The following is a 104,577-nucleotide window of genomic DNA, read 5'->3' on the forward strand; positions in this document are numbered from 1 at the left end:
ATACCAGCACCAATCATGGAAAATGACCTTAATTAGCTGTTTCTGGCACCTATTCATCGGTACGCCTTACTCTTTTTTCTGAATCTGGCACCTAAATGCTGAGCGTAGCACCAATCTAGTATAAAAATGAACTACTGGCTGGTAGAATCATGTTGTTCTGGTATAATGACCCTGGAGTCTAGCCTAAAGGTTGCCAGTGCAGCTACACTCTAAGACAGCCCCGTAGTGATCTCAGCATTGTATATGACGTTTAAGTAAGCAAATAATATTGATTTGTTTGAAAAAGCAATGTCATTTAAATATTTAAAAGTATTTATTTGTAATGCTTAAAGGGAAACATTTTTGTGAGTAATTGTCTCAATTTGACCATTAAAACGGGTATTGTATTTTTTGACGTCATTAAATAGCTCCAAAAAGAAATGTAATGTTTTCATTCCGTTCAAGGCCGCTGAAGAAACGCGGGATCTTGCGTGGGACATTTACCGGGGTTACATGAGCGAGTAAATGCGTATCGGGAACGGATTTTCCTATTCGCTCACCATTGTAGTCCGTTTGTAATGCGTATTAACTCTGCTCATGTAACCCCCGAGCATTGTCCGTTGTTCGCCGCGCAGAGTTGTGCCGTGGTTGTGCCTTTTTCATCCGTTTCTTACTTATGTGCGCATGAAGCTTTGATTTTGTTTTTGGTTATTGTGTGGCCGGTCAGTCAAACGACCCTGTAGAAACCGGATGCTGCGTTTGATCGAGATGGAGTCAGACGATGATTGCAGAAAGCTAATAATATTGAAAAGAGGGCCGGTTGCGTGGCATGTCTGTTCAGAGTTGACATTTTGCTTTACTCCAGTTTATGACCGGAGAGCCTGGCTGGAAGTGACGGATCCAAACTTTTCACGTTAAAATGGCTGAGGGTGCAATAATCTCTACATAGCGGGCTGGTATAGGAGCGTCTTGCTATGCTGCACCATAGCTGGCTAGTGATTCTCTTTTGGCTAGAAATGGCATTAATCATTATCTCCACTGGCGAAAATGGCACTTGACATCACCGAATGCAACGTTCATGTTTGTTAGGATACATAAAATCAGGAAGATTACGCGAATTAGGTAGGCAAACGTGGAATAAAATGGGTGCTGGATGTTTTGGTTTTGGTGCTGAATCAGCAAACAGCAAATACGGAGTTCAACTAGACGATCTGGCAACTTTAGGCTGTGTGGAAGCAATTAGGTGCCAGATTCAGATATTAGGGTCGAATAAGCATTTTGGGGCTGATCAGCAATTAGGTGCCAGAAACAGCTTTTTAGGGACCAGAAACAAATATTCCCCCCAAAAAATCATGTTTACCTATCAAGGTCAAACTGTACCTAGTTCATTCGATGTATCTCGACGAGAGGAACACGATGCTGGCATAAGTAAGCTCGTGCAAGTTTTGCAGAGTCAAAAGTTATTGCAGAAAAACGTTCTGCAAAAAAGTGTATTTTGGCAAACTTTTACTTTCGATCACCTCTGGCGACCTAACCTTTGACCTGACCTGCGTGCGTACATGGGTGTGTGAGGTGTGTGGTGTGTTCGTGTATGTGACGGCCTTGCATGTGGGCGCTGCTCTCACCTGGTCTAGCAGGCGGCGCAGCTCGTCCTGCTCGGGCACCCGGCAGGCCAGCTGGCAGATGTGCGCGTGGAACAGCGTCAGCTCGTCGGCCGTCAGCCGGCACTTGGACTCGCCCTGGCCGCGGGTCCTGTCCGCGACACGGCGCTCGGTCACACACACAAACATACACACACCCCGGGAGTGGGGACGGCGCTGGGTAACACACACACACACACACACGCATGCGCACGGGCACGCACACGCACACACACACACACACACACACACACCGGGAGTGGGGACGGCGCTGGGTAACACATACACCGGGAATGGGTGAATTTTTTGCCAAACACATATTTTGCTATTTGAGGTCACTGTTACCATGTCAGATCACAAGGGTCAGGTCACTGAGGGTCACAATATGAAAGTGCCGTTTGATACGTGTTCTATGGTACACTTTCCATAACAAATACGATTATGTGGGTTAGGTAACCTTCAAGTTACGTTCTAGTGAAAGTCAGGTCAGGCTAGGCTATAGGTCCAATTTCAAAGTTGATATTTTGCATAAAATCGGTATTGATTCGATGCAGCTCGTCATGAGGAGTCTAATGGTGGTCTTTGTTTGGCGCTACGTTGTCTAGAGTTGCTAGAAATTGAGTTTGAAAAATTGACGTCACCAATTTTGAACAGTTTTTTCGCTATAGCCTGGCCAAAAGGAGGCATCGATCTCAAATTTGGTAGGTATAGATGGAAGACTAGCGTCTTTCACCTATCATAATCTATCATATCATAATTAGTCTTCCAACTATCATATTTTTGGCTTTCAGGTCACGTGACCTAAGGTCAACTTTTGACCTTTCTACCTTTCGAGGTCAACATACATATGTTTCGATGCGGATCGACGAGAGGATCACGATGGTGCTATTAGTTTGTTCCTAGCTGGGATACCTTGAAAGTTGTTCGAGAAAAACTTCATATATATGTAGTGCCGCAATTTTGACTTCCTTTTTGCTCCTGTGACGTCATCTTTGACCTGACCTGAAAATGACCTCAGTAAAAATTATAGAACCTATCCGTGTGTACCCTGCAACGTTTACCGCTTGTCGCTATCTTGCTTTATTCTCGAGATCTCGCTGTCGCTCCCGCTCGTAATAATGGACACGTCATAAAAATGACCTGACCTGAGGTCAACGCAGGGCGATAGCCACTTTTTTATCTTCGCATATGAATGACAATTGACAAGGCTTTAATCGTCATCAGACAAAATTGCAACTTTCAGTGGGGAAAATATCAAGGTCACTCTTCGAAAAATGGGTCAAAAGGTCACGTGATCAAAATTTTCAAAAATTGAAAATCCGAGATAGCCAAAATGTTCGTTGGCTGATTGTGAGTTGAACCATATCAAGTTTTTATCGTAGAAAACCAATAGTTTCTGAGTTATAGGCCGCCAAACATAGGGCTGCAGCGTGACCTCCAGATACAGATACAGATACAGATGTGTATTCACGAATAATCCACAGTACACTGGGGCTTTTCATACTCGCACGTCAGATGGCTCAATGGACAATGGAAGTAGTTTTGATTCGCACAAACATTAGCACATGTACACACACACACCAGTAAATATGTTATGCCGCAATCAGCCGGTTCGATCACAAAAGATTGCCTATCACCGCGCCCTGTACAGATAGGTAATGACGCTCCTTGAGGAAATTGCCCGAGGCTATATCTCGGAAACCGTTGTTCGAAGAAAAAAATCCTCGCCTCAGCTGGCTTCCCAGCCCATCACAACCCCTTACACCAGTTTTCAACGAAAATAAAATATGAGGGTGCAAATTTAATTTTTTATTTGTCGATTTGCCGTGGAACGCCCCAGGTGACGCACAACTGGGAATAGCAGCCTTACACCAGTATAATGTCTTTTGGGGCGACCAACGGAGCGAGCGAGAGGGTGGGCCTTACACGTCCTAAATTGCGAGGGGGTACACTCGGGGGCAGATTGATGTTCCACCACTCCCTACCCATCGGGCTCCCATGGCTCAGCACTGGCTGCTGCCAGTGGCAGCACTGGCAGCACTGGCACTGGCAGGCAGTGCTGAGCAGTGCTGAGGGCAGGCAACACTGGCAGCAGCCAGTGCTGAGCCATGGGAGCCCGATGGGTAAGGAGTGGTGGAACATTAATCTGCCCCCGAGTGTACCTCCAAATAACTTGTGCATTGCCCCCCCCCCCCCTAACCTGTCCCTAGCGATGCACCAAATTTGAGCGCAATCGGCGTAGCCGTTGTCGAGATCTGGGCCTCGTTTCATAAAGCGAGTCCGGAACTTACGCCGGTTTTTGGGATCGTATTGCAAGTGCATGTGAAGCGATGACGATAGCTTGAATCGTTGAATTTATTTATCTTGCAAGCAAGAACAGAAGGGAGAAGGGCAAATAAATTTATCACTTCACATGCGCTTGCAATACAAGCCCAAAAACTGGCGTAAGTTACGGACTCGCTTTATCAAACGAGGCCCTGGAAGCGGCACCCTGCACGTGCACACGTGCAAAATAAAATGGGTCCCAACTAATTTTTGAACGGCACCCTACCAACCGGTTCCTAACCATGTACCACCGAAACGCCCCCCCCCCCCTCTGTCCTTCTCCGTCGATATCTCCTCAACGACTGCAGATATCGTCACCAAACTTTCAGGACCCCTCCGGACATCAATTCTACATATTGTGATCATTTTTTCCAGAGGCCATGATAGGTTGGCCGCAAATGACGTCAGAATGACGTCATGTTCTGCCATTTTCGACCAAAAAAGGTTTCACGGGAAGAGCTGTTAGGCCTACAACTTCAAAGACACAGAAAATGTTAAACCTAACAGTGAAAGGTGTAGAATTAACAGGGTTACAAAACTGCTATCTCGGATTTTTAAAATAATTGGATTTTGACCCCCAAAAATAAAAGTAATTTTTTGAATTTAATTGCCAAAAATCCAATTTTTTGAAATTTCAAAAACCGGAATATATATGATAGCCTATCCCAACTTCTATCCACATATCAAATTTGATTGATACCTACCTCTTTTTTTGGCCAGTTATGGCGAAAACACTTCAAAATTGATGACGTCAAATTTTCAACCTCATTTTTTTAGGAATTCTAGACAACGTAGCGCAAAACAAAGACCACCATTATACCTACTCCCCGCGACGAGCTGCATCGAATCGATACCCATTTTATGCAAAAATATCCACTTTAAAATTTGAACTGACCTTTACCAGAGTCCAGAACGTAACCTAAACTGGCCCCAAGGGCTGCCTAGTGCACATAGGGGAAAGTGGGTTAAGACGGGCACCTTAACTTTGGAGCAATTTTCGGCCTGTTACAAACATCATAGAAACGGGAAACTGAGTGAAAACCTTTTTTTAGACATTTTACTTCCATTTGCCAGAAGATGAGACTTAGGCCTGATTCAACAAATAAACTGCAGCTATTTTTGCAAAACCTTGCAAAAACCCGTCTTACCCCACCCTATGGGGTAAGACGGCCACATAGGTAGGGCAAGACGGCCAGCTTCTTTCACCGACCAGCACAGCTCGCAACAAATGCCCGAGATTAGCCGCATTGATACAGTCGCTCGTTGGTCTCAAGTGCTTCGGATATGGCAGTATACGAGATTCGTGCAGAGGGCGTATGCTCGTATATAGGCCCTAGTTCAGAAGCCATGTAGAACCGTTTTTCACATTCATTATTCGAGAATAAACTGTGCCGAAGGAATATTGCTAACATGTCTGTGAGTATCGGAATCGAACTTATTCTTATTAGAAATGCTTCTTTTTTCCTACAGCAACAATTTTTTTCACCATTACAGACCCATTGGATTCATAGTTGCCCTTCTTACCCCAAACTCAATGTCAGAAGTTCAGCACGATTTTCTCTGTGGACAATTTGATGGAGACGAAGCAAAGCCGCGGTAAATGAACACTGGTGGCATATGAGTGTACCACAAGTGATTGCGAGTTTTTAACTCTATAGTGCTGCACACAAAAGCTTGCACAATACATTATGGATGTTTTCAATGAAATGAGTGTTTTAAAGAAATTAAAATAAAAGATTATCGACTGAACACAAATTCACCAGGCTTCAATGGTGGTGTGTAGTATGAAAGAGGGAATATTTGTTTCTGGTCCCTAAAAAGCTGTTTCTGGCACCTAATTGCTGATCAGCCCCAAAATGCTTATTCGACCCTAATATCTGAATCTGGCACCTAATTGCTTCCACACAGCCTAAAGTTGCCAGATCGTCTAGTTGAACTCCGTATTTGCTGTTTGCTGATTCAGCACCAAAACCAAAACATCCAGCACCTATTTTATTCCACGTTTGCCTACCTAGTACCTATCGCGTAATCTTCCTGATTTTATGTATCCTAACAACATGAACGTTGCATTCGGTGATGTCAAGTGCCATTTTCGCCAGTGGAGATAATGATTAATCCCATTTCTAGCCAAAAGAGAATCACTAGCCAGCTATGGTGCAGCATAGCAAGACGCTCCTATACCAGCCCGCTATGTAGAGACTAGAGATTATTGCACCCTCAGCCATTTTAACGTGAAAAGTTTGGATCCGTCACTTCCAGCCAGGCTCTCAGGTCATAAACTGGAGTAAAGCAAAATGTCAACTCTGAACAGACATGCCACGCAACCGGCCCTCTTTTCAATATTATTAGCTTTCTGCAATCATCGTCTGACTCCATCTCGATCAAACGCAGCATCCGGTTTCTACAGGGGCGTTTGACTGACCGGCCACACAATAACCAAAAACAAAATCAAAGCTTCATGCACACATATGACATAAGTAAGAAACGGATGAAAAAGGCGCAACCACGGCACAACTCTGCGCGGCAAACAACGGACAATGTCCCACGCAAGATCCCGCGTTTCTTCAGCGGCCTTGAACGGAATGAAAACATTACATTTCTTTTTTGGAGCTATTTGATGACGTCAAAAAATACAATACCCGTTTTAATGGTCAAAATCGAGACAATTACTCACATAAATGTTTCCCTTTAAGCATTACAAATAAATACTTTTAAATATTTAAATGACATTGTTTTTTCAAACAAATCAATATTATTTGCTTACATAAACGTCATATACAATGCTGAGATCACTACGGGGCTGTCTTAGAGTGTAGCTGCACTGGCAACCTTTAGGCTAGACTCCAGGGGTCATTATACCAGAACAACATGATTCTACCAGCCAGTAGTTCATTTTTTCTACTAGATTGGTGCTACGCTCAGCATTTAGGTGCCAGATTCAGAAAAAAGAGTAAGGCGCACCGATGAATAGGTGCCAGAAACAGCTAATTAAGGTCATTTTCTATGATTGGTGCTGGTATCCACCAAATAGGTGCTGAGGACCAATTTTGGGGCGAGTCAGCTTTTAGGTGCCAGAAATAGCTTTTCTGGGACGCAATTAAATGGCGTCCGTAAGAAAGGCAATTCTGGTCCGAATTTTTCTCGCTCGTAGCGCTATTGGTTTGGTCTGCAGAAAGGGTGCCTGTCTTACCTACACTGACCGTCTTACCCCACTTTCCCCTAATCTCATTTATCGGGATCCATTACCAGTTATTCTCGATGTCATTTGTGTAATAGTTAGATAGCATTGTTCCACAGCTCTAAGGCTTTCCTCTGCTATTTTTCGATTTTCTGCACAGGAACCAGCCAAAATTCGCTTGAGCATTAACTAGTTTTCAAATAACACAATTCTGCAGCATTTTAGAAGTTCATAGCAGCATTTTGAAACGAAATGGGTACGCACCATTTTGTGGGCCTTTCGAGCGGCGGCAGGAGACATCTGCTTGCGTCGGTGGGTCGGCGAGCGGTGTTTAAGACTATTCGTGAAACAGGTGTGAGGTGGATAAGGCCCTTGTTACACTGCCGAATTTTGGTACGCGAATATGCAAGTCATCCTATGTCGCGGACCGATTCGGGATCTTTCTTCCACGGTCTTGGCATTTCGCAGACCAGTCGTTGTCCACTTCGCGACTTTCACGGTTCGTAACGACCGCCACGAATATTTCATGAAAAATGAAAATTTCGTGGCCGTTCGCCGAACTAAAATAAACGAACATTATCGCCAAACAGTCGCCGAGTCGCCGCCAACATGTCGCTGCGTGCGCCGACTTATTGCCAAGGTATCGCCGACTATTCGCCACAGATTCGCCATTCATTCACGATATTCGCCGAATCATGGATCAGCTTCGACCCGCGCACGATTAAGCCCTTGTTACACTGCCGAATTTTGTTACACGAATGTGCACGAATATGCAAGTCATCCTATGTCGCGGACCGATTCGGGATCTTTCTTCCACGGTCTTGGCATTTCGCAGACCAATCGGTGTCCACCGCGCGACTTTTACGGTTCGTCACGACCGCCACGAATATTTCATGAAAAATAAAAATTTCGTGGCCGTTCGCCGAACTTATAATAAACGAACATGATCGCCAAACACTCGCCGAGTCGCCGCCGACATGTCGCTACGTGCGCCGACTTGTTGCCAAGGAATCGCCGACTATTCGCAACAGATTCGCCATTCATTCGCGATGTTCGCCGAATCATGGATCAGATTCGACCCGCGCACGATTAGGGGGGCCCCCACCCGTTGCCTGCAAATCGGGCTCTGGCGGCGAACTGTTTGCCTCTGTCGGTGAACTGTTCGCCGATTTCCTACACGACGTGATTCGGCGACAGGGTCGTGGCCAAAATTTGGCAGTGTAACACGGCCTTAGCCCTTAACTTGTAAGTAGTAACTCATAAGGCTTAAGGCCGTGTTACACTGCCGAATTTTGGCCACAACCCTGTCGCCGAATCACGTCGTGTAGGAAATCGGCGAACAGTTCACCGACAGAGGCGAACAGTTCGCCGACAGAGTCCGATTCGCAGACAACGGGTGGGGGGCCCCCCTAATCGTGCGTGGGTCGAAGCTGATCCATGATTCGGCGAACATCGCGAATGAATGGCGAATCTGTTGCGAATAGTCGGCGATACCTTGGCAACAAGTCGGCGCACGTAGCGACATGTCGGCGGCGACTCGGCGACTGTTTGGCGATCATGTTCGTTTATTATAAGTTCGGCGAACGGCCACGAAATTTTCATTTTTCATGAAATATTCGTGGCGGTCGTGACGAACCGTAAAAGTCGCGCGGTGGACACCGACTGGTCTGCGAAATGCCAAGACCGTGGAAGAAAAATCCCGAATTGGTCCGCGACATAGGATGACTTGCATATTCGTGCACATTCGTGTACCAAAATTCGGCAGTGTAACAAGGGCTTTAGCTTGTGACCATTTCGCTTATCTTGTGCTGTGATGTTCGTTGTGTTGTGATTAAAGGGACTATCCCACCTTCTAAAATGTTGTTAAAACCAGTTAAATTGTGCCCGACTTTATAGATTGGATGACCAGGAACACGGCTCTGGCATTTATTTTTTATTAAACATCTTAGGCTTCCCATATTCCAAACACAAACTTTCAAATATGTGACGTCACAGCCCAAAATTACCTCCTTCCCCAGGCCACATTACTGTCATTAAGCTTATTCTTTTTACTCTGTAGGCACCACAACAAAGTTCAGACCAAGTTTTAAGCGATTTTTCAACGAACAAACCCATTTAAATCAGAATGACTAAACGAGGTGACGTCACACTAACGGTCGCTCCATGTTGAAGATAGGGCCTTGTACAAGGCCCATTTTCAAATGAAGGGAACGAATTTCTTCAACACCAAGAGGCCGCGGGGGTTGCAACCTAGATAGATAGTGGTTTCTGAACCTCGCCGCAAACTTGGCTATCTCAACTCAAACCCCATGTTAAAGGTGGGATAGTCCCTTTAACCGAAGGTTTGTTGTCAATGGTTAAAACACTATTCGTTAAAATTGTGTTTTTCTATTGAAAACAAATCTGAGTTCCCTGACAATTTGGCAAAAGCTGTCTGAGATCAGTACAACTTGATGCTCGAGAAAACGGCTGTTCCAAAAATTCTGATTTTTTTCAGATTTCTAGTGGGCCAGGTGATCTAGGTTCTGGTATCGGTCTCTACTAGAGATGTCAATCGGATAACCAACTTTTTGGTATACCGATACCAAACCCAGGGTATATTGAATTAGGGGGTAGGACCAAGTTTAGTAGGCATGATCTCAGCAATTATCTTGTTTTATATGGCGGTTTTCATTTTCACAATATTATTTTTGATATCATGAAGTTTGTATATCTCGGTTTTACGAAAAATAGTAGGGCAACAAAGATAAATTTCGCGAAAAAATAATTTTAGTTGGTAACATCCATTCTGGTATGCAAAATTCAGTATGAAGCCCAGTATATTGACCGTCTAGTGTGCTTCCAAGGCTGAGTACCTGATATCAACAGGAGTTGTTTACTATTTTGCCTTACGTTGCTAGGTGGTTGCTAGGGAGCTAAGGATACTCTCTTGCGCGATCATTTGCACTTATTTTTCCTCATTAGTCATTTTATTGACATATTGCTGTTTCTGAGACCTAACGCATGCTAAGAAAAAAAAGTTTTCCTAAAATGTGTATTTAAGTGCCGTAGTATTAACACAGCTCTGCAATTCGGCTTAAATATCTGCAAAATCCTGACTTCCCGGAAAATTGTTGGTGGTGATGGGGATCGAGCCCGTCGATGAAAAGTACCTAAGTCAATATTCAAAGGCTTCAAAACGTTATTTATTGTTGTTCTGTGAAATAGCAATGCAAAGACCGATGATAGTGCCAGTGTTGAGCTTTCCAATTAAGCATTGCAATAAGCAGTAAGGTTTTTATCACCTAAGATATCTTCCATTAAATATTAGAATTCTGCCATTGTCTTGCTGTAGAACAGGCTTACTTTCAGTCTCTTGGGAACACGGTTTGCCGGTCTCAGATCGAAAAACACTTCAAAAAGCGGTAATAGACAATGAAATTTCCCACCTGATAGCATCTCGGATTTTTACATATCCTGTCTAGAATTTTCATAAATCAGACGTAAAAATGGCCAATTTCGTCAAATTCCGAATTTTTGCCTTTGGGTCTAATGTAAAGCATGGCTACTTTCAGTCTCTTGGGAACACGATTTCCGTACCTCAGATTGAAAAACGCTTCAAAAGTCGCAGATAGTAGACGATTTATTCTACAAGATAGCATCTCGCTTTTTTCTGTATCTGGTCATGTGTCTTCATAAAACCCTCTCAAATATAGTCAATTTAGCATTAAAGTCTATGGATTTAGAAGAATTTTCATATCCGACTACATTTGGGCTACCATGTCTGTTGACCGGGGGCCGTACTAAGCCGATACCAACTTGGTATTTGGTATTTCAATCCTAATGCATTTGGTATTTTGTTGGTATTGTGAATCGTCCCTCATGTAAAAGAGGCTGTGAATTTGGTAAAAAGTTGGTATTTTCCTGAGTTTACTAAATTGGTTCGGTTTCGGTATTCTTCCATGGTTATTGTTTGTATTTGGTTTGGTATCGGTATCAAGATTTTCCGTAATTGACAGATCTAGTCTCTACTTCGGGAACAATCTGGTACACGTGCCACGTGACTTTGAAAATTTCCATGTTAAGCCAATGGGGAAAATGAAAAAAATGTTTTCCGCGGCAGATTGCTCGAAAACGATCCAAACGACCCCCCCCCCCATTTTCTTCCATGCGGATCAACCACCATTCGGTCATGCACTACCCATGGGTATGTCGCAAGGTGGCCGGAAAAGTCCAGAACCACGTGCCACGTGCCGTTGAAAATGACCCTGCACACCGGAAATTGGAATTTGGGCCATTTCGGCACACCCGCGAAGCAGACTATGGCGTGCCGCGTGAGTGACCAAACAATGGGTGTCATCTGGTCGGCAACTGTTTAAGGTGTCGTCCAGTGGGTCAAAGTTACAGTTCCAAACTTTTGGGATCCACCATTCTGAGGATTCTCTTTGACAATTACCTACGTGTCTTGGCGCATTGTTTAGTCCACCCAACCGGTCGTCAATGAGTTAGGTGACCCAAATGACAACTGACCTGAAGGAAGTTGGGGGCGAGGAACACGCACGTGCCATCCGTTTTTTAGTTGGGCGCTTCCATCTAGGATATTTTTGCAGAGATCTTTTTGATTTGAGAAAATGACCAAAAAGCTGCTGAATCTCTGGAATCCTAGCGGTATGCCAGTCGATGCGTTGGCGTTTCGGGCGTGCGTTTTGCGCGATTTACGGTGTTTGCGTTTTGCGGCGGGCGGGCGTTGTGTTTTTTTACGGTGTTTGTGTTTAGCAGCGGAAGGGCGGGCGTTTTTTTGCGTCGTTTGCGGTGTTAAATTTGTTTGCGGTTTGCGGACGCTATTTCGTTTCTTTTTTTGCGGTGTTTACTTTTGGCGGCGGGCGGGCGATTTTTAGGCGTTTTCGGTTGGCGGTTAGCGGGCGGGCGACGCGGGCGGTTTTATTTTTTTGCGCTGTTTTTGCGTTTTGTTTGCGGTTTGCGACAGGCGTGCGTTTGTTTATTGTTTTTGTTTGCGACGTTTGCGTTGGCGTTTCGGGCGTGCGTTTTGCGCGTTTTGCGGCGTTTGCGTTTTGCGGCGAGCGGGCGGTTTTTTCACAATTCAAAGTCCAAACCTTCGGGACACAGCGCTCCTCGAAAAGCGCCGTGCCCCCCCCCCCCCCTCCCCCCATTCGAGTCGGGGAGGCCAACTCAAAGGATTTGGGGCCGATTTGAGGCCTAATCCTTAAACCTCCGAAGACCGTGTAAAAATGAGCTGAAATAATGATTGAAAAGACCGGGAGGGGCCATCTCGTTCCCGAGCAAGCCCATATCAGTCCATAAAATGCCCAGTAGCGCAGCCACAGTGATTGTGGTGAAAGTTCAATGGCCCTCAAAAGGCCTCAAAGGGCACTCGGATGGCGTCACAGGGTCCTCAGATGGTCTCGAAGGGCCCCCAGATGGCCTTAAAGGGCCCTCAGCTAGCGTCAAATGGACATCAGAAGGCCTTAAAGGGCGTCAAAGGATCCTGAGCTGGCGTCAGAGGGCCCTGGGCTCGCGTCAAACGGCCCTCCGAAGGCCTCCAAGGGTCCTTAGCTGGTGTCAGAGGGCCCTCAGCTGGCGTCTAATGGCCATCAGAAGACCCCAAAAGGTCCTCAGCTGGCGTCCAACGGCCTCAGCTGACGTCAAGATGTCCTAAAAAGGCCTCAAAGGCCCTCAGCTGCTCAAAGGGCCCTTAGAAGGCCTCAAAAGGAATTCAAGAGACGTTAAACGGCCCTCAAAAGACTTGAAAGGGCCCTCTGCTGGTGGCAAAGGGCTCGCACATGACGTCAATAACAGCGTTGTCAAAAACGGACCTGAGCGATCTTGCCGGCCCCTGGTTATCTATGGGACTCCAACAGTTACCTGAGTGGTCCCCGTTTAATGAGGGGGCCTTGGTTATTTAAGGGGTCCCTGATAATGTGATTCAATGTTACCGCTTGAAAGGGCGTTGCTTCAAAAGTGCACGTGAACTGGTCATTTATTTGTTAAGTGAATTGAACGTATGGCTTTTTGGGTCAGGTGGGTTGAGGCGCTGGCAGGGGGGTTCGCTCCCGTGCCTTCAGCATTACGAAAAATGGCAACAGCCCGTGAGCAGCATCAGCGCTCACGCACATGTTCAACGAAAACGACATGTAATGGACTGCTAACGACGGCCCTCTCCACCAATCAGCGCTCGGCATCTCGAGCGCTGATTGGCTGGTAGCAAACGCGTCATATGTGGGTCTCATTTTTTTGCGATCAGTGAACGCGTTATTTAATACACAGTGGCCTATGGAGAATGGCACGTGGACAGGCGCGTAACCACGAGTCTGAAGTTACTGGGGACCATATGAAGGGCCGCAAAGACCAAATATCATATTTCAAGATCAGCCTTCGCCCGAGTGCGGGGAGGGAAGAGGACGGGGGCGTTTTTGGCCACTTCTGCCAGTTGTTTTTGTTGCGCGTGTAGGGAAAACCGCGGCGCGCACCGCCGCGAAACTTGGTATAGCTTATGATATCTCAACTTTGCATCGTGTGTGAAAATTTTGACCCCAGGTCACCTAAGTTCAGGTCACCACTCACCAGGTCAGTAAAGTAACCATGCCTCTAAAAAAAATGTGGCTCTGTTATTCCTTTCGGATAACTGATTGGACTAAATTTACTAAAAGAATTTTAAAAAAATCATACAGTTTACATCCCAGAAGTTTGAAACTTGAGCTTTTGCATGAGGAAATCAGCATTAACAATTTTTATATCTCAAAGTTTTCACACCGGTGACCTAATGTCAAGTCATTTTTACGACCTCTTCATTAGGGTAGCCTGGGGCAAGACGCCCCAGATAATTTATTTTGCTACATAAATTTTGTCCCACATCACCTGAAAGGCCAAATTTGTGCTCAATGCGTTCTTTGGACATTTTACTTTAAAGTGCACCCCTCAAATTGATTCACTTATGATCGGACTCCAAGCTAGGAAGTGATTTGTGAAGCAACTGCAAATGGGGCATTTTGCCCCAACCCCAGGGCAAAACGCCCCACGGCCTGGGGCAAGTAGCCCCATACCTTAGATTAAAGATTTAACATGGTAGTTGGCTAAATCTTATGTGAGAGGTCCGTTAGACCTCTGGAGGCACGGCACTGAAGTTAGCACATTCCATCCTGTCAGGTGCTCAGCATATGACACTGTTGTATGAGCAGGTTTTTCACCTACCTCAGAAGACCAAATAATAAATTATTGCAATGCAAATGTTAACAAAATACTTCCTTTGCCATCCATTTGCTGAGAAAAATACACATAAAGGCATAGAAACTTACTGTTCGCCAGCTACCGAACATTAGAAAGTGGGTAGCCCCAACAACACAAGAGGTAAAACGCCCCAGGGGCTTTTTGCCCCGCGACCTACTGGGGCGTTTTACCCCATCACGTAGTTCGGTCAGAGAACAACGCCTTGCACTCCAGTAAGACATAATTTAACACGAACCAACCCGGCATGATAAGCGTTAGACAATAGTTGTTCAAAATACATAAAAGTCGTTAACCTAATGTGGACCATAAAAGAACGCCATGATTCATAATCTGACAACAAAACATAAAAATCACTCAAAACACACATTTTTAATTATATCTCCCGAAAGAGTCATCACAATTTCTTTCCAGTCTGCTCATATAATGATCATATAGTGCACGTTTTATAGAAGAGATGATGTTTCCCCAGAACCCTGCCAGTTCCGAGAAACATCGGTGAGGCGTTTTACCTCGGCGGGGCGACTTGCTCCGGTCTACCCTATAGGCAAGTCATTGGGAGAAAATTGAAATGCTCTTCTTTCATTCGACGCGTCTCGACGAGACAACCGCGATGCCGGTAACGTCAGCGTCATACAAGTTTTGAGTCCAAAGTTATGATACAAAAAGCTTGTCCGCAAAAACGCCAGCCTGGAAGATAAACCATTGACCTTAGGTCAAATCTGAGAACATTACCTACTCAGAAAGACCTTTGAAAGAGCTATCGAATGCGCTTTCCTGCAGCACTGCAGCTCTATTGGTTTCTGACTTACGTGCTGTTTTGTGAAAAGTTGTCAAAATTAGGAACAAAAGTTCGTGAAAATTTCACATTTGATGACCTCCAGTGACCTCAGTGATGACCTGATAAAAATGATATAGGTAATTTTGAAAGATACTGTAGCAAGCTATCTGTTGCTTTTTACCGCATCTTTCTAGCTTGCTTACTTACCGAGATAATCTGGTGTGGCCAAAAAGCCTCCCCCACCATGGCGAAGTTGGCTGAGAGACCCACCCGGGCGCTGGCTAAACAAAACATCCATGGATGTTTCAACTATGGATAGTTTTGTCTCCCGTTGACTACAGATTACTCTTCACGTTGATTTAGAGACAATATTTCGCTAATCAAGCAAATTGAGGAGGTCGTCGGTTTTACTGGGGACGGTCCCCAGTAACTCAAAAGTTACTGGGGACCGGTCCCCAGTGTCCCCAGTGGTGGTTACGCGCCTGCACGTGGAACTGAAGGTCAGTGTTTTATTGCTTCGTACATGCGAATGGGGGTATTTGAGTGGCATTTGACACCATTTTCGAAATCTACAGTTAATTTCTGATCGACTCATGTATATATTTTTATGAATTTGACAGTATTAGTGCTACATAGTCGGTGTTTTATGTTGGTGTTGTTTCTCTCGACCTCTGTCTTGGACTTTTATCATATCTTTTCTCGAAAATGCTTGCCATAACATGGTCTAAACTGTATCTGTATAAAGGGAATATGTGTTGAATATGAGGAGAAGGTAGTAATGACCATTCTGCCTATCAAACTGCCAGAAGGTGTGCTTGTAAGGTGATTGAAACTGCAGTACGGGTTGCAGATGTGGGTTTGACATTAGCATTGTTGTTGTAACCCCACTTGCTCTAATAAAATGGCAACATGGGGTTATGTACCCACTATTGCACAGCCTGGTATCAAGCTGGTTGATATGTGGAGGATAATGAAAGCATAAAAACTTTTCTTTAGTGAAAAGGAGCGTTGCGTCTTGTGACTTATGTCAAGTCATTTTAAATGAAATGATTGTGATTGTAACTTTTACTTCAATTATTATTGCTAGTTTTGACCTTTTTAATCACCAAGTTTTATGTGTACCAATTTCATATGCCTGTGTAATGTCTGTGCGGCTTTGTGCATGAATGAATGAATGAGTGTATTTATCCGCGACCCCACTGGGGGTATGGGAACTTGGCTGAAATATACATAATATGTACACAATACACACAGGTGAGCGTGTCTTGAAACCTTACCTTACCTTAAAGTGATCGGGATATTGTAAAGGCACTAAGGCCTGGAGGTCCCGCTCTCATCGAACTCATGTGTTCCGTTTTGACTCGACTCAGTCAGTGCCAGGCACCAGATACTGAAGCGGAGCCCAAACAAACCAAACCAATTTATTTTTAAACAAACCAATTTATTTTGTACCTTTTTTTACTTCAACAAATGTATGTCAAAGGACAAAAATGTCATATCTATTATCATTGACACTACTACAGCTAACTTTGCCTATATTCCTATCTTTCAGAGGCATTCATCTGCTTTCCAGTGCAGTACCTAGGAGGCTGCAACTGAAACTCGCACAAAGGCAACCAAGTGTCACTTCATCAGCCTACAGTAACAGCCCATCTGTAATCAAGATATGGGTGAAGTGGCATAGAAGAACAACCAGTAAACATGAAAAGATGTATTTTGTTTTGAACTATTTCTTAGCATAACAGAACAGCGCAGTGCACACTTAGGGGAGAGTGGGGTGGGTTGTATCAGTTTTTACTCCGAGACCCATAACCTCGTAACTATCCGTGATAAACTCATTATTTCCATACTATCCCCTTCCTTGATTCTTCTGCTTTTTTGTGCAAAGTAACTTTTCCGCTACCTCTACCAGTTTTTCTTCTACGGTCTCCCGAATAGAACAATGTTTTTGATACAACTTGCCCCATGGCTTGGGTGAGTTGTATCACATGGTGGGGTAATTTGTATCACTATTTCACGTTTCAAGGAGAGTGCTTGGTACTGGTTTTGAACATAACAACAACATTAAATGGGGTTAATACAATGTATAGGTATGCTCAAAGGCTTCACTTTATTAGACCAAACTTAGGTCAATGCAATCCGAACGAAACATCAACAGACTAGACGCAAAAGTGGCCCGTTAAGAGCAAAGAAGTCAACACATTGTGCCGAAATGGAACGAGCATTGACTTGCTACCTACAAACGCGAGCCAGGGCTTAGCTTTCGCGATCAAAAGCAACATACCCATACATACATACATACATAAATACATGTTACAACATACCCCACCCGGCTCTGATACAACATGTACCTAGCCGCCATCTTGGAAAAAACATCCTTGTGCTAAAAAAAAAACAGCGGACAGCTGGAGAAATCCTTTTTCACTCACGCAGCCTTAGAACCTACCCTCACCACCGCCACGGAGATCTTTCAAATTCGTGCACATCTAAATGCCCAGAACACACATTTTCTTGCAACTTATTTTTTTAGAATGACATTAAAAAAACATAAAATCGGCTCTCACCTCGAGACACGTCCACTCAGCCACAAGACAGTACAGGGAAAGATGGCGCCCAGAAAACCTCGTCGGCTGGTCGTGTCGCGAGCGCCATCCATCGGATAAGTTTGGCACAATTCGCCCTGATACAACTTGGACATGATACAACTCTCCCCGCTCTCCCCTACTGCTTTTTATGTTTGCCCTGTGTGCAGTTTTGAATAATTTTAACTATGAAATGCTTTTGCTAACTACTCTCAGTGGCGGATCCAAGGGGGGGTCACATGGGTCATGCCCCCCTTGAGGCCCGGGGGCCCAAAGACCTGCCAGGGGCACCACCGGCCTATCAGGGGTATCACAGTCCTGACAGGGGCACCACAGGACCGCCAGGGGCACCACAGGCCTAGCAGGGACACCACGGGCCTGGTGCCCCTGGGCCCTGACAGGACTGTAACACCCCTGACAAGCCTGAAGTGTCCCCGGCAGGCACGTAGTGCCCCTGACAGGCCTGGGGCGCCCCTGCAAGGCCGGTGGTGCACCTGACAGGCCTGTGGTGTCCATGGCAGGCCTGTGGTGCCCTTGCTAGGCCTCTGGTGCCCCTGACAGGCTTGTAATGCCCCTGGAAGGACTGTGGTGCCCCTGGGCCCTGACAAGCCTGAGGTGCCCCTGACAGGCCAGTGGTGCCCTTGCTAGGCCTGTGGTGCCCCTGGCAGGCCTCTGGTGCCCGACAGGCTTGCGGTGCCCTTGGAAGGACTGTGATGTCCCTGGGCCCTGACAAGCCTGAGGTGCCCCTGACAGACCCGTGGTGCCCTTGTTAGGCCTGTGGTGCCCCTGGCAGGCCTCTGGTGCCCTTGCTAGGCCGCTGGTCCCCCTGCGCCCGGAGAGGACTGGTGCCCCTGAAAAGTCTGAAGTGCCCCTCGGCAGGCCCGTGGTGCCCCTGACAGGCCCAAGGTGCCCCTGCGAGGCCGGTGGTGCCCCTGGCAGACCTCTGGTGCCCCTGGCAGGTCTGTGGTGCCCCTGGCAGGTCTGTGGCGCCCCTGGCAGACCTGTGTTGACTGGTGCCCCTGCTAGGTCGCTGGTGCCCCTCACAGACCTGTGGTGCCCCTGGGCCTTGACAAGCCTGAGATGCCTGGCTATGACAGGCTCGTGGTGCCCCTGATAGACCAGTGGTGCCCTTGCTAGGCCTGTAGTGCCCCTGGCAGGCCTCTGGTGCCCCTGCTACCCCTGCGCCCGGAGAGGACTATGGTGCCCCTGAAAAGCCTGAAGTGCCTCTCGACAGGCCCGTGGGCCCTGAGCCCTTGGGCCCTGACAGGCCCAAGTTACCCCTGCGAGGTCGGTGGTGCTCCTGGCAGGCCTCTGGTGCCCCTGGCAGGTCTGTGGTGCCCCTGGCAGGCCTGTGTTGACTGGTGCCCCTGCTAGGCCGCTGGTGCCCCTCACAGGCCTGCGGTGCCCCCGGAAGGACTGTGGTGCCGCGCCCCTAGGGGTGCTCATGGGCCAAACAGGCCCGTTGTGCCCCTGACAGGCCTGTCGTGTATACTTGCTAGACCTGTGGTGCCCCTGCTTCCTGGCAGGCCTGTGGTGCCCCTGGCGGGCCTGTGGCGCCCCTACAAGCCGTAGGTGCCCCTGACAGGTTTGTGGTGTCCCTGGAAGGACTTTGGTGCCCCTGACAAGCCTGAAGTGTCAAGGACAGACCCTTTAGACGCCAGGGTCAAGTTCGTCGGACTGACGATTTGCTTACCTGATAACGTTCCTGGTAAGTACTCACTACTCAGCGTCCACAACATATTTACACATAGCACATTCATATATACTTGCTTACAATTGGTAAATGAGGTTGTGGCTAAGAGTTAAGATACCTACTGACTAAAAATAAAAAATAAAAATAAAAACTGAAAATGGGGGCACCACCAAAATGAAGTGGACGAAATCCGTTGAGTTTTTAATTTTGGGTATAGGTAGGGGCACCACTTCGATTCATGACCCTCCCCTTGGAGTTTTCCTGGATCCGCCCCTGACTACTCTCTTCACCACATAAGCTTCCTTTGTCATGCCTGTGTAATTTTGAGTTTACATGCATGATGTAGGCATGTTAGCATGTATTTCCCTTGGCTCATAAAACTACTTCCAAGCATTTGTTATGGACATTGGTGTTACCTATATATGATGCTTCAGATGTGTCCAGTAGTTGATGAAGGGAGAAGAGTAGTAGGACAGCTGATAGCTATTACCAAAAATATGTGCTTGTCTGCACTTCGGGCTGTTCCATCATATGCAACCTCTAATTTACTTCCTTGCGTTAGAAACACCCCATCTTTTGTTTCTTTCCTATGCGCCCATTGTTTCCGTGGTGCTATAAACGTCAAGTTTGAAGTTGGTATCCAAGTGAGCAAAATTTGCATTATTTCAGGCCGTCTTGAATCATTCGTCTTGAATTATATCCCTAACTGACATCCTGTTATTTGTCCTGCAATGTCTGTGCCTGTGTCCGCCCTTACCTCGGGCTCCAGCCTCCAACCAGGCCTGCTGAGCTCTGTCGCCGGCGCGGTGTGTCGCAACGTGCTGTTTCTCCACTCCACCCGACAGCTGCTAGGAATCGTCCTGTGCCATGCGCCATGCGACACAGCAATTGTAAGCTGCAGGTCACATTCGGACTGATTGGCTCCGCGTATGTGCATCCGGCCGGGTGCTAGTCGATATCAGGGACGTGAGTCGGACTGTTGTGGCGGCGTGCACTGTGCTGGTTGAAGTTGTTGTATTTCTGTTAGTGAAAAGCATTAATACAAAACCGTGGCCGCAGCCCAATGTTATTGTGGATTTCAGAGGGAGTGGGCAGTCAGGAGGGCCCCATGTGGGTATAGATCCAGTGTCCAGTGGGATTGGCTAAGATTTCCGGCGATTGATAAACGCTTCTATGATAGTAAACCTATTGAGTTATGAGGGGAGGTCACGTGAGGGACCTGACCTTACTAAACTCTTGTGAAAACACGACACATACGAACGGTAAGAAACCGACAGCTCTTCTTTCTGCCAAGTGTCATCTTTCTGTGAAGGATTTCTTGGCACTGAGTGTCCAGAAATTGCGTTGCTTTTGGACTGTGTAGAGGCTCACGAGCGACAACATAGGTCAACAACCTGACGTACCTTAAATATGCGACTTGTACCAGAAGATCCAGCTTGATCAAAAGATTGTACATGTCAAATTTCAGCTCTTTAGCTCAAAAGAATTTTGAGTTATCGTAAAAACCGTCAGTGTGGCACCGTATCGCCTCCCCGCGCGGTCGGAAGGTAAAAGTTCGCCGGCTCTAAATAAACAAATAGTCGTCGTATCGCAAATTCATTGACGGCGTTCGAAGCGTCGTTCAATTTACTTTCGAAACATATCCTAACATTAACATTTATCTGCCTAGCGCAATCTCCAACAAGCAAAAGTTCCCTGCATTCATCCTCATACAGTGTTAGCGGCCGCCGGCCGCCGGCCGCTGACCCACATTCGCGTCATCAGGGAATGCCGCAACTAATTTATTGTTTCCAACTTTTTTCCCGGAGCGTTCTACCTGGTTTATATAGCCTTGGGCGCTGGTAAGAGAGGAACAAGGAATATTGCTTGGGGGTTAGGGGCATCTGGGAGGAGTATGACTTATGAGTAAAGTGATTATGTGGAAGACTCGTGTGGAAAAGGCGTAGGCCGGCTTTGGTGATGCGGCGATTCTTTGTGTCAATTGTGATTACTGATCATGTTTGTTCATTAATGCGAAAGATAACTTATCGGATCGGACAGTTTTGGTGTCGACGAGATCAAAGGACGATAAATATAATCAAATTCCTACAAGCTATTTCGGCATTCCTTTTCGTTTTAATCATTATTTCACTTCAACTATGGCAAGTTTCGATGTGAGATTGATCCCAGAATTCGACGGTACTGGGGATGTTGTCGACTGGATCGAAAAGGTGGAAATGGTATGCAATCTTAAGCAACCGGCTGCAGATCAAGTGGTAGTCATACCACTGCGATTGAAGGGTGGCGCTTCTGCTGTTTATCGCCAGCTGTCTGAAGTGGACAGGAGAGAGGCGGTTAAAGTAAAGGCGGCTCTGGGACGCGCCTTTGCCGCTGATAAATACACTGCGTATGAAATGTTCAGCGCTCGTCGGCTGGGCACGGGAGAATCGGTAGACGTGTATTTGGCAGACTTGCAACGGCTGTCAACCCTCTTTGGAGGGCTCTCCGAAGAAGGGATGGGATGCGCGTTCGTTGCCGGCCTACCCGAATCTGTCAAGCAAATGCTACGGGCCGGCGCTCGCATGGAGTCATTGACTCTATCTGAAGTCGTGGATAGGGCCAGAGCCATTCTACGGGAAGACTGCAAGGTACCCGATATAACGGCTATGGTGGTGCGACGGGGAAGAGACGGCCAAGACCAGCGCTTCAATGGCGGGAGGCAGGAGCGAGGGCCGTGTTACGCGTGCGGTCGTCTGGGACATATCGCGCGTGAATGTCAGGCGCGTGAAGGAAACGGTCCAAGCATGGTGAGATGTTTCCGGTGCAACAAGCGTGGGCATATCGCGGCTCAGTGCCCGGAAAACGAGGATCGAGAGGCGGTCCATGCGCCGGCCTCCTCTCGGGACTGAGATGGAACGGCGCGCTGCCGGTGAGGGAGCTATCGATGAACGGAGTTGACTGTGATGTCTTAATTGACACGGGGTGTACTCGCACTGTGATTCATTCGTCACTCTGCGCTGTTTGGGAGAAGCGGGACGTGTACGTGCTGACGGCCAACGGGGAGAGGCTGGAATGTGCGGGTACGGCTGGTGTTCGTGTGCAGGTTCCGGGGATGGCACCAGTAGTTATTGATGCACTTGTGGTTGCTAAGAAGCCGCTGGGATTCAGTGCGATTCTCGGCATGGATGGAGTGAGGGCTCTCGGGGGAGTAGCGGTGCGATCGCCCTCTGAGGTAAAATTCGCCGGCGAGAACGAAGCATGTGCCTGTGTGAGGGACCTGCAAGATCTGACTGTTGATAAGGAAGACTTCGGTGTCGTTTTCGCTGCGGAGCTGCAGCGCTGGACAGTGGAATGGAAGTGGTCGGGTGGGGAGCCACCAGTTCGCCTTAAGAATGGAGTGAGCGAGTATACTGTGCCGGATGAGGTCAGAAAGGACTATGAAGAGGAGATTGAGACCTGGATCAAGAACGGATGGCTTCTAGAATACGATGAAGAAGAACACGGTCCCCCGAAAGGCCTGATTCCACTCATGGCAGTGGTCCAAGAGAATAAAGAGAAGGTGCGACCCGTGCTTGACTTCGGCGAGATAACACATTTGTCGACACGTACACGGCAGATGTTGATGTGTGTGACGAGAAACTCCGCGAATGGCGTCAGATGGGAGCGAACGTAGCGCTTCTGGACCTCCAGAAAGCATACCTTCAGATACATGTAGACGAATCTCTGTGGCCTTACCAGACTGTCGAGTACAAAGGAGCAAGATACTGTCTGAGTCGACTTGGATTTGGCCTCAACATCGCACCCAGGGTAATGAAGACAGTCCTCGAGGCAGTGGTGAATCAAGACGAGGACGTGGCAAAGGCAGTGTCATCATACGTCGACGATGTCTTGGTCAATGAGGATGTGATGTCCGCGGAAAATGTGAGCAAACATCTTCGAGCCTTTGGGCTCCAGTGCAAGGAACCGGTACGACCAAAACAAGGCGCTCGGATTCTCGGTCTCCGAGTTCAGGAAGAGCATGGCAACCTCAGATGGAAGAGGGACAACGACGTCCGAGAGATCGACGGGCCGGTGACGAAACGCAAGGTGTTCTCGCTTTGCGGCCGTTTGACTGGACACCTTCCGGTGTGTGGCTGGCTGCGGCCAGCGGTGTCGTTCTTGAAGCGAAAGGCTAATGAAGCCTCGGACGCTTGGGACAACGTCATCGAGGACAGTTTAGTGAATGGGCTGATCGAAGAGATAATGACGCAAATTAACACAGATGACCCAGCGAGAGGTCAGTGGGACGTCAAAGGGAACGAGGTGACGGTCTGGGCGGACGCCAGCATGTTGGCCTTGGGAGTGGTCCTCGAGATCGAGGGCGAGGTGGTAGAGGATGGATGCTGGCTGCGACCAACCGACGGAACACATATCAACATGGCAGAACTTGATGCCACGCTGAAGGGCGTCAACATGGCCATCCTCTGGGGTGCTAAGAGACTTCGACTGATGACGGATTCGCGTACTGTGTACCATTGGATCACTGACCTCATGAGCGGCAAAGCACGGTTAAAGACGAAGGCAGTCTCGGAAATGCTTATCAGGCGAAGGCTGAGTACACTGAAGATGCTGGCCGACGAGTACAGCCTGGAGATCAGCGTTAACAGCGTGGCCTCTGCTGACAACAAGGCTGATAAGCTCACCAGAGTGCCGGAACGGTGGCGAGACACGCGCGCAGGCAGCGGTCCGGCTTGCATCATGGCGGGTGCAGAAGGAGACGAAGATGAAGCCGGGCTAGTGAAGGAGGTGGAGCGGGTGCATCATGCCGCTGGACACCCAGGTGTCAGAAGAACTTTGTACTTTTCCAAGAGGGCAAACTTGCGGGTCACCAAGCGGCAAGCGTATGGCACGATCTGTTGTGTCAGCTTGTCAGACGGAGCCGGTCGATCGACCCGGCTCCGGAGAAGTGGACTGGCGGACAGCTGTCGGTAGACATTGTCTGGGAGCGCGTCGCAGTTGATGTCACGCACTTCCATGGGGCGCCTCTATCTGACGACGGTGGACTGCGGACCATCAAGGTTCGCGATCTGGCGCCAGCTGCGGTGTGAGAGCGCGGCGTACGTCACAGGGGAGATGTCATCGATTTTCTACGAGAGGGGAGCACCTTCAGAGCTGCTGACCGATAATGCTACCGTATTCCGCAGCCGCGCATTTCAGGCATTCGTCCGTGAATGGGGCACCCGGGTGCGGTACCGAGCAGCGTACGCACCATCGGGTAATGGCATCGTCGAACGAAACCACCGCTCCGTGAAGGTGATTGCTGAGAGGAAGGGATGTGGCGTGCCGGAGGCGGTGTATTTGTACAATGCGACTCCGAGGGACGACTCGACCGACGCAGCAACCCCTGTCAGCATGGTGTACAAGTACACAGTGAGAGTCAAGGCAGTGGATCCGGTTCAGCCCGCTGAAGAGCCCGAGCAAGATACATGCAGGTACAGCGTGGGAGATGCGGTGTGGGTGAAATCGGCGCGGGGGCGTTGTGACGATCGGTACGACAGGGGGGTGGCAACTGGGCGAGTGTCACTGCAGACTGTGGAAGTGGATGGGGTGCCAAGACATGTGCGCCACCTGCAGCCCCGTGAGGCGCACGTGGAACAGCCTCAGAAGTCAGAGTGATACCACAGATGACGAAGGACCGCTACCTGTGCGTCTCCCAGAGGAGAACCGGGAGGAGATGGGTCAGGGAGAGGGACAGTTCCGGCGGTCCCAGCGGCAGGTGCGGGCTCCCTTGCGGTACGGTTTCGATCAGGATCGGGGAGGAGTGTGATTCAATGTTACCGCTTGAAAGGGCGTTGCTTCAAAAGTGCACGTGAACTGGTCATTTATTTGTTAAGCGAATTGAACGTGTGGCTTTTTGGGTCAGGTGGGGTGAGGAGCTGGTAAGAGAGGAACAAGGAATATTGCTTGGGGGTTAGGGGCATCTGGGAGGAGTATGACTTATGAGTAAAGTGATTATGTGGAAGACTCGTGTGGAAAAGGCGTAGGCCGGCTTTGGTGATCCGGCGATTCTTTGTGTCAATTGTGATTACTGATCATGTTTGTTCATTAATACGAAAGATAACTTATCGGATCGGACAGTTTTGGTGTCGAGATCAAAGGACGATAAATCTAATCAAATTCCTACAGATAGACCATTCGGAAATGAAATGTGTCAGTTTTTTGTTAACATCCCTGTACTAAAGGCCCATAAGGCTCATGTAGGGCCAAAATTAGCGGGAAATCGGTGATTCCAGAGCCTACAATTTTGCCAAAAAGGCAAGAACAGGATGGTGCAAGAGTGGAACTGAGTAGAAACGGGCCATCATTAGAGACAAGTCTCTATTCCACCTGTTTTACCAACAAACCACCAGACAAAGCGAGCATGGGTTGAAAACATGGCAAGGGTCCCGAAAGACTAACGTGAAATTCTGGCTTCATTTGATGGCATAGCGCAGGATTTCCTATAAGGGCCTGGGCTAGCTGGACGCGATTCCGCTGAAAATGGTGATCGATGCTGACTACTATACAGGGATAGGTATCCTGAAGATTGTCTGTCTCCCTGCCATCAACAGCACGGCCACCGTGGGCTGCGTTCTTCAGCGGCGCATGGTGCCACACAGGTCGGACAGCATTTTCAGGGAAGACAATGCTCCTTCTCATTGGTCTGCCTGATCTTAGAGGTGGTGCCAACTGCCAGGAGCATCTTCCCAATAACTGGGCGAATGATACAAGGCTAGGGAACAACCCTGAGCTAAATCCAATCGAATGCTCTGAGGGATTGTACAGCATGATATGACCAGACAAAACTTCCCAGCGACCCAAAACAGCTCAAAAAGGCGGTCAAGAGGGCGTGAGCAAACAGAAGCCCATAGTACTCCAGATCTTTGCGCCTAGCATACCTGCTGGTGTTTCACGCTGTGCCCAGCTTCATGGAGAACATATTTACCGGTGAAATGAGCCTGTTGCATTATTTTTACTGAAAGGAAGGGACGATTCGTAAGCTATTAAAACTTTTGACGCACCCTATAGTTGCACTTCCATCACATGTGAGTATAGAATAAAGGCTTATTTTGTTATTTTTTACGACTCTGGTTACTTTTACTAACAAGAATACAGTGCAGAAGTAAAACAAACATGAATGGATAGCAGGCACTGCTTGTTGGTCCGTCTTACCCGCGTTTTTTTTTTCTTGTCGGTGATTTGACATGTCCTCCTTTCAGAGCAGCTACCACCTAGACTTCTTGAAGTTGAAATTCAGTCTTTGCACATATCAAAAGAGGAAGGATTGAGCATTCAAGAGACCATAAACAATATGAGTTACGAGACCAGTGTAGCAAGATATGCGGCCTCAAACCTTCGCTGGTCCCTCTTACCCCGCCTTCCCCTATTATCTATTTTGTGCACCGCATGACTTTTCGACGGGCCGTATGTGGCGACAAATTCGACCATTCCACCCAGCCTACAGGTGCCGCAGCCTACAGCCTACTCCACCCAGCATACAGGTGCCGCAGTGCCTTCATACCACTCCACCCAGCCTACAGGTGTGGCAGCCTACAGCCTACTCCACCCAGCATACAGGTGCCGCAGCCTACAGCCTACTCCACCCAGCCTACAGGTGCCGCAGCGCCTTCATAGCAGTTACAGAGTCGACCACTCCACCCAGCCTACAGCCTACTCCACCCAGCCCACAGGTGCCGCAGCCTACAGCCTACTCCACCCAGCCTACAGGTGCCGCAGCGCCTTCATAGCAGTTACAGAGTCGACCACTCCACCCAGCCTACAGCCTACTCCACCCAGCATACAGGTGCCGCAGCGCCTTCATAGCAGTTACAACATTTGTTGGCGCTGAAAGCGAAATAAAAAAGTGACTGTGTGTGTGCTGGCTGCGGCGGCGGTGTGGTCTGCAGTGGCCGAGAGTCAGCTGGCTGAGCTGGCCGGGCCTCACCGCCGCCACGTGACGGCACGACGCACCACACGACCACTTCGTACAGGTGTATTACAAAGCAACCAGAGCAGTCGGCCACAGGCGGTCCGGTCTCCGCACCGGCGCGGCCAGGCATGCAGATGTGCGCCGACCACCTCACCGGTTTGGCGTCAGCGGCGCCGGCGCGTCACACGCCGGGCCTCTGGCACACACAACATACGGACGCACCGCGGAGCAGCGCGCTCCCAACAACCGGAGCTGGAGGGAGGGCGGGGGCGGGGGGCACGCGGAATCCTGCGACCTAGTGTGCCGCACTCGACTGCAAGCCAGCCAGCATCACCTCCTTAGTGCTCAACGCTTACGGCTCTACACTAGCTACACTACAAAGGAAGTTTACACGGGACGGCCAAAACGGTCTGTCCGTTTGTAGGTGTACAGCGATACTAGCGTTTTGGTTTTGCCTCAAAACATTTCTCCGTTTGGCTACCATAGCTAACATACAAAGCTGAAGACGCAAGAGACAACTACAAAAACATCCGGGACAATTAAAACATTGTTCCGCACCCAGTGTTTTTTCGTATGCATATGGTATGGCGTCTACCATTGGGGCAGCTAGGAGCGGCAGCCGGCAGGCGCCGCTCAGGCCAACAAACTATACGCGATGCAAACCAGCGCGATTCGTCAGCCGGCGGCAGTAAAACGAAAGACGTCTTCGAGCGACACTGGCGTCACGACAGACAGGCTACTGACTGCGGCCGGCCAGAGCCGACCGGGCCCGCGGGGCCGGCCGGGGCGCGAGCCGCGTGCACCGCCGAGACCGGCTCAGCCGGCGCGCCGCCGCCATCCATCGGTCGGCGCCGCTACGTGCCGCTCCTGCAACACAGGCACGGGCGCGCCAGGCCGGCCATGAGAGGGCAGCAGAGCGGCGCCGCGCAGCCGCGCGCCACCGATGGATGCGCCGCGCGCGCGCCAGGCCGGGCCGGGGAGGGGGCGGCAGAGCGCAGACAGGTGGGCCAGTGCTTGGACGGCTCCGTGCTCCGGTGCTGGGCGCGCGCTGGCCGACGCACACATCGGTTCCCCGCGGCGGCGGCGGCACATACACGCACACACACACGCTCACATTAACTCGGCAGTTGCTGAGGTATTTCGCCACCCGCCGTTTGCTGGGGGGGGGGGGGGTAAAAGTCCCCAGCCGATAAATCGAGAACCAATAGGCGCGGCGAAACGCACGAGGCGGCAAACGAAAGAACACGACGAGACACTTCAGATGAGTATTCAAAAGTAGAATTTGAGGTCACAGCTCGGGTCAAGGTCAGGTCAAAAAGCTGAAATTGGGCTTTCAGCAGCATGAAGTTTAGAACGTCATACTGGGCGCCTCTCCTCATAAGCTCGGTCAAAAGTGTGCACAATCCTTCATAGAAGTGCCATACGAATGTCACATTCATGCAGGGGTCAATCAAGCATAGGTCAGGGTCAAGGTCAGGTGAATCAGGTGAGCATATATCACCGAAAATCAAAACTTGTGTTCACAGCATATGACACATGTTTAATGGATTGTTTTGGGCGTAGAACACGACGGTAACATTTATCTTATTATACGAGTATGTGTTGTGTCGAAAAAGATCGATTTAGGAAATGTGTGCCTCATGGTCGTGAAGGTGTCACGAGAAATTGCCAAGATTTCGGAAAATGCAGAACGATTATCAAAAATCGAAGATAGCCATTTCATCATTCGTTGTATGGCACTCTAATGGCGTTTAAGGCGTGTCTCTACGTTTGTTCTGTGACTTTATATGATTTTTTAACACATACCGTTTTTGGTCGAAAACTCAGAAAGCATAACGTCACTAAAGCCTCGACTTTCTCAGAAATTTTCAGACAGATTTTTTTTTTTTACTTACTCGCAACAAACTTCAATCAATTCCCAACAGGTATCCTAAATTTGGCGCGCCGGTTTTTAGCTATAACGCGGCGAAAGTGTGGGGGCGTTTAACGCCCTTCCCCCCCCCCCCCCGCCTCCAGCAGCTCGCGGGTTAACCGAGATGGCCTAGCCGGCCGGGCCGGCGGAGAGCAAGCGTCGCGCGCGCAGCCCCCCCCCCCCCCCCCACACACACACCACACCTGGGAGTCACGGGGCGGCCGGCGGCCGGCGGGGACGGTGGGGCGCGCACTCACCGCGTGCGGACTTTGTTTAAGGCCAGCTGCTGCGCCACCATGGAGCACTTGGTGGCCTCCTCGATCACCAGCGCCAGCGAGGTGATGAGGTCCGACTGAGGGAACCGGTTCGCCTCGGCCTCCTGCAGCAGCGCCTTCAGCTCGTCCAGACCTGGCGGCCGGCCACCGGGCACCAGTCACCGGCGCAGCCCGCGCAACGCAACTGCTCAGTCGCACACGTCAGCGCACATACAGTCACACATGGGTGCCGCTATCCACCCGGCTGATGCATGTAGCATTGTAGCAGTCAAACACAAAACGTCACCCAAAACCAATACCGCGTAGCTTTAAATATGTCCATCAGTCAAAGCTACCTGGTGTGTTGCCGTGGTCCAGCCTATCTGAGTCAGTGCTGACTCACTGGCTGTCTTACCCACTCTGTATGAGGCAGTGCTGACTCACTGGCTGTCTTACCCACTCTGTATGAGGCAGTGCTGACTCACTGGCTGTCTTACCCACTCTGTATGAGGCAGTGCTGACTCACTGACTGTCTTACCCACTCTGTATGAGGCAGTGCTGACTCACCGGCTGTCTTACCCACTCTGTATGAGGCAGTGCTGACTCACTGGCTGTCTTACCCACTCTGTATGAAGCAGTGCTGACTCACGCACGCACGCACGCACACACACACACATACACACACACACACACACACATACACGCACGCACGCACGCACACGCACACGCACACACCGTCTTACCTAGCCGGGCCTCTCCTGTGGCCTCGAGCCCATCCTTGACACGGAGAATCCACTGGTCGAAGCTCTCGACGCGCACCTTGAGGGCGCGCAACATCTCCGGGAGCTCCTGGAGCGTGTACCGATACCTGGCGGCGCACATACCGGTGCCTCCTGGTCAGCACACGGCACGGGGCGGCACTACACGGCACACGGCACAGGCGGCACTACACGGCACACGGCACCTGGCGGCAATACACGGCACACGGCACAGGGCGGCACTACACGGCACACGGCACCTGGCGGCACTACACGGCACACGGCACAGGGCGGCACTACACGGCACACGGCACAGGCGGCACTACACGGCACACGGCACAGGCGGCACACACACGCACTGCCTTACTCAAATCTACTTTTCGTCCAGGAGAGCCACGGGTGGGGGAGGGGGGGGGGGGGGTAGGGGAGGGGAGGAGGCGAGCCGCGAGGTACAACCGACGGCTGAAGTACAGTCCACAGCAGAAGTAATGTGGGGTTTCAGTCATGGGTATGTTCTGCTTCCGAAGCTTAGGAACGATTATCCAGACTACAATGAAACTTTGAATGTAGCTTATATGTATCGTCACCCTTGCAGCTGTAACTTTAGCTATTGACATCTTCTTTTCGATCACTCCGCATTACAGTTCTGCACGGCTGCAATTTTCCACAGCCTAGCCGCCCCGCAGCCGTGGCTCCACAGCCACAGCCGCCCACAGCCGTGGCAAACTGTGGGCAGCCAGCCGTCAGCCGGCCGTGGATACTTTCAATGAAATGCAACCAAATAGTATATAATAAGTTGTTTTTAGTTGAAACATATAGCCAAAAGCACATTGCAATGGGCTATAGATTCTCAAGCTCATGAAGCATCATAGGTTAAGTGGTTGTGTATCTGGCTTTAGGCCGAAGGCCTGAAGCCTGATGCGCATCGCATGCCTACACAAGCCCTTGCAAGGGGTTAAGAAAGATGGGTAGGTAGGTACCTACTACCTACATCAACAGAAAACATAAACAACGAACCAGAATAGAAGCACTAGCAGTGTAGACATATAATGCCAAATCCTGAAGCATGGTTGTGGGACAGAACAACAGACCCTGATGCTTTTCATTATCAATGTTAGATATGGAAAATGAAACTGAAGTTGATGGACTGTCAAACAGTGATTGTCTTGTCAAAACTCTTGCTTCTTTCTTACCTTGCATATTTTCTGGGGTGTGATATGCCAGGCTTGAAGCAGCCTTCTGAGCAAGTCTCAAACTAATTTGATAGGTATGCAAGGCATCATCAAAACACTAGTGAGCAATTCCAAGAAAGAAAAAACGTTCATATATTTTGATTTTTCCAAATAATGGACGACGGTGAAAACAGGGCGCCTGGGGCGATTTGATCAAGGTTCGTTAAATTTACACGTGACGTTTGGCATATAGAAGGCCCATAGAGCGGGAGAAGTTCCAAATGTCACGTGACTAATATGCCCTCCGGCGCCCTGTTTTCACCGGCGTCCCAAATAATGATCTTCGCTCAAATCCCCAAGGACGTGCGAGCCACAATTGCCTCTTTCAATCAAAAATTTTACTTGAGTTTTTAATGACGTCAATAGCAAAGAAGTGGCAATTAATTGTTTTGTGTCACTAAAAACAGCCATAAAATTACAATTAATAAATAATAATGCTATACAGTTAAAAACTTGCTCTCCAACAAAGATTAATTATCAAATTTTTACATTTTCAGAAGAAGACGTCATTTTATTAGTAAAGTCAACAGCTCGCGTAAGAAATATTAAGTTCAGGGTTTTCACCGTCATGTGAATTACGTGTTCAGGGTTTTCACCATCATGTGAATTAACCGTAAGTAAGGTTCATGCTCACTTATATTTTAATTCCATTGGCTTCGTTCATCAGCATTTTCTGTTAGCGGTCACTCACACACCAGTTAGAACATAAAGCGCCAGTTTTATATTATGTAATTGGACTTGCCGAAAATCCAGAAATACATGAGAGTTATTTTAGATAATATTTTATGAAGCATTTACCTGCCTTTACCTAGGCGTGATTTCTTTTTCTATTACCTGAAAGAATTATTGAACGCTCGTCTTCAATAGCTGTAAGGTGCAAAACCATTAGGTTTTCAAAGGCTTCACCACTTTCAATGTTGCTGGGCATCCTTTGCATGATTTTTACAGGCTAGACTGCTTATCACTTATCAGAATGTAAGATTAAGGATTTAAAATTTTATATTTGAATTGAATTTTGAGTACTTAAGATTGAGCTTGAAATCTCACAGCCGTGGCCACAGCCGTAGCCGTGTTCTTGGAGATATTTGCAGCCGCCCCGGTCCACAGCCGTGGGGCTGCAGCCAGCCGCGGCTGCAGCCGACCGGTGCAGACCTCTACTCCGCATTAAACAATCGCCAGTCAAAGCCAACCGTTGAGATTGGTAAAACCCAACATTACTTTAGCGGTGGGCTGTACATACGCACCACTCGATATACGTAGTTTAGCGCACGACGCTCTATAGCACCAGGCTCCAGTACTTCCTCACTAGTTGAAGCCTCACAAAGCAAACCGTTTCCGCAGCTGAATGAATAACGTCCCCATAGGTATCTAGAAATGGACAAGGGCTAGCGCTGGGCGAAACTCGCCACGATATCTTCCCCCAAACCAAAATGGATGAATTGAAAAGGTTTGCAACAAACGCAGAGTCATTCGCTAGATGGCAGCGTGGATCACTCAGCGTAGAGTGTAATGGTGCATTCTTTAACTTAGAAGAAACCCACAAAACCACGCATTCGCAACCCGTACGCGAGGTCAAGTGTGGGGCACCCGCTAAGGCTGAAACAGACTCTTCCCGCATTCAGGAAATCGCATGCGAGAGCCTATTCAAATGCATTATAATTCGGCCCGCATCAATAGCATGCGGGAGGTACGCGCGATTGATGCGAGCGTGCTTCCATATATTTGAATAGGCTCTCGCATGCGATTTTCTGACTGCGGAAAGGGTCTGTTTCAGGCTTTACGCTCGCTCGTTTTTTCGCCACAAAAGGCGTCTTTTAGTTCCTCATCGGCGCTCAGAAAGAAACTCAAATGAAACCAGGGCGGTGCGCTCCGGGGTTTTAACATTACGAAAAGTGGAGACACCTTCGTTAGCGCTGTCAGCACCGTGAACATTCTAAACAACAAATGCAGTAATCCCACCAATCAGCCGTACGGCCATATTCAACGCTCATTGGCACATAAGCCAGTGACGGTTTTGGGGGCCAGGGCGTTAGAGGTAACCTATAGCAGCACGGGCCGTTGAATCTAGGACTTGATTTAGACATTATTTAGGCCAGTCCGATAAAAACTCAAATCGAAAAACACGGGTTTATCAAACTACAATTCACTTTAGTAGTGATCCGACAAGTCTTTGCTTTTTTCTGAAATAATTCGCTGAAACATGAATTATTAGATGCGTACCTACTCGTGCCAAATTTGCCCCGTTACCATAGCAACCAGAGTTTGTTTGGCTTCCAGAGTCGCGGTTATTAAATTCATTTTTGACCCCAGTATTTCGTCAGGAGCGTTCTACCTGGTTTACACAGGGGCCCGGGAACGATTTTCAAGGGGGGGGGGCAAACTAAAATACCTGACATGATGCATATGAAACAGTGGCGTAGCTAAGGGTCTAAGGCAGGGGTCGGCAAATGGTGGGGCATGCCCCCTTTGGGGGTAATGGCGCCCTTCGGCGGGGGGTAATGAGGGCCTCTGAGAAAGCCTCATCTTTTTTAGAATTAATGGCTCCCTTGATGGGACAAACATCGCAACTATTGTGCCCCAGGATTCAAAGATTAGTCGAGGTCAAACGCACAAAGCATGAACTGATTAGCTGGCGCATGCCAATTTTCATGTAGCTGCTCACCATTCCGTACAGTCGTGGAAAGTAACTGTCATGTACTAGCCGGCGCTCGTCTATTGGCGTTTTCACAGTCACTAACGCAAGGGAGAGGAGTCGTCCATTGCACCCTGACCTGAGCATCTCGGTCTCTGAGCTGGAGCTTTGCAGAAAATTGAGCGTGTTGCTCGTGAAGATAAGCAGCCGCTGCTACCCAATTTAAAGGTCGTTGGTCATTGGGTGACCTTCAATAGGTCAATAACAACTGCCGAGTTAATCGGGTCCTGCTGTAAGTTCTTGAGGTGAGATTTTGTGGCTTGCCATGATCTCAAGAAAGATCTCACAATTCAACGGTTATTCGGGTTAAGGTCATGCCATTTTCAGGACATATAAAAATGATCGGCCCGATGGTACAGTTTTTTTTTTCGTGATCCGACCCTTTTAATGTGATCTATTCTCGAAAAATACCCGCTACACCTACACGTATGGGGGTTAACCCGCGCCCCGCTGGGGCTCCTGGATTTCCACGCCCTGCTGGAGATGGAGGTTGAACACCCCCTATTAACTTGGCTCCTGGGTCACTAGCGAAACGCCGTAGTCGGCGATCGAAAGAGCATAAGAAATGATGAAGAAAAACTATGGTCACCTTTTAGGTCAAATCAAAGGTCAGGTCACCAGAGGTCATCGAACGTAAAATTTCGCCAATTTCCAGGTCACCCTTTGACAATTTTCGATAAACTGGCCTATAGCTCAGGAAAGGATAGAGCTACAGCGCTGCGGAAAAACGCATTCGATAGCTCTCTTAACGTTTTTTTTTCTGATGCCTGCCCTCAGATTCAACCGAAGATGGTTTAGCCTGCAGGAGACAAAAACTGCCAAAATTGAAAATGTACGTTGCTTGCTGATAGTTTTTCTTAAATAACTTTTCACTCAAACTTGCAAGAGCTCACTTTTATCAGCATCGTGATCTTCCCGTCGAGAAGCATCGAAGGTTTTGTTGCACATCAGTCGATCCGTATCGTCGAGCTGAACACATCTAAGGCATTTTCATCGCTCTGAGATGCCTTTATCAAAGTTATTAGCGAATAGCTGTTAGATACCATTCATGACCTGAAATGACCTCAGGGACATACAGCCTGTCCCGTAGCTCAGTTGGTAGAGCATCGGACTCCCGGTAGTGAGAGCCCGGGTTCGAGACGCTCCGGCGCTCGATATATGAGACTCCTGACGGGGATGGTCTGCGGTTGGTGGGAGCAGCCGCAGCCAGTTGAAGTCAGTTGAGTGGGACAGGCCGTGTCCGGCTTTGAAGGGCACGTTAAACTTTGGCATCTAAATTCTCCCGTTACCCGGAATTGCGCGATCGGACGGTAGGGGTCGGGGTCTACGCAACAAGCTCTGCTTAGCGTGGACTCCGGCTCTGTCAATCCGTCCATTCAAACATTCGAGCTAAATTTATAAAAAAAAAAAGGGTTACGGGTGCAATTTTCCGGTTCAGCGGTCATGTTTACTTGTAAATAAGAGTGTCACAGTGTTAGGAATGACACTGGTCCAAAGGAGGCGCCTTTCAATTTTCTACCATTGGCTTTGCGCCCTCTCCCATTGATAATGGGAGAGGGCGTGAAATTGACCTGAACTTTGGTCACCGACATCAAATCTCCGAGATACAAATTTTGTACATGTTATTGCCTTTATCAATTCCTGAAAGCTTGAAAGAGATCTGTCACTCAATGCAGCTAAAGCAGGCGTTGCAGTCTTTACTGAGGTGAGGTGAGGTCACTTGAAGTGATCTGGTGACCTGACCTTGAGTGACTCTGGTCTGAAATATTCACAACATGTGCAGAAACGATGTCTGATAAAATGTTCCAAAATGGTGGCGCTCCGTGCCAACGTTTTTGAGATATTTGCGAGAACCGCAGGGGAGGGGGCCTGCGGTTTCTCGCAGATATGGTACCCAAAGAGTCACGGAAAAGTATGGAATTTCAGTAACCTTGGTTGTATCACCAATGGGGTCTGGTAGGTGGGGGTAATGGCCCTGCCTGGCGCCAAAAAAGGAGCACGACCCCGGAGGACCTGCCAACCACTGGTCTAAGGGGACACGTACCCCCTCCCCCCCCCATCGGGTTCAAAGGGACCCTCGGGGTCCTGCGGCGCCATTTGACCGCTGAGGGTTAACGATGGCCATATTTCGACTCAGAAGGGCCCCATGGGGCTCGTTAGAGCACCTCCGGGGCCCTAAATAGCCACACTAAGATCTCCATAATGGCCCCACGCCGGCTTCTGAGGGCCTCTTGCGGCTTTTAAAGGAAACAGTCCACTTTCCTGAAATCAGTATTTTGCTATTGATTTATGATTTTTTATGCTCAAAATAATCATGAAATAAAATAGAACCTTTTTGTAAAAACAATTATTTTCTATATTTTAATATAGCACGAACTATATTCTATGTAAAATAATGTTTGACGCGGAAGCTTATTACGCATTGACCAATCATATTGCGTAGCTCAAACCTACGCATACTGCATTGGCTGTAAGCAGCACGCTGATTGGCTGACGATGACGTGGCTGCATTCCTGTGCAAGGCACGCATTCCTCTACAAGGCACTCTTTTTGGAACGAGAAATGGAATATCTTCGTCTAGGGTGATCGTTGAGCCGTAAAAGCTCTTGATTTGTGCTAGTCTCAGCTCAAGCTACGAAACTGCTATTCCAGCTCAAAACCCCATGTTAAAAGTGAACTATTTCCTTTAAGGGCCCCTCGGTGGTCTCCAAAGGCCCGTTACTGGCCTCTGAGAGTTCTTACCGGCCTATGAGGGGCCAGTTCTAGAGGCATTTCCCGCCTGTGATGGTCCCACACCGGTGCCTCTGAGGGTTTCACACCCCCAACTCTTAGTGCCTACACCAGTACCTATTAACCCGCGCCCCGTTGGGCTCTGCCGAGCAACGCGCCCGGTTGGGGGGGGGGGGCCATTTTGGCCCCCCCCCCTAAGATCTCGAGAACCACGCAACATAGCGACAAGCGGTAAACGGCGTTGGATAGCCCCAACGGGGAACTACCTTGTGACCCAATTTTATTGACCTAGGTCAAACCGATGACGTCACAGGTCAGGTCAAAGGTCCAATTTTCACCGTTTACAGGCACTTCAAGAAATGCGTTATAAAATCGAGTAAAATGCATTTCATTGTAAATCATCGATGGGGAAATGTTCTTCAAACACATATTTTGCTATTTGAGGTCACTGATACCAGGTCAGGTCACAGAGGTCAGGTCACGGGGGGGGGTCACAATATGAAAGTGTCGTGTGATACATGTTTTATGGTCCATTTTACATGACAAATGCGATTATATGGGTCAGGCAGCCTTTGGGGCCAGCTTAGATCACGTTTTGGTCAAGGTCAGGTCAAGGTCAGGTCAAGGTCAGGTCAAATTAGGTCAAATTTCAAAGTTAATATTTTTGCATAAAATGGGTATCGAATCGATGCAGCTCGTCACGGGGAGTTCAATGGTGGTCTTTGTTTTGCCGTACGTGGTCTAGAATTGCAAAAAATTGAGTTCAAAAATTTGACGTCATCATTTTTGAACAGTTTTTTTCGCTATAACTTGGCCAAAAAACGAGATATCGATCTGAAATTTGGTATGTATATAGAAGAGCGCTGGGACTATCACATATATTCCGGTTTTTTCGAAATTCGGGAAAATTTTGGATTTTTTCAAAGTTTTTCTAAAAAAAATCAATTTTTTGAATTTTTTTTGGTCAAAAACCAAAAATTTTGAAAATCCGAGATAGCAGTTTTGTAGCGCCGCTTTTTGTCTACTAGACCATATAAAGAACTTTGAAATTGCTTGATAACTGTAGATTTGGTGAGCGTTTCAAGATTGCATGTTTTTTGCTCATTTTTGCTCGAACATGACCTCAGTTTGACCTCAATAACTCCTGACCTAAGGTGACCTAAGACTTGAAATTTGGTGTGAAGGTGTCAAATTGATGCCCGGGAAGGTACTGAAAATTTGGCGGCGCTGCGCGCCGCCGTTTTCTTGCTATTCAGGAAAAACCACAGGGGGGGGCCAAAATGGCCTCCCCCAACGGGGCGAGGGTTAACCCTATTAGTGGCAGGCTCCTGGCTACCCCCTATTAGTGGCAGGGGGGGGCTGTTTACGACCCCCCTTGATATATCGAGATCTAACGGGCCGATTTTCAAAATTCAAACGGCATTCGATTTCGCTCAACGAGATCTACATTTCTAAAAAAAAAATTAAAAAATGTCAATAGGGGGGTAGAGGGGGTAAAAACGGGCAAATTGCAGATGCATTTTAGACTGTTTATCACGGCCAGGTTTCTGAACCAATCCTAACGCAACTTTTGCCGATCGATAGAGAATGAACCAGGAATTCACATGGATCCTAAAAATATGCATTTTAAAAAATCATAGGCGGATACAGATCATTGAGATTGGGGGTACACAAAAAGTATAGTAAATAAGGTTTTTGTTGGTACTGTTTCTAAAAAGGGTGGCAATGGTCTTGTCATGTTACAATTTTCTTATGAGAGAACGACTAAAATTGTACTGGTCATGCATAGGCGGTGTCAGGGCACCTACGTTGGGAGGTAAAAAATAACCCCCCTTTTTGGACGCCTGGATCCGCCTATTATAGCAAAAACGTGTCAAAAGAGGATGCACAATAACTTTGTATATGTTATCACATGCTACCTTTCATTCCCTGTTCGTAAAACTGGTGCAGCATCGTGATCTTCGCCCAAATGACTCGCTTCACGAATAGGACCCCCCAATTCCCAGTGCTCTGGAGCCGCCCCTGGTAAAGTTATGAACTTGAAATTTTCAGGGAATGTGCCCAATTTAGTTTTAGGAAAAGTCACAAAATTTCAGCATCGTAGCTTCAGCGGTTTCGGAGATATTCCCGAAAAACCTGAGGGGTGGATAAAAACAACCCCCCCCCCCTGCCACTAATAGGGTTAAAGCCCTATATCGGCGTCTCTGAGGACCCAATGGTGACTTTTGAGGGCCCCACACCGGTGACTCTGAGGGTGCTACCGATATCTGAAGGCACCACACAAGCCCTTAGTGTCGCTGAGCTTCAATCCCATACCGGCCTTCCGAGGGCGCCACGTCAGTGCACCCATTGCCCCACAGCCCTCCAGCTCACACCCGGAGAGGGTAAACTGTGTTATACCCATAGCAACGAGAACGACTTGACCACCGTTGTACGTTATGTATTCCTCAAAGTTAACTCAAAATGGTCAGTAGAAAATTTGGCCTGCCAAACTTATGGCCAAGGTCAGGCCCAAACCAAAGCGGAATGACAATAGCAGATGTTGTCAAATCGATACTACATATATCAGCAGAAGCCATTCAGATGGCAAGGAAAATGTCGTGTGTTGATGTTTAGATGTATAAAGGGAACAAGAAGGAAAGAAGTCCGAAAAAGGAGGAAAAAAAATGTATCGCTGCCTCAATGTTGCTCTCAAGTTGGGGGGAAGCGCTCCCGCTGCCCCCCCCCCCCTCTGCTCCCGGGTCTGTGGGTTTACATAGCCTTGATTGAAACTAACGTTTTAATCAATGCTTTTTTAACAGTTGATAAATATATGGCCAGTTAAAACGTGTTTCTGTATTATCATACAGAATGTTATATATGTGTTAGTGTTTGCCAGTGTTCCACCTTGTTCGGGCGTGCATATGCCTCATTCGCTTGCCGGATTTTGCTCGACTTATGAGTCGAGTCGGAAATTTGACTCAACTCTGACTCAATTAAGTCGGGTGTGAGTCGAGTCAGTTACAATAGATTATCTGTTGAGTCAGAGTTGAGTCGAGTCGGATAAAAACGTTGAGCTGTTGAGTTGAATCAGAGTTAGGTCGGCAAAATAAGTTTGGACAGTTATCGAGTCGGACATTAAAAATAAACATGTCAACTGACTCAAGTTTCTAGAAACAAAGGTATAAATAAGTGTCTAGTTACCAGGCATCATACACATGGTTTTGACTTCTGAATATCATGTTTATCTTAATCTTTTTATTTCCTGATGCATCAGCTTCAGCACATGTCTGAGCAGGGAAAGAAATTTTTACATGCAAAAGACATGTTATCATAAAAATTTGATTAATTTAATTAAATAAATAAAATAAATAAATATAATAATGTAATATAAATATAATAAATAAAAAAATTAATTTAATTTAATTAAATGATAAAGTTAATGATTTGGGCAAAAAGTCAAACATTGCTTGGTCTAAATCACTTCTTGTACTTAGGATACATTTTCCAGCAGACTCGGCATTTACCAATAAACAAAATAAATACCTTGGTTTGTGAGTGTTGATGGATTTGCCAGATATTGGTTGACAGTAACAATTTAATGATAGAAAAAATGCAACACCACAAGTCACAACCATACCCAAAACGAAATATTTTACAAACACATTCAGAATCACACATAAAAAACATAGCTCAAGGCCGACGGTCTATAGCATTCTAAGAAGAAACAGCAATCTTCGGCTATAGTGTTCTTTGCTTCTAGTTTCGAGGATCGCTAACAGGCTTTGGTATAAAGCGCTTGTGATTCGAGATTTGCAGGACTGCTCGCGATATTTGTAGCGAACACGCTTTATAGAATAACGCTCCCCGCAAAACTTTTGCCTATTAGCCCTGGCTGCCTGATTTTTCTCTCCCCCCCCCCCCGCTGAACAACTTGTTTACCTTTGAGTCAATTTTGAGTCGAAACAAGTAAAATTCAACATTTGAGTCGAGTTGAGTCAACTCATTTTTTCATCGAGTCACTTGAGTCATGAGTCGAGTCAAAAGAAAAAAATCAGGCTTTTATTTGAGTCGCAGTTGAGTCGAGGCTCTCTGAAGTTGAATGATGAGTCGAGTCAGCAATTTTTTTTTTTTTAGTCGAGCACAACCCTGTTTGCTTGATATGCCTCAAGCATGTGCCCATAGATAAAGAGCCGATTTGTGTGGGACTGATGAGTTCAGTCGGCTGGCCGCAGCCAGCCGCGGCGGCCACTCACTTGAGCACGTGGTTGGCCGCCGGGCACTGGCACAGCTTGTCGTAGTGTCGCAGGCAGACGAGCCGCTGGCTGCAGGGGCACGTGATGGCCGACAAAAAACAGGTGGTCTTGCAGTAGTCGCACTGGCGCTCGTCGTCCTGCAGAAGCTCGAACGCCTCCCGCTCGGCCCTCCGCACACCCTGCACGTGTCAGTCCGGCGACACTGTCAGTCCGGCGAGAGAGAGAGAGAGAGAGAGAGAGAGAGAGAGAGAGAGAGAGAGAGAGAGAGAGAGAGAGAGAGAGAGAGAGAGAGAGAGAGACAGAGAGAGAGACAGAGACAGAGACAGAGACAGAGACAGAGACAGAGACAGAGACAGAGACAGAGACAGAGACAGAGAGAGAGAGAGACAGAGACAGAGACAGAGACAGAGACAGAGACAGAGACAGAGACAGAGACAGAGAGAGAGAGAGAGAGAGAGAGAGAGAGAGAGAGAGAGAGAGAGAGAGAGAGAGAGAGAGAGAGAGAGAGAGAGAGAGAGAGAGAGAGAGAGAGAGAGAGAGAGAGAGAGAGAGAGAGGAAATGGAGGGAGGCAGGGGGAGATGAGAAGGGCGGGGATAGGGAGGGAGGCAGGGGAGATGAGAAGGGCAGGGATAGGAAGGGGAGGGCGGGGTGGGTGATGGAGAGGGGTGGAGACAGAGGGCACCCAGTGGCCCGGCCCGTCCGCCGTACCTTTTCCAGCATCTGTGTGCGGCTGGTGCGCTCGTCGTCGATCATGCTGAGCATGTTCTGGTATGTGGCCGAGGCGACCAGCAGACTGAGCCGCTGCGGTTCCAGCGCCATGCTGCACACCAGCTCGTCGTGCGAGAACACGCAGAAGCGGCGCAGCTGCGAGTAGTGAGTGACGCACTGGCGGCCGATGGCCAGCTGCCGGCCGGCCAGACACAGCCCCGTCAGACGGCGGTCAGACACAGCCCCGTCAGACGGCGGCCAGACACAGCCTCCACCCCCCCCCCTCCGTCAGACGGCGGTCAGACACAGCCTCCACCCCCCCCCCTCCCGTCAGCTGCCGGCCGGCCAGACACAGCCCCGTCAGACGGCGGCCAGACACAGCCCCGTCAGACGGCGGTCAGACACAGCCCCCCCCCCTCCCGTCAGACGGCGGTCAGACACAGCCCCCCCGTCAGATGGCGGTCAGACACAGCCCCCCCCCCTCCCCGTCAGACGGCGGTCAGACACAGCCCTGCCGTCCAAAGGCAAAAACGCATATGTCGGGCCATGACCTGACCCGACATATCCGTTTTTGCCTTTGGACGGCAGAGCCCCCCCCCCCCCCCCCCCCGTCAGCCGCCGGCACGTCAAATAGCAGTGACAAGCAAGCATCAATGGCAACGACACAAAGTCATAAAACCAATCCAAACCCATACCACACAGATACGAAGGATTCACAACCTTGATAGGCTAGGTACACTCGGGGGCAGATTGATGTTCTACAACTCTTTATCCACCGGGTTCCTATGGCTCAGCATTGGCAGCAGCCGCCTGGTACCGGTAGACTGTGCCGCTTCACTTACTTGTCAAGCGGCACAGCCTACCCACACCGTATGCCACTGGTCTGGGTCGGTGGCTGGAAGGCGATGTGGGCCGCCTGTGACGTCAGCGCAGCGGTGAGGGCCGAGCCCGGAGGCATGGCTCGGGTCGGCGCGGCGCGGCGGCTGGCGAGGGCTGGGGAGTGAGGTGGGGTGGGAGCACGAACCATCGCGCGGCTGAGCGAGTGTAGTTAACTTTCGCGTCTCAAGGCGCCAATTATTCTAACGAACAATTGTGCTAAAGCAGTTGTTAAAATGTCCTATCCCCAAGACAGCGCCTATCATCATACTTGCCATGCACATTACGACACACTTAAACGTGGCATTGGGACAGCCGATAGAATTTATATCACACGTGCATCGAGTTGCGGAGCTACATTGTTTTTAACCGATAAGTATTAAGGCATTATTAAGGCCTTGATTGAGCTCATTGGTGTCTATTATTTCGCACAGCAATCGTCCAGAGAGAGACGTGGGAACTGGGGTTTTTGGATAGCGCGGCGTCCCAACTTTAAGCAACTTTTACTGTTCCTCTAATGTGTGGTCGCAGCCACCACTAGCAAACCGTTCCATCTAGGAACAAATAAGTCGCGCACCTGGGACGGTTCGAACCGGGTTTCTCCAACCGGTCACCCTACGACGCTAGCGTGTATCCACTGAGCTGCCGAAACCAGCGACCACCAGCAGCGGTCAAACGCGATCAAATGTCACAATACTGTCATTGGCGGTCAGCGGGTGAATGTCATTTTGTTTTGTGCAGAAGAGGACCATCCTCGGTAGCTCAGTGGATGAACGCTCGTGTCGTGAATTGGCCGGTGGGAGAAGCCCGGTTCGAGCCCCATTGAGTGGCCGAGTTGTGCAAGTTGAAACGGTTTGCTATTGGGGGCTGCGACTACATATTAGAGCAACAGTAATAATCGCTTTAAATTGGGGCGTTGGCTGCGGCACTACTCATAACCCCCAGTTCCCACGTTTCTGGACGATTGCCGTGCGAAACAATAGACACCAATCTGCTCAATCAAGGCCTTAATACTAATATGTTATACAAAATATAGCACCGCACCTCGATGCACGAGTGACATAAGTTCTATCGGCTGTCCCATTGCCACGCTTAAGTGTGTCGTAATGTGCATTGCAAGTATGATGATAGGCGCTGTCTTGGGGATAGGACATTTTAACAACTGTTTTGGCACACTTGTTAGGTAGAATAATTGGCGCCTTGAGACGCGAAAGTTAACTACACTCGCTCAGCCGCGCGATGTTCGTGCTCCCACCCCACCTCACTCCCCAGCCCTCGCCAGCCGCCGCGCCGCGCCGACCCGAGCCATGCCTCCGGGCTCGGCCCTCACCGCTGCGCTGACGTCACAGGCGGCCCACATCGCCTTCCAGCCACCGACCCAGACCAGTGGCATACGGTGTGGGTAGGCTGTGCCGCTTGACAAGTAAGTGAAGCGGCACAGTCTACCGGTACCAGGCGGCTGCTGCCAATGCTGAGCCATAGGAACCCGGTGCATAAAGAGTTGTAGAACATCAATCTGCCCCCGAGTGTACCGATAAGTAAAGATAATTTTGATGTGAGCTTGACTAAAAACAGCCTTGAAGTGATCCGACAGATAAGAGCACGCCTCTGCTGGTCTGAGTGTGGGCGCGGGTGGCGGACGTACCCAGTCCGGCGGCGCGAAGTTGACGGCCTCGGCGAAGTTGAACCCCTGGTTGAAGCCGGTGTGGTAGGCGCGCGGCAGGGTGACGACAAACTCGCCGGCGTGCTGGTCCGTGCGGAAGATCGGCACACCTGCGCACACCGCCGCCGGTCAGCATCAGCGGCCAACAGCCCTTCCCTCGCTACATCAAAGACATCCACTGGCTGCACAATGCACGTCACACTGGCCACACCAACGCTGGCTGGCCTGCGCCTAACGCTAAGTTTCACAGCGCGTGGGCCGGCCGGCCGTCGCCACTCACCAGCCGCCATCAGCACGTTGGGGTTCATGGTGGTCACCAGCTGGTGCAGCAGGTCCGGCTGCGCCTTAAACAGCTCCGGCGCCGCCGACTTCATGGCCTCCTCGAACTGCTGCGCGCGCAGGCCTGACACGCCGTACCACGTCTTGGGCTCGCCCCTGCGCCACAGGCCAGACGGTCACTGGTGGCCGGTACACACAGCCGGTACACACAGCCGGTACACACAGCCAGTACATACACAGCCGGTACACACAGCCGGTACACACACAGCCGGTACACACAGCCGGTACATACACAGCCGGTACACACACAGCCGGTACACGGCCGGTACACACACAGCCGGTACACACGGCCGGTACACACACAGCCGGTACACACAGCCGGTACACGGCCGGTACACACAGCCGGTACATACACGGCCGGTACACACAGCCGGTATACACAGCCGGTACACACAGCCGGTACACACAGCCGGTACACACAGCCGGTACGCACAGCCGGTACGCACAGCCGGTACACACACAGCCGGTACACACAGCCGGTACACACAGCCGGTACGCACAGCCGGTACACACACAGCCGGTACACACACAGCCGGTACACACACAGCCGGTACACGACCGGTACACAGGCACACACGTGGTTTGACGCACCGGCCGGAGTTCACAAAGCCCTCTATCCGGCGACACGGCACGGTGACAAACAGTGTACAGTTAGGCTGACCCGCGCAACTCTCAAGTCATACGGCACAGTCTACCAGTACCAGGCAACTGCAGCCAGTGCTGAGGCCCGGGCTAACGGCGAATAAAGAGTCCCTTTCGATTAACCTGAGGCTCGTAAGCCGAATATCAAGATAGCCTGTAACCGACCACCCCATTGAGAATGGCACGTACCAGTGCAGGTAGTTGATGGAGTAGCTCCAGTGGTCCTCGTTGTGCCAGCAGAAGGTGGAGAAGCACATGCCGACGTACATCCAGGGCACCTTCATGCCGGAGATGTTGGCCTTGATGTGCGCCAGAATCGAGTCGTCCAGCACGGCGATGTTGTTCAGGTTCCAGCCGGAGCGGACATACTCCTGTGCGCGCCATCAGGTCCAGTCAGTGACACCGCAGCCGACATACCATCAGGTCCAGTCAGTGACACCACAGCCGACATACCATCAAGTCCAGTCAGTGACACCACAGCCGACATACCATCAGGTCCAGTCAGTGACACCGCAGCCGACATACCATCAGGTCCAGTCAGTGACACCGCAGCCGACATACCAGCAGGTCCAGTCAGTGACACCGCAGCCGACATACCATCAGGTCCAGTCAGTGACACCGCAGCCGACATACCATCAGGTCCAGTCAGTGACACCGCAGCCGACATACCAGCAGGTCCAGTCAGTGACACCGCAGCCGACATACCAGCAGGTCCAGTCAGTGACACCGCAGCCGACATACCATCAGGTCCAGTCAGTGACACCGCAGCCGACATACCAGCAGGTCCAGTCAGTGACACCACAGCCGACATACCATCAGGTCCAGTCAGTGACACCGCAGCCGACACACCATCAGGTTCAGTCAGTGACACCGCAGCCGACATACCATCAGGTCCAGTCAGTGACACCGCAGCCGACATACCAGCAGGTCCAGTCAGTGACACCGCAGCCGACATACCAGCAGGTCCAGTCAGTGACACCGCAGCCGACATACCAGCAGGTCCAGTCAGTGACACCGCAGCCGACATACCATCAGGTCCAGTCAGTGACACCGCAGCCGACATACCAGCAGGTCCAGTCAGTGACACCGCAGCCGACATACCATCAGGTCCAGTCAGTGACACCGCAGCCGACATACCAGCAGGTCCAGTCAGTGACACCGCAGCCGACATACCATCAGGTTCAGTCAGTAACACCGCAGCCGACATACCATCAGGTCCAGTCAGTGACACCGCAGCCGACATACCAGCAGGTCCAGTCAGTGACACCGCAGCCGACATACCATCAGGTCCAGTCAGTGACACCGCAGCCGACATACCATCAGGTTCAGTCAGTGACACCGCAGCCGACATACCATCAGGTCCAGTCAGTGACACCGCAGCCGACATACCAGCAGGTCCAGTCAGTGACACCGCAGCCGACATACCATCAGGTCCAGTCAGTGACACCGCAGCCGACATACCACCAGGTCCAGTCAGTGACACCGCAGCCGACATACCACCAGGTCCAGTCAGTGACACCGCAGCCGACATACCATCAGGTCCAGTCAGTGACACCGCAGCCGACATACCATCAGGTCCAGTCAGTGACACCGCAGCCGACATACCATCAGGTCCAGTCAGTGACACCGCAGCCGACATACCATCAGGTCCAGTCAGTGACACCGCAGCCGACATACCATCAGATCCGTCAGATGTTTATCATTGACCGTTAAAGCGGGTTTGAAATGCATAGTTAGTAGGTAACTCCTGCATCATTGCATGTTAAAATGCTGCGCGTGGCGGGGGCATTTTTGCACACACATTTAAGATTTTCGAGATTATCGAGAAGAAAAAACGGTGGGGCTAAGCAACGCACTGACTTAACCATTGTTGAGAAACATTCAGTGATTGTTAACAGTGATAAGATGCATTGAGCGTGCATCTTGGGTTTAGATAAGTAACTAAGGTCAGGTCAATATTTAGGTTTCTCCATTACCTCGCACCAATAGGTAGGCCCGATTAGAGGAATGGGCATTGGACATGTGGTGCTTCTCGTAGTGACAAGCCATGAGCGACGTTCAAGGGTCTCCCAAAATCACGAAAAAGTGGCTCCCTCATTTTCAAGTCAGATCAAATTTAGATCATGGCGTCAGGCGTGACTTGATGGTCTTGCTTTAAATGGCCTCTGTCTGAAATAGTTATTCATGACAAGTAAAGACAATAGGCATACATCAGATACAAGACATGCTAAGTAGTTTTTTTCAGAATTCGGCGAAGAGCAGTGTGCGCAAAACGACCCTCCCCCGCTACGAAGCAGATTTTAGGTTAATAATGTGAAATGAAACCGCGCCTCTTTTGGACGAGTGTATGTAATCTTAACTAAACCCTCTTAACCCTCGCCCGTATGTGTGTTTTACCCAAGGCTGCAGAGTCGGAGTCGGAGTCGGAGTCGCCAAAATCTTACCGACTCCGACTCCGGAGTCAGAGTTAACGCTGCATGGCTCAACGTCATGCACTGTACCTGTTTGATTGACGATATTGCGCTAGAAATTAGATTTTGTCGAAAAAGGCCATTTTGCTGTTTTGGACAAACCTTTTCAGCGAAAAAAGCAGAAGACGGGAAATGCCCCAGAACCTGCTTTTTAAACCTGCATGTTATTTTTAACGCATAGTTGCAACGCAATGCCTTGGAACGCACAAGGGCAAAATGTGGCAGAATGTGGGCCCGAGGACACGGTTCTTGGAAATTTGCTGACGGGTCCAACCGGGTCTTACCTAACATAAACCATACATCTTGCACACTACGTCTGGTTACAAAATATGAAGTGAATGGAAAGAAAACATTTGCTCATGTATGTTCCTTTCCACACTGTAGCTCAAAAGCATTTCCAGTGGAAAAAGACTCTTTTACATGATGCAACTAATGTTCTACAAATGATTAGTATTAATCGACTTGGGGAGCGGGTCCTTTCAATAACGACAGTGACTAGGTTATAATTTTTGGCTGATATGATTAAAATATGAACCAATTAGATCATATCGAAATGTTTCATTAAATCATGCTCTTATTAAACATGAACCTTTCATACCTAAATACCTACCTAATAAAATACCTTTTACCTAAATACCTAAAACAATACCTTTCATACCTAAAATACATGTAGGTATTTTGAGTACCTACATGTGAAGAAAATTAAATGCTATATATGATAACCCGCGCCCTGGTGGTGGGGGGGGGAGCTATTTTTGCCCCCCTCCCCCACCCCCCAGACTTTTCGATGTATCTCCAGAACCATTGCGCCGATCGTCACCAAACTTTCAGTACCCTCTCGGGCATCAATTTTACACATTGTGACCAAAAAAATTCAAAGGCTATGATATGTTGGCCGTAAATGACGTCAGAGTGACGTCAGTTCTGCCGTTTTCGACCCAAAAAAAGGTTTCGCGGGAAGAGCTGTCAGGTTTTGAACATAAAGAAAAGCATTTACGACATTAAAGGTGTAGAACCAGTATAACGCCTTTTGGGGCGACTAACGGAGCGAGCGAGAGGGTGGGCCTTGCACGTGCAAAATTGCGAGGGGGTACCTCCAACTGACTTGTGCACGGCACCCTACTAGCCGGTCTCTAGCGATAGGCCAAATTTGAGCACAATCGGCCCAGCCGTTCTCGAGATCTGGGAGCGGCACCATGCACGTGCGCACGTGCAAAATGGGTCCCAACTGACTTGTGCACGGCACCCTACTAACTGCTCCGTAACCGTGTACCAAATTCGAGCGCAATCGGTCCAGCCGTTATCGAGATCTGGAATCGACCCCTGCACGTGCGCACGTGCAGCAGCACCCCAACTCTGGCACATGGATATGCATTGCCTAGTGGGTGCCTACCTACATGCCAACTTTCAGCGCAATCGGCCCAGTAGTTACCGAGATATTGCAACTATTGCAAAAGTGACACCTCTTCGTTTTGCACGTGGCACGTGCATAAGGGGTCACCCACATGCATCGGGAATAGTCCAATACTTGGTAGAAGGAATGAAGCTACCCTACAAAAATTACCGCATGCAAATCGGTCAAGTGGTTGCTGAGATATAGGCCTCGCAAAACCGTGACCACGGCCGGCCGGCCGGCCGGCCGCTCATACTAAAAAATTTCCGTTAATCTAAGGAAAGACTACGCTCGCTTCGCTCGCTCCGTAATTACCAGTATAGCGCCTTTTGGGGCGACTAACGGAGCGAGCGAGGGGGTGAGTCTTGCACGTGCGAAATTTCGAGGGGGTACCTCCAACTGACTTGTGCACGGCACCCTACTGACTGGTCTCTAGCGATGTGCCAAATTTGGGCACAATCGGCCCAGCCGTTCTCGAGATCTGGAAGCGGCACCCTGCACGTGCGCACGTGCAAAATGGGTCCCAACTGACTTGTGCACGGCACCCTAGTAACCGGTCCCTAACTGTGTACCAAATTTGAGCGCAATCGGTCGAGCCGTTCTCGAGATCTGGAAACGACCCCTGCACGTGCGCACGTGCAGCGGCACCCCAACTCTGGCACATGGATATGCAGTGCCTAGTGGGTGCCTACCTACATGCCAACTTTCAGCGCAATCGGCCAAGTAGTTACCGAGATATTGCAACAATTACAAAAGTGACACCTCTTCGTTTTGCACGTGGCACGTGCATAAGGGGTCACCCACATGCATCGGGAATAGTCCAATACTTGGTAGAAGGAATGAAGCTACCCTACAAAAATTACCGCATGTAAATCGGTCAAGTGGTTGCTGAGATATAAGCCTCGCAAAAGCGTCCGCACGGCCGGCCGGCCGGCCGGCCGGCCGCTCATACTCAGAAATTTCCGTTATTCTACGTAAGACTCCGCTCGCTTCGCTCGCTCCGTAACCAGGGCTACAAAACTGCTATCTCGGAATTTTGAAGTTTTTGAATTTTGACCGCAAAAATCAAAACTATACTTTTTTAATATAATTGTCAAAAAAATCCTAAAAGTTTTTTCGATTTTCAAAAAGACGAAATATATGTGATAGACCTTACCGACTTCTATTTACATACGAAATTTCAGATCGATACCTCTTTTTGGCAAAGTTATAGCGAAAAAAAAACTGTTCAAAATTGATGACGTAAAATTTTCAAACACAATTTTTAGCAATTATAGACGACGTTGCGACCTGACCCAAAAAATGACCGAGGTGTTTTCGTCCTTATTTTGGACGTTCTTTCGATTGCCGCTTACCGCGTGTCGCTACATGGCCCAGGAGCCGAGTTAGAAGGGGGGGGGTGTTCAGACACCCCCCCCCCCCGGCCCGGCGCGGAATCTCAGAGCACCAGCCCGGCGCGGGTTAACTGCTCAGCACTTTAAAGACAGGCCAGGTCAGATCAATACTAGGTGAATATGGAAGTCAGTTGAGTGGGACAGGACGCGTTCGGCTTAAAGGGACAGTATCACCACTTTGATGAAATTTGACATTGCATAGGCCCCACCTTTCTGGTCCGGGAACTGAAGACCGATCCTCGAAGCTCCACACCGTTATCCCGCTATCGCCGCTCAAAGTACGAAAGGTGTACTACACTTTGAATCGTGCTTCACTATCTTTACTGTTTAAATGTTTGCGCCGTTTTGAATTGACCGCCAGTAATAAAACTTTTAACCTGGTCATTTCCTCAAATTTTATAAAGCCAAAACGTTTTTCGCACTTATTCATCATCGTTAAATTCATTAAATAGTCGTAGGCAATTTCCGCTGTTTCCTTCGGATTCTAGCGGCTCAACAAAGGAATTCCTTCAGCTTGAAGGAATTCCTTCAGCTTGTCACGTGATATCTTCTGGGCAATACCTAATGCTGCCTTTCCCTAACGACAACTCAATCGGAAGAGCGGCCGCGTAAGCGTAGCGTCAATAATGTATTATCTGCGCCAGTTCTGTAGTAATTTCGCAGGCTTCCAAAGTGGCGGCCATGCTTGTAGTGGTGGTTCGCTCATGAAAATGACTCGCTCATGAAAAAATATTTTTTCACCGAGTTCGGTCCTCAAACTATGTTTTTCTGATTCAGAAAAATAAGAAATGCTAGTAAAAAAAAAGCTCCATACATTGATTTTTTTTCGATGATACTGTCCCTTTTAAGGGACTATCCCACCTTTAACATGGGGTTTGAGTTGAGATAGCCAAGTTTGCGGCGAGGTTCAGAAACCACTATCTATCTAGGTTGCAACCCCCGCGGCCTCTTGGTGTTTAAGAAATTCGTTCCATTCATTTGAAAATGGGCCTTGTACAAGGCCCTATCTTCAACATGGAGCGACCGTTAGTGTGACGTCACCTCGTTTAGTCATTCTGATTTAAATGGGTTTGTTCGTTGAAAAATCGCTTAAAACTTGGTCTGAACTTTGTTGTGGTGCCTACAGAAAAAGAATCAGCTTTATGACAGTAATGTGGCCTGGGGAAGGAGGTAATTTTGGGCTGTGACGTCACATATTTGAAAGTTTGTGTTTGGAATATGGGAAGCCTAAGATGTTTAATGAAAAATAAATGCCAGAACCGTGTTCCTGGTCATCCAATCTATAAAGTCGGGCACAATTTAACTGGTTTTAACAACATTTTAGAAGGTGGGATAGTCCCTTTAATGAAGGGCACGCTAAACTTTGGCATCCAAATTCTCCCGTTACCAGGAATTGCGCGATCGGACGATAGGGGTCGGGGTCTACACAACAAGCTCTGCTTAGCGTTGACTCCGGCTCTGTCAATCCGTACACATCCAAACATTTGAGCTAAACTACAGGATGATCAAGAAACAATGACATAAAGTTAGCCCCCACGAGAGGCGCATAATACATATATATGTATGTTAATGCATTAACAGCACACCGTTAGAAAGAGAAATGTTGGACATTTACATAACACAAACGGAATTCAGTTGTGACATTTCGTTTGTCTAAAGGAGGTGCTCGAAGTGCCCACCCCTCTACACGCAGCAGAGCTCGGCCCGGTGCCGGGTGTGCCGCGCCATGCGTCTTAGATGGTTACCGACCATCGTGAGGGCGTAGTCCTCGACGACTAACGACAGCCTTCAGTTCATCAAGGGTCTCCACGAGGGACCAAGGGATCAAGGGAGGGGGATCAAGGGAGTTCTCTCCACGATTTCTTGTGCTGCTTGGGGTCACAAGCTCAAGTCCAGGCCGAAAAAAAACTTCGGACTGCATGGTGACCAGGGATATTGGGCCCTTGCCGTGCCGTAACAAGTGCAGAGAGGTTAACTTCAAAAATCAACTCAACATCCACCTTCGCAATGCTTCAGGAAACCTGGGAACGTCTTTCAGGTATGTGTGGACAATTCTGCACAAGAAACTGAACTGGAAACCATATCGCCCGATCCTAACGACCGTCCTCTCCGTTGACAGCATGGTGTCGGTGCTGGAAGCGTGCATCTTCTGGCTCAGTCAAGCCGAAGAATGGTTCGAACGGGTGATCTGGAGCGATGAGAAGTGGTTTGTGCTAAACAATCACACTACAGGAAGAATACAGTCTCCCCGCGGTAGCCTAATAATCCACAGGAACTGATTCATACAAGAAGGCGCCCGGAGCAAAGGTCATGGTCGAGCGGAGAAGCGAGATCTCTTCGAGCACCTTCTGTAGACAAACGAAGTGTCACAACTGACATCCGTGTGTATAATGTCAAATGTCCAACATTTCTCTTTCTAACGGTATGCTGTTTGTGTGTTAAAATATATATATATATATATATATATATATATATATATATATATATATATATATATATATATATATATATATATATATATATATATATATATATATATATATATATATATATATATATATATATATATATATATATATATATATATATATATATATCATGTGCTTCTCCTGGGGGCTTACTTTATGTCATTCATTATTGATCACCCTGTAAATATAAAAAATCAGTTTTTCACTGTCCACCCTGACTGGGCCGCGGTGCAGGGCCAGTGGGCGAGGAGCGGCCAGTCACCTGGTCGGCGTCGCTGAGGTTCTTGGACTGGGCGGTGGGGAAGCCAGAGCCGTGGTCCATGGTGTGCAGATCGGCGCCGTACTCGACACACACGTCCTCGTCGATCGACGAGACGATCCGCCAGAACTCGCGCTCCACCGTCTGCGTCGGGATCATCTGTCGCGGCAGCGCACAGGTCACTGGGGCACAGGTCACCCACTCCGGGGGGGCGCCCGGACTACAGTGGTCATCGGCCCACCCACTGCGGCCGCAGGCCACTCGCTCATCGGTGTGGTAACAAGGCCCAAGCAGTGTCTGACCGGGAACCAGGCAGCGACAGGGCGTGACGGCGCAGAGCTACGATCTACAGGCTGTTCCAAAAGGTTTACCCAGATAAATCCCTCGCATTTCTTTATCTGATGCTTATAAAGATTTACATCTTTGTAGCCAAAGGCATGGTAAACACGAAAAGCATATCAATGCTAATTCAAGAGGCAAAACAGTCTTACGCATGACTAGTAAATGGTGTAACTAAACAAGGTCGCCGGGCTTACGTGCACGGGCATGTTGAAGTAGTCCGATTTGAACTGGTCGGCCATCTCGCCAAACGTCTGCAGCGTGTACTCCTTCTGCGCCTGCTCGAACCCGAACGCCTCCTGCGGCTTCTCCACCTCGGCAGCCACGCACTGCGGGCACCGCCAGTCGCCTGCGGGCACACAGACCGGCGCTGTAGCACACACTGCCGGCATCGCCAGTAGCAGCGGCCACTGACTGAGCCAGCTCACGTGTCTGACCTGGTTTCCGTGTCTGAGGGTCACGCGCCGAGTTCGGATCACGCAGGACTCTAGAAGCCCCAAACAGACTCACGTGTGCCCCTGACGGTCTTACGAAGGTTGCTGAACTCTCACCCGAACAGGGGGTTTCGTAGCTAACGTGTAGGTCAAATGACCTTTAACCCTCGCCGGCACAGGGGGGGGGGGGTTGATGCAGCCCCCTAAGGTTTTTCGCGAATAACTCGCGTAAAAAGCGGCCGATCGCGACGAAACTTTCGGCACCCTCGCGTTGATCTATTTTACACCTAACCTGATAATTTCATGACCCTGACCCAAATGACCTTTGACCTACTTTCCGAGACCACGTTTGGCCGGAATCGCGATTCGGCGTATGTCGGCTCACATTAGCCGCACGTTTGCAGTCTTTTCGTGGTTTCAAACGTTCACACATGTGATTTGATGCTGCTCCCATGCATTAGGGTGGATGTCAAGGTCACCTGAAGGTCAAGTCAGGTAACTGACCTTTGATTTGACATTGACCTTGGTTTACTTTTTCGAGTTTTACTAGTTTCTAGGTCAGTTTTTTTAGCTCAATTGAAATTTAGCAACCATCTGAATTTTGAACATTTAAGAAGTAGTTTTGGTGCCTTCGTAACATGTTACGAAGCTGACAGAGGCGGTTGACACGTACTAAGAATACCCGTCACGACCCCCTACTGGTTGACCTGACCTGACCTGACCCGACCTGGCCTAAATGCATGAAGACATCGTCTGTGATCAAAACTGACACCGATATTCGACCCCGAAAACCCTCATAGCAGGGGCATTCCACGATAGATCGACAAAAAAACCTTGAAATTTACACCTGCATATTTTATTTTTTGCTTAAAATTGGTCTAATGGGTTGTGATGGGCGGGGAACCCAGCTGTGGCAAGGATTTTTTTCTTCGAACAACGGTTTCCGAGATATAGCCTCGGGCAGTTCCTGGAGGTCACGCTGCAACCTATGCTTGGCGGCTTATAACTCAGAAACTATTGGTTTTCTATGGTAAAAACTTGATATGGTTCAACTCGCAATCAACCAACAAACGTTTTGGCTATCTCGGATTTTCGATTTTTGAAAATTTTGATCACGTGACATCTTGACCTTTTTTCGAAGAGTGACTTAGATATTTTCCCAGCTGAAAGTCGCAATTTTGTCTGATGACGATTAAAGCCTTATCAATTGTCATTCATATGCGATAATAAAAAAGTGGCTTTCGGCCTGCGTTGACCTCAGGTCAGGTCATTTTTATGACCTTCCCATTATTACGAGCGGGAGCGACAGTGAGATCTCGAGAAAAAAAGCAAGATAGCGACAAGCGGTAAACGGCACAGGGTACACATGGAAAAGGTCTACAATTTTTACTCTGGTCATTTTCAGGTCAGGTCAAAGATGACGTCACAGGGGTAAAAAGAAAGTCTAAATGGCGGCACTACATATAAATGAAGTTTTTCTCGAATAACTTTCGAAGTATCCCAGCTAGGAACAAACTAATAGCACCATCGTGATCCTCTCGTCGATCCGCATCGAAACATGTGTATGTTGACCTCGAAAGGTCAAGGTCAAAAGTTGACCTTAGGTCATGTGACCTTTAAGGTCATCATATATATCATTCGATGGGCCTTGACGAGCTGAACACAATGAGCTTATCCGCGCGGCTGTATCTCAAACCTGTAAGGAGTTATTAGCAAAAAAGCATTTGGTGACCTTTAATGACGTCACATGACCCAAGAGCAACGTCACAGTTGACCAAGAGCAAAAAAATTCTCAAGGTAGTCAAAGTTAGTCGCATATGGAGTCACTCATGGTACATGAGGCAATTCCGACGCGTTTTAGTGTAAAAATAAGGGAGCTGATTTTCCCCCAATTGACTTAAAATGGGGTGGTCAAGAAATTGACCTGACCTCAGGTCATCGGTATCGAAATTCAAAACGAACTGGCGCTAGGCGAAAGCAAACGGATTGGTGCCTTTTCTACGTGTCTTTCTTTATTAGATCAAAATGTACAGCCAAAAACGGAAAATTATTGTGTGTTCAACGCGTGACCTCGGATGACCTTTCAGCGGGTCACTGATACAAAGCTGCACCAGTGCCATCAATAATAGCCTAACTCAACATGATTTAAAGTATTTTAACCGGTCAGATGCGTTTCGGTGGTAGCCGATATTTCTGCCATTGACTTATAAAGGACAGATCAAAAAATGACCTGATCTCGGGTCAATGCACGCCGAAAGCCACTTTTTTATTGTCGCATATGAAAGACAATTGATAAGGCTTTAATCGTCATCAGACAAAATTGCGACTTTCAGTTGGGAAAATATCAAGGTTACTCTTCGAAAAAAAAAGATCAAGATGTCACGTGATCAAAATTTTCAAAAATCGAAAATTGGAGATAGCCAAAACGTTTGCTGGTTGATTGCGAGTTGAACCATATAAAGTTTTTACCATAGAAAACCAATAGTTTCTGAGTTATAAGCCGCCAAACATAGGGTTGCAGCGTGACCTCCAGGAATTGCCTGAGGCTATATCTCGGAAACCGTTGTTCGAAGAAAAAATCCTTGGCACAGCTGGCTTCCCCGCCCATAACAACCCATTAGACCAATTTTAAGCGAAAAATAAAATATGAGGGTGTACGGCTTTGAACGATATATCGTGGAGTGTCCCAGCAGTGACACTACGCCGTTCTAACAGGTCCCGATTTTCCTGACTTTTGGGTCATTGACCTGAGCTGTCAGAGGTTGTACTATTGGTCTCAAGATAAGGGCCCAGGCGACCTGTAATTTTGATGCGGTGAATACCCTAACCACTCACCACAGCTCGGGCCGAGTGCACCCCTCCTCCCACCCAGCGACACCCCCACTCGAGTTGTGGCGAGGGTGAGGGTATTCACCGCATCCGAACTACAGGTCGCCTGGGCCCTTATCTTGAGACCAATAGTACAACCTCTGACAGCTCAGCGCGGCCAACTTTCCTTGTCTTGGCATAATGCATAGCTGAATTGAGCAAAGTAGACATAAACAAATACAAATCCATACATGATGTGAAAACGACAGAGCGATGAATCTTCCTCTCAAGTATCCTGAACCACTTAAGTACCGACTTGAAGCGTTAAACTAACAATTATGACGTCCGTTTAGTAGGGCGACAGCGGAACGTCCCTTCCGCGGCCCGTCACACAGCCGAGAGCGCCGGGTCTGCGCGTCGATAATGGTCATTTCACGCTTTAGTGTGGCTTACTTTGATTCATCGTGACACTGAGTTGTGTAATTGCGCCTTGTTGCCGGCTGTGATAGACGCATATTAATATTTGATAATATTTTTCGCTACATATTGCTTTTGGCATTCAGCTTTCATTGGAAAACGAAAAACATGCCTATAATTTCAAGAATGTCCTTGACAGCTCGTTAAATAAAAAATTATTAGGTAGGTACGTACGTTTTTACAAATGCGCAATTTTTGAAAAAGGCCATCGAACGATTTCGATAAAAAATACATTTTTGGAATCAGCTCACTGTCAGCTTTCGAATGGTATATTTCGTTTCTTTGGTGGATGAAATGACTTTCCGACGAACCGTGAAGTGGGGTGCCGGAAAAATTCCGTTTGAACCTAGTTTGTACGTGCGCACGTGCAGGAGGACGTAACTGTATCTCACAATGTTTTGGCCAATTTCCCTCGAAGACAGCCGGCCCCGAGCGGACTGACGACTGAGCGGACTGACGAGCCGCCTACCTTTGGGGATCTCGATCAGCGGCGGGTTCAGGCAGAACGTGTGGTAGCTGTCGTCGCAGCCGTCACAGAGCAGCATCGACTCCTCCGAGTCGCCCTTGGTGCAGATGTGGCAGACGTAGCGCGCCAGCTGCAACCAACCGTCATCGCGTGTCACTGGCCCGCACTGACCACGGCACTCACTCAACAATCAACACTGAACAATGATCGCCGCTGACCAATCACTGTTACAGACCACCGGCGGTAACTAGCCACTGCCAGTTACTTATTATTGACCGTCAACGGTCGTTATTTACCACACTACTTACCACTTACTACTGAACACTGACCGACACTGACCACTGATCACTGATCGTTACTGAACACTGATCGTTACTGACCACTGACCGTCAAATACTTCAGGACGAGGCTGCTTTGGTTGGCCCTATATAGACTTCGGGTGACTATTAATTATCCACGCCAACTTACAACCGACGGGGTGGGGTATCCGCACCCCCCCCCCATGAGATCTCGAAAACGAAGCAAGATAGCGACAAGCGGTAAACGGAATGGGATACACGTGGATAAAGTCTACACTTTTAATGAGGTCATTTTTAGGTCATGTCAAAGATGACGTCATAGGGGTCAAAAAAGTCAAAATAGCCCCGCTAAATATGAAGAGTTTTTTTCTCGAATAACTTTCGAAGTACCCAAGTCAGGAACAAACTAATAGCACCTTCGTGATCCTCTCGTCGATCCGCATCGAAACATATATATTTTGACCTCAAAAAGGTCAAGGTCAAAGGTTGACCTCAGGTCACGTCAGCTCAAGGTCATCATGTAAATCATTCAATGCGCATTGACGAGCTGAACACAAGGAGACCATCCGCGCGGCTGTATCTCGTTCCTGTAAGAAGTTACCTATTACAGTGGAATCCGCTTAACCTTCGCCCCAGCGGGGGGAGGGCATATGTTACCACCCTGTCGCGTTTTTTTGCGTATGAATAAAACGGTGTCCGGACAAATTGCCGAAAGGCGATATACCGAATGTCATTTTGCCGAATGCATTTCGCCGAATGTCATTTTGCCGATGTGCTTTTTGCCGACGTGTCAAGAAGTCGAAATGCTAAAAGTCGAAATGCCATTTGCCGACATGCCTTTTTGCCGAAATGCCAATTTGCCGAAATGCTTATTAGTCGAAATGTAAATTTGCCGAAATGCGATTTGCCGAAATGTCGATTAGTCGAAATGTCAATTAGTCGAAATGTCAATTAGTCGAAATGTCAATTTGCCGAAATGTCAATCTGCCGAAATGTCAATTTGCCGAAATGTCAATTTGCCGAAATGTCAATTTGTCGAAATGTCAATTTGTCGAAATGTCAATTTACCGAAATGCCAATTTACCGAAATGTAGGTAAATTTGCCAAAATGTCAATTTGCCGAAATGTCAATCTGCCGAATGGGTAGTTTGCCGAAATGTCAATTAGTTGAAATATAACTTTGCCGAAATGTCAATCTGCAAACCTAGGTTAGGTTAGGTTAGGTTAGGTGGTGTTTATTTACTTAGGACTGATCACCAATTTACTTTTGGTGCAATCCCCAAGTAAGAAGCAAATCACATGATATCCTTTGACCTCCTGATTTCATAACTAATAATTATTCATGGCACAAGCAAGTTTAAAAGCACCAATACCATGTGAAAATAAACATCAAATTGCTCGTGGCGAAACAGCGCAGTGCCGAAGGCAATACCTTAGGAGAGATTACAGGCAAAGGTAAGTCAAATATTTTTAGGTTAACCCTCGCCGGCCGAGGGGGGGGGGGCGAGTGCGGGTGCCGCACCCCCATAGGTTTTTTGCGATAGCTCCGAACACGCTGGCGATAGAGAGCTGAAACTTGGCATAGCTGACCTTTTGTTTCAAGCCGGATCTTTTTACACCAACCGCATTTTCGGGTCAGGTCAGGTCACCGACCTATGACGTCATAAGTGAACCTCTGCACGGTCTTCAGATATCGCAACTTCGCAACGCCCTCACGGCTAGAGGTGATGTCACAGGGAGATAAAACTTGCAGGATCTAGTATCCATTATGAGTTTCACAATTTGCATATCTCGGATTTTTCCTAAAGGTCATATGAGGTCAGGTCATTTTCGTGACATCACCATTATAAGTCAATGGGGAAAAATGAAAACTGCTATTCAGGCGCCGGGAACGATCTCCAACTATCTCAAGCACACAGAATCGTGATTTGACGCACTCCTTGCAAGGTTAGGTGAGTAACTTTTGCAATGTTGACCTTGCGTGACGTCATCTATGACGTCATCAAGGTCATATTAGTTTTTCGTCAATAACTCCCGATCAAATTGAGCTAGCGAGTCGGGAAAGCCACCAATGGACTCAGGAAGACCTGCCGAATCGAATGATATGCGACATGACCTCTTTCCACCAACTTCATGACCTAGGGTGCTGACCTGACCGTGACCTTAGGTCAACACCCTAAGTTGACTTGACCCAAACAAAAATTATATCATTTGACGCGCCTAAGCAAGGCAAACACGATGCTGCCAAAATCGCGGCCCTGCGGCCCTTTCTGGCGAAGTTATTCGCCAAAAACTGAACCGTACCTTGGGGCACTTGACCTGACCTCAGAGGTCACCGGTAAACGTAGGACCTTAAAATCGGATGTCAATCTCTGCGTCTCGTAACGGCGCACACGCTCGTTTTTTTCCGCGACGCGCCAGCTCCACCAGGGGCGAAACGACTAATAAGCATTTCGGCAAATTGGCATTTCGGCAAAAAGGCATGTCGGCAAATGGCATTTCGACTTTTTGACACGTCGGCAAAAAGCACATCGGCAAAATGACATTCGCCGAAATACATTCGGCAAAATAACATTCGGCAAATCGCCTTTCAGCAATTACCACTTCGGCCGGCGTGTATGTAGAAAACCAATAGGTCCGGTGAGGGTTAACCCGATTAGTGGCAGGCTCCTGGCTACATTGTTGTGTAGGTATCTGGCCTCAGGCCGAAGGCCTGCAGCCTGATGCACAATCACTTAACCTAAAAATACTTGACTTATCATTGTCTGCAATCCATTCATGTGAGTAGCTTCTCCCTTATCCACGGGTAGGCAAAAAACAGTAGGTCAGGTTAGGTAAGGTTTGGTTATGTTTTTCTTATACTTTGGTGACATGTAAGTGGGTTTCTTTACCTTTGAAAAGCGAGTCGGTCTTAAAGTTAATACTTACGGGTCATGTTAGGTTAGTTTAGGTTAGGTTAGGTTAATTTCGGCTAATTGGCATTTCGGCAAATTGACATTTCGACTAATTGACTTTTCGGTAAATTGACATTTCGGCAAATTTACATTTCGACTAATTAGCATTTCGGCAAATTAGTATTTCGGCGAATTGACATTTCGACTAATTGACTTTTCAGTAAATTGACATTTCGGCAAATTGACATTTCGACAAATTTACATTTCGACTAATTAGCATTTCGGTAAATTAGCATTTCGGCGAATTGACATTTCGACTAATTGCCTTTTCGGCAAATTGACATTTTCGGCTTATTGCACGTCGGCAAAAAGGTATGTCGGCAAATTGCATTTCGACTTTTAGCACTTCGCCCTTTTGACACGTCGGCAAAAAGACACGTCGGCAAAATGCATTCGACATATTGACATTCGGCGAATAAGCATTCGGCAAAATGCAGTTCGGCAAATTGTCCTGTAACCGAATAAAACACCGCGGCGCCGCTTGGAGTAGCTTTTTGTACATCAATTTTGGACAATGCGTGAAATTTTTGACCCCAGGTCATGTCAGGTCAGGTCACCAGGTCAAGGTAACTGACCAAGCCTAAAAAAGTTTGCAATCATGTCCAGCCTGCAGTGTTTGTCAGAAACGTTTTAAACTTAGTGGATTGCATGATGTTATGGGCGCCTAAAAATTGTACAGGGTGTCTCAAAAGTTCGTTGACAGGTACCAGCTATGTTTTTTTATCAATAATTCTAAATCAACAATTAATTAACGGTCGAAATTTTGCATGGGCATTCGTAACAACCTTCCTCAAGCAGTCTCATTGTTTTCAAGCGCATTCGATCCTTCATGAGCTCACAAAAAGGGTTCATCTCTGACCATGGGTCAGGCATGAAAATGGAGGTCGCAAAATCGGGTCGGCTGAGAAACTCTATTTCAGAAGTAATGGGAATGGTTAAGTCGGAAATGACCCATGGCAAACTGTCGGCGAGGATGACTACAACATGATGATCATCTAATAAAAACGGCGGCTAAAATTTTTGAAGGACAAAACCATGCGAGACTAACAGCGTTTTGAACGACCCTCGTACGGCAGCAGACTCGTGCTCCGGAAAGCAGCTGAAAATGAAGTCATAACTATTGAAAACTACAGAGTTACAGGTGACAAAGTTGCCAAAAAGTTATTTGAGGTTGGGTCATTCGAACTGACCTGGTGACTTGACTTTGAAAGGTAGGAGGTTTAAACTTGCTCACAATGTATGTGTAAAATTGATGGTGGAATAGTCAGGCAAACTTTCGCGACGCTACGCGCCGCGGTTTTCCCGCTATTTACGAAAGCCCTCAGGGGGGGGGGGGGGATATCCGCCGACCCATCACTGAGCACTGACCGTTACTGACCACCGACCATCCAGTCGCCGCCGCGACACACAGCCACCACTCACGCACCGGGTCAATGTCGTACAGGATCTTCTTGGCCCTGGGTTTGCTCTTGTTGTTCTCCTGGTAGCCGGACATCTTGGGCCCGGCGCCGTAGAACTGGAGCCGCTTGAGCTCCTTGTTGTTGGGCCCCTGGTCGGCCAGCTCCTGTCGGCACAGAGCGGCAGACACTCACACAGGCCACAGCACCACCAAGCTCGCCGCCTTCACAACCTCAGCAGACAATGTGCCACGCACACAGAGCCACCAGCGACCGGGGAAGATGCGGGCCCGCTGGTTATCTGTGAAATGGCAAAACAGACTCTACAAACTTCGACATATTTGCCATTGCCGGCGACATGTAGTGCGACCAATCAGCCTCCTGTCCTCTGCTCGCTATTTCACATCTCCTAAAGAAATGTAGATACCGCAATTTCGAAGGGGATTGTCGAAAACGTTCCGGGTAAGTCATGGGACATCAAAATGCATTTAATGTCTTCTACCCTCGATATTGTCAACAGTAGGTCGATAGGTACCAGTAAAACGCCTTTTGGGGCGAAGAACAAGCGAGCGAGATAGTGAGCCCTGCACGTGCGGAAGGGCGAGAGGGTACTTCCAACGGGCTTGTGCAAAGCACCCTTCTAACCGGTCGCTAGCGGTGTACCAAATTTGAACGCAATCGGCCCAGCCGTTCCTGAGATCTGGAAGCGGCATTCTGCACGTGCGTACGTGCAAACGGGGTCCAAACTGACTTTTGCACGGCACCCTACTAACCGGTCCCCAACCGTGTACCAAATTTGAGCGCAATCGGCCCAGCCGTTCTCGAGATCTGGAAGCGCCCCCTGCACGTGCGCACGTGTAGTAGCACCTTAACCGCAACACATGGGAATGCATTGCCTGGTGGGTGCCTACCTGTATGCCAAGTTTCAGCGAAATCGCCCCAGTAATTACCGAGTTATTGAAATGGGAACAAATTTGGCCCCTCTTCTTTTTGTATTTTGCACGTGCAGTGGGGGTCACTCACATAGATCAAGAGTATCCGACCTTTGGTAGAAGGGATGCAGCTACCCTACAAAAATTACCGCAAGACAATCGCCCAAGCAGCTGCTGAGATATGAGCCTCTCAAAATCATTACTTTTGCAAAACAGCTTGAACACCCTTGACTTTTCACGTGGCACGTGCCACGGCCCACGACGGTCTTCGGTACTGCCTGTGACGGGGCGGGCCTTACACCAGCCACCGAGCCGCCCAGACCAGACCAGCCACCGAGCCGCCCAGACCAGACCAGCCACCGAGCCGCCCATCCCAGACCAGCCACCGAGCCGCCCATCCCAGACCAGCCACCGAGCCGCCCATCCCAGACCAGCCACCGAGCCGCCCATCCCAGACCAGCCACCGAGCCGCCCATCCCAGACCAGCCACCGAGCCGCCCATCCCAGACCAGCCACCGAGCCGCCCATCCCAGACCAGCCACCGAGCCGCCCAGACCAGACCAGCCACCGAGCCGCCCAGACCAGACCAGCCACCGAGCCGCCCATCCCAGACCAGCCACCGAGCCGCCCATCCCAGACCAGCCACCGAGCCGCCCATCCCAGACCAGCCACCGAGCCGCCCATCCCAGACCAGCCACCGAGCCGCCCATCCCAGACCAGCCACCGAGCCGCCCATCCCAGACCAGCCACCGAGCCGCCCATCCCAGACCAGCCACCGAGCCGCCCATCCCAGACCAGCCACCGAGCCGCCCATCCCAGACCAGCCACCGAGCCGTCCACTCACCTGGACGGCATCGTGGTCCAGCGTGGTGTCCTGGGGGCGCGACACGCGCCGCGTGCCGGCCAGCTTCTTAGCCGGGTCGTCCGGTGACGCCTTCCCCGCCTCGGGCACCGCTGACTGGTCAGCAGCTGTCGGCTGCTGTGGGTAGGGTGACAGTCAGCTGTGGGTAGGGTGACAGCTGAGGGTATGGTGACAGTCAGCTGTGGGTAGGGTGATAGTCAGCTGTGGGTAGGGTGACAGCTGTGGGTAGGGTGACAGCTGTGGGTATGGTGACAGCTGAGGGTAGGGTGACAGCTGAGGGTAGGGTGACAGTCAGCTGAGGGTAGGGTGACAGCCAGCTGAGGGTAGGGTGGCAGCTGTGGGTAGGGTGACAGCTGTGGGTATGGTGACAGCTGTGGGTAGGGTGACAGCTGTGGGTAGGGTGACAGCTGAGGGTAGGGTGACAGCCAGCTGAGGGTATGGTGACAGCTGTGGGTAGGGTGACAGTTGTGGGTAGGGTGACAGCTGAGGGTAGGGTGACAGTCAGCTGTGGGTAGGGTGACAGCTGTGGGTAGGGTGGCAGCTGTGGGTAGGGTGACAGCTGAGGGTAGGGTGACAGTCAGCTGTGGGTAGGGTGTCAGCTGTGGGTAGGGTGACAGCTGTGGGTAGGGTGGCAGCTGTGGGTAGGGTGACAGCTGTGGGTAGGGTGACAGTCAGCTGTGGGTAGGGTGACAGTCAGCTGAGGGTAGGGTGACAGCTGAGGGTAGGGTGACAGTCAGCTGAGGGTAGGGTGACAGTCAGCTGAGGGTAGGGTGACAGCTGAGGGTATGGTGACAGCTGTGGGTAGGGTGACAGCTGAGGGTAGGGTGACAGCCAGCTGAGGGTATGGTGACAGCTGTGGGTAGGGTGACAGCTGAGGGTAGGGTGACAGTCAGCTGTGGGTAGGGTGACAGCTGTGGGTAGGGTGGCAGCTGTGGGTAGGGTGACAGCTGTGGGTAGGGTGACAGCTGTGGGTAGGGTGACAGTCAGCTGAGGGTAGGGTGACAGCTGTGGGTAGGGTGACAGCTGTGGGTAGGGTGACAGCTGAGGGCAGGGTGAGTTAGCTATGGGTAGTGTGGCAGTCAGCCGTGGGTAGGTAGACAGTCTGCTGTGGGCACTGGTGTCAATTGTATACTTTTGGTGGGTCCTCGGCCCCCCAATGCTGAGTTCGTCCCCCAATGCTACTCTCGCCCCCCCCCCCCCCCCCGCCAGTGTTTTTCTGATTTTCGCACTTTAGCAATGCCTATATGCATGCAACGTTAGAGATTCTTGCTTTCAGTGGCTTCGTGCTTTTGTCAAGTTTTTCCTCAATTTGGTATCAATTATTTTACTACAGATTTACAGACAGATACAGCAGATTACAGATTACCATAACACGCGGCGAATTTAGCGAAGTGCAAAACCAAGATTCCTACATATATGCAAAACCACGTCGAGCTATTGGGCTTGTTCTTAGAGTTTTGTGGGAGGTCGAAAATGTGTTGATTTGGACGCCGCATCTGGACGCCGGGGCTATCGGTGGCTGGACAGAGACGGCGAGGGGGACACTTTGGTAGGAATTCTCTGTTCTGATATTTTTGTTGACAGGTGCTGCCGCCAGCGCTAAACGCTGGCGCGGAGACATGTCATTTGAATATAAAGCATGTGCCACTCGGTGTTTACAGCTGGAGCTGAGTGTTTACAGCTGGAGCTGAGTGTTTACAGCTGGAGCTGAGTGTTTACAGCTGGAGCTGAGTGTTTACAGCTGGAGCTGAGTGTTTACAGCTGGAGCTGAGTGTTTACAGATGGAGCTGAGTGTTTACAGCTGGAGCTGAATGACCGTGCTTGATATCTGATTACGGTATACAGATTGTATCGTGGTGGCTGCTGTGGTCACACCCCGCTCTACAGGGTGTTCGCGATAAATTTGACAGTTTTTCATTTCTCTCTTATTTCAAGACCAGTTGGAATATTCGTTATCTGTAAAAGGCAATATTTAGCTCAGCATGTTGTTTGTTATTGGTGGAAAAGTTGTTGAGCTTGGTTAATTGGAACCTGTCACAATCCTTGAAGACAGTGGCATGCATAATGATCAACCGCGCCGGTTTTCATGTTTGACTGCTGATAAATGCTCTTCAAACGCTGGTAAGGCCGCTAGAGTGAAATTAAAGAGTTGCGTTCGGAACATGGACGCATTGGCCTGTAGGAGACAGTGTGGCGACTGCCCGTTCAGCGACGGCAACATCATGAGCTACCACATCTTCAAGGGAGGTCTTCAGCTGCCCTCGTGAGGCTGTGTGAAGCTGCTCAGCGCGACAGTGAGGCCATGAGTGGAGAGAGTGACCATATGGACATCGGCTCACATGCGAACAAAACTTGTCGCCTGGCTTTCCCTCCGCGAAGAGTCAAAAGTCACTTTTGGAGAATTTCCTCAACCTCACCGGGCCGAACATTTGACCCCCTAAGTCAAAAGACTGCAATCTTATGAGCCGTTGCTTATGTGGCGTAGCTGCGAAAAACACCAGCGATGCCTGTTGTAACATCAAAGTCAAACGACCAGCAAGGCTGAAGATGGTGTCCTCATGTCTCTGTAGAGACCATGTGAAGACCATCTTCTCCAGGTCAAGTGGCTCACTGAAGGTGTTAGGAGATTGATGGGGACAATTTTTTGAATGTGTTGAAAACTACATGTACTGGGCTATCGTCTGTAATTTGAATGGTGGAAATCCATCGGTTACTTCCTGAGATATCAAGCATTTTCAACAGAGTTGGTGGAGTGTCAAATTTATCGCGAACACCCTGTATAGCCTGGAGCCGCCGCTGAGCCGGCGCCGGTATCGTATGCAGTCTGGGCTGTGGTCGCCCGGGCCACCGCCTGAATACAGCTCTCGGCCCGGGCCACCGCCTGAATACAGCTCTCGGCCCGGGCCACCACCTGAATACAGCTCTCGGCCCGGGCCACCGCCTGAATACAGCTCTCGGCCCGGGCCACCACCTGAATACAGCTCTCGGCCCGGGCCACCGCCTGAATACAGCTCTCGGCCCGGGCCACCACCTGAATACAGCTCTCGGCCCGGGCCACCGCACAGTGGGCCGATATGCCATTCCAGCGCGACAGGGCCTGAATCCTCGAACGGAACCCTTGGTTTTTCGCGAGTAATTCGCGTAAAAAGCGGCCGATCGCAACGAAACTTTCAGCACCCTCGCGATAACTACTTTTACAGCTAACCTTAAAATTTCATGACCCTGACCTTAATGATCTTTGACCTGTGACCTTCTTTCGAGACCATGTTTGGCCGGAATCGCGATTCAGCGTATGTCGGCTCGCATTAGCCGCGGGTTTGCAGTCTTTTCTTGGTTTAAAGCGTTCAGAAATGGGATATTATGTTGCTCCCATGCTTTAGGGTGGGTGTCAAGGTCACCAGAAGGTCAGGTAAGGTCATTGACCTTTGATGACCTTGATTCACTTTTTCGAGTTTTACATGTTTCTAGGCTAGTTTTTGGAGCTGAACTCGAATCTAGCAACCATTTGAACATTTACTATGTAGCTTTGGTGCCTTCATAACATGTTACAAAGCTGTCAGAGGCGGTTGCCACCTACTGCAAATACCCGGCAAAACCCTTACTGATTGACCTGACCTGACCTGACCCGACCTGGCCTTAATGTATGAAGACATCATCTATGATCGTAAATAACATTATATTCGTGATCAGCACCCAAAAAAAAAAAAAACATAGCAGCCACCCTTTACGACGTTCTAACAGGTCCCGATTTTCCCGACTTTTGGGTCATTGACCTGACCTGGACGATCAACCGATGACCTAGGACCTTACATTGGGTATTATCAGCTTCCTCTTGTCACGGGCAACACGCTCGTCTTTTCCGCGAAGCTCCAGCTCGATCAGGGGCGAAACGGCGGGGGGGTCCAACGGACCACTTCTATACGTTCGCGGCCGGAAAAACACCACTAGGGGCGAGGGTTAAGCCAAATCTGAGGGCTTATTTCAGAAAGACCGCTAAAAGAGCAATTGAATGCACTTTTCCGCGACGATGTAGCTCTATTGGTTCCCGAGGTAAGGGCCGGTTTTCGAGAAGTGTTGATATATGCAACATTTTACCTTTGATGACCTCTGGTGACGTGACCTTTGACCTGACCTAGAAATGACTAATTACTCCATCTGGAATTTCGGGCGCTCTTTCGAATGCCACTTACCTACTACGTGTCGCTATGTGGCCCAAGAGCCATTTTAGAAGGGGAGTGTTCAATCAACACCTCCCGGCCCGGCGCGTTTGACGCCGAGCACCGGTCCGGGGCGAGTTGATGTTTGGCTGCTACATCCAAAGTCGCAAAAAGTCGCAAAAAATGACTGTTGTATCTTGTAGTGCAATGAATCATTGACATGTAGCGAGATTTTCGAAGCGGTACTCAGCGGTACTTTTTTTAAAAGTCTATTTGTGTGTGACATCAATTATGTGAAATTATATTTTCGTCTTTAAATATTTGCGGTGCCAATACATCATAACCAAGTAAGAGTTCGCCATTTTCATGTGGTTATGTGTGTTCTGCAGACCCGGAGCTATCGTTTGATGTATATAAATATGGAATTCCTCCTCAAATAGTGATTGTTTTCGTGGATCAAAGATACGTTGTCGAAGAGTGCGGGGGACGAGTTCGGTCCAAACGATTCCGAAGTTCGCTGAGTTTTCGCCATGAAATAGCAATTGTGTTGGAAAACAAAGACCACAGCAATGTAGTATCATCATTTTTGAACAAATTGGTAAAGGTTTCATTGCACATCCACAAAGTTCGATTTTTTTACCCATGTCGTGCTAGACCTGGCGATCGGCCCAGTGTGCACCGCCTGAATACAGCTCTCGGCCCGGGCCACCGCCTGAATACAGCTCTCGGCCCGGGCCACCACCTGAATACAGCTCTCGGCTCGCTGAATACAGCTCTCGGCTGGTACTTGTGGCGTCTGCACATAAGTTAAAAAACGTTTAGTTCGTTCAGCATTTAGCAAACCTCGTTGTCCAGGGGGTAATAGGTGTAATTTGTGCAATTGTGGGTTCACAGGCCAGTGTACACAAAAGAATGTAGTCTACATGATAACATGTAGGAACTTTGTAGTGCAGCAACGACTAATGCACAATACATAGGAGAAACGAAACGCCCGATACGGCTTAGGTACAGCCCACCGCTAAAGTAATGTGTGATTTTGCCAATCTCAACGGATGGCTTTGACCGACGATTTTTAAATGCGGACTGATTGAAAAGAAGACGTCAATAGATAAAGTTGTGGCTGCAAGGGTGAAGATACATGTAAGCTACATTTAAAGACTCGTTGCAGTCTGGCTAATCGTTCCTAGGCTTCAGAAGCAGAACATACCCATGACTGAAACCACACATTACTTCTGCTGTGGACTGTACAATGAGCATGTAAGAGACGCCATTGGCAACAAACCGGACACCCCTATGGGTGATCAATTTGGAAATGCTCATCCAGATGCCAGGGACATTCCTTCTAGCATAAGTGTGTCAGTGCTATAAAGGGCAATAGATCACCACATCGCAAAATCGCAGAGCCTATTTTGATTAGAAAACGCAGACCGGAACTGAACTCGAATGTATCGTCTTGGCCTATTATGTAAGTGTATGGATGTGTGTCACTGGATGTATCTGTCTCGTATATGTAGATGAGTGTTAGCATGCAGTGCGCCAATTCAGGATTTTGATTTGTATTTTTCTTATGTAAGAAGGTTGTTAATTAGGCTTTAAAAAAATCAGTTACGTGTATTCGTATGTCGACAAAAAGTTATCATAATTTGTAAAATGGATGTACTTTAGAGTTCATTGCTTGTGATAGCGAATAGTGAAATAGGAGATAAAGAATATACATTCTTGGACGATACCGCGAAAACGGAATATTTATATCCAGAGTTTTCAAAGGATTCCATGCACGAGGCCTTAGCCGAGTGCATGAAATACTTTGAAAACTCGAGATAGAAATATTTCGTCGCGGTAGAGCCGGTAGAGTCCTAGATATTATTTCCTGTATGTTTCTTAACCCGCGCACCGACGGGGGTCTGCGCCAACTTCGTACCGACGGGGGGGGGCGGATGACCGCCCCCCCCCCTGAGATCTCGAGAACGAAGCAAGATAGCGACAAGCGGTAAACGGCATCGGATACGCACGGACAAGGTCTACAATTTACTAAGGTCATTTTCAGGTCAGGTCAAAGATGACGTCACAGGGGTCGAAAAAGTCAAAATGGAGGCGCTAGATATGGAGAGAGTTTTTCTCGAATAACTTTCGAATTAGTCAAGATAGGAACAAACTAAGGGCATCATCGTGATCCTCTCGTCAATACGCATCGAATGATATATATATGTTGACCTCGAAAGGTCAAGGTCACGTGACCTCGAGGTCATCATGTATATCATTCGATGCGTCTTGACGAGCTGAACACCATGAGACCATCCGCGCGGCTGTAACTTGTTCCTGTACCGAGTTATTGGCAAAAAACCGCTGGTGACCTTTGATGACGTCACATGACCTTACAGCTGCCCAACAGCAAAACAGACCTCAAGGTAGTGAAGGTTGATCGTAAATGAAGTCATGTATGGTATATGGGGCCATTCCGACCCGTTTTAGTGGTAAAAACGGGGAGTTGATTTTTCCCCTATTGACTTATAATGGGGAGGTCGCGAAATTGACCTGACCTTAGGTCACCGAAATCAAAATTCCGAGATATACAAATTGTAGCTACTAATGACCTAATAACATCCTGCGACTTTCAAAGGCCTCCGACATCTACTGTAGCTCTGGCACGGTGACAAAGTTGCAAAAAAAGTGACTTGAGGTTGGGTCATTCAAAGTGACCTGGTGACCTGACCTTAAAAGTTAGGAGGTTCAAACTTGCACAACATGTGTAAAATTGATGAGAGAATAGTCGTACCAAATTTCGCGCCGCGGTTTTCCCGCTATCCGCGAAAAACCTCAGGGGGGGCGGATATCCGCCCCCCCCCCGTCGTTGCGCGTGTTAATATCGTTCGTTATCTGCTTAAAAAAGGCCGAAATATGCATAACTAAAATACAGTAACAATAACTACACGTTAGATACTGAAATACTGGCAGTTCTAATTACCTACTTAACAGTTCAGCAAAGCTTACAAATTTTCTTTAAAACAGAAGCCCTCGATGAAATCAAGCTATCCAAGAAAACCATCCAAGAAAACGTCTCGCGCAAAGTTTCTTGGATGGCTGGATTGCATTGCAAGACTGCATCACACATACAGGAATATACATTCTTGGACGATACCGCGAAAACGAAATATTTATATCCAGAGTTTTAAGGCCTCGTGCATGAAATACTTTGAAAACTCGAGATAGAAATATTTCGTCGCGGTAGAGCCGGTAGAGTCCTAGATATTATTTCCTGTATGTTTCTTCACCCGCGCACCGACGGGGGTCTGCGCCAACTTCGTACCGACGGGGGGGGGGGGGGCGGATGACCGCCCCCCACCCCCCTGAGATCTCGAGAACGAAGCAAGATAGCGACAAGCGGTAAACGGCATCGGATACGCACGGACAAAGTCTACAATTTACTAAGGTCATTTTCAGGTCAGGTCAAAGATGACGTCACAGGGGTCGAAAAAGTCAAAATGGAGGCGCTAGATATGGAGAGTTTTTTCTCGAATAACTTTCGAATTAGTCAAGATAGGAACAAACTAAGGGCATCATCGTGATCCTCTCGTCAATATGCATCGAATGATATATATGTTGACCTCGAAAGGTCAAGGTCAAAGGTTGACCTCAGGGGCGTTCCACGACAAATCGACAAGTGCCCTGCACCCTCATATTTTATTTTTTGCTTAAAATTGGTCTAATGGGTTGTGATGGGCGGGGAAGCCAGCTGTGGCAAGGATTTTTTTCTTCGAACAACGGTTTCCGAGATATAGCCTCGGGCAATTCCTGGAGTTCGCGCTGCAGCCCTATGTTTGGCGGCCTATAACTCAGAAACTATTCGTTTTTTACGATAAAAACTTTATATGGTTCAACACACAATCAACCAACAAACATTTTTGCTATCTCGGATTTTCAATTTTTGAAAATTTTGATCACGTGACCTTTTGTCCTATTTTTCGAAGAGTGACCTTGATATTTTCCCCACTGAAAGTTGCAATTTTGTCTGATGACGATTAAAGCCTTATCAAGTGTCATTCATATGCGATAATAAAAAAGTGGTTATCGCCCTGCGTTGACCTCAGGTCAGGTCATTTTTATGACCTGTCCATTATTACGAGCGGGAGCGACAGCGAGATCTCGAGAATAAAGCAAGATAGCGACAAGCGGTAAACGGTAAAGGGTACACACGGATAAGGTCTATAATTTTTACTGAGGTCATTTTCAGGTCAGGTCAAAGATGACGTCACAGGAGCTAAAAGGAAGTCAAAATAGCGGCACTATACATATATATGAAGTTTTTCTCGAATAACTTTCAAGGTATCCCAACTAGGAACAAACTAATAGCACCATCGTGATCCTCTCGTCGATCCGCATCGAAACATATGTATTTTGACCTCGAAAGGTCGAAAGGTCAAAAGTTGACCTTAGGTCACGTGATCTAAGGTCAACTTTTGACCTTTCGACCTTTCGAGGTCAACATACATATGTTTCGATGCGGATCGACGAGAGGATCACGATGGTGACATTAGTTTGTTCCTAGCTGGGATACCTTGAAAGTTATTTGAGAAAAACTTCATATATATGTATAGTGCCGCTATTTTGACTTCCTTTTGGCTCCTGTGACGTCATCTTTGACCTGACCTGAAAATAACCTCAGTAAAAATTATAGACCTTATCCGTGTGTACACTTAACCGTTTACTGCTTGTCGCTATCTTGCTTTATTCTCGAGGTCTCGCTGTCGCTCCCGCTCGTAATAATGGACTGGTCATAAAAATGACCTGACCTGAGGTCAACGCAGGGCGATAACCACTTTTTTATTATCGCATATGAATGACAATTGATAAGGCTTTAATCGTCATCAGACAAAATTGCAACTTTCAGTGGGGAAAATATCAAGGTCACTCTTCGAAAAATAGGACAAAAGGTCACGTGATCAAAATTTTCAAAAATTGAAAATCCGAGATAGCAAAAATGTTTGTTGGTTGATTGTGTGTTGAACCATATAAAGTTTTTATCGTAAAAAACCAATAGTTTCTGAGTTATAGGCCGCCAAACATAGGGCTGCAGCGCGAACTCCAGGAATTGCCCGAGGCTATATCTCGGAAACCGTTGTTCGAAGAAAAAAATCCTTGCCGCAGCTGGCTTCCCCGCCCATCACAACCCCTTACACCAGTTTTCAACGAAGAATAAAATATGAGGGTGCAAATTTAATTTTTTATTTGTCGATTTGTCGTGGAACGCCCCCTCAGTCACGTGACCTCGAGGTCATCATGTATATCATTCGATGCGTCTTGACGAGCTGAACTCAATGAGACCATCCGCGCGGCTGTATCTTGTTCCTGTACCGAGTTATTGGCAAAAAAACTTTGGTGACCTTTGATGACGTCACATGACCTTACAGCTGCCCAACAGCAAAACAGACATCAAGGTAGTGAAGGTTGATCGTATATGAAGTCATGTATGGTATATGGGGCCATTCAGACCCGTTTTAGTGGTAAAAACAGGGAGTTGATTTTTCCTCTATTGACTTATAATGGGGAGGTCGCGAAATTGACCTGACCTTAGGTCACGACATCAAAATTCCGAGATATACAAATTGTAGCTACTAATGAACTAATAACATCCTGCGACTTTCAAAGGCCTCCGACATCTACTGTAGCTCTGGCACGGTGACAAAGTTGCAAAAAAGTGACTTGAGGTTGGGTCATTCAAAGTGACCTGGTGACCTGACCTTAAAAGTTAGGAGGTTCAAACTTGCACAACATGTGTAAAATTGATGAGAGAATAGTCGTACCAAATTTCGCGCCGCGGTTTTCCCGCTATCCGCGAAAAACCTCAGGGGGGGGGCGGATATCCGCCCCGCCCCCGTCGTTGCGCGTGTTAATATCGTTCGTTATCTGCTTAAAAAAGGCCGAAATATGCATAAATAAAATACAGTAACAATAACTACACGTTAGATACTGAAATACTGGCAGTTCTAATTACCTACTTAACAGTTCAGCAAAGCTTACAAATTTTCTTTAAAACAGAAGCCCTCGATGAAATCAAGCTATCCAAGAAAACGAAGAAAACCATCCAAGAAAACGTCTCGCGCAAAGTTTCTTGGATGGCTGGATTGCATTGCAAGACTGCAGTCTGCATCACACATACTTGAAAAGAACACACAAGAAATGTATTCTTGATTATTTGAATTGGACAAATTAATTCGTATATAATGTAAGATAAAAACACCAAAACCACCCAACGTTTCGTGTTATTCACTTTTTCAAGGGTGATATGACACAAACTATTATATCGTAAATGTTCGTTCATTCCAAACCGGTTTCGTTTCATACAAGAAACATCATCAGTGGTACACTTCACAAGTGTCAGTGGTAACGGACAAACAGCACAATAATAAATACACACATATACAGTTGGTGCACACGCTAAACATACATGTGGTCCTACAGGGCGCGATCGATAAAAGGTCAATAACATGAAGAGCTACACATTGTAAGCAAGGTTACCTGACAACAGACAGGGGATATGCCGATGTTGTGCCATTAAGCCTTGGCTTCAGTTGATGGATGAAAAGTGATTCCAAGATCCTGAGAGAATGTGATGGCTCGCTGCCTAAAATGGTGAAATCGTTGAAGGAGACAGGGGTGTCACATGTGTGACTGTGATCGCGAATGGACGATTGTTTTGGAGTTGTTAGAATATTACCAGTGCGGTCAGAAATGCCCTTATGTTCACATACCCTGGTGTACAAGCGTACATAGGTGGAACCTATGTACGATTCCTCGCACGAGGAACAACGAAACTGGTACACTACACCAGAGCGGATGCACATAGGGACATTGTCTTTGAATTTAAAGAGACTTCCAATGGTAAATCTATTCCTGAGAACTATCTTGGGGCTTAGGTATGGGTAAAACTTCTTAAACATCTCAGTTAGCTCATTTTGCATATTGATCGAACCCTTACCTAGATATGGGAGGACAAAATACTTCTCCAACTTTGGAACTGTTGGTGCAGTCATACTGCGCTTATTGAACATCTTGTCGAGCACTGTCCGGATAATTGTTTCAATAAACTGCTTGGGGTAGCCGTTCTTTTGGAAGAAATCTCTGATGAAGTTCAGCTCTATATCAATCAATTTGTAATTGGAGCAAAGGCGGAAGGCACGAGTCACAGCCGAATAAACTATTGCCCTTTTGACGGTTTGTGGGATAAAACTGAAAAAGCTCAATCCCAAGCCTGTAAAAGTGGGCTTTCGGAAAACGGACATCTGAAGGCGGTTGTTTCGACGCACTACGTTCAGGTCAAGAAATGACAGACAGCCATTATTTTCGATCTCTTTTGTAAAACGGATTTTGGTGTGCTGACTGTTCAGGTAAGTAAGAAAATGATCTATATGAGTCTCGTCTCTGAAGATGATAAAGCAATCATCTACGTATCTTCTGTAGTGAACAGGTCGAAACGCCACGGGACAGTCGCGTAACCACTTCTGTTCATGAAAACAGAGGAAGATGTTGGCGAAGGTCGGTCCAAGCGGCAGGCCCATACCGACGCCGTCTGTCTGTTTGAACAGGTCACCATTGAAAAGAAAGTAAGAATTGAGGGTCGCTGTTTCTAACATAAGTCTAAAAAGGTTTTTGGTGAACTTGACAACAGAATCCTTTCCATTGAAGACATAATTGATACAGATATCGATAGTTTCACGAACAGGTATGTTGGTAAACAAGTTTTCTATATAATAGTTTATGACAAACTCAGTAACTTACTTGCTTGTGAGTTTTATACTGCTCTTAAGGTTACCATGATATGACACATTTTACCTACAGAGTCAAGTACGTTTTTTCGGTTTCGTTCGAATATAGCGCGGGCACTTTTTCACAAATTTCCTCTGACTTGCATGACATATTGATACATACGTACACACATACTACAAATTAACGTCTTTCCTAGCCAACAGAGCAGACACCGAAGCTAGTCTAAAGAATCCACTCGAGGTGTTCAAAACATCACCTTTCGCAATAAACGCCGCTTCTATAATTCTCCGTTGGGTTTTAGAAAAGTTTTGATCCACATGTGTAGCCCGCGTCCAATCAGGTAAATGCCCTTCTTTCTCAGCGTGAATAACAAATGCATTAGAAAGTCTGTGATTGCGTAAATCCCCCCTGTGTTCACGGACCCGTGTTTTGAGACCCCTACCCAAGTCACCCAACCCAAGTCAGAGGAAATTTGTGAAAAAGTGCCCGCGCTATATTCGAACGAAACCGAAAAAACGTACTTGACTCTGTAGGTAAAATGTGTCATATCACCCTTGAAAAAGTGAATAACACGAAACGTTGGGTGGTTTTGGTGTTTTTATCTTACATTATATACGAATTAAATGTACTTGTTGAAGCACTTGCTGTATGTAAGGCATAGGTATAAGTTCTATGAGAAAAAACACTTTTAAATGGCCTCCTTACAATGAAATACCGAAAGATGAAATAATGAAATAATTATTGATGATTTCGACCACAGGTCATTATCAAAATAAGCCAGACAGAACTTTGTCAGACACAATGGGAAGCTCACAATATCGGCAGAAAAATTCACATTTTCAAACATTTCACGTGAACACATTGCATATAGAGCTCACCTAAAATGCTGCTACAACTAACGAATGAAGTATATGTTATAAGGTTAAGTCCTATAGCCAAGACAAAGTTTAAGAATGTTCCCTATAATATCCCCCCCCCCCCACACACACACACACACCAGAATAAATGACAACAGTGATTTAACAATCCCACAATCATTTCTAGATACGTTTACAACAAGTATCAGTAGGTAGATGTGCCACATACTCGATATGCACGTCTAAGAATAGGCACCTAAGCGATGACATGTAGGTACTTGACACAGTCTAAAATATGAACCAGGAAGAGACATTTCTATTTAGGATTGGTTTTCGCTCGCGAATGTACAGGGATTCCATTATCTTTCGATTCGGGTGATCTTTGGCTTTGTGTAAAATTTCCACTGACAAAGGGTGGTCAGGTAAGGTCTCACCAGCATGACATGCTCTAAAATGTTCACCCAAGGGGGTGTCCCTAGTCGCGTTCTTTGCATTGAGCACATGCTCATTGAAACGTAATCTTACTGGACGCTTACACTCCCCTATGTACTGTACACGCTCATCAGTTGAAGTTGAAGTGCATAGGTTAGAAGGGAAGTGTCAAGACAACGGACTAAAATAATGCGACAACAGCGCAATTCTGGACGCGCTCGGCCCCAACAGGATCAGCGGCGACCACAGGAGCAGCAGCAGCCACGGCAGCAGCAGCAGTCACCGGCGCAGCCAGGTCCTCGGCTACAGCAGCAGGCACAGGAGCCGTCTCCACCGCTTCCGCCGCCACCACCGCCTGAGCAGCAGCAGCAACAGCAACAGCAGCAGCAGCACCACCACCACCAGCAGCAGCAGCAGCAGCAGGGGCAGCGACAAACTCGAAGTGACGTTGATGGTTACCTTTCCTTACCTTATGTCGACGAGACCCTCTGTGCAAAGATAAATAACATAGCCAGACAATCGAAACTCAACGTAAAAGTGGCATGGACTAGTAAAAACACCCTAAGACATACTCTGATCAAATCTGACCTGACGCGTCCTGAGTGCCCGTCTGGCAGGCGTAGATGCAATGCATGCAGTTCAGGAATCGAGGGCAAGTGTACCACACCAGGGGTGGTTTACTGCGTCACTTGCAACCTATGCACTTCAACTTCAACTGATGAGCGTGTACAGTACATAGGGGAGTGTAAGCGTCCAGTAAGATTACGTTTCAATGAGCATGTGCTCAATGCAAAGAACGCGACTAGGGACACCCCCTTGGGTGAACATTTTAGAGCATGTCATGCTGGTGAGACCTTACCTGACCACCCTTTGTCAGTGGAAATTTTACACAAAGCCAAAGATCACCCGAATCGAAAGATAATGGAATCCCTGTACATTCGCGAGCGAAAACCAATCCTAAATAGAAATGTCTCTTCCTGGTTCATATTTTAGACTGTGTCAAGTACCTACATGTCATCGCTTAGGTGCCTATTCTTAGACGTGCATATCGAGTATGTGGCACATCTACCTACTGATACTTGTTGTAAACGTATCTAGAAATGATTGTGGGATTGTTAAATCACTGTTGTCATTTATTCTGGGGTGTGTGTGTGGGGGGGGGGGATATTATAGGGAACATTCTTAAACTTTGTCTTGGCTATAGGACTTAACCTTATAACATATACTTCATTCGTTAGTTGTAGCAGCATTTTAGGTGAGCTCTATATGCAATGTGTTCACGTGAAATGTTTGAAAATGTGAATTTTTCTGCCGATATTGTGAGCTTCCCATTGTGTCTGACAAAGTTCTGTCTGGCTTATTTTGATAATGACCTGTGGTCGAAATCATCAATAATTATTTCATTATTTCATCTTTCGGTATTTCATTGTAAGGAGGCCATTTAAAAGTGTTTTTTCTCATAGAACGAATTAAATGTATTCTTATTCTGTCTTTGGTTAGCAATTCCGACGAAGATCTGTGATCGAAATATCAATATCAATATATCCTTTTTGCTAAATTATATTTTACGAGGAAATGTTATGTGATACTAAAACTGCTTTTATGATTATGTTCCTCGTATGTAGGTAGTATTATGTTCCTCGCACAAGCGCTCAACAACATAAAACAGCTATCTTTTAGTTGTTGGCCCTCTGGAGGCCAAAAACAATTCTCCGAAAGACCTCAGAAAGAGCTTTCAAATGCGCTTTTCCAAGGCGCTGTAGCTCTATTGGTTCCCGAGTTTTGCGTTGTGTGTTACAAAAATTGTTGAAATTGACAAAATTTGACCTTTAACCCGCGCCCCACTGGGGTCTGCGTATAACACGCCCTACTGGGGGGGGGGCCTCCATAGCCCCCATCGTAACTCCGAAACTACTGGGCCGATCGTCAAAATTCAAACGGCGTCTGATAGCCCCGGAAAAATTGTCTAGCGAAACCTAATTTCATTGACCTCGAGGTCACCGATGACGTCACAGGTCAGGTCAAAGAAAAAATTATTAGCATTTTGGCTTGTTCACATTTTGGGCTCTGGCCGCCGTCTTACAAGTCAGATCAGGCTAATTTTTGGTTTACACACTCGTGAATAGATGCTCTAGATACTCTGAGGGTACCAAACTTGTACTTTGATTTTCAGGTCAAGGTCAGGTCATCACAGGTCACGGAAATATTATATCATGCGTCGGTCACGTGACACATGCTTTGTGGTCCATTTAGGCCATAGATTTCGAATTTGATGTCGTCTGTGTCATTCGAGGTCATTTTGAGTCGAATTTAGCTTAGGTCAGGTCACTTTCAGGTCAAAAAAGGTCAAATTTTGAAGTTAAAATGTTTCAACAAAAAAGATGTCTATTGGATGCAGTTTGAGCTCAGGAACACGATGGTGCTATTTATATTGGTGTACGATGTCAAATACGTACTGAAAAAAAAATTGATTTGAAAAATTTATAATTGTGAATTTTTTGCAATAATGCGTATAACTTGGCCATTTTTGAAGATATTAAGCTAAAACTTGCTGGAGTTAGTCATGGGCATGTGTTCTATCACAGATGTTCCGGTTTTTCGAAGTCAAAATTTTTTGAAAAAAAATATAAAATTTGAATTTTATGATATCAATTTTTTTCAAGTGACCATCCCACCTTAACATTAATTTTGAGTTGAAATAGTCAAATTGGTGGCCATGGCCTGCAAATAACGGTTTGGGCACTCACAACATCGAGAAATGCTTTAATTCGGAGATATGGAATTTCAAACTTGCAGTTTTCGGATTCTAAGGGGCTAATGCATTGAGATGCCCCCTTAGAATTTGTGACGTCAGCGGTGATCTAACGATTTTAAAACCTTATACTAACATCTTTGTGAAGCAGTGGTGGTATATGCTATTTGCGCGCAACATCTGCCGCGAACGCCGCACTTCCAAAATGAAGTCGCTAGGAACAGCTGAGGTCCCCAAAAAGTAAACAAAAGTAAATGTCTAATATCTTGAAAACCGGTGAATATTTTTCGGTGAAATTTGGTAGATATTCGTTTTTGCTCTTTCTGAACCGAGCGACATCACTTTCAGGCCAATTCATTGACTTTTTTGAAGGTGGGAGGGTCCCTTTAAATTTTCGAAATTTTGAAAATCCGAGATAGCAGTTTGATAGCGCGGTCTGTTCTGAGTCCTATCATGCAAAGAAATTAGATCTAGGTTAAAAACTGAGCTCTTGGGAGCGATTGCCGTGGTTCAATGTTTTGCGTCGAAATCGGCCGAACATGACGTAACTCTGACGTCATTTCCGGCCGACCTATGGTAGCTACGAAGTTCATATTTTGACACAATGTGTCAAATTGATGCAGCCGAAGGTACTGAAAGTTTCGCGTCGATACGTCCAGCGGTTTGGAAGTTATTGCAGAAAAACGGGAGGGGGCCCCCCAGTGGGGCGCGGGTTAATGGCCTCTGGTGACCTGCCTTTGAACTGACCTAAGACCTAAAAAGCATGACCAAAGTATTTCTGCCATTATATTTGACGTTCGTTCGAATGCCGCTTACCGCGTGTCGCTACATGACCAAGGAGCCGAGTTAGTCGGGGGTGTTGAGACCCCCCCCCCTCCCCGGCCCTGCACGGTTGGCACCGAGCACCGGCCCGGCGCGGGTTAATTGGGTTAAATCAAGCATACCCGCTCGTGTCGTGCCTCACGCTGTGTTCAGATTCATGAAGAATATATTGACCGCTAAAACAAATTTGTTCCATTATTTTTATGGCAGGGAAGAAGGAATTGGTAAGGTACCACCTACCTCGCCGGCCGGCTGTGCTGACTTGAAGATATCATAAGGCTGAAGGATCTTCTCGTAGTGGTGTTTTAACGTAAAACTGAGGTGGTGTTTGGCCGTGGGAAAGCCCATTCGGTGTGCGATCTGGTTCCAGCGGCGGCTTTGGGAGACGGCGTCCGGTCCACCTGGCAACACAAGGCACCGCGTCCAACGGGTCAGTACTCGCCCACCTGGCAACACCAGGCACCGCGTCCAACGGCACCTTGCCCGCCTGGCAACACCAGGCACCGCGTCCAACGGCACCTTGCCCGCCTGGCAACACCAGGTACCGCGTCCAACGGCACCTTGCCCGCCTGGCAACACCAGGTACCGCGTCCAACAGCACCTTGCCCGCCTGGCAACACCAGGCACCGCGTCCAACGGGTCAGCGCTCCCCCCCCCCCCTGTGCTCCCCGTCCCCGTCAGCGCTCCCCTGTTCCAACTGTGCCTACAACCCAATCGGGGATCGCTCCAGTGTCAAGACAGTGGCTCCGCTAGGAGAATACGAAAAGTTTACTATAATAGACATTTTTCAGCTACCACCTTAACTCGCGTCCCGTCGAGGTCTGGCAGGTTTCAGTCCCTGTGGGGAAGGTCAAAGCCCCCCCCCCCCCCGTCGTATCTCAGGAACCAACAGTCGGATCAGAAAAAATAAAACAGTGTTCGAAAGATGTCATCGAGATGCACCGGAGCCTGTTGGTACAGCATTGGACTCCCGGTGGTGAGAGCCCGGGTTCGAATCGCTCCGGCGCAAGATATTTGAGACTCCTGACGGGCATGGTCTGCGGTTGGTGGGAGCAGTCGCAACTAGTCGGAGTCAGTTGAGTCGGACAGGACGTGTCCGGCTTTGAAGGGCACGTTAAACTTTGGCATTTAAATTCTCCCGTTACCAGGAATTGCGCGATCGGACGATAGGGGTCGGGTCTACGCAACAAGCTCTGCTTAGCGTGGGCTCCGCCTCTGACAAGCCGTCCATTCAAACATTCGAGCTAAATTCTTTCTTTAATGCACAATAAACAGCATCAATGACTCAATTTTTAACCCATGACGTCACAGAAAGGTCAAACGAGGTCAAATCTGTCCAATTTACGACTAGCAGTCGGTCATAAAAAATAATGTAGATTTCTCAAATCAGTCTGGAAAGGATAAAATTCATGGATTTGACCCGTGATAGTCATCTGAATGGATGATGACAAGTGACGTCACGAGAGGGGTCGGCCTCCACCTACGACTAGGCACAAACGTGACGCGTGGTATGGAACGGCATGCCGAACTTTGATATTTGAATAGCTATGAAGGCAACTCGTACATCTGTACGTCACAGCAACCTGGTTGGCCTTTTTCCTTTGAGCTATGACGTCACGGGAAGGTTAAAAAGGTCAAATTGTATCGGTTTGCAATCACAAACATTCTATTACGTAAAAGGGACTTATCACGTAAAAAAAGAGACGGGACTTTTCATACTTACTGTAGAAGAAATGGATATGCATCATAAATCTTACCCTAGACTAGTTTCAAGTACCTACACATGTTGGTAATAATGTTACGTCATAAGAAGAGTCACTATATTTAATCCTTCAAATGGCTATAATCATAGCAGTTTTAGACATTTTGTTTTTTTTCGGCATGTATGAATAATAAGAATAAGAGAAACCATATGTACAGGGTGTCTCAAAAATTCGTTGACACATTTTCCATGCCAGAAAAGCATATAAGAACCAGTCAAAATATACCGCATTGATGCCTATGTGTACAGGGTGTCCCAGAATTACCCGGCCATTTATTTTCTGGCTAAAAGTACGACTGCGCTCGCTTCTAATGATATACAAGCATCATACTTTTATCAGATATCCCTTAGCTATCGAGATTGGGGACTGTGTGCTTTTGGTGGCCGGTAACGACTCGAATCAATTATTATCCAGAGTCAAGTAAGAGTAGTCCTTTTCCGTTTTCAGCTTAAGCCACTAATAGGCAAACATGGTGAATCAACTCCCGTTCTCAACTTTGTAAACGGACTTTCGGCATGGTTTTTGCTGGAGAGCTTCAGCAGCTCATCTGCAAGCAGTTAGGATTGAGCAAAGCGCAATTATATCAGCTAACGAAGCCAGAGAGAGCAAGAGATAAACCTGATTGACAAGCTTGGGCTCGGCCAAAAAGGGCCATGCACCAGTTGTCAAACAACTGGTTGTTTGTCATAGACAACAAACGTCACCGATATAGCTAAAAACTAGCTAAACAATAGATCAGGATTATTTACAAAACATCAGTCTACTTTGCACCACTATCTTCGACAAAATTTTGGAATTTGGGGTCCTTCGCCTGAAAAATATGCGAAAACTACGGGAAAAGCAGCGAAAATCTCTACAATACATCCCAAAAACATAACATATACAACACAAAAGTATATTAAAGCATACTTTGTGGTCTAACGAAGGTATTCTGTCATTTGAACCGCCCGAAAAAGGCGTGTGTGAAGGTCAGATGGCTACAACGCCCCAACAGCAGAGACGGCCAGGCACCCGTCGAAAATCAAATTGTGAGACATTTTGAGCCACCGTGCACTCATTGGGCTTGATATGATGGCCCAAAGACAACCGTTAGCACAGGGTACTACTGCAGTAATATTCTACCAGTGCGAAAACTGGATGCCGTGAACCAAATGGCCATGAACGGGTTTGTTTTGGAAACCAAATCTGTTGGAAGCCAAAGGTTGCGCATTGTTCAGACATGGAGCTTCTCCACTCCAGATGTAAAAAACGCAGCAAAAGTGGCGTAGGCAGAAATTTTTGTTTTGGGGGATAATAACTTATGGCCTGGGAACACTTTGATGTCAAGTTTATCTTATATGATCGTATTATCCTCCGGCAAGAGGTCAAAGAAAACAGGCCTACACCCAGTTTCGGGAGACCCGTAAAACAACTGAGACCAGCAATGGCTGGCATTTTCCATCATTGTCGGCTGATCTTGTAACAAGCGTATCTGTTGCATGTGCTATTTCACAGCCACCCTAGTTGACTATATAGGACGGTAAAAAGAAAAAAGCGCAATCATGTTTGCCTTGTTTTATACGCTAATTAACAATGTCTGGGTAATTATGGGACACCCTGTACAGTCGTAATAGTACCGCACAAAGTAACGGTGGATCCATCAAGCCTGACCGAGGAAGGGCCTGCTAAATTTGAGTCATCGAATCCATTGACATCCTCGTCCATTCCCCCAGGTCAATTGGTTCGGTAACTTTCAGATTATAGACGGCCCTTCCTCGGTCAGGCTTGATGGATCCACCGTTACTTTGAGCGGTACTTTTAAAACAGACTAGTGTACACTAGACAAATAACCGAAGGTTTGTTGTCAATAGTTAAAACACTATTCTTTAGAATTGTGTTTTTCTATTGAAAAACAAATCTGAGTTCCCTGACAAATTGGCAAAAGTATACGTGCTTTGACAACGAATTCGGAATGTTAGAAACCAAGTCCTTTGCTGTAGTTCCAAAAATATTTGCCCATACCGATTTTTGTCGCTCCGTCAGCTGCCGGAGGCTGATAAAAGGTGGCCTGCTTTCAAGTCTTTGCAGGGAATTCTCCCGTAGTTTCTGCCTCGGATTTAGGTTTGACGAGCCTTCACGGCCACATTTGCTTCTCCCTGAGAGCCGACAGCTTGCATCGACACCATTCATGAGTATTTTCTAGGTATTATCTGGCAGCAACTCCTTCACGAAAATTGGCGCCGACATCCAAAGCATAATTTTCCTTTTGAAAGCGACCCCATTCCTGAACAAACGGGAAGTGCCAGGGGTAAATTTTTCGCATCATATCGTAGCAGAATGTGTCGGCCGTCTGTTTCTGAAGCACATTGTGCAAATTTTGCAAATCCCAAACGCTCACCATGCTCCGTGCCAAAACATTCGCTGGGTAGCGGAGTGTTTTCCTCAAGAGAGCTTCTGCCTTGTAAACGGCCTAAGCAGCCAGTCTATTATGTGGTGTTGGGATTTTGTGTCCGAGGGAAAGCTATTCGCTCCAGATTTGCCTCTTAACCCTCGCCCTGGCAAGGCATTTTTCATAACACGGCCTGGCAGGGGGGTGAGGGTCGATGCGACCCCCCCCCCCCCTCGCGATTGGCTCCTATGGCACCTAGAAACACCAAATTTGGTAGGTAGGTGGGCCCCCTGGAGTTCTCGCCCCTGTGCAAATTTAGTTGCTCTAGGTCAATATTTAGGGGGGTTTTGGGGGGTATAAATGTAAAAATTTCGCTAAAAACAGATCAAAAGTTTTTCGCTTATAACTTTTGATCTAATTCAGATAGAGCAAAAAGAAAAGCACCAGTGAACTCAGCACGTCAAGGCGCGTCGAATGATATACTTTTTAGCTTGCTTAACCCATTAGAGCCGAAAACTTTTTTTGTCGACTTTCACTGCGATTTTAACATATGTTTGTCAGGCACCCTTTAGTGGAATACATGTGCATTTTTAGCCAGATCACGAAACCGGAAGTGTACGTTTCCGGTCTGGCAGCTTTTGCTGCCAAGCGTATCTTACATAGTCAAAAATGGAGTGGTTTGTCATATTTCAAAGCACAAACATATCAAAACCGCGAGGAAATGATCTTTCGATACCAACAACCTTTGCCACAGAGTGTCTCCTGTTGGTGCATGTACAGTTTTCACGAACTATTTTATTTACGTACCAGATATGATCTTGAATATGTGCAATTGTTCGGATTTCCATTCGACCGTAGCCTGCAAATAACGACCGTAGCCAATAATTATCAAGAATAATGAACTCAAAATCCAGACCTCAGCTAACAGTTCAGCTCGTTCTGAGAGATCATGTTCTTTCTCTCATTATTTCAGCTCACACGCGCTTCCCCTCCCCACAAAATCTTATATAGGATGCGACGAAGGTTTTGATGACTTCCGTCGACCGTTTATTTAAAGCAACTTGGCGTGTTTCCAATGTGCTCCTAAATATCGCGTTCCTTTCAACGAATTGTGTCCCTGAGTCTTTCTCTGAAGCGGAGATTATCTGAAAAGCTGACCTTTACCAATGGGGTTCACTGGCATGGGTAATTGTTTAACCATTGAACGGCGCATTTACTGAACGCCTAAGCATGAAGGTTTAGCTTTACAGTTGAGAGGTTCGTAGTTGCGCTGTTGGCATGCTCCAAGCTGGCAAGTGGCAACACATGGAAGGACGCTGCCTCACACTTCTAAGCCCCCGTTTTCACCAACAAGCGCTGGTGGAAGAAGTTTAGGGACAAGTAGCGTCACGCATAAGCCCCAATCAGCATGGTCCTCCTGCGTCTCAACCGTCGCCAAGATCGTCATGAAGAAAGCACCTGGGAAGTCTGACCATTCTGCGGAGAATCTGAAGTCTTATTCATAATGATCACTCGGATAATGTTGTCCATTGATAAGGGAGGAACGCCCTTTGACTGAAGGCGCTTGACTATTGGTGCGGCCAAAATAACGAAAATCAGCAAGCCCAGAGCCCTCAGATTTGCACGAAACGGAGAATCTGGCCGGTAGAAGAGTGGAAACGGAGTAGGTATGTAGAAGCGGGTCTAGTTCGGCGACGAGTCTCCGTTTCAATGGTTTCACCACACGGACCCCCAAAACGAGCATGGGCTGAAAACGCGGCCCAAGTTCCGACAGACTTCTGCGAAAAATTCTCGCCGCAATGGTATGTCGAACGATCACGATGTCCTAGCAGGGCCTGAGCTGAACCAGCTGGACGTGATCTAGCAAAAGACGAAGTCGATCCCGACTACTACCTAGAAAACATACTGAAAAAGCGTGCATTTGGCATTAAAAGACCACTACCCCGTGCTCCAACGGCGCCTGGTGTCCCGCAGGTCGGACAGCATTTTCATGCTGGACGGTACTCCATCTCATCGATCTTCCGGAACTAGGCGGTGTCAGGACCATCTGTCCGATATCTGGGGGAAGGACACTTGGCTAGGGAACAGTCCTGGCCTAAATCCAATCGAATTATTTTGGAGGATAGTGCAGCAGGAGCTGGACATATACGAACTTTCCGGCGACCTCGGACAGCTCGGAAGGGCGCTCAAGTCCCAGGCGCCCCTTTTTCACATGGAGGACGTCCCTTTAAGCTTTATAGGCACCCCTCTTTCCCGTGTAAGCGCGTATTTGGTCATTAAAGGCGCCCCTATAGGTCTCAGAGGCGCCCCTCTTTCTTGTGCAATGCGCCTCTTTTTCATATGCAATGCGCCCCTTTTTCGCATAAAGGTGCCCTAGGGACATTACATGCACCCCTATAGACCTTACAGGTGTCCCTCTTTCTCGTAGAGGCGCCCCATTGGGCTTCATAGGCGCCCCTCTTCGGCATGCAGGCGCCCCTCTTCGGCATGCAGGCGCCCCTCTTTCGTGCAAATGCGCCATTATGGCCAGGACCTTCGTAGGCGCCCCTCTTTTGCATGGGGGGCGGGAGCGGGGCGGGGGGCGGGGGCGACCCCATAGTTAGGCCTCAAAGGCGCCCCAACAGGCCTAGGAGGCGCCCCTCTTCCCGTTCATCTATAGAGCCACGGCACCACCTTCCCTTAGGCGACGGCGCGCCCCTTGAGGGATGGCGCCTCTGATGACAGTTTGTCCGCACCACTCCGTTCAACGTCCCTGCTTCAGCAATGGCGGAATACATTACACGCCTGGTAGTGTGTCGGTATGCAATGCTCTGCAGACAAGAATAAATAGCAGAAACCCCGGTAATGACCATTTTTGGAAAGGCAAAGAACTGGGGCATTACACTATGAGCCATAAAGCCAGACATTGTTGCTCACTTACGAATGGCATAGCAAAAAGAACGTAACTGCTCCATTTTTGACTACGTAAGATACGGTTGGCAGCTTTTGCTGCCACTTAAATAAAACGCACGATTGGCGGTACTTAGAGAAATTTATGTCGCACCTAAGCTCTTCCCATTGATAATCACACATTTCTTTACAATAATCAATAATAAAAAGGTAACATTTATTCACACCACCTTCGCAACTGACTTCTTTGGTGTCCGCCGCACGGCCGCCATCGCGCGCCCCTTGCACCCCCGCGATAAATTGTTTATTTCTCAGCCCATTCGCTTTCTCGATCAATAATTCGGAGCGCACATGTCGTGCATTGTTTTGGTCTTCCGTTCGGGTGAGAACTTTGAAAGTTCACCGCAACGTTTAGGAATGCGGCGCTATTTTGTCCTGTGGCAGCAAAAGCTGCCAAGCGTATCTAAAGCGTACTTAAGCAAGCTAAAGGGTAAAGTTTTTTCTTAAATTTTAAGTAAACTTAAATTAATAAATTAAGTTTCTCAGTGCTTGTGCGAGGATCATATTAAAGCATTTTGATTAATGACCTTACCCTCGTAGTTTGAAAAAGTTAGATCGAAACACTTGTTTATTAATAATTTCGAGCACAGCTCTTCATCAGAATACAAGGCTAAAAATCAGAATCAAAGCTAAATATTCTTTTAGCTTTGGATTCTGATGAAGAGCTGTGCTCGAAATTATTAATAAACAAGTGTTTCGATCTAACTTTTTCAAACTACGAGGGTAAGGTCATTAATCAAAATGCTTTAATAAATTAAGTTAAAGTTAACCAAATTGCATCATATCGCATATCATTCGATTCGGCTGATCACCAGCAACACTATGATACCATTTTTTAAGCTCTAGCGTCATTATGTGCCAAGTCATTGGCAAAAACGTCATTTGACCTCAGTTGACCTCATTTGACCTGACCCATGGATAAGTACACCAAACAAAGAAGCACCAAGTGACCTGACGTTAAGTACTGTGGTTTCAAAGCACAAAAGTGATAGAACGAAACGGATATCTCCAGTATTTTCCGAATTTAGTATTTTCCCATTGGCTTAACATTACGACGTAATGACCTCTAACTGACCTCAGGTCAGTGACCTCAAAAAACCCGAACTATATGTTATACAACTCGGCGAACTTAGCAGATCCTGAAAGTTTGAAGAAAATCAGTGCAAAACTGTGAGTTGGACAGGTGCAAAAAGAAAATTGAAATTTGACCATGACCTTGTACCGGTTTGTCTGACCTGGTGACCTGACCCAAGGTCAGCCGGACCTGAAATTTTCAGGTCATATGTGAAAAGGTTGCCCCTTAGGCTCTGCCAAATTTTGCGGCGCTGCGCGCCGCCGTTTTTACGCTATCTTCGAAAAACCTTAGGGGGGTCGCATCGACCCCCCCCCTGCCAGGGCGAGGGTTAATACTTCGTAGGATCAAACTTAACATTTATTTACCTTTTTGGGGCCAAGTGTCCTTGACAATGACGATTTTTGTGCTATTTTCTAAAAAAAAAATTAACGTTTTAGAAATAATGAAGAATTTTGAACGTTGCTTTGTCTTTATTTTACCATGACCTGCTATTTTTGGAACTGGGTAGCTTTTACTTGTGAGCTTCTTGTCAGTTTTCAATAGTTATGGCCGCATTTTCAGCTGCTTTCTGGCATTCGAGTCTCCTGTCGTACAGTAGCGGCGGAACACCTTCAATGAACGGGGGGGGGGGCACTGCCGACTTTTGGTCCCATTCTTTCCATGCAACGCCCATAGGGCTAATATTAAAATGCCAAAATCAAAGGGGGGCACGGTGCCCCGGTGCCCTCCCCGTTCCGCCGCCTATGCTGTCGTACGAGGGTCGTTCAAAACGCTATTAGTTTGGGATGGATTCGTCCTTGAAAATTTTTAGCCACCATTTTTTTAATGATCATCACATTGTACCCATCCTCGCCGACACTTTTGCTATGTGTAACTTCCGACTTAACAATTCCCATTACTCCTGAAACAGAGAGTTTCACAACAGACTCGATTTTGCGACCTCCGTTTTTATGCCTGACTCATGATCAGAGGTCAGAGGTGAACCCTTTTTGTGAGCTCATGAAGGGTCGAACGTATTTAAAAACATTGACACTGCTCTAGGACGGTTTTTAACAATGTCCATGCAAAATTTCGACCTTAAATTTCTTGTTAATTCAGAAGTATTGACGAAAAAGCATGGCTGGTACGTGTCAACGAACTTTTGAGACACCCTGTACTCTGACGTACATGGTGATCAATAACGAATGAAGTAAAGACGTAAAGAATCCCGGTGGGAAGCAAATCATATAAATTTTAACACATTAACAATACACTGCTAGATTGACATTTATTGAGCATTTGACATAACACAAACGGAGTTCAGTTGTGACACTTCGTTTGTCCATGGGACGTACTCAAAGTGTCCTCCCCTCTCCGCGCAGCAGAGCTCGGCCCGGTGCCGGGTGTGCCGCACCATGCGACTCAGATGGTCGCTGACCATCCTATATGGGCGAAGCCTTCGAGGACTCACGACACCCTTCAGTTCATTGAGGGTCTTGAGTTCGCTCCGAAACTTCTTAAAGGTAGTGTGCCAACTTCCAATGATTTCCCATTTTATTTTTCCTAGGATAAGAAGCTTCTGTTTTAACCTAATATCGCAAAAAAAATCAAAAATGGGCCTAAAATAGTGCTTTTTTTCGCCTAAAAGTTTATCGGTTTTTCGATATGTATAACAACTGTACTAGTGGGCTGACCTGCAAACAGGCGTCGGCAACAATCGCGAATGCGGCGCATATGTGACAATAAGCAAAGGTCATTATAGAGTTACGACGTACGGGAATGAGTTATCAGCTGGGGCATTCCACGATAGATCGTACCAGGCCCGTCACTCTCATCTCTCAGATTTTAATGAAAATCGGTCCTCGGGGTAATCACTAATCATAGGCCCCAAAGACGCCTGGCAAAATATCAGACTTCTCAGATCAAAACTTTTTTAGTTATATTGCATTACAATTTTTTAACTTCGGTTTGTAACGGTGAGTTTGATGGCCTATAACTCAAGAACGGGTTAAGCAACCAACAAAAAGTAAACAACACTAAGCTTGCGGTGAATCAAAAATTAATATTACTATTTAAAAATTCCAATGAAAAAAATTCATTGTTGAGCAAAAACCTTTATCGTTTTTCATTTGCCTCTAATAACTTTTGGGACCAAAATTTTTCACATTTTTATTTTTTTTTCAAAATAAACTTCATGTCATTGCAAATCGACATGCAAAAAATTAGAAAGGTGTTCTTTCTATAAGTTCCTCATTTTCCCGCAAACAAAATGGGTTTCGGAGGGGTTGATACGACCCCAGCACGCCGTTTCGCTTCTAATAGAGCTACAGCCTCGCGGAAAAAACGAGCGTGTGTGCCGTTACAAGTCGCAGCGATTGATACCCGATTTTAAGGTCTCAGGTTAACCGGTAGCGTCTGAGGTCAGGTCAAGTGACTGAAGTTACGGGTTCGGTATTTACTAAATAACTTCGCAAAAAATGGCCGCAGAGCCGCGATTTTGGCATCATTGTGTTCGCCTTGCTCAGGTGCATCGAATGGTATACTTTTTGCTAGGGTGAGGTCAACTTAAGTAGTTGACCTCGGGTCAAGGTCAGGTCAGAGCCCCTCAGGTCACGAAGCTGGGCAAAGGGTATCATATGGTATATCATTCGATTCGGAAGGTCTTCCCGAGTCCATTGGTGGCTTTCCCGACTCTCTAGCTCCATTTGATCGGGAGTTATGGACGAAAAACTCGTACGACCCTAATGACGTCATAAATGACGTCACGCAAGGTTAACAATGCAAAAGTAAAGCATTGGACTTCACAAGGAGTGCATGAAATCACGATACCATGTACAGTCACCAGCACTTGCTACCCATCACCCCCGGACGGCGGGGGAGCAAGCTACCACCGCCCTTGCGAGACTAGCGCCGCCATGCGCCAAGAAGTGGAAATACCACGTGACTGAGGCCACGTGAGGGCAGGGTCACGTGATGGAGGGGCGGAGCATAGTAGCTTTAGCGCCCGACACTAACTGAAATGCGGCGCTGTGATTGGGCGCCTTAGCATGAATGAAGCCCCGGCGCCAGAATCAGCCGTTCGCCTTATATGGAAGGTAAGCCTGTGCGTTTCACTGTTCTGTGTTGGTTTGAGAGCCACGGCACCATACGAATTGTGAGTCTCTTTGAACGGGTCACCGCCCGAGGCACTGAGGCGACGGCTGTGCCGGGCAAAGCCTAGCCTGGTGGGAGAGGTGGGCCAGGGAAAGTGCGATCGAGCAGCCACACTGAGACGTGGATTGGTATTATCTAACCACGACAAACGATGTCAGCAGCCTCTTCTCGTTGACACGAAAAGTTTGACAGACAACGTGGGCAGTGCCCAATCAAAAGCTACTAAACGATTCAGTTAAGAAGTTGGCGAGATAACCAGACCCAATAAAAAGTTTTTAATTCGATTTTGATTGACAAATGACATACAAGCCCGCTGTGATGGACCAAAAAAGGAGCTGAACAGTTCATACAACTTCTAAAAAGCTCAACGGTAAACATTTAAAAGTCAAATGTTAAAATTCAGCCTGCATGTTTAAACTCGGGTCCGGCGCTGGCAGGAAGCTTATATTGCCAAGCTTGCAATTCCACTACGTTGTAATATAACCAAGAGTTATGTGAGAGCAACAACTGAAAGCCTCGAGCCCCGTTGGGGGGAGGGGGGCGCGAAACAGCCCCCTCTCCTTTTCAGTCGATATCTCCTAAAGTAGGTATAGCGTAGGTCGCCACCAAACTTTAAGACCCCTCCGGGCATCATTTTACACCTTGTGACCAAATTTTTCCAGAGCTTTTATGAAAGGTTAGTCACAAATGACGTCAGAGTGACGTCATGTTCTGTCATTTTCGACCCAATAAAAGGTTTAGCGGGAAGAGCTGTCACGCTTACAGTTTTGAAGATAACAAAAAAATAGGTATTCAAGATAAAAAAGATGTAAAATAAACAGCGCTACAAAACTGCCAACTCTGATTTCTAAACAAAAATTGATTTCGACCATCAAAACTATAGAAGTATAACACCCCGAAAATACCAACAACATTCAAAATTAAAGCTGGAATATATGTTATTAGTTATAGAACTATCTGCTCTAGATATGCCAAACTTAAACTCGACAGCTCCATTTTTAGCCAAGTTATGGCAAAAAAAAAACACTACTCAAAATGTATCACGTAAAATTTTCAAACTCAATTTTTAGCCGTCACAGAACACACAGAGCAAGCCAAAGACCACCATTGGATTTCCCGTGATGAGCTGCATCGAATAGATACCACTTCTATGCAAAATATCAACTCTGAAATTTAACCTTTTTTTACCTGACCTTGACCTGACCTCCACCAGAACGTAATCTAAACCGGCCCCAATGGCCGTCTAGTCCACACCATTACATTTTAAATGTAAAATTGACGATAAAACATGTATCACGCGACCCTAGCAATTAGCATAGTTGGGTTCATATTGTGACCTTTAGTGACCTGACCTCTTTGACCTGACCTGGCATCAGTGACCTCTTTAGGCAACATATGTATTGGGCAACCACGCTCCATCGATGGTTTTCGATAGCATGCCTTATATTTGATGTGTTAACTGTTAACTGACTGTAACGCATTCCTTAGACTGAATTGGTGAAAAAAAATGCAACCTTTGACATGACTTGTGACGTCATGGGCTGCACCTAGGTCAACAAAACCTGGTAACAAGGTTCGATAGCCCCTGGTGGGGCTATCGAACGTTCTTCGAATTTTCAAAATCGGTCGGTAACTTTCCGAGATCTCAGGGGCTGCACCACCCCATCAGGTGGTAGGGTCCGCCAATAGCCCAACGGGGCGCGAATTATGATCAATTCACTTTAGTGCAATTGACATTAGCTGCCGGGCGAATGACATTACTTTCAGGTTCAGGCGACGACAGCGCCTCTCTGCCTCACCCAGCGGCGGGGGCACAACCCGCCAAATTAACAGGCGGCGCCACCATCGCCGTTTTCTACAGGGGCGCCTCAGGGTGCCATGGACTTACGTTGCCGGTGTAAAAGGTAATATGTTCGTGTCGGCGATGGAAAATATTTACAAGGGTAAGTGTTTGTACGAAACTGGTTAAATATAAAAATTAAAACCTTAATGTCAAAGACGGCCAGTGAACCAAATTATGTCATAAGGAAGAGACGACTTAAGAAATCAAGCGCACGCTTGGCAACGCTGGCAAGATTCTCTTTCCGCCGAGTAGTGAACAAGTGCGAAGATTCTTTGAAGGAAAAAGGAAGTGTCCTGAGTCAGTAAGACATTTGTGTTTTGACACCCCAGGAAGCATGGGTCGAACAAGTAGGAGTGGCAGAAGCGGTAAGTTGCCTTTTGCGGCAAATGAGCGATTGATATGGGAACTGCAGTTGGTCGCGGCGCTTGTGGCGCATTCGCCGCTTGAACACTGGGCTATGGCGGTTATCGGCATACATTTCAATTTCAATTTGGTCACATATACGTGCCGGCGCTATAAGCGGTCATAGGCTAATAAACTGGTGTAATGCTTGTTAATTTAGAAAGCAAAGTAACATGAGCGAGTCAGCTGCTGGTTGTGAATGATGCCTGGGGCTGTAATAGCAAGAGTAGGTACATAAATAATTCCTATCATTTTAGGTAACCTAAAAGAAGTGTTATACTGTATGCAACATCCTGTATTTGCCTGTCTCTGTGGTTTGATACTCAAAGAAAATGCATTTAATGTTCAGCTTTACGGGCCTCCCTGTTCCCACCACACACACCTGTGCTGCTCTCCATGTCGAAGCTTAGCAAGCTTTCACAAGTTGATGTTGGTAACGCTATCACAACCGCTAACATATGCTTTTGTTCTTTTTATATACAATCGGCATTACATATATTTGACAACCCTGGTGTGTTCTCCTGGGAAAACCAAAAAGCCACTCTTTGTGGCCCATCACATGATTCATGACCAACCCTCAAATCAATAGCAGCACAAGAGCTTTCATTTAGACGTGATCACCACGGCAATCCCCCTTCCCCCACAAAAAAAAGGAAAACGAGCTGCCCACATGCCTGATTGGTGGATAAGAAAGGACTCTAGGCTCTGAACAAACACTTAGATACTAGCGGTGCTTTTGGACATGCATGTCTAACATCTGGTCCAAGCCAATATGTTGGAAATAGATACATAAAAGAAAAGAATTAAGAATAATAATATCATAAAAGGAATAGTAATAATATATATCAATAATAAAAAAAAAAAAAAATAATAATGACCGATAATTGTAACAATAATAATGGTGATAATGATGATTTATTATTTCAAGTTAGCTGCTTAGTCATAAAAAAAAAGCTCCTAAAGCTCATGTATCCGACTTCTCAGTTTGTTAGCATAATCCCAAGCTGGCTTACCATTGCCTGATGTCTCATCTGTGGAGGGGGTAGGGCTGCCCAAACCTATGCCGAGCTTCCATATGGTTGATTTCACATAATCCTCCACTGCATTTTGAAGCAACCACTTAGTGCTGATTTGAAAGCTATCGAAAGAAAGAATATGGCTGGACTGTACAGCAACAAGCTGGTGGAAAGCCCAAGGCCAAGCCATCCAGGCTGATCAAAGTTGTGGTGTGCCATATTATAAGAATAAGATGGATTGCTCATGCATCTGATCATTGCCCTGCAATTTTTATCCTGCATGCTGCTGCTGTAGCCCCGTTGCACAATGGCCATTTGAACAGTGGACACCTCTGGCAACAACAAAAATAAAAAGCGAATGTTGATATGGCGGCTCACCTACCAGCTTACTACAAACTACTCTATGTCAAAGGCACACCCCAGCCCGTTCTACAATCCAGCGTTGATCATGGCTTACACGCCTACAGTCACTTGACATTAGCACTGCCTATCGTCTCCCCCGTGATCATGAACTGTTGCACATGAAGCCACTTATCGCACCTTTAGTCATTTCTGAACATCTGATGGTAGCTGACCAACACGCCTGCGGTCAAAAAAGTCCAGATGCTTACTTTTAAGGCCGACTGGCACGCTTGCAGTCGTCGACACTTTGATAAGCCGACCGACACGCCTGCGGTCAAAAAAGTCCACATGCTTACTTTTAAGGCCGACTGGCACGCTTGCAGTCGTCGATACTTTGATAAGCCGACCGACACGCCTGCGGTCAAAGAGTCCAGATGCTTACTTTTAGGGCCGACTGGCACGCTTGCAGTCGTCGATACTTTGATGAGCCGACCGACACGCCTGCGGTCAAAGAGTCCAGATGCTTACTTTAAGGCCGACTGGCACGCTTGCAATCGTCGCCGATACTTTGATAAGCAGCACGCCGCGTGTCCGCTACCATTTGCATTTTTCAGCCTGTGAAACTTTCCTTGTGTAGAGAACTGGTTTGTACGAACGTTGTTGTCTCGCACCCGCTGTTATTTCCGAAAACTTTTGTTTGCTGAAGTGGCTGACTGACACGCCTGCGGTCAAAACAGTTCATGGGGGACTGTAAGGCAGACTGGCACGCTTGCAGTCTTCAACTCATAAACAGCACGCCCCCTCCCTCACTCATGATAAACAGCCAGTAAAGCTTCCTATAAAAAGACCTAATTTTTCGTCCGATTAATGACGACTGATACGGGCTGACACGCATGCAGCCGCACAGAAAGCTACGATGACCGACACGCCTGCGGTCGACGTTCAGGCTCGTCGCCAGTGCTGACTGGCACGCCTGCAGTCAACCGAGTATAATTCTTCTAGAACCGCGCGCTTGTTGCTCGAAATGTTCACCATATGACCTAACAGGCCACTTACAACCCGAAGGTCCATAATGGAAACCGGCATGTGCGGCCTTTAGCAACTCAACCCCACATTGATTTGACCGACACGCCTGCGGTTCGAAATGATCACATACTCTCGGCCCTTGCCTCACTGACAGTCGACCGACCTAGGCTGGCATTTTTTATACAATCGCTGCAATTGGCCACCTTTTTTTATCCCCTGCCATAGACTGACACGCCTGCAGTCGCTGAATGAGGCCCAGGCCCGAGGTCTAATGTCGCTCTGGACGTTATTAAGTAACTGTGCCGACCTCACGGTGATTACATGCCCGGTTCGAGCAGCACGGCCGACACATACGTCACCAGCCTTTAACGGACCTCTTGCACACGGCTGGATCAGCGGGCCATACAGCTGACCGCGGCTTTACTGGTTCAAAAATATCGATGCTTCTACTGCTGATTGCTGAATCGCTCGCCTATCGGCGCGCCGACATGCCCAGGAGTGATCACCCACATAGCCGGGCAGTTACGGACGGCACACGCCAAACCCCTTTCCTCGGACGCTGCTTCCCAATTCAGCTCGCGTGAACATGTAGTAATTACCCACTGCCCCCCCCCCCTCACTCACCCAACCCAACGCACTAGCACAGGCTGTCATAATTCTGCATCCTTGCAGGAGCCAAACGGGCGACCAGGGGAGTGGCACCAGCCGAAGTTAGCCCGGCCGAGGACCAGGAGCGGGCTCACGTCATTGACGGAGAAGCCCAACCGCTCGAGGGACCCGCGACACCCGAGGATGACGGCTCCCTGACTGAGGTCTCCTCAGATGAGGATAGGGACGGCGCCGAGGAGACTGAGTCCTCCTCCAGCGGCTCCAGCGCCGCCAGCCCTCCCGCTCAACGGAGCAAGAGGAGGAAAACCCTCTACGCCGGCGAGACACGGCCTTCAGCGAGCGCGGTCACGCGGCGGCATGGAGCCGTGGTGGACTATGTGCATGTTGGCCGGGCCCCAACGCGCTCCATCCAGCCGCCCCCGCCCCGCCGGCTGAAGCTTCCGACCGTCGGTGCAAGCACCCTTAGACGGCTGGCCAACCGAGCTAAGGTGGTGGCCGTGGAAGATGTCCTGGCCCCCAAGGAGTTTAGCGGCATCGGCACGGCGGCGGGACCGTCAACACCACAGCTGGCCCCGGCCGAGTACCTACGCGGCGTCGGAGTCATCGCGGCCTATAGGGCCTACTTCTTCCCCGAGCTGGCGGTGCAGTGGGCCATGTACATGGTCTGGCTCCAGGGACGCGCTGCAGGCCTGCCCACCGCCGCCATAAAGCAGCTGGACGGACACGGCAGGACACTGCTCGCTCAGTACCCCGGCGAGTACCACACCCCGGCCGACCTGACGGAGAGCGTGCAGGCTCTGATGCCGGCACCGCCTAGCCGCCCGGTCTACGCGGCCCGCTCGACAACATACCGCCCCGCCGGAGGCAGCCGCCCGTTCCAGCCCAGGGAGCCCAAAGCCTGCTGCTTCCGCTGGAACGAAGGACGGTGCCACAACGGAGCGTCCTGCAGGTTTGGGCACAAATGTCGGGAGTGCGGCGCCAACGATCACCCGGCAACAGCATGCCCGATGACCCGCCGGTTCTCGGGAAACGGCCCGCGCCCGCTGATGGGACACCCGTCTCCAGCGGCGGGCCGCCACTAATCGCGACGGTACGTGCACAGACGAGCATGCAACACTCACTAGTACGCACCCCAATCCAACCCGAGCTCCTCCTGCAATATGCATCCCCACAGACCGACCCAGGTCTACTGCACAGCGTTCACGAACGGTTAACTCGCGGGGCGGACCTGGGTTACACTGGCCCTGACATCAGCACTCATCGTCCAAATAACCAGTCAGCCAGGTCGCACCAGGAAGCAGTCACGAAAGCCATCCAGCTGGAGGTGGCTCGGGGACACACCGCCGGACCATTTGCCTCGCCGCCCTTTGACCCCTTTCGATGCAACCCGCTAGGCGCCCGCGTCAAACCCGACGGCACAGTCCGGCTCATCCTGGATCTCTCCCAACCGGAGGGGCTCAGCGTCAACTGCTTCATCGACCGCGAGGCCTTCACCCTCCAGTACGTGAGCATCGACCAGGCGATCCAGGCACTGTACGAGGTGGGACCTCAGGGGGCTCTCATGGCTAAGGCAGATCTAAAACACGCTTTCCGGCTGATACCTGTGCGCCCGGACCAGTGGTGGCTCCTGGGGTACTACTGGCAAGGCCAGTACTATCATGACGTCAGGCTCGCTTTCGGGCTGCGATCCGCGTGCTCCCTCTTCAATGACCTTGCGGAGGTGCTCTGTGAGGCGCTTATGTTCCACTCAAAAAACGAGCAGGTGTATCATTACCTGGACGATTTTTTCTTTTTCTCGCCAAGTGACTCACAGCTGTGCGCGGACACGTACAACACGTTCCTCAAAATGTGCGCTGACACGGGCGTACCGGTTGCGTCCGACAAGTGCTCGCCACCCAGTACCCGAATGGAACTGCTCGGATGCATCTTGGACACGAACGCGCTCACTATCTCGCTCCCCGACAGAAAAGTCCAGGACATCATCCAGGCGCTCAGGACAGTCCGCAGGTCCAGAAAGGTGCGCCAGCGGGACCTGCTGAGCCTGATCGGCAAACTGGTACACGCAATCAAATGCATACCAGCCGGACGCAGTTTCTTCCGTCGCCTGCTCGACACAGCACACTCAGTCAGTCGCACTCATCACAGAGTCACCATCAACACCGACACCCGCCGTGATCTGGACTGGTGGCTCGCTTTCCTCCCCGCTTGGAACGGCACGGCACCCATGCTCCACCCCACCTGGACCCCACCCGACGACCTCAACCTGGTCACTGATGCCTCTCTGACGGGGTACGGGGGTATGTGTGGTGACGACTGGTTCGCGGAGACGTGGCCCCCCCAAACCCTTGCTTGGTGCACCAGCATGTCATGGCTAGAACTGATCCCTCTGCTCGTGGCGTGCGCCACCTGGGGACCGTCGTGGCGGGGCCGTCGCCTCATCTTTCACTGCGACAACACCGGTGTAGTGGGAGCGTGCCAAAAGGGTTGGAGTCGCGACCCCAGACTGATGTCCCTCCTGCGTCAGATGTGGTTTCTGGGAGCGTCACACTCCTTCACTTTTCGCGTGGAGCATGTGGCGGGACGGGACAACAGCACAGCTGACGCTCTGTCCCGTCTGCAGCTGGAGCGGTTCCGGGCCCTGCAGCCGACCGCACGGCCCACACCAACGCGAGCGCCGGCAGCCATTCGGGAGTTCCTGGCCAACCCGACGGAGGACTGCCGCGCAGCGACGGGCTACGCCATCTAGACGGCCTAGCGGAGCAGCTGGTCGTGGCGGGTCTGGCGCCGGCGACGCGGCGCCTATACGACGCGGGAGCGCGGCGATACCGGCGGTTCTGCCGCACATACCGACTCGTCGCCGCGCCCGCTGACGAACAAACAGTGCTTAGATTTATTGCCCACCTCGTTCGCCGCGGGCTCACCGCCGCGCGCATATCGACTGTTCTGGCCGGGGTGCGCCATTGGCACGTGCGTCGCGGGGCACCGTGGATCGGACGCACCGATAAGGTTCGGCTAGCGCTGCGCGGCGCGGCCAAAATCCCGCACGCCCCTCGAGCCCCTCGGGTAGCAGCGACTCCGTCCCACCTTCGACGGCTTCACTCAGAACTGGGGCGGGCGCAAATGCACCCCGTTGACCGCGCAGCCGCCTGGGCGGCTGTACTGCTCGGCTTCTTCGGCGCGCTGCGCGGCAGCGAATACCTTTCCCCAACGGCCCACACCTACGACCCCCGCCGCACGTGCCAATGGCGCCACCTGACCCTAAAGCGAGGCAGCCTACGGCTAACCATACCAGCGTCCAAAACGGACCAAGTCTACCAAGGCTCGGTGGTGAGCCTCCCGGCCCTAGACGGGCCTGTGTGCCCCGTCACCGCCCTGAGACAATATCGACGCCTGCGTCCCGACCGCCACCCAGATAGGCCGCTCTTTGAGCGCGCTGACGGGCGCCACTGTACCGCGGGGTGGCTGAACGGTGTGCTCAGAGACGCCGGCCTGACGCGAGACGGTCGACTGACGACCCACAGCCTGCGGATCGGCTTCGCCACGGCAGCGGCCGCGGCCGGCGTCTCTGAGAGCGTCATCCGCGTCTCCGGGCGGTGGCGGGGCTCCTCCTATCTGAGGTATGTGCGTGGGCCGCGCCTTGCTGTTTGGCAAGCTTGTCAAGCTATCGTGTAAATAGACCTTTGGGCAACGTTTGGCGTTTCTGGGCTCGATTACCGAGCCAAAAGTTAGGCTGGACACCGGCTAGACGGAGTTGAGGCCGAATCGGGCAAACGACTCAAACGACATGTCATTATACAGGATAGATTAGAGCACCAAGCTAATGATCAATTCACTTTAGTGCAATTGACATTAGCTGCCGGGCGAATGACATTACTTTCAGGTTCAGGCGACGACAGCGCCTCTCTGCCTCACCCAGCGGCGGGGGCACAACCCGCCAAATTAACAGGCGGCGCCACCATCGCCGTTTTCTACAGGGGCGCCTCAGGGTGCCATGGACTTACGTTGCCGGTGTAAAAGGTAATATGTTCGTGTCGGCGATGGAAAATATTTACAAGGGTAAGTGTTTGTACGAAACTGGTTAAATATAAAAATTAAAACCTTAATGTCAAAGACGGCCAGTGAACCAAATTATGTCATAAGGAAGAGACGACTTAAGAAATCAAGCGCACGCTTGGCAACGCTGGCAAGATTCTCTTTCCGCCGAGTAGTGAACAAGTGCGAAGATTCCCCGCCCCCATCCCCTCGCTACCACCCCCACCAGTAGCTTCCCATAGTTAGCTGCCATAACCTCCATGTTAGCTGTCTCCTCCAAACAGTCGGTGTTCTGTTCAGTACCGAGCCCCTCATGGGCTCGGTACCGTTTCTGGGCTCGATTACCGAGCCAAAAGTTAGGCTGGACACCGGCTAGACGGAGTTGAGGCCGAATCGGGCAAACGACTCAAACGACATGTCATTATACAGGATAGATTAGAGCACCAAGCTAATTTACTCATTCATATAGTGTCATCTATTTTGAGAACACCTTTCTCACGACATGACATGGTCCTCTCGTAATAGATCGAGATGAGGACAGTGTTTTCACGCCTCCTTATGCACGGCTCTAGTGTCATTGAGCTATCAACTGTCAGCGGTTTCCGGACAATGAAGGAAGGCTTTTGGTCGTTTTTAGGTAAGATCTTGGGTCAGATCATTTCAGTGGCGGATCCAGAGGGAGGGCATGGGGGCCATTCTCCCCCCCTTGGGCCTCCCGGGGGCCCATCACGGAGTGTTTTTTTTTTTAATTCATCACGGAGGTCACCGACGGGAGTTTTAACCCAGAGGTCTCCTAAGGGGCCACCATCCAGAAGGTCTATCGGAATAGGGTACCGTTTTCGGGGTCTCCCGGAGGCCCATTTCTGTCCCTGGCCTCGTTTTTTTTTAGTTTAGTTGAGTTTTTTAGTTTTTAGTTTCAAGTTTCCAGGGGCACTTTTCCGAAATCCGAGGCCTGAAGGAGCACTCTCCCCGTGTCTGAGGGGGCACCATCTCGAAGTCTCAAGGGCACCATCCCAAGGTCTCAGGGGCACCATCCCGAGGTCTCAGGGGCCGTTTGATCCGCGCCGTCCTGGGGGGGGCGTTTTTACGCCCCCCCCCCTAGATTTTTCGCGAATATCTCAAAAACGGCGACGCGTAGCGCCGCTGTTTTAGATAAACCCGTTCCGACATCTTTTTCGCACATGCTATGAAAATTTCAGATCCCGGTCATTCAAGGTCAGGTCACCATGTAACGTCGAGTGACCTTACCTCAGAAAAGGTTAGAAAGCTCGCTGTAGCTACATCGACTGAGCGATCACTTTGAAACTTTCAGTACTTGCTTAGGGTAACAGTATGTATAAAATGGATATCTCGGATTTTTATATCTGTGAGTTGTGACCTAAGGTCAGGTCAATTTTGCGACTGCTCCATATAAGTCAATGAGAGAAAATTGAAATGAGCCTCTTTTGGCCGAATGTCGTTCTACACCCTCTCAAACATCGGTTCATATGTAAACATGACACTCTGAATCGGAAAATTGCACCTGTGCCCCCTATGTGTGCCCCTGAGGTCATCTCAGGTCATGAAAGGTCTTCAGCAGTTTTTTTTTACTAAAACTAAACCGTTGATCTGAGGTCAAATTTGAGGACATGTTGGCGAAAGAGCGTTAAAAGAGCTATCGAATGCGCTTTCCAGTTTCCACGGCGCTGTAGCTGTATTGGTTCCAGAGTTAGCCGTCGGATTTTAAAATCGTTGAAATCGACAAAATTTGACATTTGATGAGCTCTGGTGACCTGATCTTTGCCCTGACCTTAAAATGACCGGGTGTTTTCCTTCTTATTTTTGACACTCTTTCGATTGCCGCTTACCGCGTGTCGCTACGTGGCCCAGGAGCCGAGTTAGACGTGTTCATGCCACCAACACGGCGCGGGTGAATTGTTATGTTAGCTAGCTCCTGTTGTAAGCTGTGGAGTCGTGGACCTGGTCTTGAAGGAACTGGGCCTAACATTTTCATAGCAAACGTAAAAAATGTTCAATAGGTGATGCAAAAAAATATCATCTATTTTATGAAATATTTGCGAAACCCTCAACATCATCCCCATTAGTGCCGAGCTCCCAACGAAGACCATAAAAACGTCCCCATCCCGTCAGCGTGGGTTTATTACGGAGCGAGCGAAGCGAGCGGAGTCTTACGTAGAATAACGGAAATTTCTGAGTATGAGCGGCCGGCCGGCCGGCCGGCCGGCCGTGCGGACGCTTTTGCGAGGCTTATATCTCAGCAACCACTTGACCGATTTACACGCGGTAATTTTTATAGGGTAGCTTCATTCCTTCTACCAAGTATTGGACTATTCCCGATGCATGTGGGTGACCCCTTATGCACGTGCCACGTGCAAAACGAAGAGGTGTCAGTTTTGCAATTGTTGCAATATTTCGGTAACTACTTGGCCGATTGCGCTGAAAGTTGGCATGTAGGTAGGCACCCACTAGGCACTGCATATCCATGTGCCAGAGTTGGGGTGCTGCTGCACGTGCGCACGTGCAGGGGTCGTTTCCAGATCTCGAGAACGGCTGGACCGATTGCGCTCAAATTTGGTACACAGTTAGGGACCGGTTAGTAGGGTGCCGTGCAAAAGCCAGTCGGGACCCATTTTGCACGTGCGCACGTGCAGGGTGCCGCTCCCAGATCTCGAGAACGGCTGGGCCGATTGTGCTCAAATTTGGCACATCGCTAGAAACCGGTCAGTAGGGTGCCGTGCACAAGTCAGTTGGAGGTACCCCCTCGAAATTTCGCACGTGCAAGGCTCACCCTCTCGCTCGCTCCGTTAGTCGCCCCAAAAGGCGCTATACTGGTCATAAGGATGCTAAGATTTAATTTCCAATCCGAAGCTGAAATGACATAAAGCAAATTTACATTTTACATACGAAACAAGCTG

The 104,577-nt window shown here is 48.3% G+C and overlaps 2 protein-coding genes across 3 annotated transcripts; one reads left to right on the forward strand and one right to left on the reverse strand.

Moving 5' to 3' along the window:
* Positions 1-27,375: 27,375 nt before the first annotated feature.
* LOC122375266 (lysine-specific demethylase lid-like) lies at positions 27,376-82,890 on the reverse strand. Its single transcript, XM_043354547.1, has 15 exons — positions 82,887-82,890; positions 81,346-81,506; positions 64,304-64,438; positions 62,557-62,694; positions 57,881-58,007; positions 53,890-54,041; positions 53,357-53,512; positions 45,558-45,739; positions 44,668-44,822; positions 44,370-44,497; positions 41,849-42,043; positions 41,140-41,318; positions 30,236-30,360; positions 29,496-29,646; positions 27,376-28,193 (listed from the first exon to the last, which is right to left on the reverse strand). Exons 1-15 carry the CDS (start codon positions 82,888-82,890, stop codon positions 28,181-28,183), a joined length of 2,001 nt encoding a protein of 666 aa, XP_043210482.1. The 3' UTR covers positions 27,376-28,180.
* Positions 82,891-94,106: 11,216 nt separating this feature from the next.
* Positions 94,107-101,928, forward strand: LOC122375265. 2 transcript variants are annotated; one of them, XM_043354546.1, is made up of 3 exons: positions 94,107-94,600; positions 97,694-98,720; positions 100,251-101,928. In XM_043354546.1, the coding sequence occupies exons 1-2, from the start codon at positions 94,570-94,572 to the stop codon at positions 98,710-98,712; spliced, it is 1,050 nt and encodes a 349-aa protein (XP_043210481.1). In that variant the 5' UTR covers positions 94,107-94,569; the 3' UTR covers positions 98,713-98,720; positions 100,251-101,928. The 2 variants fall into 2 exon arrangements, with proteins under 2 accessions (XP_043210481.1, XP_043210480.1); XM_043354545.1 differs by lacking the exon at positions 97,694-98,720.
* The last annotated feature ends 2,649 nt before the right edge of the window (positions 101,929-104,577 follow it).

Source organism: Amphibalanus amphitrite, unplaced genomic scaffold, assembly GCF_019059575.1.
Source record: "Amphibalanus amphitrite isolate SeventyFive unplaced genomic scaffold, NRLGWU_Aamphi_draft 001806F_arrow, whole genome shotgun sequence".
In the NCBI taxonomy this organism is placed as follows: domain Eukaryota; kingdom Metazoa; phylum Arthropoda; class Thecostraca; order Balanomorpha; family Balanidae; genus Amphibalanus; species Amphibalanus amphitrite.

Excerpts from the sequence above, each read along its gene's own strand:
- LOC122375266 (XM_043354547.1), bottom strand. Across the intron at positions 45,740-53,356 it reads ACCTCAGCGACGCCGACCAG|GAGTATGTCCGCTCCGGCTG; the intron begins GTGACTGGCCGC and ends TGGCGCGCACAG. Across the intron at positions 42,044-44,369 it reads ACTTCGCGCCGCCGGACTGG|CTGGCCATCGGCCGCCAGTG; the intron begins GTACGTCCGCCA and ends GCCGGCCGGCAG.
- LOC122375265 (XM_043354545.1), top strand. The coding sequence starts at position 94,570 with ATGGGTCGAACAAGTAGGAGTGGCAGAAGCG. Across the intron at positions 94,601-100,250 it reads AAGTAGGAGTGGCAGAAGCG|CTGGAGCGGTTCCGGGCCCT; the intron begins GTAAGTTGCCTT and ends TCCCGTCTGCAG.